Here is a 133039-nt window from a genome sequence, read left to right as displayed (position 1 = left end):
CACAGCTTTGCTTCAGATAGCTATGAGACAGATATGAGATAGTTATGAGCTACTGGAATGCATTTTCTGCTGGCAGTTTCACTATTATAAACTGTGATTTAGGAAATATCAGGAAGAATGCAAATTTATAAGCATTAGTAGTATGGAAGTGAGGGTACAAAGAGTCTGTGGATCACAGGTTATGAGTTAGGGATGTGAATCGTTTTTTAACGATTTAAATTATCGTCCGATAATTTTAAAATCGTCATTAATTGGTAAGGGACTCGATACAATAGGAATTCCCTCGATTTATCGTGAAAAATTGTTAAATCGAGTACGGGAATTATTTGGGGGGAGGGCGGGAAAACCGGCACACCAAAACAACCCCTAAACCCACCCCAACCCTTTAAAACCAATCCTTTACCCTCCCCCACCCTCCCGAACCCCCTCAAAATGTTAAATTATCTGGTGGTACAGTGGGGGGGGGGGGGGGGGGTCCTGGCACGATCTCCCGCTCTCGGGCCATCGGCGCCATTTGGCTACCACTGATAAAAATGGTGCCGATGGCCCGATAAAAAAAACAAACCACCCCGACCCTTTACAAATTACCCCTTTGCTTCTCCCACCCTCCCGATCCCCCAAAAAACCTTTTACATGTTCCTGGTGGTCTAGTGGGGGGTCCGGGAGCCATCCCTTCAATCATACCCTTGGTGCCGGTGCTGGACTGGTTTCAAAATGGCGCCGATTGCCTTTGCCCTCTACGGCAATAACAACAAACATGAACCTGCTAAGCCTTTTTTTAAAAAGGGGATCATGTTAGACTGTCAAAAACTAAAGGGAAATTTGAAAAAGGTTATGAACAAACATGGACAGATGAGTTATTTATAATAAATGACGTCTTAACAGGGGTCAGAAAACAGTGTACAAGATACAAGATTATGGTGAGGAAGCCATTCAAGGTTCTTTTTATCCTGAAGAATTACAGAAAGTCAGCCCTCAACAGGACAGAATATACCACGTTGATAAGGTTCTAAAGGTAAAAGGGAGAGGTAAGAACAAGCAGTGTTTTGTGAAATGGCGAGGGTGGCCTGAAAACAGTTGGATAAAAGCATCAGAGATTCAAGACGTTTGATTTGAAAAGGCCTTGTATCATAAAAAGAAAAAAATGAATGAAGGGGGATTTTACATAACGCTGCCTAGGAACGCCTCTGTGAGAATATTTCCACAAAACACCAGCTCTAATTTCACCACACAATTAGCTAGGCCTTTGGACCTACAGGGTCTGTGGGAAGTGGGTCTGGTGGAAATACAGTACCCGAACACATGGGAAATATTAAAGAAGACCATAAGTATGTTGTCACCATTGGTGAAGGAAGCATGGAACATCACTTTAAGAACATAAGAACATAAGAAAATGCCATACTGGGTCAGACCAAGGGTCCATCAAGCCCAGCATCCTGTTTCTAACAGTGGCCAATCCAGGCCACAAGAACCTGGCAAGTACCCAAAAACTAAGTCTATTCCATGTAACCATTGCTAATGGCAGTGGGTATTATGCAACCATTCAAATCCTGATGGACCAAATGAACCACGACATGAACAGTCTCCTCAAACCCATGCCACCACAAATCATTTATGACCCCAATATCCGAAGAATCAAATTAAAGTCAGAGGACAGCGCAGTAATTTCCACAGGGGGTGACTTAGTGAACATTTTGGGGCTAGAAGCTAAAGCGAATACGAAGCACTCGCTATTTCCAACAGATATCACAGGAGGGTTTAATACCCTATACCTGTACATATCACCTTCACTTATGATAAACTGCATTATGTTCCTGTGAACAAGCATCACATAGACACCATAACATTTGAAATAAAGACAGACTAGAACCAACACATCTCATATCGCTATGGGAAAGTGATTCTTAAGCTACACCTGCGACCCTGGAAACTATTTTTTTAAAATGGTTGTGGTTAAAGACTACGGGGAACCTGGCGCATACAGAAATTACTATGCAGCACAAGCCGGTCACGGGCTTTCGGGGTATTATGGCGCTCCAATCATGTACAGGGCGGGGATAGGCAGAGTGTTTCGTAGTCTCTTTAGAAAAGCAATACCTCTTTTGAGAAGGGGTTTTGAAATTGTTAAACCTCATGTGAAAAGTGCAGCAAAAAACATCGCCAAAGATGTTATGGGCCGTGTCACAATGTGTGGGAATTATAAGCTTTGCCAGCAAGCCATTTCATCAGGGTTTAACACTAACTTCCCTTCTCCCTGACCTTTGCATTGAATAAAGCATCACTTGTGCTTAAGCCTCTCTGCCTAGGAGAGGATACCTGACTGTCATGTATTTCTCTGGCTTATAATTAATCCTGATTGCCTGTAAGAAGGGCTGGGTGTTCCCTAGTCAGAGGCAGGACAAAGACAGGAGGTATAGAATTCAGCAGCCAATGAAATGATCCGTACACCCCCCCTGAGCCAAGCCAATAGTGTGGTGATACGTCTGTTGCTATGTGGAAAGGAGCCAATCATGTGATGACACGTCATCTGCCTTTGTATGAATGTACAATAAAAAGAGGACCCTTGGGACTGCTCAGTCCTTTTTTCCTGCCTGCCATGAAACCTGCCTGATGTGTCTTCTTTGCCTCCATATTCAATACAACGGCCGTTCTGAATAAAATGAACAATAATGCAGATCAGGAGGGATCAGGATTAGTGTTTATTAGAAGAGCTGTTAAAAGAAAGAGAACCAATCAACAGGGACCTCCTGAACCTTTTAAAACAAAGAAGACCAAACGTGTCAAGTCTCAAAAGACTAACCGCAAGACTAAGAAGAGAAACCTCTCCACCAAGAAGCAAGATATATTCTAAAAAAAACTATGGCTTTTGTATATCAGGGGTCTGAAGAATGCTTGAAATCAGAATTGGATCTGTTTCAACTGGCCCCCACACGAACCAGCATAGGAAAAAGTATTTATGTGGAGATTCCGCCATTATCTGCCTTGTCAGAAACAGCCCCTTTAGATTTTTATATAGCCGGACATGGCGAGGATTACCTGGATTTGAACAACACATTGCTGTACCTGACCTGTAAAATCATGAAAGTAGATGGGTCCGATCTTGATGTAGGGGCCAAAATAGCTCTCGTGAACTATCCAATAGCCTCTATTTTTAGCCAGCTGGATGTCACTCTCGGAGACAGACTCATAGTCAGAGCAACAACTGTTACCCTTACAGAGCCCTCATAGAACTGCTTCTCAATTATGGTGAGGGTTCTCTCAAAACACAGTTTACAAGCGGTCTGTTTTATAAAGACACAGCCGGAAACCACGAAGTGAGAGACATGGGGTCCCGTAATACCGGTTTTACAGAAAGAGCTTTTTATACAGCCATTAGCCATAAAGTAGAGCTTCTGGGACATTTACATAGCGATCTGTTTTTTCAAGAAAAGATGCTCATAACTGGCGTGGATGTGAAAATTAAACTAATGCGGAACAAAAATACGTTCTGCTTAATGAGCGGAGATGCCAGTGAGAAGTATAAACTTCTTATTTTATCTGTTGCCCTCTTTGTAAGGAGAATGAAAGTGTCCCCGGGAGTGCACTTGGGGCATGCAGAAGCACTGCTGAGAGTTATGTCAAGTACACCATGGACCATGTCAGTCTGAAAGTCTTTAGCATATACCGGCTGGCGCCCATGTGACTAACCTGGAAAACCTCTTTTTGGGGCAGCTACCCAAAATTATCATATTGGGCTTTGTGAATAATGACTCTTTTAGTGGTAATTATTCTAAAAACCCCTTCAATTTTAAACATTACAATATTAACTTTGCTGAACTGTATGTGGATGGTGAGCAAGTCACTGGGAAACCTCTCCAACTGGATTTTGATAATGGCTGTTGTGTCAGAGAATACATGCAGCTGGTTCAAGCGCCGGGTAAACATTTGAAAGACAGTGCTCTCTTGATTGATTGTATTGAGTTTTACCAAGGTTATACCTTACTGGCCTTTGACCTATCAGCCTACCAACAGTGCACGGACCACTACTCTTTGATTAAAACCGGTAATCTGAGGGCTGAAATCCATTTTGCCAAAGCTTTGCCACACGCGGGGAATATGATTGTGTATGGTGTCTTTGACAACGTGATAGAAATTAACCATAGAAGGAACGTTCTTTTTGATTATCTATGATGAGGATCACCGTACAGATCTTCTGTATTTTAAAGAAGGATCCATATGTTACAAAATCTTTTGTAGACGTCCTGCCCAGCGACTGGCTGTCTGATGTACAAATAGAAAGGAAACCAGCAAGCTTGGTGGTAAATACCCACCCCCATGACCTTCCTGGAGAACACTGGTTAGCAATATATGTGACTGAAAAAGGTACAGGAGAATTCTTTTGATTCCCATGGGCAACAGCCTGATAGCTTGTTCTTCCCTAACAGTATTATGAACTTTTTCAATAAACATTGTGAGGATGTTTTATACAGCAGCAAACAATTGCAACACCCGGTATCTACAACCTGCTGTAACCAATGTGTGTCTTTCCTACATCAACGCTGTAAAGGCTGTCTTTTGAAAATATTTTAAAATTATATTCTGAAGAACCACTGCAAAATGACAAAATGGTTTTACAATTTGAAAAAACAACAAACAGAGAACATATTGTATGTCTAGATCTTTTCGCTGCTGTTTCATGCCCCCCAGATGTGTGTACCATACCAAAAATGCTGTACTAACCCTAAATAAAAACAATCTCTCTCTTGAGAGTTTTTTGAAAAACGAACCAAACATCTATAGTCTATTTTTAAAAAGTCTTTTTTATTTGAAAAGATATAATTACACATTCAACCATCTGTATATGTCAAATACTTTACGTCTTTTATGGGGAAGGGGGTCTTTGCACTTTACAATCTTTGTGTACATTTCAGCAGTTGTCGCAGAAGGATTTTCCTTGAGTTGTACCAACAGATCCCTGTTGGCTGGATTACCCATGATGGTTGAGGGCGTATTTAGTTCTGCCAGGATTTGCATGAACTCCCCCAAGCCTTTGGGTATCCTCCATTGTGAAAGAGCATGGGTCTGTGTAGCTCCACGAACCAGGTCTAACAGGTTAGAGCCACTTACAGGGTTTCCCTTGTATACAAAAGTCCCATTACTCTCCCAGGATGCAATGTCCTTATTCTTTGACAGTTTATTGAGCACATGCTAATGCTATTTATCACTTCCTGCAGGATGGGGTCTGGAGGGCTATTGTGCTCTAGAAATGCAGAGGTTGCTATATCATCCTGTAGGGATAGATACAGATTTATTCTTTCTTTTTCCATTTCTCCATGTCTGTTAAGCACCAGATAGCGCTGTAGCACTTCTGAATAGCATTTGGCTTTCTCATATTCAGACATACCAGAACTTTGAAATATACCTTTCATTTCTTCATCGAGTCTTTGAGCTGCGGTGGTTCTAATATTTTCCTCAAGAACTGAAGGACCTCTCAAACAATCAAGTTGTTGACTAGGCACTAAATACATTTTTTTCTGTGTACTGCATTAGTGTTTAGCTCAAAAGACCCTAATGAGCGGTAATGCAAAGCCTAGCAGAGGCCCGATAAACCCCGACTACTTCACCAGCTTCTTTTTTTTTTTTAAGTGTTATTCTTTTATCACCCAGAATCCTTATGGCTTGATGTTTCCTCTTCAAGATGTTTACCTGCTGTTGTGATAAAGGAACATTACCTTTCAGGGTGTTTAATGCGATCTTCACTATGGCCCCCACTAAATTGTTAGCAGTGGCATTTAGGATAGCTTTTCTCCGCTGCAGAGAGACTTGAACTAAAAGTTTTTAAAGGGCTAGGTTCCGCTTAGAGGGGCAGATTTTCAAAGGGTTACTCGTGTAAGCAGAAGTTATCAAATCATCTACAATAACCATATTTATTTTATTGGTTGGAAACAGTTGATCATCATTAAAAGTATCAGGCAAAGAACAAATCTACTCCCGCACGCACCTTTTAAAATCTACCCCTAAGTGAGCAGACATGGTCTCTGGGACACACACAAAACAAATATGTGGGGGGAGAATATATATTCACTTCTTTTTATGGAGGGGCTGTGTTTTTTCACAATATACCATGGTCCATTCTGGTGGAAAGATGTTTGTCCTCAGTCTGTAATGCTCATGGGTCGTAGCATTGAAATCCACAATGAGATATCCATATGGCTTTCTGGTTGCATCCTCAAAGGCTTCTAAAAAGAAGTGTGACTTACCAGGATACCTCTGTCTGGCTAAAACACTGATTTGCAACTTGTCTCTAGGATTCTTAAAAAGCACCATATATTTGGTATTTAAGGCTATAGTTCTGCTTGTTTTGCCTTGACAGAAGACATTTTATACAATATATATAATACTCAGATTTCTGAGGTGCACGTATTATATGAAGGCTTTCTCGATTTCGTCACTTTTACAAGCAGAAGTCATCAAATCATCTTCAATAACCATATTTATTTTATTGGTTGGAAACAGTTGATCATCATTAAAAGTATCAGGCAAAGAATCCATAAAGGTAATAAAAGGATATTTACACAACATTTCTTTATACAAAGGTTGCCAGCAACTATAACACCATACAATATTATCAGGCATGTCAGTCAACACACGCACCGCGTGATCTAGCAGGCTATTTGACGGTCCGGCTAAAATACACGAAAAGGGATGCCTCCAGCGCACATCCACAAATTCAATATCCATAGGGCAGCGTGTTAAATCCCTCTTTTATCACCCTTTTATCGTATACGACCCTTTGTGTTTTCTTAAGTAGGCCAGTCTCTATCGACCAGGTCTTTTTGTTTCTTATGATCCCAGATTGTTGTACCTGTATCTTTTTAGGACTCTTGTCCACAGCCTCGGTTTTATAGTCAAAGACGAAATCTTTCAAATTAGTGGAATTGATCTTTTTACAATTTTCTACATTTAACGTAAACCCTTTCACTTTCATACAGGTCTTCCCGCTGGATAGTTTGTAGCCGTATGTTTTGGGCCCAGCCGATACAAACTCTGTGATATGCTCATCTGCGGGTATCTCGCTCGTCAGCTGACCTAAATAATCTCCCAAAGGGGGATCACTGGCACCCTCATGACTCACAAATATCACAGAGCCTGTATCGTGGTACAGACAAAGTTCTTGCAAACTGTCAAGCAATTTATACAGTTCTAAACGAGCATAAGCAGTTGTGAAACAGGCAATGAAGATGTTTGTATTACCTGACAACATGCTGCGGTCTTTTGAATGCTTTCATGTCACACAGGCTGTTTCATCATCAATAAAAATCGCATGATGAAACCTCATATTCGGGTAAAAACAAATATATATACAGATCATCAGGATCTCTCACAATGCTTGTAACAGTAGGTTTGTTCTTTGGCCAAACTTCACCCACAAAGAGTTTAAGAAAAGCGTGGCGATTTGGCACTTTGCGGGGTTTATACTAACCTGTTCAGGCCTTAAAACTACACCTGGCTAGAGCGCTGATCCCATCAATGGCTGGTGGTGACAGTGAGAGAGAAACTGTAAAAAAGAAAATCGCCTGGGAAAAGAAACCAAAAGACCAAAAATCTTCAATTTAAAAACTGAGAAATCTAAAGAAAATAAAGCGGACCTGAGCCACGCCCATCAACCCGATGTCACTACAATGCCAGGACGCTAAAGCGCTGATCCCATCAATGGCTGGTAGTGATAGTGAGACAGTGAGAGAGAAACTGTAAAAAAGAAAATCGCCTGGGAAAGGAAACCAAAAGACCAAAAATCTTCAATTTAAAAACTGAGAAATCTAAAGAAAATAAAGCGGACCCAAGCCACGCTGATCAACCCGACGTCACTACAACGCCAGGACGCTAAAGCGCCGATCCCATTAGGCGTCGCGCGCCGAAGGGCTGCGCCAAAGGGGCTCACCCCTTTGTGCACCCCTTCGTGCATTCCTGAGTGCCAGTCTGAGTGTTGCTGTTTGTTACATAAGTGATTACCATCATACCTTCTGTTAAGGTTACTAGCTGCTGGACGTCAACACATCAGGACGCCAAAGCGACGACTACTCCAGGTAATCAACAGCTGTGGCGCCGGTGAGAATTAAAGAAAAACAAAAACCTTGAGAAGAAAAATTTGAAAGAACTGACTGGGAACTCATAATATTAAATGAGAAGAGATCGGACCCAAGCCACGTCTGTCACTCCTACGCCATCACGCCAGGACGCAAAAGCGACGACTACTTCAAGCAATCAGCGGCGTCGACCACTCCAGGTAATCAATGGCTGTGGTGCCGGTAATTGAAATAATTGACTGGGAACCCATAACATTAAAAAATAAGAGATCAGACCAGAGCCACACCCACTACTCTGACGTCACTAGGCTGTTCATTACAAAAGAGGTAGGCTATATATGCCTGATTTTGGGCCTTAATTCCAATCAATTTTTTTAAAAAGACAAATTCAAATTTTATTTCTTTCTTTCCAGCAACGACTATTAGAGAGCTGGAAATGTTGAGGTAGAAATCCGTAGCCCCGCTCCCACCACTTCTAACTTGTTATTAGTTGATGATCTTGTCAAATGTTAGCGAGTACTAATTTCAAAGGCTAGTGCTGGCTTTTTCTCTCAACTGAATTTCAATATTTCCCTATAGCTTTCTCCTCCTCCTTTTCACCCTTTGACAGGGTAGTAGGGGTATGAGAAACCGCGGCACCCATTGCACATTGGATCGTAGTTGCCGCAAACCACGTGATATTAAAATGGCTGAGGCCCCTCTTGGAGAAAAAGTTCTCACATCCTTCACAGAGGATGCGTTACAACAGCTCTCACAAAGAGTCACAGAGGCCTTGGAAGCCCGACTAGATGGCCGTCTTAACAAACTACAAACTTCTATGGAAGACATTAAGGCAGGACTAGAAGGTCACTCCAAAAAGTTAGAATTGGTAGACACTACTTTGTCAGATCATAGTGACCGATTGATTGTGGCGGAGCAACAGGTTGTGGAGTTGAAAGTTCAGCAACGTGAACTTCTCACCAAAATTGAGGAGCAAGAAGACCGTGGTCGACGCAACAATATAAAGATTGTTGGTTTGCCTGAGACGGTAAAAGATGGTGAATGGAGAGATTTTGTGGAAAAATGGCTCCCAACTAAAATGGGCTTAACTCTAAAAAAAAAAAAAAAAAAGAAAAAATACAATGTGAGAGAGTATATCGAATGGGATCTCTAAGAGAAGGAAATGTCAAGCCACGCCATGTAATGGCTCGTATTTTGAACTGGGAACATAAATCTCAAATACTAAGGGCTTATAGAAAACAGGCTTCTTTGGAATACCAGAGCTGCAGAATTTTGTTGTTTAATGATTTCTCTGCTAGTACAGCATCACAGCGAAAATTGTTGGTGCCAGCATGTACGGAACTTCACAAACGAGGTATAAAGTTTGCACTACTATATCTAGCTAAACTGAGAATACAACATGAAAACAAAGTCCTATTTCTCACTTCTAAGGAAGAGGCGGATCGTTTTATCTTGAATCTACCAAGATGTGAAGAACAGAGTATTTGAACTATATATTCTAAAGCCATTTAACTTAATGAAACATGTTTAGATCTAACTTTCATTGTCATAGTTTTTGTTATTGTATTTTTTCAGGAAGGGAGCGGGGTTGGAAAGTAGTTGATTTTAATCCCATATTTTCTTTATGTGGGTGGGGGAGGATTTTATTTCTCTAGGGTTAATGTTTAATTTAGATAAGAAGAAAACTGGAATGGAAGATTGGAGTGCTTGTTTGTATGAATGGAATTATTGGTATGTATGTTTTTGGAGGAAGGGGGGGGGGGGAACAAGAAGGATGCATGGGGAACCTCCATGGGGTATGGTAGCTTTCCATTGTTGGATTATTACTGAGATATGGTATATGAATTCTGGGGCCCAGGCTGGGGGGCCTTTGAATAGGGTAGGCCCTTGTCTTTTTGTTAAAAGTTCTCTAAGTAATATTACAAATGACGATGGTTAAGATTGTCTCTTTGAATGTGAATGGCCTTCACTTGCCAATTAAAAGGAAAAAAATATTAAGTATGTTTAATCATATGCATACACAAGTGGCATTTTTGCAAGAAACACATTTAAATGATACAGAACATACTAAATTGCAGCGAGAATGGGTGGGTCATTGTTTTTATTCCTCTTTCACTACTAGGGAATGAGGGGTGGCCATCCTCATTCATAAAAATTTGCTATTTCAATGCGAACAAACTTTACAAGACGCTGAGGGGAGGTTTGTTATAGTGGTGGGTAAATTACATCAACAGAAATTGGTATTTTGCAATGTTTATGCACCTAATGTATATTCTCATAATTTTTTTCTCTCCTTGATGAGGCTGCTTATTGATTTTTCCGACTGCCAACTTGTTATGGGTGGTGATTTTAATCTTGTAGCTAACAAGCAACTTGATAATCACCCCTCTAAGCCTACGTCAATACGGGATCAACAGATGTGTATTAATTTGCTGTGCCATGAATTGCAGCTTTTGGATGTCTGGCGTGTATTACATCCTGATGATTTAGAATTTACATTTTTCTATAATCCTCACCAGATATACTCTCGGCTTGATTATCTATTAGTATCAGATCGGTGTTTTCCTACAGTGACTGATGCTTCTATAGGTACTATTTCTATTTCAGATCATGCTCCAGTGACAGTAACATTGCAATGTGGCATCCCTTATTGTCCCACCGGTCAATCTTAAATAATAACAGAATTTTTGCCAAGTACATATGTGGGCCCCTCACTCTAAGGGTCTGTATGGTATCACAGACTCCTATACGGTCTGGGGTCACCTTACTTTAATTTTAACATCCTATTTTTTGGTTTTTTCTTATATATTAAAACTTTTCAATCTCAGTCACTTCTTCAAAGATACAGGAGGAACGTTAATACTCATCTGTTCCAATTTTGGTTGATCTCCCGACACGCACGTGTTTCGAACAAGAAGTCCTGCTTCAGGGGGTTTCCTTCAGTATCTATTTCTCATCACGTCTTCCCATGTTAAATGATGCAGTTTTCATCCTCTCATCTTCAGACTCGCACGTGTTTCGAACAAGAAGACCTGCTTCAGGGGGTTTCCTTCAGTATCTATTTCTCGTCACGTCTTCCCATGTTAAATGATGCAATTTTCATCCTCTCATCTTCATGGCTGGTATATTCTTCATTAATTCCACGTCAGCCTCTTTGAGCCGCGTTTTCTCTTAAAATGGCGTTCCGCAAACAGTGAGACTTTTATACCCCATGACCGGAAATAACATCACCGAGGGCTCCAGTCCCCTTTCACGTCCGGTTACTCTCATTTTTCACACAGAATCGCGCATATTTATCACTTAAATCTTAATTTGTTCAGGTATATACAAACAACTCTCTACCGGTCCACTAAACACCTCAATGATCTTATTTACTATTATAGTAATCAACTCTCCAAAGTTGCAGATTCATTCATGCTGGTAATAGTGATCGCATTATTCTCCACAGTCCTCTATAACGTCCTCGTTGGTCGCATCAGCCTTATGTATAATCTTTAAAAGTTTTCTATAACGTCCTCATCGGTAACTTCAAATTATATATAGGTGTTCTCATCGATTTATATATAGGTGTTCTCATCAAATTATATATAGGTGTTCTCATCGATCAAATCTCATCGATCAAATCTCATATTCACTTCTTTATTTTACCAGTTGTAATCAGATCTCATATTCACTTCTTTCTGTCACCACATTCTCAACCAGATTGTACGTCCTATCGCCGCTGTTTTATTTCATCATACTCAACTGACTTCCGATCTTGTGTTCCCATATCAGCATGTAGACAAGATACTTGTACAGCATAAAGATCTTTTTTCTCACAAAAACAAAACTTAATAATTATATATAGCGTATCGGAGGCACAGAGCTTGATCCTTGTACAGCGTGTCAGGATTACTACAGCGTCCCAGGAACAACAGCTTTAAGGAGCACAGCTCTTTTTTCTTTTTTCTCACGGGCACAGCCTGTTCCTTGTAAGCCTGACCAAAGCATAAAACCAAATACTTATATCAGAAATGTTACAGCCTCTCAAGATATCAGAAACGTTTCTAAGATATCAGAAAATTTTTTGTTTGTCCACAGTGATCTTAACATATTTGGGAGGCAAAATCTGCACTGGTCAATCAGCTATTGATAAGGGAATACCAATTGATCTTTTCATTGAGTCCGCCTGGATCCACTGTATTTAGCCAATAGATCCAGAATTGCTCACACATGTTTAAGAGCTCTTGAATGTCTCCCCCCCCCCGTGGACCACACTGTACTTGTTCTAAGATCAACCATTTCAATTCTCCAAAGTGATGATGTAATGCCACACAGTGTTGGACCATTGGTGCTGTTATTTTTTCAGTTTTTATGCAGCTTCTATGTTCGATTAGTCTTGTTCTAATCTTACGTTTGGTCCGACCAATATATAACAGATTGCAGGGACACTGAATGGCATAGATAACCCTCTCTGACTCACAATTTGTAAAACCATTTAAACGTAAAACTTTATCAGAATTTGGCACTTGCCACTGACTCCCTGTTACTGCCTGGACACACATGTCACAGTGGCCACACACCTGGTGGCCACCCGATATTTGGGGCGCCATTGTGGATGTGAATGTAGATTTCACCACCATATCTCTGATATTTTGGCCCCTGAAGAAAGCGAACTTTGGTCCAGTTTGAAATGTGGAATGTAGAGTCAATACATGCCATTGCGTCTTGATGATGTTAATCAGTGTGCTCGACTGCTTTGAGTATTGGAGGGTACATGTGGTACTTTGTAAGAACGGGTGTTGTTGATATTGTAATAGCAGTGTCCTGTTGGCATATAGAGCCCTCTTATATGCTTTTTTGATTATAGATTTCGGATATCCTCTATGGGTGAATCTATCTGTCAAATCTGACACTTGTCTCCGAAACTCCTCTGTTGATGAGCAGATCCGCCTCAATCTCAGGAACTGAGAGATCGGAAGGCTGTTCTTTAAGCCAAGAGGATGAACGCTAGAGTACTTTAAATAATTGTTCTGATCGGTCTTCTTTCTGTACAAGGTTGTTTTAATCAAATGCCTATCTCGTTGTATGAGCGTGTTTTTTTGGGGGTGTGGTGAGGGGTGGACTTCCAGTGATGTTATACCCATGACATACTTGGGGGTTTGAGTGACAGCGAACCCATAGACTACTCTGGACTTGCAAAACCTGTCTTGCAAGTTTGATCGTGCCTGAGTGTAAAATACATTGCCTGCAGTTCATGCATTCACCACCTTCCAAGCAATCACTTGTTTAAAAACAAATCCTTGTATACAGAATAAGCCACAGTTTTGATGCCACCTCACTGCTTGTAACTTTAAAAAAAAAACAGAGGGGGCTAGAAAAAAGCGTACTTCTGGCTCTGTCATCATTAAAAAGTGTCAGGGTGTTCTTGAGTCACATTTTTTGGAGGCTTTGGATTGTACTTCCAGTGAGATAATCAAAAACAGCCAGAGTCCATTAATTCTGTCGTCATTCAAAAAGCAACAGGATCCTTTCTGATAACGTTCTAGGGGGCATGGTTTTGGGTGGTGGTGAAGGGGTGAACTTCTAGCGATGTCATACCCATGACATCATAGGGGTGTAGCTTGGGTGGTGTGTGGGCGGGGCCACTGGTGACATCATAGAGGGGACTGTTTGGGGGTGAGGCATGGGAGGGGCGTCTCCATTCACTTCTGTTTGGGGGAGGAGCATGGGTGAGGTCTGGGGTGGAGCTAGGGGCAGGGCCAGGGGCTTTAGGGGTGTGGCCAGGGGTGGAAGGGGGCAGAGTTGAGAGCAGGAGGAGACAGGAGGGGTGTGGCTATGCCCCCATTCACTTCTATGGGGAGTGGGTGGGGCATGGGTGGGGCTTAGACCGGAAGTGAACACTGATTGGCTGCTGTCATCCTTATCTCCCCTGTCAATCAGTTTGACATGATGTGTACCCATTATACTACTGGCTGCAAAGCCCAGTCTTGGCAGCAGTAATTAACATGGGACCAAGCTGGCCCATATCGCTATCTTCACAAAACAGGGTAGGACTTTTGTGGATGGAAAGGAGGGAAGAGATGGGTGTGCCTCATAGAGCAGGGGTTGTGGATAAGGATGGTGGTGGATGTGATTGGCAATAAGCTTGGAAGAGGCAGGGCCAAAGATTTGAAATTTCCTGGCATAAAAGCAGGATAACAGTGGTGGACGTTTTTCTGCCAGGTCATCAGGCACAACGCAAGTTGCAATTAGTGGCAGTTGGATGTCTTTTTTGGGGTGTGGAATAGTAGCTGGGGGGTGGTGCTTTTTCACTGGTTCTTGTGTATTTGCTTTTGCCAGTGGCTGGGCAGAGGTCATTTGCTGAGCGTATGCTCCTCTCTGTACTTTTCATTTTTTGGTGCTTCATGGCTCAGTTTTCTTGCTGCACATTAGCTTTTCTTTGGCATGGGGCATGGTGTGTGGACCAGTTTTTTGGGTTGGTGGCGGCGGGGGGAATTGGGAGAGGCTGTGCAGGCAGTAATTAGACTGGAGAGGGAATCAGGAGGTGTTTCAACTAGTTGGGAATGTTGGCCTGGATCGCGAGGTGGATTGGAGGCTTTTGGCAGCAGGTGAGACTGGGCTGCAGTGAGGTGCAGTGCCATGTGGTGTCTGGAGTTTGCATGGTGGATGTGTGAAGGCTGATTGGTGGGGGAAAGGGAGTGGAGTTGTGGGCCAGTAGAGAATGTGTTTGTGTGGCATTCTGATTGACCTTATGGGGTATCGCCTGCTCCCCTTTTTACATGCTCTAGTGTGCGGTTGTTCCATTGAGCTGAGTCAGTGTGTATGCCAGATATTTGCTGCAACAGGCTGGCCTAGCAGTGCCATGTTCAATGGCTGGGATTCTGGTGGTCCACCCGGGTGTTTTGGGTGAATGCACTGGTTTTGGGGCTGTGGCGTAGCCACAGTTTCTGGTTGGTATATGTTTAATATGGTGGCGAGCCTTGATGATGGGGAGGGGGGAGGATGTTAGGGCTGGGGTAGGTTTTTGCATGGAGATGGACTGGGGATTTTTGGTACTGGTGTCATTGCTTGGGTTTTTGGATGGCCGGGATTTGCTGGGTGGGTTGGGCAGGTTTTGCTGCGATGGCGATGGATCTTGGTGGTTCCCTGTTTTTTCCCTGGTGCCTTTCTATTTGTTTCTCTTTCCTTTCCCTGAGCATGTTGCAGATTGGACATGTCTGGGGGTTCACTGCTGTGTGCGACCGTGCTTGCCTTCGGATGGGGTTTTCACCCCTGTTCCCTTTTGTTATTTTTCCCAGTTGGCGTTTGCTCTCTAAGGGTTGGGAGTGTGCCTTTACCAAGGGAGGTGGGTGGTTTGCAATTACTAGTTATACCAGAATAGGTTTTTAGCAGGACCTTTTTGGTCCCTTGTTTACTTTATAGCAGTTCTTCCTATTTTGAATTGGGGATAGATGATGAGCTAATGGTTGGGGGGGTGGGGACCTATTACAGGTCTGGGGTGTATTTTGGAAGGTGGGGGTCCATGGGTGTTCTGAGTAGAGCATCGTGTGAGGCCGATTGGGGATTCTTTTCTTTTCTTTTTTAATCTTTATTTAGAGACACAGAAATACAAAAAAATAGTGTGAGAAATCAAATATATCATGAGAAAAACAAAAGTAGGGGAGATACATTCTAGCAAATAATAAATGAGTGGCCTAGCATGTCAATGAACATTCAGTCCTCATAATAAAGTTGTCTCCCAATCCAATATGGTCTCCAAATGGGTTTGTAGCACCATGCAGTGTTATGAAGAGTGTAGGACATGCACTCCATAATGGCCACTTCTGCAATCACTCTTTTCCAATGTTCAAACTGAGGTTTCGATTTCCCCAATCATCGTCATCTGTGGTGTGAGATTGTGTACATAGCAAAGCTGGGGCCTTTTTTGGTGGGTGCAATATGTGGAGCTTAGTGTAGGTAGCCCTAAGGAGGGTCAAGGGCACGGAGAGTGTGGACAGATTTATTGGATCAGTATATAAGTGTGGCTATTAGGCAATTTTGTAGCACATGTTTGTATGGTGCTCTGGGGCCTAAACTGAGGAGTTGCAGGATTGGCCGTGGTACCTGAGGTGTGGTGCCTTGCCTGGCAGCCTTTGGCTCTAGGCAGCAAAGGGTGGGGGGAGCTTTGCTTCTTGGGAAACATTCCCCCTTTTTTGTTCCAGTCCAAGGCCTGCATAGCTTTATTTTGTGCGGGGCCACAGACTATCTTTGTTGTGTCCGTGCCTGTGGAGAGAGACCCAAGCCAATTTGTTGGTTGGTGTGGTGGTCATTGCCAAATTAGATGTTAATCTGATGATGTTGAATCGAGGGTAGCCGCTGACATGCTGGGGGCTGCACGTTGAAAGTACTGCCAGGGGATATAGTTGCGATGGAGAAGGTACAGAGAAGGGCAACCAAAATGATAAAGGGGATGGAACAGCTCCCCTATGAGGAAAGGCTGAAGAGGTTAGGGCTGTTCAGCTTGGAGAAGAGACGGCTGAGGGGGGGGATATGATAGAGGTCTTTAAGATCATGAGAGGTCTTGAACGAGTAGATGTGACTCGGTTATTTACACTTTCGAATAATAGAAGGACTAGGGGGCATTCCATGAAGTTAGCAAGTAACACATTTAAGACTAATCGGAGAAAATTCTTTTTCACTCAACGCACAATAAAGCTCTGGAATTTGTTGCCAGAGAAGGTAGTTAGTGCAGTTAGTGTAGCTGGGTTCAAAAAAGGTTTGGATAAGTTCTTGGAGGAGAAGTCCATTAATGGCTATTAATCAATTATACTTAGGGAATAGCCACTGCTATTAATTGCATCAGTAGCATGGGTTCTTCTTAGTGTTTGGGTAATTGCCAGGTTCTTGTGGCCTGGTTTTTGGCCTCTGTTGGAAACAGGATGCTGGGCTTGATGGACCCTTGGTCTGTCCCAGCATGGCAATTTCTTATGGTCTTATGGCCTTGGGTGGCAAGTTCTCATGGGAGCCCCCCCTTGCTGGGTCGTGGTAAGGGAGGGCCTCTGTTGGTTGTGATGGTATGCCGGAAGCAGTCTGAAGCCCAGGTGGGTTGCAGGCTGTCCCCTGCTGGGATGTGGCAGGAGACACCCAGGCTTCTGGTTTGGGAGAATTGGTGTTCCTTGTTATGGCTTGGGTCATGTGTCACACAATAAATCTGTTGTCTTATTTACCCAAAATGATGTCTTGGTTTGGTTATTAGAATGTAAAGGAAGTAAAGAGAGTGAGTTTTGGCCAGGTGTCTCGGATATCCATGTTATTACAGATCTGCCTACAGGGAAAGAGATGAGGCAAACACTTAAAGAAACATTTGCATAGATATCTATGGTTTCCACATCTATAATTTTCCAAAGACTGTTAAGCAACAAAACTAACAGAAGGGGGAGGGGCAACCTGACTACACATGTGTCAGAATTCATATCAATACATAGGACTCTTAAAAATAATTATAATCTCTTTCTGGGAAAGTGACATAATGTCTTTAAAGCAGAAGCAAGAGATGTGCTTTATCTGTGTAAGAACAAAAAGGCCTGTAAAAAGGCATTGCAAATTATACAAAGAATGTTTAAAATTCTTCTACTTGCAGGAAAACAAAATCCTTTGACGAAGAGAAGGGGTTAGGGAAGTCTCCAGTAGGTTGAAACACAGGTGAAAAATAAAATGTCAGTAATGATGTTGGTAGAAAAATGCTTGTGAAAGATAGAAAATAGTTCAAATGAAGATAGCAATCAGCAGTTTTACTTGGTTTCAAGTGCCTCATACCAATATGTATGCAATGAAGGTACAGTCACTTGTTTAAACAAATCCTACAAGGCAGAGATTTGCCTAACAGATGGCAGGTCTGTTGGAATGGGATAAATCCAACTAAGATGCTTAATGAGAGAGAAGTTAGAACTGTTGAGTTTATGGAAGCATATTGGACCCTTGAATGGATAGGAATTATCTAACTCTTTGTAACATGATGCAGAGTCTGTGAGATCCATCTCAAGAACAATGAATGTATAGTGGGAGATTTTGCTAAAAGCCAAAAAAACCAGTGCAAACTTGCTTGAATTGTTGCAGTTGTACAGACAGGTGCAATGCAATTAAGGCTTGGAAACAGAGGGATCAATTTATGGCACAGGTGCTGTTGGCATGTTAATTATAAATACCTACATGAGAGCAGGACAGAGGAACTTGCAGACGTGTTTGACCTTTGCAATTGCAAAGATGATAAGAATGTTGCAGAAGTGGACCCTTGGCTTGAGGTGGAGTTGATGCTACCCATAGGGAAACCCCCATGAGTCCTCACCATCAGGAGGTAGAGCTGACCGGGAAGCGGAGGCCGACTGGAGCTTTGCCAATACCAGCTCTCGTTCCCCATAGGTTGAGCCCTTGGTTACCGGGGCTGGCTGGTCATAGGCAGGCCTCCGTGTGGTTGATCCGGAGGAAGATATTCGAGGCAGGGAGCCAGGAAGCAATGGAGACACAAGGTCCGAAGGAGCTGAGTTCAAGACAGGTCCTGGATCCAGAAGCCCGGACCGGCAGAGGCAGGGTAGAGAACAGGAACAGATTAAGTCCAGGCTTATAAGTAGGCCAGAGCCTAAGAAAGTCCAAGTAGTCAGCTGGAGGCAAAGTCAAGTTCAAGCTGCAGTCAGGACAGGCGGCTGGAGGTGAAGTCAGGTGCAGGCTGAAGTTAGGGCAGGCAGCTGGAGGTGAAGTCAGGTGCAGGCTGAATTCAGGGCAGGTGGCTGGAGATGAAGTCAGGTGCGGACAAGGGTCAGAGCCAAGTATCCATCCAAAGTGTGGTCAGGAACAAGCAAGGGTGAAAGCCAGGAATCTGTCCAAGCGTGGTCAGGAACAAGCAAGGGTCAAAGCCAGGAATCCGTCCAAGCGTGGTCAGGAACAAGCAAGGGTCAAAGCCAGGAATCCATCCAAAGCGTGGTCAGGAACAAGCAAGGGTCAAAGCCAGGAATCCATCCAAGGTAATCAGGAACAGTTAACGGGTACTGGAACTCAGGAACTGGAAACAGGAACGCAGGACTGGAATGAACGAGCACAGGCTCAGGAGCAGGAACAAGGGAGTAGCAACTAAGCACACAACAAACGTGGAGACCTGTTGCCAAGGCAAAGACCAAGTGGCAGGGCCTGCCTTAACTAGAACGGCCTGGTGACGTCAACATCTGGGGTCACGGGAAGGTTTCCTGCCGTGGCCCCTTTAAAGTCAGAAAAGGCACGCAAGCACGCGTGCACCTAAGGCAAATGGCTGGGATTAATTGGTGGCGGCATCTCCCCTACGCGCACATGGGGAGACCCGACTGGGACCGGAGGAAGCCGCGGAGCAGCCGGAGGAACCTGGGGAAGAGGTAGGAGCGCCTACCGCTGCTAAAGAGGAAGGGCCAGGTCCGGGATCCGGGCGCCAGGGGTGAGTAGGGCTGGTCGCGGGCCTGCCGTGGCCGGGACACGCAACAAAGAACATGCCTTGTGAATCCTGCGTAAAGCAAAACAAAGCTCATTTTCTGTACTGCAACATAATGTCCATTTTGCTGAAGAGGGTTCGCATCTTGGTTGACCATGCAGGATCAGATTTTCCATCTTCTAGCATCACGAGATCTTCCCCTTTAGTTTGAGCCATATGGCAAAAATATTTTTATGGAACTTTCTGGGTGTCTCAAACACATATTGGGGTAGATTTTCAAACCGCGCGAATTGGCGTACTTTTGCTGGCGCATCAGGCGCAAGCAAAAGTACGCGGGATTTTAGTAGATACGCGTGTAGCCGGCTATACAGAATCGATAGCCTTGCGCGCGCCGAGCCGCACAGCCTACCCCCATTCCCTCCGAGGCCGCTCCGAAATTGGAGCGGCCTCGGAGGGAACTTTCTTTTGCCCTCCCCTCACCGTCCCCTCCCTTCCCCTACGTAACCCACCCGCCCGGCCCTGTCTAAACCCCCCCCCCTTACCTTTGTCGGGGGATTTACGCCTCCCGGAGGGAGACGTAAATCCCCGCGCGCCAGCGGGCTGCTAGCGCACCGGGACGCGACCTGGGGGCGGGTACGGAGGGCGCGGCCACACCCCCGGACCGCCCCGGGCCGTAACCACGCCCCGGGCCCGCCCCCAAAACACTGCCGACACGCCCTCAAAACTCCGCGCCGACCGGGCCCGCCCCCGACACGCCCCCGACACGCCCCCTCGCCAAACCCCGGGACTTACGCGAGTCCCAGGGTCTGCGCGCGCCGGTAGGCCTATTGAACATAGGCGCACCGGCGCGCAGGGCCCTGCTCGCCTAAATCCGCCCGGATTTAGGTGAGCAGGGCTCTGAAAATCCGCCCCTCTGTGTTTAAGACCAGTTATAGTCCAAAACAAACCCCCTACTTACCAGTTTTCTGGGCCCATAACCCGGTTTTGGAGGCTGTAGTTTAATCTCAGTGTTCAAGTAAGTAGTTCAGCAGAAAGAATGAACATGCCACTTAAGTTCGGGCGTAGATTTGTGCGCATAGGGTTGTGCACACAAATCTACACCCGCGCGTAGCTATTAAAATACGGCCCATGCTTTCTAGTTCTAAAATATGCATGTACGTCTGCGTGCACACATTTATACTTGCTCCCAAGCAGGTGTAAATGTGTCTCTGAAGGAGAATAGGGGTGACCAGCCTGGGGCCTGTACCACTATGGTAGCCCCATCACCAACACTATAATTTCAGCATTCCAGGGACCCACTGAAACCATATTGATTTATCCTGAGCCCTGTAGCCTCCTAAGGTCAGTCCTGCTACCACTGTAACTTATCAATATCACTTGAATCTTTTGCTTCTCCCTCCACTGAAACATCCCCTCTCAGTAACAGGAAAGCTAGAGATCAACCATGATATATAGCACTGCAAAATGAAATAAATTGGGCTGACTAGAGGAGCCTGACAGTCCTTATCTGCCTTTATATTTTCTTTTTCTATTTTTCTTATGTTTCAGACTCTCTAGATTCTCACCATTTAGGCATTATTCTGTTTCTAGTTTTCCTTTTTCTTTTAGACTGTCTGCACCATTTTCTCCCATTTATAGCTCCCTGATGTTTTCACACAGGTCAAGAGTGGTGAAGGTTTACCTCCCAGTGATTTTTTTTTTTTTTCAAAACAGCAAAGATTTACACTTGTCAGATCAAGAAACAGACTGAGGCCTCTTTGTGTGAATGGGACTCAGCTGTTCAGTCTGATGCTGGTATGGAAACCGTTGTTCCCATAGCGGGGCCCAGTGCTGTAACAGCTGAAGTAATCCGTTCTCACACAGATCCATCAGTCCGTTGTTGGGCTGTGTCAGAATGCAGGGAGCCTGGTATGAAAGACACAGACCATTAATTCCATTGAGGGTTGAATTTATCAAGATCTTTTCCCATAGCTATAGAATGTGAAAAAAACAAACCCTTAGTGAAACTGCCCCTAAGGATTGCTAATGCACTAGAAGAAATGGCGAGGTATTTGATATCTTGTACATCTCTTCCCTAAGACTATAATCACTGCTGATTTAACATAAGAGATGCTTAGTTAGTATGGATCATGTATTGGCCTCAGTCACACAGTATCTGTCACACAGTGCTTAAGGGGCAATTTTCTAAAAGTCTGTATTGGGTCAAAGACCACGGGTACATTTAACTTGCCAAATTTGCAACTATTTTTTTTTTTATTTGGCTTTTTATTTCATCTTTCTAATAATGCTCAATACAGCTTACAATATAGCTAAATAAAGTTAAATATCAAGAAATATAGTAACAATAAAATAGCAGACTAAATCATAAACAGTAAGCTAAATCAGTATATCTAAATATACAATAATTATCTAAACACAAAATCTATCAATAAAAATATGGCATACAAATCACAAATATATAACGCAAACCTTAATTAAATAGTTACCAGAGAACAGATCTCAATCAATAAGGTCAACAGTAAAAACTTCAATGTCCCCGTAATACTTAAAAAGCAGAGGTGAAAAGGCCATGGTTTATCTCTCTAAATGTAAATTATTAGTTTAAAAAATTTGAGCCTATTTGGGAAATTACTCCACAGTTATGAAGTGATGCAAGAAAAAGCACAATTTATTAGGGATGTGGAGTGGCAACAATTTCATTTTAGCTTGTTTATTTATTTTGTAGGTAAAAATCATTCTTTTGGTTTGTTTCAGACAAAAAACATTTTGTTTATCCAATCTATTTGTTCATTTGCTCCCATTATAATCAATAGAGGAAGCAATGCAGCCTATTTGGGGCTCCCAAATTGGGGATTTATAAACATTTCTAATGAAACTTGTAAGTAGACATCATCAGAAGGGTGAAGGGCACTGAATGCACCAGGACTGTGTCAATGTGGCACCAAAAGTGGAATGAATAGCCCAAGTACCTGTAATGGGGCAAAATGGTGCCAACAGTGGCAGAAGATCTCCGAGGCACTGTGAAAGGAGCAAAGCAACAGCAAGAATGGCTAGAATGCCCCAAGGAAGCGAAAGAGGGGCAAAGCAGCACCAAATGTGACGTGAACAGCTCAAGGCACAATGAAAGCACTGAAAGTGGCAGGAAAGCTCCAAGGCACTGGAGGTTACTGACTAGAGGATGAAAATTCAATTCAGCCATTAGCTGTTCAATATATTGTGATTTAGGAAATCCATGACATGATTCTTCTTGTAAATCAGCTTTGCAAATATTACCTCCATTCTTGTGAATCTGCTTTGCAAATATTACCTCCATTGCCTGAGAAACAATAATCATGGAGGAGTGCACTTCTGGTTTGGGGAGTTGAATTGCTGCTGCCCCAGCCTTTTGCTGTGGTGTAATCCATCAAGGGCTAAATACTGGACAAGACCAATAGTAAGAACCCTAAGGGAAGGAAGTTTGAAGAAAAAGGCCAAGAGAACATTACAGGTAATTGGCTAAACCTGTGGAACATATAAGATTGCCGTGGCAAGACCAAGAATCAGCAAATACCATAACAGAAGGGAATTTACAAAGAACCAGAAAGCTGAGTAGAAGAGGAACCACCCAAAGGTACAAAAAGTGGATTGGAGCAGCAGCAGTGCTGGCAATTAAAATAACAAATGGTAGGTGCAGAGCAACACAGCAAGAGGAGTCTCATCAAGGCTCCAAGATATACAGCGAGAGCTGAGGCAGGAAGAATTGCATTAAAAGCCCAAGGAACCAAGAAGAGCAAAGTGGTACCATGAGTGGTGCAGAAAATATGCAAAACATTGGATTTCTAGGGCAGGATCAAAGTAGATAAGGGAAAGGAATTGGCAAAGATCCACGAAGATAGCCAGAGCAAAGGCAGAACCACCCGGAGGTACCAAGAGAGGCTTGGAGCAGAAGCAGCAGCAGCAGCAGTGGCACTGGTGATTAAAATCACAAATGGTTAATGCAAAGCAATATAGTAAACAGAGTTAGAATGCATGGCAGGAGCACAAGCTGTCTACTGACTGGCTATGCCTATATAGAGTGCTTCAGTTGTACAGTATAATATTACACCCAATAACTCTCAGTGTGGGCAAAAATGTCTTATACACACTGTGTATATGTACTAACTCCTTGTGTAAACACAAACTCTAAGACAAAGAAGAAACAGACAAGGCTCAGGCTGGTGTTTACTGCAATCAGTTTCTGAGGCTAATAGTAATTGTAGGTTAGAAGACAAGACTGAAGTGTAGAGAGTGAGACAGAAAGACAAAACCCCCAGGGTATAGAGTGTGAGGTGTTACAAACAGGACAGAGGCATCAAAATCACCAGCATTTAGCATGTATTATATGGCAAACAGCAAGGAGGCATTAAAACACCCAGGCATAGAGTGTAGGGTATCACAATAACACAGAGGCATCAAACCCCCACCAAGGCATAGAGTGAGGGATATTGCAACCGGCACAAAAGCAACCGGCACAAAATGTAGAGTACAGAATATCACAAATAGCACTGAGGCATCAAAATTGCCAAGGCATAGCATGCATTGTATGGCAAACAGCACAAAGGTATTGAAACTCCTCCCAAGCCATAACAGCCGATGGAGCAAAAGGGCAGCAAAGGCAGCACCCAACAGTGTCATGGATCCTGCAAGCTACCACAAAGTGACAAAATATTACTCATAAGGCAGGTGTTCTCCAATAGGGATGTGCATTCATTTAAAATGAATGGGACAATTGAAACAAATGAGTACATTTTGTTTCATTTGTGGGGGTCTCAGAAATAAATAGGGACCATCCCACAAATGAAACAATCTGTTTCATTCATTTGTCCCCCATTCATTTCTATGGACCATCGAATTCTAAGGGCCATAGGAATCAATTGGAGAACAAGTGCACTACAGTTAGAAAGTGTAACTATTGTATCTAAAGCATGCAGCCCTTCCTTGTGAGTCATGTGTGACCTCACTGCCTTGTCGCAGCCTAGGAAGGACATATTGGCAAGAGACTGACATGACATATAACAGTGAAGCATTTTCCAATCCAGCCTATCACTGCTCTCTGGATTCAGTGACTCTGATCTTCAGGTCTGAGCATGTGTGAAAAAGTACTGTGCAAAGTGTACATTTCTTCTGTAGAGAGTCTAGAGACATTGTCTTGGAAATATGTTGTGATTTCTATATCTCACAGGGGCCGATGCAATACAGTGCGCTCAGCCTAGCACCCTGTATAACCCACAGTTGGACGCAGGTTGTATAGGCGCTAATTAATCACCTTATACAATAAGGGGATTAGCGCTTCTATAACGCATGTCCAATGCAGAGTGAATCTAATAGCACTAGTCACATGGAAATGCATGCTATTGAGGCTATTAGCATTCACTCCGGATGCAAAAAAAAAACAAAACAATGTGCATCTAGTACGCATATTTAGCGATCAGAAATTAACGCTTGCCTGGAGCAAGCATTAATTGTTGAGCGCTCCTTAAACCAGTACAGAAAAGCAGGAAAAAAAACTGCTTTTCTGTACTGTCTCCTACTTAATATCGTTGCAAAAAAAAAAAAACCCGCTGGCAGTCGGGTCTTGCGCCGTTTGGCCCCGCCTGACGCAGCCGAGATGGCTTACTCTCCGGCTGGCCACGTCTTTGCGTTGCCGCGGGAGGGTGGAGTTCCCACCGGCGTCCCATGGCACTCCACGGACTGCTTCGCAGGCAGGAGGCCTGGGCGCACAGCCAGGATGCTGCTGCCTCCCAATGTTCCACTCCTGGATGTCCCTACGCGCATGTGTGCGCCGGAGGATACTTGAAGAGATACTTGTGCCAAGCTGCACATTTTACTTTCAGAAATTAATAGGGATGTGAATCGTTTTTTGACGATTTAAAATATCATCCGATATATTTTAAATCGTCAAAAATCGTTAGAGCCGCGATACAATAACAATTCCCCCGATTTATCGTCAAAAAATCGTAAATTGGTGGAAGGGGGAGGGGAAGGGGGAGGGCGGGAAAACCGGCACACTAAAACAACCCTAAAACCCACCCCGACCCTTTAAAATAAATCCCCCACCCTCCCGAACCCCCCCAAAATGCCTTAAATTACCTGGGGTCCAGAGGAAGGGTCCCGGTGTGATCTTTTACTCTCGGACCTCCGGTGCTTGTAGAAATGGCGCCGGCGCTACCTTTGGTTTTTTGTACGGAAAAACCAAAGGTAGCGCCGGCGCCATTTCTACAAGCACCGGAGGTCCGAGAGTAAAAGATCACACCGGGCGCCACACACCATATGGTGTGAGGCGCCCGGCGTCCGTACGGAAAAACGATTCACATGCAGGAAGTCGTTCTCGGACCCCCGCTGGACCCCCAGGGACTTTTGGCCAGCTTGGGGGGGCCTCCTGACCCTCACAAGACTTGCCAAAAGTCCAGCGGGGGTCCGGAACGACCTCCTGCAGTCGAATCGTGTTGTCTACGGCCGGCGCCATTTTGCGCAAAATGGCGGCGCAAAATGGCGCCGGCTGTAGACAACACGATTCGACTGCAGGAGGTCGTTCCGGACCCCCGCTGGACTTTTGGCAAGTCTTGTGGGGGTCAGGAGGCCCCCCCAAGCTGGCCAAAAATCCCTGGGGGTCCAGTGGGGGTCCGGGAGCGATCTCCTGCCGCAAATCGTTTTTCCATATGGAAAAACGATTTGCATGCAGGAAGTCGTTCCCGGACCTCCGCTGGACTTTTGGCAAGTCTTGTGGGGGTCGGGAGGCCCCCCCAAGCTGGCCAAACGTTCCTGGGGCTCCAGCGGGGGTCCGGGAGCGATCTCCTATGCTCCTGACCTCGGGGGACAAAAAACAAAATGGCGCCGGCGCTACCTTTGACCTGTCATATGACAAGGCAAAGGTAGTGCCGGCGCCATTTCTACAAGCACCGGAGGTCCGAGAGTAAAAGATCACACCGGGACCCTTCCTCTGGACCCCAGGTAATTTAAGGCATTTTGGGGGGGTTCGGGAGGGTGGGGGATTTATTTTAAAGGGTCGGGGTGGGTTTTAGGGTTGTTTTAGTGTGCCGATTTTTCCGCCCTCCCCCCCACTGGACCCCAGGTAATTTAAGGCATTTGGGGGGGGGGGGTTCGGGAGGGTGGGGGATTTATTTTAAAGGGTCAGGGTGGGTTTTAGGGATGTTTTAGTGTGCCGGTTTTCGATTTACACGATTTTCACGATATTTAAAAAACCCAAACGGCGACGATTCGATTCCCTCCCCCTCCCAGCCGAAATCGATCGTTAAGACGATCGATCACACGATTCACATCTCTAGAAATTAACGCCTGCCCAAAGGCTGGCTTTAATTTCTGCCAGTGCCGGGGAAGTGTACAGAAAAGCAGAAAAAACTGCTTTTCTGTACACCCTCCGACTTAATATCATAGCGATATTAAGTCGGAGGCCACAAAAGTAAAAAAAAAATAAATAAATTTTTTTTAAAATTAAAAAAAAAAAAAAATTAAAAATCGGCCCGCGGCCTGCGGGTTGGAAGATGGATGCTCAATTATGCCGGCATTCGTTTTACGAACCCGTGGCTGTCAGCAGGATTCAGAACAGACACTGGCAAAATTGTGCGTCGGCTGTCAAACCTGCTGACAGCCGCCGCTCCTGTCAAAAAGGAGGCACTAGGGACACGCTAGTGTCCCTACCGCCTCCTTTTACCGCGGGCCCTAATTTGCATAGGCCAGCCTCCTATATCGCGCGCCCAGGAGAGTGGCCTGTGCGTGTGCTGGAAGAGCGGGCGCTTGCCAGCTCTCCTGTGCATTTTTCTGTATCGGCCTGTGAGTTTGCAAGGATTGGTTGCCTTCGGTCTAAGCTACTCTGTGCCTCCTTGCTGCCACAGGAACTTTCTCTACCCTTCGGGGCCATTTCTAACCTGGGTACTCGCTCCTCGGGGGCCCTTGTGTTTTCCCTTCAGGTGCCTACAGTTCTACTACTTCAGTCTACTATCTACCGGAGCGAGGGACTGGACTCCTCTGCTGAGGACCCCTCTACCGGCCCAGCGGCTCTGCCGCTTCTTTGCTGCCGTAGGAAGTATCCTCTCTGCCTGCGGTGTAATTTATCCCTAACCAGGGTACCCGCTCCTCGGGGGGCCTTATTGTCTCTTACAGGTACCTATCTAGATGTCAGGTACTCGCTCCTCGAGGGCCTGTTCTCCCTACTCTGGTGCCTCACCGATCTACTTCTGCCTGCCAGGATCTTCATTAAAACCATTATCTTCTCAGTCTGTCTCCTGTCCAGCTTCTCGCTCAGCGCCAGCATCCAGGACTTTCCTTCACTACCCTGTGCTGCCTACCTTCAAACTCGAGGGTGGGACTGATCCCCCTCTGCTGCGGACCTCGGGACTGCGTATACGGACTTACTTCATTGCTGCCAGCTCCCTGGGCAGAATCACCAAGCTGTGTAATAATACAAATTCCCTGTGTTGCGTGTATAGAGTCTAGCCTAGTACTGCAGCTCCTCACGGGGCTCTTCCCCGTGGGCGTGACCATCACCGCAGTACCCAAGAATCCACTCCAACACCTCAAAACCACAACAGCGGGTGCAGGAAACGGGCACTCAATTGAGAAGCGTCCATTTCCTGAACCCCTGGCTGTGCAGCTTTCCTAACCCGCACAGGGCTAATGTGTGCTCTTCTTAGCAAGGAGGTGCTAGGGGGCGCGACCCCCTAATTTAAATATTGCATGGTGCCCCCATGGGGGAGGGGGGCGCGACGCCTGGGGGTGCATTAAGAAAGCGGCCATTGACTGTTCAGCGCCCGCTTTCTCTGCCAAAATATTGCATCGGCCCCACAGTGTTTAGAAGAGTAAAGTACCTTAACTTTATGTAAAAAAAATCTTTTTGGTGTTGCTAGTCACTGCTGCAATCACCTCACCCACTAAGCTGAGAAAGAAAGGCAGTGAAACTTTGCTGCTGATTATTTTCGCCCCTGGGGAAGGTACAGGAAGGGTCTGGGAGCAGGTGGGAGACAGTGGGGAGAGTTGCAGTGGACTAGTGATGCCAGCACAGAGTGTTTTTCTTTTCCTCTATCTGGGTGGGCCCTGCAACACCAGACCAGTCCAGTGAGGTAAGCACTGCCGTGCCCAGAGAGACTGCAGTAAGCAGCATTACCAGCCTGTGTGCGTTGTCTCGGTCTGTGTAGTTCTCCATACTCGCACACAGAGTGGTTCAGTCAGTGATGTACACACAGTCAGTTACAGTAAAATCCTACTGTTATCCAAATCCCCAGGAGGCAGTCATGACTTCCATTATATCAGAGAAGGGAAAAAGGCCGAAGGAAATATTTTGTGTGAAAGAAAAGGCACTAAAAGACAGGGAGTCCTGCACTTAAATTGAAAAGGGACTTTTTTTCAAATCCAGGATGGAAGGAAAGGCAGACAGCGCTAGCTGGAAGAAACAAAAACTTGGAAAGGATGTGACAGTGCCATCACCACCTCTTTGTCTCCCTGCTGTTTTGGAGGCAAACGAAAGAGTGGAAGAAAGTAGCAGGGCCGCAGAGGTGCAAGACCCAGGACCAGCAGAGTTAATCCTGCCACGATAGCAACAGCGCTATTTGCATCTGAATCCGAAGCAGAATCGTCTTGTACAGGATTATCTGAAGAAGAAATCAGAGAACTGTTGGCTGAAGGAATGCCTTGGAGGATGGAAGAGACAGAGGAAAGAAACCTAGCAATGATGGTGAGGAAGAGCAGGCAGCACAGATAAAGAGTGTGACTGTGTGCCCCCTGGCATTGTTTCTCAGGGTCCACCCGTGACCTCCACCCCCAGTGCCAGCATCCAACCCCTAAGGATGTACAAAAGGGCATCACAAAAGGAATCTGTAACCTGGAGGCACTGCTAGGTTAGGAAGGACCCGCATGAGGCTCAGTGTCTTTACAGTGCCCAGGATATAAGCTGAGGCAAGCAAGTGGGGGCATCTTTCCAATGCTGGTATGCTGGGTCACCTGCAGAAGCAGCGTCCACTAGCACTGGGGCTTCTGGGGAAAGTGGCAGTACGAGCCTGGGGGACCCCCCCCCCTTCTTCCAGTCAGAGGAAAGTGGTTGAAAAAGGGAACGAGTGTTCCCCAGGATGATCCCATGCCCTCGGCATCTTCCAGCAGTCAGGCAGCAGTTCCAACCCATCATGGGGGAAATGGGCTAGTGTTTGATAGCCTTGTCCTGGGCAGGCAGCATCAAAAAGTTGTTAACAAGGAGCATTGGGGGAAATGGTTGCCCTTGACCAGTCTTTGCAGGTAGTGGAGAATGAGGACTTTAAGAGTTTCCTACAGGTGTTAGAAGAAAATTAAAAGACCCCCCTCCAGGCCCACATTTAGTAGGAAGGTCATCCCACGCTGTTCAACCAGTGCCATCGTCATATCCAGGCACTTCTGGCTGAGGCAGAGGGGAGTAGGATGCATTTCACCAGCAACATCTGGACCTCCATGAACTCTACACACTTTGCTCTCCCTGATGGGCACACTGGTGAGACCTGGTGACGTCAGGGGCAGGCAGCAGCTCCAGCGGGGGGCAGAGCATCAGGATGCAGGTAGGCCTTGCTGCACACCCAGTTGATGGATGAGTCCCATTCCTCAGCCAATATTTGATCAACCATAAGAGAGAAGCTGGAGATTTGGCAGCAGTGTGGATTTTTAGGTTAACTCCTGGACCTGAGGTGGAGAAATACTGCACTAAGATGTCTAGTAGCCATGATATTCCATTGGTCTGGCTATGTGGTAGCGTCTAACTGTTTCTATCACACTGAGCACAGCAATAGAATAACCTTGGCCACCAGAAATGTAAGTTTATTCCACCTCAGATCAAAGAAGGAATTACATTTCCAGCATAAGCTCTCTGGAACTAGCACCTACAGCTGAACAAAGCATAAGCTCTCTGGGAAAGCCATGTTCAGCTGAATGGTATGCACGTTGGCGTTGTGCATGCCAGCTTTGGTATACTGTTCAGCTGTAGGTGCCCACCCCAGAGAGCTTGCACATTGTTCAACGGTAGGTTCTAGCCCAAGAGAACTTATGTTAAAAATGTAAGCCCTTCCTGGGCCTGAAGTGGAGACAACACTGGGAACAACAATAGACAACATTGGCTATCAGAAATGTAAGTTTCCTCTACCTCAGACCCAGGAATTAAATTTTCAATGTTAGCTCTCTGAGACAGGCATCAGCAATAGGCTTTCTTTGTTTTCCTGAATAGCTGAACAGTGCATGCACATTTAGTGCGAAAGGGTCGGATTTTAAAAGGTTTACGCTCGCTGGGCCTATTTTAAAAAGGCCTGGCGGGGCGACATAGACGGTTGGTGCTAAACGCTGCTCTCGCCTTGCTGTTACTTTCAAACAATTGGTTTTCTTACTTAGGAATTATGCCGCATAAACGCAAGGGCAGGATCAGGGTGTTTCCTGCGGACCCTGGTCAGGCAGTAGAGCAGAGATTAATAACGCAGTACACAACCGCCTCACAGCAGCAACCGACGGTGAGCCCTATTGGCGTTTCGCAGAGAGAAGCTTCGATTTCGCCCGGGGAAGTCACCTTAAGCCCGCCGGATTCTAGACAACCTCCATACGCTTCCTCACCCAAACCTGCCACTTCGACACAGTTATTGACGGAGGGTGAAAGTCCCATCAAAGCTGTGCCCGCGGGAAGAAATGGCGGTGAGTTGGGGAATCTCCCTACCCCCACCCGGCAGAACCCGCAGGAGCCTCCGGAGATAGGAGCAGTGGGAGGAGTGGCTTCCTTGACCCGGGAGGAATGCGGTACACCGGGTGAGTTTGGATTAAACAGCTTGGAGACGGAGGATTTGGTCAAGCCAGAGGTTGTGTCCCTAGATTCCCTCTGGGGAATGATGGCAGGTATGTCGAAGCTAATCAAGGAACAAACCTCTCAAATTATGAACTTGGGGAAAAAACTGGATTTAGTGGCTGGTGATAGTTGTCGTGCACAACAAGAGCAAGCACAAGCAACTGAAGCACTAAACCAGGATATGAGAAAGTTACAAGATGTATCCTCGAGTCTAATGAAAGAATCCCTAAATTCAGTGAGACGTTTGGAAGCTGTGGAAAATTTCCTTAGACATTTGAACATCAGACTTCTAAATTTCCCAAAAATATTGGGTGAATTACCAATAGTGACCTTCAAAAAATATCTACAAGAGGTCTTGAAAATTCCATTGGAACAAATACCTCCTGTGAAGAAGATCAGTTTTTTGGTGCAAAGAACTGGTAATGCTGTAACAAGAGAAGAGAATAGACCTGATATTGAGAATCTCACCCAGTACCTAGAAAATTCTGAGGTAGAAATTATAGAAAGGGCTGTGTTGTTTATATCATTATATTCGGAACAAGATTTCAGCATGATAATGAGAGCGTATTTTAAAAATATAAAAGAGTTATATTTAGGCCAGTCTGTCCGATTATTTCCTGATTTATCCCGGCCGACCCAATTGCGTAGAAAAATTTCTCTTACTATGAGAGAGGAAGTCTTGGCATTAGGAGTGAGTTTCCATCTTCACTATCCTTGTAGATGCATTGTAAAAATTTCCAGCAATGTTTATGTTTTCTTTAACCCCGAGCATTTGAGAGAATTCCTGATTGGTAAAAGTCAGCCTCCACCAAACTAGAATATGAAAGAATTCTGTGTAGTACTATGTCTGAGGTTTTCCTAAAATAATTTACCTATGTCTTCTCAAGTATAGTAATTACGCCCCCCCCCCCCCCCCCAATTTTTCTTGCTTGGTTTCATTGATATACTAAATTTAAATGGAATTATGTTAAGAGTTATATATCGATGATTATATGACCATTTGTACTTATAATTTGGTTTCTTGGTATATCATGAAACTGTTTCAAACAAATATATTATTTTGTGTAATTGTTTGTGAAAATTTGAGAAATAAAGAATTAAAAAAAAAAAAGAGGCCTGGCGACGCGTGTAAGTCCCGGAGCATGCATAAAGGGGAAGGGAAGGGGCGGGGCAGGGTCAGGCTCCCGGCACAGCGGCCATATTTGCTGCTGTGCCAGGGATCTCGTGCCGGCAGTCGGCCGGTGCTTGCAACTTACTTCAGCCCCAGGGCTGAAGTAAGTTTCGAGATTAAAAAAAAGAATTCATCAAAGGTGGGGGGGGGGGGGGGGGGGGAGGGAAGGTGGGGTAGGAAAGGGGGAAGGCAGCGCACCTCGGAGCAGGCCTAGCGCGCGCAAGGTTCACAATTGTGCGCGACCCCAGATTTTATAACATGCGCACGCCTGCATGCACATGTTAGAAAATCAGGCGTACATATGTGTGTGCGCTGGGTAGCGCGCACACATGTACGCCCGCACGCAAGCTTTTAAAATCTACCCCAAAGTGTGTACTCTTCAGCAGTTGGTGTCCACCCAGACAGCTTATGCTTTATTCATCTAACAGTAGGTGCCTTCCTCAGAGAGCATATTTGAATGAGGTAATGTGCCCACAAATTGGGATGTACTGCACCAATCTTACATGGCAAGGCATGGCAAGAAACATTAACGCATAAGCTGTCTGGGATGGGCACCTTCAGCTGAACAGCATTACTTTCGCATTGTGCATCCGACTTAGGTGTTCTGTTCAGCTGTAGGTGGCCCCCAGAGAGTTTATGCTTTGATTTTATTTATCATTCTTTGCCAAAATGGCCTTGGGATGCAAGAATTTTCACACTTACAACTAGTTGAACAAAGTGTAAGCTGCCTGAGGTGGGCATCTATAGTTAAACAGTACGCCAAAGTCGGGCTGCACTGCACCAGTGTACTGTTCAGCTATAGGTGCTTGCCCCAAAATTAAACTCCTGGGGCCAAGGTACTCACATTTCAGATGGCCAAATTATTTATTTAAAATCTTTTCTTAACTGCACATGACATTAATCATGATGATTTACAATTAAACATATATAATAAAATAGAGATAACATAAAATACTAATCATAAGAACATTATTCAACATAAAATCCAAATCAAATCCAGGACCGATCATGACCCACATAAAGATTAAAAAGAAAAATCACACATCAAAAAAAGAAAAATAGATAAGCCAAGACACACAAAAGCTGTTGCGCGTCCTGGCTGCGTTGGCGCCGCGACCGGGCCTGCTCACCTAGTGCTTCTGTCTACCAGCTCCAGTTTCCCCTCACTTGCAGCCACCGTCAGTGCCTCCCGTCCACAGCGCCCCCGGCCATCTCCAGGCCCATCGAGGCCTTCAGTATTGCAAAGCTCCTCACTTCGGGGCTTGGTGTCCTCCATGACGTCAGTCCCGCCCCTAGGCACACGCACGAGGACCGCATAGCCCTTTAAAGGGCCCAGCGCAGGAAGCCAGTCCTCAGCGCCCTCTGATGATCTCACATGATATCAGTATAAAAGGTGAGGCCCAGTTCCCAGAGCCTCGCCTTGGCAATCTGGTCGACACCACTGGTGTACTAGTTTGCCTCTGTGTGTTCCAGTGTCTCCTCGTTCCAGCGTCTCTTCTTTTCCTGTGTCTCCGTGTATTCCTGTATCCTTCTCAGGTAGTACCTCTTCGGACTGACCTCTGATCCCATGTCCCATTCTCCTGTCTGCCACCTGGAACTGACTCTGGTATTGACCCTTGCTTTAGCTGACTATTCCTGGACTGATACTCTGGCTCTGACCCTTGCGCTTCACTCAGACCCTCTCTTCTGGTCTACTGTGACTACGAGACCAACCTGCTTGGAAACTAACCACGGCATCCACTTGACTAGACCCGCAGGCACTGCCTGCCTCACCTGGAGAACCTCCCTGAACGGCTACCTCCCTGAGGTCTCCGGAGCTTCCAGTTCGGGTCTAGTCCATCTATTCTACATCAGCTGCACACCCTTGCTCGTGGTGGGCACACTCCTCCGCTATCTCTCTGGGAGACCACCAGAGAGGTAGCGGAGGAGTATTTATTTAATAGCGGAAATGTATTTATTTAATACATTTCTATACCGTTTCAACATTACATGAATGACCGAAGCGGTTCACAAAATTTTTCCAAAAAAAAAAAAAAGCTCTTAAAAAATCTGTTTTAAATAAAAGAAAATATAAAATAAAATATAAAAATGACATCATAAAAGCTGAAAATGGCCGCTCGTATGAGATCCAAGATGGCCGCTCGTATTGAGACCTAAACGGGAACGCTCTGCCTTCGTCTTTTGCTTTTTGGAGAAAAAAAATGCCTGCTAAGAGGAAAGGTAGAGTTCGGACCTACCCGACCGGAACAAACCCTTCCCCGAGTATTCAGACAGAGATTACCCGTTTTGTGAGTCCAACACCTCAACAGAGAGCTGAGGAAACCGATGTGCAGGGAAGCGTGGAACGGCTGACCTTGCCGACGGGGGAGGTGTCTCTAAGCCCGGAGCAGAGAGAACCACCTACACAGAGCGCAGCAGAGGAGATGTGGAGTGGAGGCACGGCAGCGATTCAAGCCGGCCAAACTCCAGGGTTTACCTCACTGACTCCAGACGGGGCAACAGCCGGACCTTTAACATCGAGTCCGGTGGAGAAGCTAAGATCTGAGGGGCTAACCGTAACCAGCACGAGCCTGGGAGAAGGTATGTCCGCAGAAAATAGCACAAAGAAAGATCTAATTGTCATTCCTGAGAGGCCTGCGCAGGTGAGTCTAGAATCCCTCTGGGAGTTTATGGTGGGCATGGCCTCGGCAATAAACTCCATGAATGGAAAAATGGAGATTTCTAATTTGCAGAGCGTTCATAAAGTTGATGCAGTGCAAACACAACTAGACGGTATGAAAGGGAAAATAAGTAAAATGGAAGAAGAAAATAAACAGCTTCAACAGTATAAAATTGCAGCAATTAAAGATTCTCAAGCTATCTCCAGACGCGTAGAATTTATAGAAAACAAATCTAGACATTTGAATCTACGATTTACCAACTTTCCCAAAGTTGTGGGAGAAATCCCTTACACAACTTTGAAAAGATTCATACAAATGAACTTGGAGATAACAGAAGAAAACCTACCTTCTATAAATTCCTGTTTTTTCCTACCTGCATCGACGTGTACAGGAGATCCTGCAAATGTTCCCTTTGCAGGGGACCTGACTGGGTTCCTTGAAGATTCCACATTACAAGTTATAAATAGGGGAACACTGTTGGTGTCATTTATTACCGTCAAAGATATACGTCTAGTGATGAGAGCATATTTTCGGAAATATCCGCATAATTTTCATGAGGCTGTAGTAAAAGTTTTTCCTGATTTAGCTCCGGCCACACAGGCCAGGCGTCGGGGGTTTATAACCCTCAGACAAGAGGCCATAGGGCTGGGCTATACTGTTAAAATACAATTTCCTTGCAAATGTTTTCTCATGAAAGATAATGAACGTTATGTATTTTTTATTCCTGAGCAATTAAAGGAGTTTATTGAGGCCAGGAAAGTTAACATCTTAACCTAAATTGGAAGAAAATGGATGTGTTGTTACGAGCAGCCTGTTTAAATATTGATTTATTGTTCTAAAAGTGTTCCTTTAAAGATTTCCGGATCCACAAATTAATACTCTGCTGGGTGCGAGATTCAATATATTAAATAATGTTAGAAATTATATAAGTATTTTGGTCACCGGTGTTTAGGAAGTATCTATATAAGTTATTCCTTGGTGGTGAATGTCTTTGTTTTTGACCTTATGAAGGTGACAAAATAATTTTGTTTTTCTGTTTGTTATTGGAATCGCAATATTTCTTTATAAGCAAAAATTTTTTGTTTATGTATTAAAATGAATAAATAAAGAATTAGATAAAAGCTGAAAATAATTGCACAATATAAAATATGCATAAATCTATCCAACAACATATTTGCGTTTTTCAGACTTATCTGGCTAAGTGACGTAAAGTTGTGCTTCTAATTTTAATCATTTACACAAAAAGATTTAACTTGTGTACTTTTCTTAGCAATTGTCTGCTTTTACCTGCATAATTCCTCAAATGATGTAAAATGCTCACAAGAAGGAAATTACCAGTTTTACCAAATAGTTCACTAGTTTGCCTGGATTATCTGCAGCTTGGAAACACCTCCCTTGCTATTCAGCCTGAAGTTCCCCCATGTCACCCAGACCCTACATCCCATCATTTTTTTCACTTTTAAGATGACTTGCGCACGTCACTTTGGCAGGTTTTTAAATAGCAACTTACAATATGTGTAGAAATGTTGACCCTGCCCTGTAATGCTCCTAACATGCCACTTTTTTTTAATTTTTTTTTACATGTATTCATGCACGCCTACTTTGCCATTTTTAAAATACAAGTTGGCCGTGATCGGCCCATATACTCGCCTTTTTATGCAAGCAACTCTTTTAAAATTCACCTTAAAACCCCTGTTAAATACATGAGTAACTTACTACAGAAAACCGCATGCTAGAACAGGAGCAAAAACGTTCACTAACATTAGCGTGCCTTATGACATCAGCTCCCTTGATAGGCCCTCCGGCCTACCTACTTCTTCCACTTCGGCTTCATCATTTCCACTACCTCACAGAGGCATCGATTGGTCGCTACGGTTTCACTGCAGCATTTGTACATGGGTCATAGACTTGAAGTGAGATAACAAAGGAATGAAACCAAAAAATGTTTGTTTATATTCATGGACCCCCCCCCCCCCCTCCGTCGGTTTTGAGGGGGGCCACAAATGAAATGACAATATTCTCACTCATTGCATTTTACTCATTCATTTTAAATGCACATCCCAGCCGTTTAGAGTCCCCTGCAAATATAATCGCAGAGGTGGGCAGGATCCGGGGAAAAGCTCCCTGAGAGAATCTCCGAGCATGCTTCAGATTATAGCTCTGTAATTGTTCCTTTAAAATTTGTCCCAAATAGAGAAGAAAATAAACTAAAATCTCTTTCAAACATTTTTGGGTCCTGCTTTGAATGCTAGGCTAGACGACTCTGCAAATTCTCTCTCTCACTGATTGTACAGGTTCTGTGGCGAGTGTGATTTAGTATAAGGTGATGGATAGCTATGATTCCACAGGAGATCCCCTGAAAGCACACAGCCTTTTGACACCTAATAACCATTCATTTCAGCCAGCCTTTGCAGACTGTGCCACAAATCTGTTCACTCTGTCACAGGAATATTTTATTCCTGCAACCTTTAGAGAATTAGATTTCTGCTTGCTTTTTGCTTTACATACTCATTTTCAACCCAAAACCATAAGCCGACAGTTGGATCTAGGCTGCATTAAACTTTTTATCCTTAGGTAATTCTACTAGCATTCTTCAAACACGAACCAAGAAACTTGGTTGAAGCATATAACTTAGAACAGTGGTTCCTAACTCTGGTCCTCAGGTAGTGTTTAAATATAACCAGTATGTGCAGAATAACTGCTTATAGCACATGTATGTACATATCTCTCAGCTGTTCTTTATAGATATTCTGAAAATCAGACCCACCAGCAGCTCCCGAGGACCAGGCTTAGAAACCACTGGCTAGGGGGATTGGTAAAAGGTTACAGAATCCTTCATTCTTAGGACAGGATGGAGGCAGTCCAGAGAAGGGCAAGGAAAATGGTGTGAGGTCTGTTTAGGGAAGACCGATGAGGAGAGGCTGAAGGATCTGAATATGTATACTCTTGAAGAGAGAAGGTACAGGGAAGATATGATACAGATCTTCAGATACCTAAAAGGTTTCAATGATGTATGGACTTCAAACCTTTTCTGCTGGAAAGAAAACAAATAGAACTAAGGGTCACAAAATGAAACTCCAGTGGGGGATTACTCAGAACCAACGTTAGGAAATATTTCTTCATGGAGAGGGTGGTGAAGAAGAGAACAGTCAAAGAATTCCAAGGGGTATGGGATAAACACTGTTAATCTCTGAAGGCTAAAGGACGGGAATGAGAAAAGCATGCAGGGGGGGGGTAACTTGCTAGTAACTGCTGTACCAGCAGAAGGCATAGAGATTACTACCTTTAACCAATATGACTTGATGCTTTTAATGCAACTGCAATATTGCTCCCTGCTTACAGGCCGATTAAAAAAAAAAAACAAAACACTGTGGGAGAGCCGGCAGGCCAAGGCGAGCGTCTGCTCTCCCGATATGCGCCCAGGCACCTATCCTGGGCGCACGATTCAGTATTTAAATTAGTACTGGCACTAATAAAGGAGGTGCTAGGGACACTAGTTCGTCCCTAGCGCCTCCTTATTGGCAGAAGCGGCGGCTGTCAGCGGGTCTGACAACAGATGCTTCATTTTACCGGCGTTGGTTGTCGAACCCGCTGACAGCCACGGGTTCGGAAAACAGATGCCGGCAAAATTGAGCATCCGTTTTCCAACCCGCGGGCAGATTTTATTATTTTTTTTTTAAGAAGTTTTTTTTTTTTAATTTTTGGTGCCTCCGACTTAATATCTCTATGACATTAAGTCGGAGGGTGTACAGAAAAGCAGTTTTTTCTGCTTTTCTGTACACTTGCCCAGTCCTGTCTGAAATTAAAGCCTGTGAGAATAAAATGTGCGGCTTGGCCGCATATTTTACTTTCTGTATTTCAGGTGACTAACTAATAGGCTCATCAACATTCATTTGCATGTGATGAGCGCTATTAGTTTCAGGAGGGTTGGCCGTGCGTTTTCCACACGCTGTTACCCCTTACTGTATAAGGAGTAATAAGAGCGCATCAAAAATATGCAGCCAAAGGGGGGCTTAAATGGTGCGCTCAGCTGAGAGCACTGTTCTGTATCGGCCTGTTAGACAGCAGCGGGGAAAGAGGAATGGGATTCAGATGACAACTGAGAGCCTTGACTTCCATGGTCTGGGATACTGATAAACCCGTTATCTTTAAACATTATTTAATTCTTTATTACAAATCACTTATAAAAAACAAACTAACATATCATATATTATGCAATCATTCACACCACACATTCATCCATAAAGACAATACATGTTAAAACTTGCTTTTAACACAATATTTGTTGACCGCGGAGGGATCCTCTCCCCCCCGGCAGACTCAGAGCACAGCCCTTCGCAGGAGAGTCGGTTCAAAAACTCCCTGCAGGCAAGACAGAGAGGAGAGCGTGGCATGACCCCGATGCAGAGGAGAAGTAGCAATGAGAATCAGCTGAGCTGCCGGGGGTGAGGGAGTGGGGGCAGGAGAATGAACTCTGCACGCTCCCGACTCTCAACAAAAGGCTGCAGCTCCTTAGTTTTTCTCTGGTTTTCTTTTTTTTTTTTGTTTGTCAACTTAGGTAGTGCAGGGGAAGAGAACATCCCTGCTGGCAGCTCCGGGGAATAAACGTCCCGGGAGAGAGAGAGAGAGCAAGAGCTGTGCAGGGGGAGTGACTTGCACCACCAATATCACCCCACAAGGGACAAAGCCCTCCCCAGCCCCCCCCCCCCCCCCCCCCAAGAGCGAGGAGACAGAAACTGTCTCCTGTATGGAGATCAACAGAATCCAACTTTAACTTCAACTTTTTTTTTTTTTTTTTTTTTAAATAGAACTTGAAAGATAAATACTTGCTTGATCCAATAAGTTTAGAGAAGAAAAGAAGCCCCAAGACAGGGGGCTAAGCAAAAGAAACAGGGAACCGCAGGGTGAGCTGTCGCATCTGCTGGAGACAGACAAATACCGAAGGGCTGCAGGGTAGGCTCTGTCCTGATATAGGATACCCTTTCAGTTTTGGTCTGTCTCCATCTGCTGGACAGGAGGCTCAACCCATGGTCTGGACTGATCCGGCTACGTACAGGGAACCCCAAAATATAAATGTTAATTTTGATAACTATTATATTTGTCAGGGCTGGCGTGTCCCATTAGGAGAACTAGGCAGTCACCTCGGGCAACAACCATTAGGGGGCGCCGAAGAGCAGCCATATGGGTTTGTGAGCAGAGCCTATCCTGCTCATGGCAGAGGAGTAGAGAGTCAGTGGGCCATGAGCAGTGCCCATTTTGCTCGTGGCCCAGAGAAGAACACACTTGGCGGGCACGAATGAGGTAGGAGTCGGGGCTGCGAAAGAGGTGGGGGGTGGGCACAAAGCAGGTTTGCACCGGCCCTGTTTATTGTATTTTGATACTATTCTATATATAATGTTCATATCTTTTAACCCCTGATGCAGGCCTATTTTGATAAATCATGGCCATGTCAGGGGTTTTAGATCTCTTCTTTTCTGTTAAATGTTTCTTAAGGTGCTTTTTATTAAATATTTACTCTCAGGCCGATACAGTAAAGTCCGCGGGAGAGCGCACTCTCCTGTGCGCGAGATTCTGTATTCAAATTAGGTCCGGCGGTAAAAAGAGGCGCTAGGGACACTAGCGTGTCCCTAGCGCCTCTTTTTGGACAGGAGCAGCAGCTGTCAGTGGGTTTGACAGCCAACGTTCAATTTTGCCGGCGTCGGTTCTCGAGCCCGCTGACAGCCACGTGTTCGGAAACCAGACACTGGCAAAATTGAGCGTCCGGTTTTCAACCCGCGGGCCGCCTTCAAATTTTTTTTTTTTTTTAACTTTTTTAACTTTTGGGACCTCAGACTTAATATCGCCATGATATTAAGTCGGAGGGTGCACAGAAAAGCAGTTTTTACTGTTTTTTTTTGTGCACTTTCCCAGTGCCCGGAGAAATTAGAATGCGCGGCTTGGCTGAACATTTTCCTTTCTGAATCGCGCAGGTATACCTAATAGGGCCATCAACATGCATTTGCATGTTGCGGGCGCTATTAGGTTTGGGGGGGTTGGACGCGCGTTTAACCCCTTACTGAATAAGGGGTTAACGCTAGCGCGTCGAAAACACGCGTCCAATCGCGGGTTAACAGTGCACTCCGCCGGAACTACCTTCGGTAAGAATTTAGGGTGAGTGCGAAGTACTGCCTGGTCCTGCAGAAGTTTAGTGTAAGGCAGATAGGTAACTAGAGCCTGTAATTCAGTAACTCTGCGAGCCAAAGTGATTGCCAGTAGGAAAATCACTTTCCATGTGAGATAGCGAAGATCACAGGAGTGAAGAGGCTCAAATGGTGGTTTCATGAGCCAACCCAAAACCAGACTGAGGTCCCAAGAAGGGGCCGGAGGACACAGGAGGCTTGAGGTGAAGCAAGCCCTTCAGAGCGTTGTACTGATATGGGAACATCCCAGACACCTTTATGGAAGGCAGCTACCGCACTGACATGCATTCTGATGGAAGAAGTTTTTAGACCGGACTCTGACAAGTGCCAGAGATAGTCCAGAAACGTCGGGATTGGACAGGTAAAGGGGTCAAGGGACTGAGAAGAGCACCATGACGTAAACCTGTTCCCCTTGTAAGAGTAAGATTTTCTCATGGAAGGGTTCCGTGAAGCAATTAGGACAGGGGAAACTGGTTCAGAAAAGTTAAGCGGCTGAAGGATTAACCTTTCAACATCCATGCACGTCAGGGACAAGGCTTGAAGACTGGGGTGGCGCAGTTTTGAGTGATTAGAAACAGGTAATTTCATAAAGGAATGTGTCTGCGGATGGAGAGATCCTGAAGTATTGGAAACCACACTTGGCATGGTTCCCTTGTCCTGACGTAACTTCACGAGTCTTCGAGAGAAGAGGGAATGCATAGAGCAGACCGGTTTGCCCACGAGAGGGAGAATGCTTCTCTGGGCTGAGAGTGTTTGCTGCGAATGAGAGAGCAGAAGTTCTCTACTTTGCGGTTTTGAGCTTGTCTGCCAACAATTGTCCACTCCCGGCAAGTAGGTGGCTCTGAGGTGCATAAAGTGGGAGAGGGCTTCTGCCCATATCTGTGCAGCTTCCTGACACAAAGTAGGAGCCCGTCCCTCCCTGCTTGTTCATGTACCACATGGCCACCTGATTGTCCGTCTGGATCAGGATGACTTGATTGGAGAGGCAATCCTGAAAGACCCTGAGAGCGTATCTGATTGCTCGAAGCTCCAGGAAATTTATTTGGTGTTTGGCTTTCTCTGGAGACCAAGATCCGTGTGTCTGCAGATCTGCCATGCGGGCTCCCCATCCAAGGTTGGAAGCATCGGTGGTGAGTTATCTGAGGGTCTGGAGCCTGAAAGGGCAAGCCATGGAGGAGATTGATCTGATTTTTCCACCAGGCTAGAGACTGAGAGTGAGTCGATTACGTGGACAATGGTCGACAGAGGCTGAATGCTTTGTGTCCATTGTGAAGACTCGTGGTGCAGACGCGAGGCCGAAGGGAAGCACTTGGTATTGATAGTGCTTGGGGCCTACTAGGAACCTCAGGTATTTGCGATGAGACGGGGTTATCGCAATATGAGTGTATGCGTCCTGGAGGTCTAGAGAGCAGAACCAGTCTCCTCTTTGCAGAAGAGGAAGAAGCGAGCCCAAGGTTACCATCTTTAACTTCTCTCGCTGGAGGTACTTGTTGAGGGCACATAGGTCCAGAATTGGACAGACACCACCTGATTTTTGGGGGATTAGAAAATACCGGGAATAGAACCCTAGGCCATGCTGAGAGCAGGGTACTGGATCTATTGCCTTGGACTGGAGGAGGGAGATCGCCTGTTCCAGAAGGATGGCCTGATCGGAAGTTCTCCACGTTGGTAGAGGTGGGGAGTCCGGTGGAATGGAGAGGAAGTTCAGATGATAACCCTGAGTGATGATCGCCAGGACCCACTGGTCTGAGGTGATTGTGCCATTTCAACAACAGGTGGCACTCAATCGACCTCCCACAGGTATATGAGGCAATGTAAGCTGGCTGCTGCTCTCTATGCAGAAGTAAAAAACCGGAAGCAGGACCTGGTTGAGGAGCTGCTTGCGGTTTTTGTTTTCGTATCTGATGAGACTGGGCTTTTTGAAATGGTCTCGTACCGTGAGTTCTAGCTGGTGGCGGATAGGATTTCTTCGGGCGGAAGAATGACTTCTTAGAGTCCTTGCGGAAGGACTGTTTCAAGGAGTACTCAGAAGGCATCAGAGAGCTGTCTTAGGGTCTCATGATGGTCCTTAAGTTCCGCCACCGTCCGTTAAATCTGTTCGCCAAACAGATTATCTCCTACACAGGGCAGGTCATATAACCTGTCTTGTACCTCAGGGCGAAGATTGGAAGACTTGAGCCAGGCCCATCTTCTTGCCGAAATAGCAGCAGCAGATACCCTAGTAGCAGTGTCAAAGCTATCGTAAGATTATCTGATCTCATGCTTGCCTGCCTGAAAACCATTGTTTACTAGGGTCTGGAGCTGATCTTGAAATTGCTGAGGTAGGGAATCTTTCAAGTCTTGTATCTGCTCAAATATGACCCTATTATATTGGGTCACATAGAGCTGATAAGCAGCAAGTCGGGAGATGAGCATTGATCCTTGGAAGACACGGTGACCAATGGCATCTAGAAACTTCTGTTCTTTGCCAGGGGGAAAAGTATGAGGTTTTGATCTTCTTGTTCTTTTCTGTGCAGATTCTACCACTACAGATTGGTGATCCAATTGAGATTTCTGAAAACCCGGAGCTGACTGCACCAAATAGGTAGTGTCAGCTTTCCTGTGGATTGGAGCAATGGAGCCAGGATCTTCCCAATTCTTTTTGAGGAGATCCAGAAGAAGCTGATGGATAGGGATGGAGGTTATTTCCTTGGGAGCATCCAGGAATTGTAGCAACTCTATCATCATGTTCAGTCTGTAACTGGAAGGGAACCAATTCAGACATCTCCTTCACAAAAGTTATAAAGGAAAGGTCCTCTGGAGAACACTTTCTACTTTCAGTGGGTGAAGGTGGTAAAGGCAAATCATTGGTGTCTGGTGAGGAATCATCAGTCTAGGTATCATAGGGATCAGCACCTGCCCCTCTAGGAAGTAGAGGGGGATGGGGTGGTGGGATACCTGAAGGTCCTGCTCTAGGCTCCGAAGGAATAATCGGAGGCACAGATGAAGGCATCAAAGGCAGCGGCATCGAGGGTATCGATGGATGGCTCGGTGGTGCTGACAGGCGTATTGGCACAGATGGTTGGACTGGTGGCGATGGACGTATCTGCATCGATGGCTGAAGCAGGACTCCCGATGGAGGGATGCGGTACAGTGTTTCTCCACCCGATGACAGAGAATAAGCGGGGAGGGCACCGGAGCCATCGGTGACCCGGGGTCCATCGGTGGAAAAGCAATGAACGCTTCCATCCTGGAGAGCAGCGGTGTCAACGCTGCCAAAATCGGGTCGTGGTCGGTTCCGGAGGAACCTGTAGTCGTTACATCGCCTTGTTGATGGCCTCCTGAACCATCCGGTCCAGTTCTTCTTGGAGACCTGGAGCAAACAGCCCTGGCTCCGGAACAGAAGGAGGAGGCAGAGGCATAACCGGAAGGACCACCGTTAAAGGTGGAGTGGCGGCTCCCGATACCCTTTCAGGTGAGGGTTACCTCAGTGAGCCAGTCGCCGAAAAGGTCGGTGCCTTTTCTGGACGGGGTTTCTTCGACAGCGGCTCGGACGATGGCAAGGTCAATGATTTCGCTCCCTCGATGGTCCGAGAATGTCAATGGTGATGTTTCTCTCTACGATCCCTTGGTCCTGAGGGGGGAGTAGAGGGTGGCGAAGGCAGAGATGTCGATGCCAGATGGTCACCTGCCAGTGGTCGATACTGGCGCGAAGTTGATGGTGCCAGTTCTGATGATGTCGATGCAATGGACAAAGTAGGGGTTTGAGCACGGAAGAGAAGTTCCATCTTCTCCATTCTGGCCTTGCAACCTTTTGGTATCATTAGGGCACATTTGGTGCAGGTCAAGACATCATGCTCTCGTCCAAGATACATTACACAGACTTTATGGGGGTTTGTGATGGACATGGTGCAATTACAGTCCAGGCACCGACGGAACCCTGATGCCATGGCCCTGAAAAAATTGAGCCGTGGTACAGTCGACAGCCAGTAGGCCGCGAGGGCCAAACTTGACAGTAATCGATGGAAATGGGATAAGTGTTTGCAATACTGTTCTGAAGTGGGCGGGTGTGAGTAATGGTTTCAATCTTCTGAGGACCATAAGTTTTGCATAGCCTTCTCTTACTTTGTTTGGCCAGTCCATCTACTCATTTCTTTTCGATTTCACTACCTAACATCCTACCAACCCGTTAAGGGTTTCAGGATGCCCTCCGATCCAAATTCCACCCCCGTCATTGTGCCTTTCGCGCATCTTGGGTGCATTTGGTGCACTCTCAGGCATCCTCAGCTCGGTACTCACCCATATGTGAGGATTATCATCCTGTTTGTCCTGTGAGAAAGCAAGTGTTGCTTACCTGTAACAGGTGTTCTCACAGGACAGCAGGATGTTAGTCCTCACGAAACTCACCTGCCACCCTGTGGAGTTGGGTCTGTATACGTTTTTACTTTTATTTTAGTTTTGCTTGTGCTTTTAGCTATAAAACGAGACTGAGGGAGACACCTGTGGCTCACAGGGATAATTGCAGGCTGAGCATGCTCAGTGCACTCAGTGTGCCAGTGTCAAAGCTTTGTAGAAACTTTGACAGAAAAGTTTTCCATACAGGGCTCCATCCTGTGATGTCACCCATATGTGAGGACTACCATCCTGCTTGTCCTATGAGAACTATAGGGCATCTACAACAATTTGCAGTTGGAATCAATTCTAGGTATTTTTGCATCTATGCTCTGTGTGTGCCTTTAGCAATTTATGTATTTATTAATTTATTTTAAAACATTTATTACCCAACCTTCCTAGGTACAGGGCAGGGTACAATCGCACATTCACAATCGGCATAACGTACAGCGACAATAAAATAAAAGCAATAAACTAAGGAATTGATATATCACAGATGGTAGAACATGGCTCTAGAGGCAAGACAAACTGTTTCGGCATCCATATGCTTTTTTGAACAAATAGGTCTTTAAAAGCTTTCTTTAAAAATTTGGACTCTTTCACATTTCTTATTTCCTTTGGGAGAGAATTCCAGAGGAAAGGGCCTACTAATGAAAAGGCACATTCTCTGGTTTCATCGAGGTGTGCTGCTCTAGGAGATGGATATCTAGTAGAGTTTGGCCAGAGGATCGAAGAGCTTTAGAGGGAGTATGATTTTTCATAATTGCTACAAACCATTGTAAGTGTACACTGTTAATCAGTGAATGCATAATGAGAATTTACTACTTACCAGATAATTTCCTTTTTTTTTTTTTTAGGACAGTCAGATGAATCCAGAACAAATGGGTTATGCACCTCTACTAGCAGATGGAAACGGAGCAAACTGACATCACAGTATATCTATCCCTGCAGTGACAGTCTGTCAGTATTCTCTTTAAAAGCAACTGTGGACAGACTAGCAAAAAACTTGATTAAAAACAGATAACCATTTCAATACTCTGCCAACAGGCAACACCAAGCTCAGATAAGAATGTAATAACATTAGTCTAGGGACTGAACTAACACTTACCAGTAATTCCTGTAATATGTAGTCACTCAGGAGGACCATACTATAAACATTTGGCAGCCAAGGGAGGGAAGCTAGATTCATCCGACTGTCCTAAAGAAAAGGAAATTATCAGTTAATTAGTAATTTCTCATTTCTTAGCGTCCAGTCAGATGAATCCAGAACAAGTGGGATATACCCAAGCTACTCCTGAATAGGGCTGGAGGCTTTCCATGGTCCAGACAAAACCGCACATGCAAAGGCTGCATTCTTCCAGGCCTGCACATCCAGACAATAAAACCTGGAAAAGGTGTGTAAGGAGGACCATGTGATTGATCGGCAAATGTCAACAGGAGACAGTAATATAACTTCCGCCCATGACACTGCCTGAGCCCAACATCTGCTGGAGACAGAGAATAGTGGCAGGCTGTCACTGCAGGGGTACATATACTTTAACATCAGTTTGCTCTGTCTCCATCTGTTGGTAGAGGTGCATAACCCACTTGTTCTGGATTCATCTGACTGGATGCTAATAAATGGTTATTAGTTGATATTGAATATGGAAGGGAATTAGAAACCAGTGCAGACACTAAAATTGGCGTGAAATGGTTTTGAAAGGGGGTGCAATCTACAAAGCAGTCTTGATAAAAAGGCTGAAGAGAATGAAATATTCAGGGACGCACCTGAAATTTCAAATATTTTCTGCAATGCAGAATCAGTTCTTATTGATAAGAACATTCCATACTGGGTCAGATCAAGGGTCCATCAAGCCCAGCATCCTATTTCCAACAGTGGCCAAGCCAGGCTATAAACACCTAGCAAGTACCCAAAAACTTAAGTCTATCCCATGCTACTGATGCTAGTAATAGCAGTGGCTATTTTCTAAATCAACTTGATTAATAGCAAGTAATGGACTTCTCCTCCAAGAACTTATCCAATCCTTTTTAAAATCCAGCTACACTGACTGCACTAACCACATCCCCTGGCAACAAATTCCAGAGTTTAATTGTGCGTTGAGTGAAAGAACTTTCTCCAATTAGTTTTCAATGTGCCACATGCTAACTTCATGGAGTGCCCCTAGTCTATTATCCGAAAGAGTAAATAACCAATTCACATTTACCTGTTCTAGACCTCTCATGATTTTAAAGACCTCTATCATATCCCTCCCTCAGCCATCTCTTCTCCAAACTGAACAGTCCTAACCTCTTTAGTCTTTCCACATAGGGGAGCCCTTCTCTGTACCTTCTCCATCACAACTATATCTTTTTTTGAGATGCGGCAACCAGAATTGTGCAGTCTCACCATGGAGCAATACAGAGGCATTATGACATTTTCCATTTTATTCACCATTCCCTTCCTAACATTCTGTTTGCTTTTTTGACTGCCGCAGAACACTGAGCTGACGATTTCAATGTATTATCACTATGATGCCTAGATCTCTTCCCTGGGTGTAGCTCCTAATGTATGATCCTCTAAATACTGAAACCCCAGAGACTAAAATTGTTTTCAATAATAATTATAATTAGCTGTGTCCTCTTTAGACACGTATAGCCATATTCACAATACTTCTTCAAAGACTGGAGGCACAATGCCTTGTAAAAGTCTTCATATCCTTGCACATTGTTCATATTCTGTTGTCTAAAAAAAATAAAATATTCAATAAGTAGGGGTTTTGACTGATCTACATAACTACACTGTCAGCATAAAAGAATATAGAAATATTCCAAAAGTAAATAAAACTCCCAAAAGTCTTAGAACATAACATTAGATATGCCATACTGGATCAGACCAAGGGTTCATCAAGCTCAATATCCTGTTTCTAACAGTGACCAATCCAAGTCACAAGTACATGACAAGAATCCAAACATAGCAGAGTTTCTTCCCTGAAACAGGAATTCTCCCAGGACAGCAGGATGTTAGTCTTCATAGATGGATGACATCATCAAATGGAGCCCGGCACGGAAAACTGACTGGCACACAGAGCATGCCACTATCCACGCAGCCATGCAGGGTCCCCCTTCAGACCAGCATGTAAAAGGCACTAGCATACAGGACTAATTATAATCTTCCGCTTTCAAATGTCCATGTCTGATAAAACTTTCATCTGGAGATTGGAGTTATATATACACAATTTAGATGTCTAAAATTTTGCCAGGCATGTTTCAAAGTTAGCTACTGTGCAAATTAGTGACAGTGTGTTAATTTTGCATACTATACACAGCAACCTCCAAATTAAGTTATGTGCATTACATGGGTTGCAGTACGTAACAGGCATACCAAATATGAAAAAAGGTACTTCACAAAGCTGGTCAAAGTGAGCCAGAGTTTATTAGAATTTGACATTGCAAAAATATTTATGATTGAAAATAAAACATTTCTATAAGATGGTTATGCACATCAGGTAACAGATTTGAGAGAATGAGCTTTACAAGAGATGTAAAAAACAAAACAAAAAAGTTTACACCACATTGTGCCACTTATAAAATTTAGGGTACTATGTATCATCCATCTGCATAGCTTGCATTGACTGACACCATATTAATAATCATTTGTGTGGAAACTGGTTTCATGTGTATACATGGTGAGTAAGAATGGGTTAGAGGAGAGGGTAAAAGGAAAGGAAGAAAAACTGATTTATAAAAACAAATTACCTCAGTTATGTACTTTTGTAGATTTTATAGAGTAGCTGACAAGGCAAAAATGTATTCTATACCTTTGTTAGGAACTTGATGTTTGTCAAATAATCATAGAATTACCACTTCCTGCTAAAAGGCAATCCCCCAAAATCTCAATTTTAGAAAAGTGCATGAAATGTTTGTCTTACATCTGCAGATATTAGACTATCATTGCCATATACAAAATACTGCTTGAGAAAACAAAACTGAAGTTGCTATCAATGCAGATCTGAAATGCATAGAGCATTGGACAGATGCTACAACAAATATAGCTCCAAAGCAAGTTGTAATACACTTAAAATTAAATTCAAACCTTGAAGTTGATTATATTTCTATAACTATAATATAATGAAATATCCAGTGAAAACCCAAGTAATGTTTTGCTTTTTTAAAAGGCAATTTACATAGTAATAGTAAATTTTGCAATCTGTCTTCTTCAGTTCTTTTTGTAGTGTGCCTCAATAAATAAGTGCATCCACATGATAATTCCAACATATCTAAACGTCATGCTAAGTTACTAATATTGTAGTACATTTATTACCAAAGGGATATTCCTACAGAATATAACCTTGCTGTTTATATAAAAAATTGTGCAAATCCATTGTAAATTTTATTTCAAGACTTTGGAAATCCTCATAAGTTGTGTAATGCTACCATGCCGAGTCTTGTATCATCTTATGAAGATACTGTAATGAAGACAGTGCAAAAATGACCCAAGTAAAACACTTACTCAATATTTTAACTGCTATCTAAACATCCCTATTAGGTCTTTCATCACAGGCAACTAGAACAGAAGGAAACACTATTATATAAACCTGTAAAATAAGTTAAATCATTTCATTAGCTGTCTTGGATCTGTAGACTCACATTCAACAATTCTAACTAACCAGATCTAGAAAATTATGTTCAAAAGACTTGCTCTTGTCAAATAAATTTGTACACAACCAAGTTGTAATGTCAGTTCCTTAATTCAAAAGGAATAAAAGTAATTCTCAAAAGCCAAAGTGTAAGGAGAATAGCTTATATTTAATTTTAAAACCTACTTCATAAAGTTATAACTTGATAAATCGTCTTATGTAACTGAAAAATGAGAAATTTGCTTTTAAGAATCAAAATGCAACTTTTGTTCCCCATAGTGAAGTAACTGTTATAAATACACAATAAGAATAAACTTTTGCTTACATTTCTAAGAGAAAAGAAAATAAAGTGCTAACACTGATTAAAAAAAAAGTGATTAATTTTCTATAGTCTTGTTGCTTAATGGATTGATATAAAAAGTGCACAGCCTAGGTCACTGGTATTTTGAGAGTAAACACATAGTACTATATGATTAAGTTGGGAAAAACTACTAATTTTAACAAAGCTTAATGATTTACCTACATTAACATCTACTGCAAGTTAAAGTTTTGGATATATGGATACCATATTTTGCAACACAAAACAAGTGCATAATAAGGATTTATTTGGTCAAGGTGAAGAGATTTCAAGTTTCGTTTCTGAAATCTGCATGTGTGTTAAAAAGAAAAAAAAAGGAATATATATATATATAGATTGCAACTTGTCAAGGAAATCTGAGCACTATTGAGTCAAACCATGCTAAGACGAAAGATCCCATAGGAATTTGATGTTTTTCATTTGGGGAAACAAGTTTGATGGAACCACCCTGTCCAGCAAGTTCCACATTTTTCAAAACATTAAGGCATTTTTTTTTTTATTACTTTAACAATATTCTTGTATAAAAAAATAATCACATCAAAACATATTATATACACACAGAGCAGATTTAACTACAAATTATTCATCTTTAGTTAATAAAGTGTCATGTATAATATTTCAGAACTGTTATATCAGGTGCTCGAATATGTGCAGGAGGAGCAATTCCCATAGAAATTAAAGAACAGGTTTCAAAACAGATCGTAGTGAACGTCCTTCTTTTGTGAGCTCTCGTGTTACACACATGCATGGTAGCGGAATGGCATCTTCCCTTTTCTCTACAGTGTTGTAACTGCATTTCTTCAGATGGTCAGCCATGCTTATGATATCAGCAAACTTCCAATCTCTTACAGTACAAAAGGCAGTGCTGAATCGCCACACCTTAAAAATAAAGTGGACATTTTCAATTTAAGTTCCTAATTTGCAAAACACTGCAATGGTCAAACATGATATAAGACATGATATAAGACAAACAACTGAACCTTTGTGCTAACTGTGCTTTGCAATAATAATTATCTAGGTGCAAAAATATGTAAATGTCTCCTTATCGTAAGTTAGACCCCAAGGAAAGTAAAAGCTGCCCAGAACACAGGATGGAGCAGCATGCAAATTTTTTAAATAAAAATAGTACACAAATGTCTCAGCTTTTTTAAAACCCTTAATGATTCTAGTGTACTACATAAAATGAGGAGATCAGGATGTCAGCCTTCACACATATGTGACATCTGATGGAGTCCAGCAAGGAACTGATTTCAAAGATTCTAGACCTTTCAGCATGCGCAGCTATAGTCACTTCTCTGTCCTCCCAGGCAGAGCCCCTCAGTCCAAATTATAGCCAAGACCTGGAGAAACCAACTCCCAGGAGAGGCAGGAGGGAATTCTGAGGGCAGACATCCTGCTGCTCCAATACCTGTTACAGGTAGGTGACCTCATTTTCTCTGCAGATGAGCAGGATGGCAATCCTTACATATGGGTGAATCCCAAATTACAGGCTGCCCAAAAACAAGAACATGGGGGAATACCAATAGTGCTAAAGGCATTATCTGAGTGGTTGGCACAAGATTTCTCCCCTCCTACCCCCCCCCCCCCCTTTTTTTTCTTTTCTAAGGCAGCCAGACACAGAAAGGGCTCTAGGAAGGAAAAGTTGGGTTCTACCCCTCAAAGAGACTCATAGGACAGTCAGAGTGACAAAACTCCTTTGTGCGGCAATAGACCTTACCGAATGCAAAGGTGTGATGCAAATTCGTTGCAAGCAAAAAATAAAACACACAAAAAATCCTTCGCCGCACAAAAAGTCGATGCTATCAGAGCGTCTGCACAGTTATTAGAAACAGTTATTAAAACAAAAGCATGAATTTATGGGACCATTGACATTTTCATTGAATTCTTTAGGTCATGGGATGACAGTGAAAGGGGTGGGGATTAGACTCAGGAGTAATCTAAAATTTCTCTACAGAAAGGGTAGATGCATGGAACTGCCTTCCTGTCGAGATGGTGGAGACTAGAACACATCATGATTCAAGAAGATATGGATAAGCACAGGATTTCAAAGGGAGAGGAGGGAAATGTGGATGGGCTATATGGTCTTTATCTGCCATCATGTTCTATGTTTGTGATTCAATTTTTATAGCATTTGTTCTTTATAGAACATCAAGGCTATATTTTCAAAAACAGATTGTAGTACTTAATCTTTAAATGGACATTTTATAAGAAACATTCCATGTGGATGCAAACTTCTCAAAAATGATGAACTAGATAGGTGTGTGTATATATCTATAACGCTCCTTATTCAAGAACCCTGTCAAGTGTTATTCCATAATAGTGTAATTATTGCACTTTGCACATTTATTTAAGCGTTCCTCAAATAAAATTGACAATTACTGGATCCACTGATTTTTTTTTTCCACCTGTTATAATTTCAGATCATTCCAAACAGATTACAAGTCACTAACAGGAAAATGTCATTTCTAGGACAGCACAAACAAAACAGAATAAAGTGGACATGTCATTGAGATGAACTGAACTGCATAAATGACCATGTAAGAAAAATGTACTCTACAGCCAGATGAAAGGAAAACATCAAAACTCTAATAGCAATTATGGTAGCTCAAGAAGAGAATCAGTAAACAGTGATATTCACTGAAAGTCTGCGGATTAAACAGTTTGGGTTTTCAGGATATCCCTAATGAATATGTATGAGAACTGCATGTAAACTAAGGTAGTGTGCCTGAAATTCTCATGCATATTCATTAGGAATACCCTAAAAACCTGATCCATTTGCAGCTCTTGAAGACAGTTAGTGAATGCCATTGCAGTAATAGGTTATGTTTGCATTTAAATATCCAAGTCATCATACTCGCAACTAGCTTAAGCAGGGACCTTTTTTATTTTGGTACTCAACTTCTATCCATACTAAGGTAATATGAATGCAATCAAGGAAAAGCTTACAGATACATTATGAAAAACCAAGGACTCTCAAACTAATAAAAAAAAAAAAAAATCCAATCTAATCAGTATGTCAAACAATGCACATCATTTTGAGGGGAAAAAAACCAAACTCGAATTCTGCCCAGGGTCTAAGCACTAAAACACCATACAATTCTACACAGCAGACCTCAGGGGACCTTTGGTTATGACTTGTATTTTAAATACTTTTCATAGATTGGACTTTTTCATGAGCATTAATTTTTTACCATTTTAATTATTCATTTAAAATAAAGTCAGTGAACCAACCTTATCTTTTATTTGCCAGGATGAACTTCCATTTGGATACTGTCTTTTTTCCCACAGCAATATGACCATTCCACGGGCTTGAAGCAAGCTGGCACATATATCCCTCATTAACCGTGATGTTCTTGAAAGCTGGCACAAGCTAAAGCCATCTAGAAAGCCAGCAATATGCTGAAGAACTTCAAAAGGTAGACTGCTCAGATGGTCAACAGGTAGACCTAACAAACTGCAAACAGTAGATTCTGATGTTGTGAATACATGAGGTTGAACACCAAATGATCTTAAATGGCGATCATGAATAATCTTTGACCCTTGTGTTGAAGGGCAAAATCTACGCTGGGAGTATGTACAGCCATAATATGCCAAAGGGCATCTCTGTTCCATCCAACCATTGAGGCCAGCATGAATGTCACCATGCACATTCTTAAAATGAGAAGAAAATTCATTTCTTCGAAATAACTGTCCACAAACAAAAGTAAACATTGAACGCTGTTTGGTTTGATATCTAGCCACACACTCTAGTACCAGGTCCAACCCAAGTGCCTGGAAAGGACTTGGATTAGAGAGCTGTGGATTGGCATGATCACATGCAGAAGCAGAAGCAATTTCCCCTACCATGGTGTTTGTGGCCAATAATGCAGATGGAAGTGAAAAAGTCTGTGTTCCAAAATCAACATGATACCCATCAACATAACGACTATCTGAAATTCCTCTCCCACCAGGAGAGTCTCCCAGACAAAACAGTAAAGCAGCTGTGATGAGATCAATTCCTTGAAGGCCCATGGGATCCTCTGTAATCTCTAAATCTGATGTATCAACTGCTTTGTCTTCCATTTTTCTGAATGAATATGGACAGCCATAGAAGGGTCGTTGAGCAAACACAGCTGCATAACTCAATACATCCTTTTCCAATTTTCTCTTCAACATTTGTTCCATATCAGATTCTTCAGAAACTAGATCATCATAAACAGCACCATTAGACAAGCTGCTTGTAGATAATACTTCTAATTGTTGTTTTGCAACTGGTAAGGAATTGTAAACCTTTAAGGGATTATTTTTATAATCTTCCTCCAAGATCATACATGTACCATTTACTATAATAGATTGTTTTGGAGGATAGACATCTAACTCCATTTCACTCTGGTCCAAAAGTTCAGAGCACATACTGTCCATGTGGAACCCATTACACAAAACAGTTACTTCATTTGGATTCATATCACCATTCAAACTACATTGCTCAGCTATTCCACAGTCAAAGTCACGTGAAACATTTAGCTGTGATTCAACATTACAAACTCCACCACCAACTGCTCCCACATCTTCATCAGAACATCCTTGGTCTTCTAATAGTCTATTCTTCAAACACTCTGTAGCAGTTTGTTCTTTTATCTGAAAATCTTCAGTCTCACAATTTGCCTCACTTAACCTTGTCCCAAGCATCCCAATTTCTCTTGTAGCGTTATTCAAGATATCTAATGCAGCAGTTAAACTCCTGGTTGTTTCTACAGTAGCTTGATAAAGAGCACTATAAGATTTTTCACCAGTTATTACAGCATTTGAGAATATTTTGCCAGGTATGCTTGATTTAACAGATATTTGTTCCATAGGTTCTGACATTTTCTCAGCTGCTTTTGACATCATTGTTGCCACTTTAAGAGATTCTAATAGCATCCGCTGATCTTGAAGAGCTAAAGCCATATCCAGCTGTTCTACTTCATCAACATCTTTACTTAGATTTTCATAGGACTTTCGGTCTGCATAACTTACTGGCCATCGATTCCATTCCATTGTACAGCATACTACACTGGCAGGGCACATTTCCAGATGTTCAGCAATTTTGTTTCGTACTACAGTAAAAGGACATCCAAAACCACTGTTTAAGCAAGGCACTCTTTCAAGTGGGCACAAAATACGGTGTTCATCTGCTTTGCAGGAATGAAAAACTGCTCCACAAATCAATGGGCACCTAATCAAATCACAGGAAACCCCAGTCTCTGGTCTGGTCATACAGCGCCGGCTGACACAATTATCACAGTGCAGATGCTGCTGGCCTTCATCCATTATGAGTCCAGCTCTGAAATAAATGAAAACAAGGTTGTGTGAAATTCAAAATCTTAGGTTCACAACATAAGGTTTACTTAATTACCAGTTACAGATAGAAGATCACTTTATTAAAGACTGGTTGAAGTTGAAGGTAGACTGTGTAGCCCAGTGGTTAGAAAAGACTGCTCCTGGCTCAATTCTTCTATCTACTCCTCTCTGTGACCACAAACAAATCACTTAATTTCCATAGGCATTTTCTCTATTTTAACTCTAAACTCTTAAAGCAAGGACTCTGATTAATCTTGAGCAACTCTGTGCACATCATCAATACTAAATAAATCCATTTGGAAATAAAATGTGAACTCAGACAAGCGGCAAGAGATGAAAAATCAGAACTCGGATTATATTGCTTAGTATCCTAGTTTCTGCCAGAAGAGGGAGAGAGGAGAAATAGCCTGGTGGTTAGAGCAGTGGTCTATGAACCAGGAGACCAAGGTTTGAGCCCTGCTCTTGCTCTTTGTGTAAGCCCTCTGGGGATAGAAAGTAAATGGAATATAAAAGTAATATAAAGTACTAAACCTTTTTTTCCTCATGTTGTGCCTATGGGAAAAATGTTTAATCCATCTGGCCCTTAGTGCAACAGTTAATCTGAAACTATGATTTAATTATTTTTTTTTTTTTATTTACAATATCAAGATTACAGCATCAATTTAGGAGATCAACATCTTGAAAAAATTATATTGCCATGACAATATTTCTAATCTACTCTTCTGACAAGATGAAAAACAACTGCTCAAATATATAATGAATATACCAAAAAATTTAAACAGCTGTAAATTGAAATCTTACTATCACCACTCAGGTAAGTGAACATGTAATGGCACCCCTTAAGAATGTTAAAACAAAAAAATGCTGTTGGTTTATCACCCTTGCTGGTGGTCTCATTGCTATCTGTATGAACTTGTAGCATTAAGGTAATCAAGGGTTTTCTCTCCCCCTAAAGCTGCTTTATTTTTATGCTGCAGCTTGTGTGGATTTCTGCGTTTTCTTTGCCAAGTCTTTTGGTTCTACAGTGGGCAGCTTTGCACTGTTCCTACTTTTCTCTAGGGCAGCCTGATCCACAAAAAAAAAAGGCCCAAACTATTTTCACAAATTGGGAATCTGTTCCTTCAAGCCCTTTCCACACCATCAAGACCACTAGTTAACTGAGGCAGCAGCATTCACAGTCCCCGGGGTATTAGGAAGGCCAAATCACCGCACAACAGCAGCACCTAGTGGGGATCAATTTAGGGTTCACAATTGCAAGGTCTGGAAGGAGCCATGGGGCATGGACAGTGGCTGCAGACTGTCACTTCAATGGCTGAGCTGTATGTTGAGAGGAAGCAAAACGGGGGAAAAATAATTGCCATGGAGCTCTGAATCAAGGCTTAAGGTGCAGTAGCCTTGGGCTGGAAAATTCCCAGGCTCCAGGTCACCCAAATACCTAAATATTTGTACCTGGAACCTGGTGCAGTCGATCTTGGGATGAAGCAAAGTTGTGGGCCAGGGCTACCCCCTGCTACTGGGCCACATATACTGTCATGTCGGGGAATAGATGCTGTAGAACAAAGGGAGGGAGAAAGAAGGGTTGGAGAACAACTAAAGTGTGAGAAGAGAAAAGAAAAGAAACTGGAGAGAATAATTTAAAATATTTTTGAATAATACAAGTAAAATAATTCCTCCCTCTCTGCCAAACAGGTATAACAAACAAATCAGCAAAATAAGCACAACCTCACTCTTACAAAAATAGAATATTAACTAACGGACCGATACAGTAAAAGTCGCGGGAGAGCTCATCATAGCTCCACTGCAAGATTAGCAACTATTCTGTTTTCTTCTGCTAGTTGATCTGCAAATTCATTGCATTATGTTTAATTTTGACACTACCATCTGATGATCCTTTTGATGCTATGAATACTATTGGAGGATGAAAGGTACAAAAGGAGATGTACAAAAGTTAGAGGTTTTCGGTATGCAGTCAGAAAATGTTTTTTTGTACTCAAACTTCTCAGTTTTGTTGAATTTTGTTTTTTAGGGAAATTTTTGTTTCCATTTAATGCACAATAAAATCTAAACCAAATCTGAATGCACATCTCTATTAGAAATATGAATTTGCAAGTGGCAACCCAACAAATCCTCACTCCTTTCTTCATGCTACTGCCACAGATTCCTCCTTTCGTTCTCTACTCCACCCCGCATGCCCCTGTGGTTGTCACTTCCCCTTCACTTCTTCCTCTCCTTGGTTTCCACCCTCTCTTTACCTTTTACATGTTTTTCTCTCTCCACAAGGATTTGGTAGGAAAAGCAGCAGTAGCAGCATAGAAATAAAGGAAAGGTATGTTCCTGGTCCTCACATTTGCTCTATCACCTCCATTATACATTTCTCTCTAGAAAGGAAGTACTGGGAGGGTAAAGTTGGAGATAAGGCATGTCTTGGATCCTCCATAGCTTATCTCCACATATCCCTTCATGGTGGTGCAGAGGACTGAACGAGAACAGGATAGCAGGCACACAGACTTCTAGTTTTCAGGGCCCAAAGAAGGGGATCCCTCAGGTCTAGCATCTGATGTTACTGGCATTGCCTACAAGCTGCCACACAGACATTTTAAAGACATTTATAGGAAAGCTCTAGTAATACTACAGAAGGTGAATTTTATTCCTAACTTGATAGTTTTCTTTCCTAGATTCCTGCTAGACTGTCCTTACTTACGGGATTTCTTCCTCTACAGTTGGAGAAGAGAGGGCATCTCATGTCCTCACTCTAGGATATAAGGGATGTGTGGGCTGAGGCAGTTGCCCAAAGTCTTCTGCCAAAGCACTGTGACAAGACAATTCCCCCATATGTAACATTACAAGCAATGTAACAAATAAGGTCCACTACACTGCTCTGAGTGAGAAAAGTTGAAAGAGGACATGCCTTAGATAGTGATATTGTTCTCCACCGCACCAGTGCTTCTGGGCAGGTACTGGATCGGTCTAGCAGAAATCAAGAACAATACAAAATATCAGGTAAGAATAAAATTTCACCTTCCTTTCTTCCTGCTAGACCAGTCCTTAACTTATGGAGGCTACCTAAGCTACTCCTGATCAGAAGGGAGGAAGACAGAGCTGTAAGGATACCAGCCCCAAAGGCAGTTTGCTTTGGCCTGCATACCCAATCTATAAAACCTTGCAAAGGAATGTAAGGATAACCAAATGGCAACCTGACAGATTTCTTCCAGGGAGGCTGACAATGCCTCTGTCCTAAATGATGCTTATGCCCTTGAGTGAGCCCGGAGCACCACTGCCGCCTGTTTGTCTGATAGTAGATAACCGAAAACTACTGCTTTCTTTATCCATCTAGCTAAAGTGGTTTTGGAGACTGCCTCCCTTTTTGGGGGGCAGCCAAACACAGCCAGCCTATTTTCCTAAAATAGTGCCTCAGACGTATACACCACATATCCAACAGATGTAGGCTCTTCTCTCGACAATTGCCGTCACTAAAAACTGGAAGTGAAATCAATTGGTTCATGTGAAAAGAGTACTACTTTAGATTAAAAGGATGGCAACAGATGAAAATTAACCTCAGAGGGGAAAAAATAAGATGGCTCCTTTATGAGAGGGCCTGTAGTTCAAATATGCACCTAGCAGAGCAGATAGCTACTAGAGAGGTGGGCTTCAGAAACAGCTTCATGGATGTCTGTTTTATTGGCTCAAAGGGAGATTTAACCAAGATCCTTAAGACCATGTTAAGGCTCAATTCCCTTCAAGAAATCATATTATATCCAGTGCAAGTTATTTTGGTGCCTTTAATTCAGTCCCTAAAGTTTGATAAAGCTGCCACTTGTACCTTCAAGGAGTTGAGGGTCAACCCCTTGTCCCTGTCTGCACAAAGTCTAAACTTGCGAAATTCTGCCTTCCATGGAGAGCCAATGTGGTCACAGCACCCCCCTCCTCCCCAAAACACTCACCAGATCCTAATTATGTCAAGTACAGGTCTTGCATGTTTTTAGCATGGTTGAGGTTACCATAGAAGAGCATCCTCTCATGAGGGTGCCCAACCATTGCCAGAGCAGACCTGATCCCAGGGTAAGAGCAGCAGGATTCCACTCAGTAACCTTATTAGGTCTGCTAACAGGGCACTATGCAGACTGACCAAAGAGGCCTTATCTTTAAGAGGCCACAATGGGAATACATTCAGAAGGCTGCGGCTTAGCCAAGGATATAGGAGTGCATCTATTCCACTGCGGCCTGCCTCCTCCCGGTGGCTGAAATATGTTAGTCGTAGTGTTTGCTCATGTCTCAGTTAGGCCTGCAGCTGAGTGACCCCCATTGATCCACTGTATTTTGGAAGGCTTCTAGTTTCATTTCCCATTCTCCTAGGTTCAGTCTTGTCACCTAATGAGAAAAATCAGTCTAGAGCTTCTCTTTCCCTAGTATGTAGGATGTTGTAAGGAGGTGGTTCTATTCCACCCCATCGAGCTGTGCCATTCCCTATGTCAAAGTGAGCAGCAGAAGCCTGTTTACATATGCTACTGCTGTGACATTGACAGATAAAACTGACTGGCTCCATTTTATCAATGGGAGAGGAGAGCCAGATCAGATTAGAGATAAGAGCCAGTTTCATAGCTCTCATCTCTAATCTGCTTGCCATAAGGTTTCTTCTCTTGACCAGTGCACTTTGGTTAGCAGGCCCTGATAGAGTTGCTTACCTGTAACAGGTGTTCTCACAGGACAGCAGGATTTTAGTCCTCACACATGGGTGACATCATCAGGATGGAGCCCAATCACGGAACACTTGTCAAAGTTTCTAGAACTTTGACTAGCACCTACTGGGGATGCCCAGCATAGCACCAACCCTGCAGCCAGCAGGGGTCTCCCTTCAGTCTCATCTTATAGTAAAAAGTACATGCGAAAAATAAAATAAGAAAACGTAAACGAACCCAACTCCGCGGGGTGGCGGGCGGGTTTCGTGAGGACTAACATCCTGCTGTCCTGTGAGAACACCTGTTACAGGTAAGCAACTCTGCTTTCTCACAGGACAAGCAGGATGGTAGTCCTCACATACGGGTGAGTATCGAGCTGAGGATGCCCGAGCAATGCACCAAATGTACCCAAAGACGTGCAACAAGCACAAGAACTGGTGTGGAATTTGGTAAAGGGCATCCTGAACCCTACCGGGTTGGCGGAAAGATGTTGGTACCTCAGTTCGCAAATAAGTTGCGTAGCACAGACTGGCCAAAGATGGAATCTTGTCTGCCAGCCTTGTCTAAACAATAATGGGCTGCAAAGGTGTGGAGAGAACTCCAGGTAGCAGCCTTACAGATGTCAGCAAGCGGCACCGAGCGTAGGTGCACTACTGATGTTGCCATGGCCCTGACAGTGTGCTTTAACTCTGTCTTGAAGTGGAATGCCTGCCTGCTGGTAACAAATGGAAATACAGTCCACTAACCAGGAAGAGAGAATCTGTTTACTCAATTTGATGGGATTGAAGGAAACAATTGACTGCATTTCCTGTGGGCAGCTGTACGGTCTAGATAAAGTGCTAGAGCACACTTACAGTCATAGAAACATAGAAACATAGAAATGACGGCAGAAGAAGACCAAACGGCCCATCCAGTCTGCCCAGCAAGCTTCACACTTTTTTCTCATACTTATCTGTTTCTCTTAGCTCTTTGGTTCTATTTCTCTTCCACCCCCACCATTAATGTAGAGAGCAGTGATGGAGCTGCAACCAAGTGAAATATCAAGCTTGATTAGTTAGGGGTAGTAGGGGTAGTAACCGCCGCAATAAGCAAGCTACACCCATGTTTATTTGTTTTACCCAGACTGTGTTATTCAGCCCTTATTGGTTGTTTTTCTTCTCCCCTGCCGTTGAAGCAGGGAGCTATGCTGGATATGCGTGTAGTATCAGTTTTTCTTCTCCCCTGCGGTTGAAGCAGGATATGCATTGAAAGTGAAGTATCAGGCTTATTTGGTTTGGGGTAGTAACCGCCGTAACAAGCCAGCTACTCCCCGCTTTGTGAGTGCGAATCCTTTTTTCTTCTCCCCTGCCGTTGAAGCAGAGAGCTATGCTGGATATGCGTGAAGTATCAGTTTTTCTTCTCCCCTGCCGTTGAAGCAGAGAGCTATGCTGGATATGCGTGAAGTATCAGTTTTTCTTCTCCCCTGCCGTTGAAGCAGAGAGCTATGCGTGAAGTATCAGTTTTTCTTCTCCTCTACCGTTGAAGCAGAGAGCTATGCTGGATATGCATTGAAAGTGAAGTATCAGGCTTATTTGGTTTGGGGTAGTAACCGCCGTAACAAGCCAGCTACTCCCCACTTTGTGAGTGTGAATCCTTTTTTCCACATTTCCTCTTGCTGTTGTAGCTTAGAGTGATGTTGGAGTCACAGTAACCATGTGTATGTTTATTGAATAAGGGTATTATCTCCAGGCAGTAGCCGTCATTCTGGCGAGCCACCCACTCTTTATTGACGGCCTCTTGATTTTATGGATCCACAGTGTTTATCCCACGCCCCTTTGAAGTCCTTCACAGTTCTGGTCTTCACCACTTCCTTCGGAAGGGCATTCCAGGCATCCACCACCCTCTCCGTGAAGAAATACTTCCTGACATTGGTTCTGAATCTTCCTCCCTGGAGCTTCAAATTGTGACCCCTGGTTCTGCTGATTTTTTTCCTATGGAAAAGGTTTGTCGTTGTCATTGGATCATTAAAACCTTTCAAGTATCTGAAAGTCTGTATCATATCACCTCTGCTCCTCCTTTCCTCCAGGGTGTACATATTTAGATTCTTCAGTCTCTCCTCATAAGTCATTTGATGAAGACCTTCCACCTTTTTGGTCACCCTTCTCTGGACCGCCTCCATCTTGTCTCTGTCTCTTCGGAGATACGGTCTCCAGAACTGAACACAATACTCCAGGTGAGGTCTCACCAAGGACCTGTACAAGGGGATAATCACTTCCCTTTTCTTACTCGATATTCCTCTCTCTATGCAGCCCAGCATTCTTCTGGCTTTAGCTATCGCCTTGTCACATTGTTTCGCCGACTTCAGATCATTAGACACCATCACCCCAAGGTCTCTCTCCTGCTCCGTGCACATCAGCCTTTCTCCCCCCATCGAATACAGTTCATTCGGATTTCCACTCCCCATATGCATGACTTTGCACTTCTTGGCATTGAATGTCAGCTGCCATGTCTTCGACCACTCTTCCATCTTCCTTAAATCCCGTCTCATTCTCTCCACTCCTTCCGGCGTGTCCACTCTGTTGCAGATCTTAGTGTCATCCGCAAAAAGACATACCTTACCTTCTATCCCTTCCGCAATGTCGCTCACAAAGATATTGAAAAGGACCGGTCCCAACACCGATCCCTGCGGTACACCGCTTAAAACCGCTCTCTCTTCAGAGAGAGTTCCATTTACCATCACACATTGTCTTCTGTCCGTCAACCAGTTTGCAATCCAGGCCACCACCTCGGCACTCACTCCTAAGCTTCTCATTTTATTCACCAGTCTCCTGTGCGGGACAGTGTCAAAAGCTTTGCTGAAATCCAAGTAGATGACATCGAGTGCTCTTCCTCGATCCAATTCCTTGGTTACCCAGTCAAAAAAGTCAATCAGATTTGTCTGACAGGATCTTCCAATGGTGAATCCATGCTGCCTCTGGTCCAGCAATTCTCCCGACTGTAGATAGTTCACTATTCTCTCTTTCAACAGTGACTCCATTACTTTTCCCACCACTGAAGTGAGGCTAACCGGTCTGTAGTTACCAGCCTCTTCTCTGTTCCCACTCTTGTGAAGCGGGACCACCACCGCTCTCCTCCAATCATTCGGCACCACTCCCGTTTCTAGGGATCTATTGAATAGGTCACACAGCGGACCTGCCAGCACATCTCTGAGCTCCCTCAGTATTCTGGGATGAACTTCATCAGGCCCCATGGCTTTGTCCACTTTCAGTTTCACCAGCTCTTCCCATACATTTTCTACTGTAAATGGAGTTACATCTACTCCATTCCCCTCCAGTTTCTTGTTAACTAGTGTCGGTCCTTCTCCAGGGTCCTCTTTAGTGAACACAGAACTGAAGTATTCATTTAATATTTCTGCCATTTCTTCGTCTCTCTCCACGCATTGATCCTTTCCACCTTTCAATTTCACTATACCATTTTGAACTTTTCTCTTTTCACTGATATATCTGAAAAATGTTTTGTTACCACTCTTTACCTCTTTGGCAATCCTCTCTTCCGCTTGACTTTTTGCCATCTTGATTAATTTCTTCGTCTCCCTCAGTTCTACCAGATATTCTTCTTTGTGTTCCTCCTTTTGGGATCTTTTATATTTCTTGAATGCTGTTCTTTTAGCCTTTATTTTGTCAGCCACCTCCTTTGAGAACCAGATAGGTTTCATTTTTCTTTTGCTTTTCTTTACTTTTCTAACATATAGATTAGTTGCCTTGGTGATTGCTCCTTTTAGATTGGTCCACTGTTGATCCACATCTCTCTCGTTTTCCCAGCCTTTTAGTTCTTCCTCCAGGTACTTCCCCATTTCCTCAAAGTCTGTGTTTTTGAACATCAAAACTTGGGTTTTTGTGCTTCTTTTCCGTGTCCTTTTTGTGATATTAAACCATACCGTTTGATGATCACTGGTGCTGAGGTGGGCACCCACCTGGATGTCTGAGACATTATCTCCATTAGTGAGCACTAAGTCGAGTATAGCTCCTTCTCTCGTGGGTTCCATTACCATTTGTTTGAATAAAGCTACTTGCAGGGCATCTACTATTTCTCTACTATTTTTAGATTCTGCAGATGGGATTCTCCAGTCTACATCTGGCATATTAAAGTCTCCAACGATCACCACTTCTCCTTTCTTTGCTATCCTGTGGATGTCTTCAATCAGATCTCTGTCCAGCTCTTCCTTTTGGTTTGGAGGCCTGTAAACCACTCCAATAAAAATGGATGCCCCATCTTTTTTTTAAGTCTGCCCATAGTGCTTCTTCTTTGCCCCATCTTCCTTGCAGCTCAGATGCTTGGATATTGTTTCTGACATATAGAGCCACTCCTCCCCCTTTCCTATCCTCTCTGTCCTTCCTTAACAAGTTATAGCCTGGTATTGCTGTATCCCAGTCATGATATTCCGTAAACCATGTTTCCGTGACAGCAACAATGTCCAAGTCCGCCTCCACCATTAGGGCTTGCAGCTCTGGGATTTTATTACCCAAACTACGAGCATTTGTGCTCATAGCTTTCCAGCTTTCTTTGCTCAGGTTACTGCTGTTCCTGGACTCCTTTTGTGACCTATTTAGTTGAGGTTTGTTATCCACTTTTCTCTTTGCATTTGTGCAAGGGAAGATATTAATGCCTCTGATGACAGAATCATCCATCACTGTGAGCTTTTTCCTTTGGTTTCTGATTTGGAATTTCTGTATGCATTGGGTTTTTTCTCTCTTTTCCGATAACATTTCAATCTTTTTCTCAAGGACTTCTTCAGAATTTAATACAGAGAAGGCATTTTGTACTTGTTGCACTTGATACAGTGTGTGTCTACGGAACACAGGTCTTATTCTACCAGAGCCCACTGAAATACTTTTAAAGTTCCTTAATGGCCTGTGTGAGTGGTGGGATAGAGTTGTGGGTTGCACAGCTTTCAATAATGGGTGTCTGTGGGTTACAGGTCTTATCCTACCTGAGCCCACGGTAAATCTCTTTTTTCTTGAGTTTTGGTTATTCAGTGGTAAGTGGAAATTATTTCCTGAATAATGTACCGTGGCTGAGACTCTCTTTATTGAAGCTAATTCAGCTTTAAAGTCATCCAGCTCCTTTTCCAAGGTAGAGAGTTTTGAACAAAAGGGGCAAGCCTTAAGTTTCCATATGATTACCCTCAATATAAAGGCTCCACAGCAGTTGCATTGAATAGTACTCATTTAGGTAAGTTATTTGATTGGTGCACCTAAGGAATAATCAATTTACTAATTTATCTGGTTGCCTATTATGAAGTTAGGATGACTACATTAGAAATACAAACCTAGGGGTGGGTGGGCAGAGGGGTAGGGTGGGAGGGAGTTAAACAGTTTATACCTAGGTCAAGCTGGGTAGGGCAAGACACTTTCTGAAAGTTTACTTGTCCTTTAGCTAGTAAAAGGATCCCACAGCACTTATATCCCAATTTGTAACAGATTATATAACAGTTATACAATTAGAGGGATACTGGGAATTTTTTTCTTTTTTTTTGTGGCTTTTTTGAATCTTACAACAATCTAATATCAAGAAACCAAACAGATTAGTATACAATATAATCAAGAAACCAAACTGATTAGTATACAACACTGGAATAGAAAGGGATTTGAAATCACAGAGCAGTTTTCTACACAGAATCAAACCAATATCAAGGAACCACAGATTATAATACTAGAATAAAAAGGGATTATGAAACACAGAGCAGTATTTCCAATAACTAGTATCTTATCTGCACTGGAACAGTTGGCTCCTCTCCTGGGCTGTGCACAGGCTGTATTGTTTCTGTTGGCTCACAAGTTAGCTACCTCTAGCCACTGAGTGAGCCACACCCAAACTCGCTATACCTGGACTCTTCTGGATCTGGTCCTCTAGCTAGTAAATTTAAAGATCCTGGAACTGGTCCTCTAGCTAGTAAATGTAAAGGATCCCACAGCACTTATAATCCCAAAATGAAACAGTTTATACCTAGGTCAAGCTGGGTAGGGCAAGACACTTTCTGAAAGTTTACTTGTCCTTTAGCTAGTAAAAGGATCCCACAGCACTTATATCCCAATTTGTAACAGATTATATAACAGTTATACAATTAGAGGGATACTGGGAATTTTTTTCTTTTTTTTTGTGGCTTTTTTGAATCTTACAACAAGTCAAGGGTATGCAGAGTCCGTTCTCCTGGGTTTGAGTGGGGCCTGGGAAAGAAGGTGGGTAGTATATTGGATTGATTGATATGAAACTCCGATACTACCTTAGGTAAAAACTTAGGGTAGTGCTCCGCACTCACCCTATCATGCAGAAGTTTAGTGTAAGGCGGGTAGGTGATTAAGGCCTGTAACTCACTAACTCTGCGGGCAGATGTGATCGCCAAAAGAAAAATCACCTTCCAGGTGAGATGGCGGAGATCACAGGATTGGAGAGGCTCAAATGGCGGTTTCATGAGCCGTCCCAAAACCAAGTTGAGGTCCCAGGAAGGGGCCGGAGGGTGCAGTGGAGGTTTAAGGTGGAGCAAGCCCTTTAAAAAGCATGTTACAAGGGATTGTACTGAAATAGGTACATCCGACACCTTTATGGAAGGCGGCTACTGCTAACATGTACCCTTATAGAAGAAGTTTGGAGACCTGACTGACAGGTGCCAGAGGTAGCCAAAAAACGTCTGTATGGAATAAGTGAAGGGATCGATGGACATGGAAGTACACCATACCGCAAACCTGTTCCATTTCTAACGATAAGGCTGCCTTGTGGAAGGCTTTTGTGAAATAACTAGGACATGGGAAACCGGCTCTGAAAGATTAAGAGCTTGAAGTATTAACCTTTCAACATCCAGGCAGTCAGGGAGAGGGCCTGGAGGTTGGGGTGATGAAGGCAGCCGTTGTTCTGTCTGATCAGAAGTGGGTCCTTCCCCAGAGGAATGTGCCGGTGCACTGACAGGTCGTGGAGAATTGGAAACCAGACCTGGCGTGGCCAGTGAGGGGCTATGAGAATCATTAGTCCCTTGTCCCTTCGCAACTTCACGAGAGTCTTTGAATTGAGTGGAAGTGGAGGGTATGCATAAAGGAGACCGCTGGCCCACGAGAGGGAGAAAGTGTCTCTTGGCTGAAAGTGTCTGCTGCGAGTGAGAGACCAGAAGTTCCCTATTTTACGGTTGTGAATTGACACAAAGAGGTCTATGTGAGGGTAACCCCAACGTTGGAACATTGAGTCCGCTACAGTGGGGTTAAAGGACCACTCGTGCGGTTGAAAAGTGCGACTCAGCTTGTCTGTCAACACATTGTCCACTCCCAGCAAGTAGGTGGCCCTGAGATACATCGAGTGGGAAAGGGCTTCCGCCCATATTTATGCAGCTTCCTGACACAGGAGGTAGGAGCCCGTTCCCCCTTGCTTGTTGATGTTCCACATGGCCACCTGGTTGTCTGAATCAGGATGACCTGGTTGGAAAGGTGATCCTGAAAAGCCCCGAGAGCATATCTGATTGCACGAAGCTCCAGGAAATTTGGTGTTTGGCTTCCTCAGGAGGCCAAATTCCCTGAGATTGCATGCTTGCAACATGTGCACCCCAGCCACGGTTGGAGGCATCTGTACTCAAGGTTATTTGAAGTTCTGGAACCTGAAATGGAAGGCCTTGAAGCAGATTGGATTGTTTATCCACCAAGCCAGTGATAAGCGGAGCTGGTTGGTGATGTGGACAATGGTGGACATTGGCTGAGAAGACTGAATCCACTGCATTACTCTCATGGCCAGGCAGGCCATGGGAGTGACATGCACCGAGGAGGCCATATGACCCAGTAAGATAATCAAATGATGTGCAGTTGAGTGTTGTCAAGACTGCAGTTGATGGGCCAGAGAGGCGAGAGTAAAAGTTCGATCTTGAAGTAGGAAGGCTTTCGCCTTTAGAGTGTCCAAGTCGGCCCCTATGAACGATAGGGTTTGAGAGGGAACTAGCCTGGATTTTGGATAGTTTATGAGAAACACTAGGGAGATCAGGGTATGGCACGCGAGACGTAGAGACATCAGTGTAGTTTGCTGAGTAGGAGCCCTGATCAACCAATCGTCGAGATAGGAGTCAGTGTCCACGTCTACTCCTGAGAAAGGCAGCTACCACTACGAGGCACTTGGTGAAGACTCGTGGGGCAGATGCTAGGCTGAATGGTAACACTCTATATTGGAAGTGTTTTGGGCCTACTAGGAACCACAGGAATCTGCGATGTGACGGAGTAATGGAAATGTGTGTGTAGGCATCCTGGAGGTCTAGAGAGCAGAGCCAGTCTTCGCTTTGAAGAAGGGGAAGAAGAGAACCCAAGGTCACCATCTTGAACTTTTCTCTTTGAAGGTATTTGTTTAAGGTGCGAAAGTCCAGTATTGGGAGAACACCACCTGACTTTTTTGGTATCAGGAAATTCCGGGAATAGAACCCCTGCCCCTGTCGGGAGAGGAAGTCAACAAAAGGGATTCCACAAAGAAGCCTTTTTCAATTCTTTATTGGAGGAGACGTAAAAAACTGCCCGACTCTGGCCGAGTTTCGCCACATAAAGTGGCTGCCTCAGGAGCTCAATAAGCATCAGACGTGCTTAAATTGCTATCGATTCCGTTCATCAACAGTACAATGTACATTTGGCAGCGCACAGCACGGTTCGTCTCCTCTCTCATCGACAGCACATCTGACGCTTATTGAGCCCCTGAGGCAGCCACTTTATGTGGCGAAGCTCGGCCTGAGTCGGGCAGTTTTTTACGTCTCCTCCAATAAAGAATTGAAAAAGGCTTCTTTGTGGCATCCCTTTTGTTGTCTTCCTTCGGTTCTACTGGATCGCCTACCTTGCTGTTTCTTGGGTCCATCCCTGTTGGGAGAGGGGCACTGGTTCTATTGCTCGGGACCGGAGGAGGGAGACTGCCTGCTCCAGGAGTGGTGAGTGGTCGGATGTTCCCCACGTCAGCCGAGGTGGGGAATCCGGTGGAACAGAGAGAAAGTTGAGATGATAACCTTGGGTTATTATAATGGAGTACCCACTGATCCGTGGTGATTGTGCGCTATGGTTTGGAGAAGTGGCACAACCGGCCTCCGACGGAAATAGTCTGAAGTGGAGGCTGGGTACTGCTCTCTAGGAAGGAGTCAAAAGCCAGATGCTGGACCTGGCTAGGAGGCTGGCTGTGACTTCTGTACTTGAGGTTGCTTGGATTGGCCTTTTTGGTAAGGCTTAGAAACTCAAGCCCTGGACACCAGGGGATAGAATCTCTTTTGCCAGTAGAATTGGCTCTTGGAGTCTCTTCTAAAAGATCGTTTGGAAGAGGAAGAGAGATCAGAAGGCAGTAAGGAGAGCTGGCACAGAGTCTCTTGGTGGTCCTTGAGCTGTGCCACTGCTTCTTGGATCTTTTCTCCGAAAAGATTATCCCCAGCACAGGGCAAGTCAGCTAACCTGTCCTGTACTTCTGGTCTGAGGTCTGAAGACATTAGCCAGGCCCATCTCCTTGCACTAATTCCTGCCACCGAAGCTCTGGAGGCAGTGTCGAAGATATCATATGCCGAACGTATTTTATGTTTGGCAGCATCTAGACCCTTTTGTGCTAGGGAATGAAGTTGGTCCTGGAATTGCAGAGGTACGGCTTCAGCAAATTCCTGAATCTTCATAAACAGGGCCTATTGTACTAGGTCATATATAATTGATAGGAAGCAATGTGAGAGATGAGCACTGACCCATGAAATACTCGTCTTCCAAATGCATCCAGAAATTTCTGTTCCTTTCCTGGGGGAACGGAAGAGTGGGGTTTGGAGCATCGTGACCTCTTCTGGGCCGACTCCACAACTACTGAATGATGATCTAATTGAGCTCTCTGGAAGCCTGGGGCTGGCTAAACTAGATAGGTGGCATCTGCCTTACGGTTAACAGATGCCACAGAGCCAGGGTGCTCCCAATTTCTCTTTAACAGGTCCAAAAGAATGTCATGAATAGGGATAGTCATGATTTCCTTAGGAGCATCAAGAAACTGGAGAAGTAACATCTGATGCTTAGAGTCCTCTTCAGTCTGAAGCTGGAATGGAACGGTTTCAGACATTTCTTTAACAAAGTTGATAAAGGACAAATCCTCTGGAGGAGAATGCTTACTTTCATCAGGAGGAGAGGGCTGTGAAGGCAGATTGAATCCTGGGATGAATCATCGGTCCAGGGATTGTATGGCTCATCACCAGCTCTCCTATGTTCATCAGAAGGGAGTAACAGTGTTATTCCGGAAGGGCCGGGCCTAGGCATCGATGGAGGAATCAAAGGCATTGATGGGGGCATCGGTGGCATTGATGGATGGGTCTGTGGTAGCACTCTGGAGGGCGGAATGGAGATCTGTGATTCTTCTTCTTCAGATGACAAGGGTATCTGTGAGGAAGGAATCGGGGCCATCGGTTCCTTCGGATGCACCGGTGGAAGGGCATCGATTAACTTATCCATTCTTACCAATAGCGGTGCAAGCGCCATGGGTATTGGATCGGTGTCCGGAGCAGGAACCAGCATCGATGGAGGCTTGAACCCCTGGAGTGCTTTTCCAATGGCCTCTTGAATCATCCGATCCAATTCCTCACGGAAACCTGGGGCATGGATACCCGGTTCTGGAGTAGGAGGCAGCATTGGCGTAGCCGGAGTGTCCACCGGTGAAGGTGGAATCGCGGATCCCAGCACCTGTCCAGGTGGGGAACGCCTCTGTGACTCAGAGACAGAAGAGAATGGGACCTTTTCTGTTCGGAACTTTTGTCGGTAGCTCAGACTACGTCTATGCTGAGGGCTTGCCTGTATCGATGGCCTGAGCTTTACAGTGGTGGTGTCGATGTTTTTCTCAAATGTTCCCCTCTGTCTTTCTCCTGAGGAGGAACAGAGGTGGTAGACACCCGTGGAGTCTAAGATGGTCGGGCAGCAGCGGTTTCCAGGTGCTGGCACGAAGTAGATGCTACTGGTTCAGGCAACAAAGCTATCGATGGCGTCGGAATTTTTGGCCGAAAAATCCCATCTTCTCCAGCCTAGCCTTGCGACCCTTTGGTGTCATTTGGGCACATTTGGTGCAAGTAAGGACATCATGGTCAGACCCCAAACACATCACACAGACCTTGTGAGGGTCAGTGATGGACATCATTCTAGTGCAGTCAGGGCACCGACGGAAACCCGGCACCATGGCCTCGACAAAGTTTAGCCTCAGTGCGGTCGATGGCCGGTAGGCCGCGCGAGAAAAACTAGACGGGAATCAACCACAAGCAGGTAAAAAAAAAAACAAAAAAAACCAACTTACCGTTCTACCGCGGAGCAAAGATATCAATAAGAGGACCCTTGTAGGGTAAAGTTTTTTTTTTAATTTTTGAAGAAGTTCCGTGAGGAAAAATTCCTATCAGGAATCTCTGAAGAGCTCCTTAACCCGCGTGGCTACTGCTGCGTGGAAAAAAAGAAGACTGAAGGGGGACCCCTGCTGGCTGCAGGATTGGTGCTATGCTGGGCATGCCCAATAGGTGCCAGTCAAGTTCTAGAAACTTTGATAAAAGTGTTCCGTGATTGGGCTCCATCCTGATGATGTCACCCATATGTGACATCCTGCTTGTCCTGTGAGAAAGTGTGCTCTCCATCCTCACAGACTGGTGGTGTCCATAGCAACTATGGTCCAGCTGGGAGATTCTAAGGATACCCCTTTTCTGTAGTTTGGAGGGATGTAGCCACCAATGTTCCCTCAAATTTTTGAAAGACTGTGGAAAAGCTTTGGCTAATACAAAAATAAAATTTGTACAAATTCAAAATTGTGTATCTTGAGCTACTATAATACAAATATCAGGATTTCTTGCATGTGCAGGGTTTATGACCTCTGTGCATATGCACAGCTTACAGGAAGTAATGGTAGTCACCATTCCAGGCTCCTTGTTACCAAGAGACCAGCGTGACCATTAAGACTGTTGCAATAGTCACATGAGTGCTCTAGCACTCATGTGACTATAGGTCACTGGACCATAGGTCCAGCAATACTGCAATGATCCCCTGCAGTTGCATAAAGTCCTAAACAGTGGGTGACTTCCGAGCTCGGAAGGCTAACACCTGCTTGATTATCTTGAAGACTTGTGGTGATAAAGTAACTTGCCATTCTCCTATCTCAAACAGAGCACCTAAATACCAGAGTCTAGGAATGTTCTAGGTTGCACTTTGCATAATTACCCAGCCTAAACTACTACAGGTGATGGACTGTTGCTTCAGCAGCACCACTGGAAGATTTACCTATGAGCAAATAGTGGTGGCAGCACTGCACAAAGCATAATGGTGCACTCTTATTTGAACTAACACCATGACCTTGGTAAAGGTCTTGGAGGCCATCGCTATTCTATAACGTAACATGATCTGAAAATGTTCTCCCAACATACAGTAGCTTATGTGAGATACCCAATGGCAATATGAAAATATGCTTCTGTTAGATCCAGGGAGGCCAAGTACTCTCTTCCTTTTATTGCTGTCAAAACTGATCTTAGTGTCTCCATTTGGACGTGCAGCACACCAAGTCATTGATGACTCCTTTTTTAATTAAAATATCGGACACAGAAGACCTATCCTCTCTCTACCACAAAACATATCTTGAATAGATACCTTGACTTTTCTTTTGGGGGAATAAGAACATAAAATTTGCCATAGTGGGTCATACCAAAGGCCCATCAAGTCCAGTACCCCATTTCCAACAGTGGCCAATCCAAGTCACAAATATCTGGCAGGATTCCAAAAGGTTGATGGATTCCATGCTGTTTATCCCAGTGATAAGCTTTAATAATGGTTCATGGCTGTTGCAATAGGGTTTCTTCCAGGAACTTGTCCAAATTTTAAAACCCAGCTACATTAACAGCTTCTACCATATCTTCTGGCAACGAACTCAAGTTTAATTATGTATCAAGTAAAAAAAATATTTTCTATTTCTCTTAAAATGTATTACTTAACTTCACTGTAATTCCAATCGTTTTGGCACTTTTTGAAATATTAAACCAATTTGTGTTTACCTGTTCTAGTCCACTGCAGTTTTAACAGTGTTCCTTTTATTGCTTCTCTCTAAGCAAGAAGTGCATAGAGGAATCAATGGATTTTGGGAGCGGTTTCGTTCACTCTGAGGCATATCCTCAGAGTGAGGTGGATATGCCTCGTTCACTCTGAGGCATATCCACCAGTAGGACTCCTCCTACTGGTGGCCAAAAAATACTTAAATCTCAAACCCATTAGCACTCCCAACCCACCCAACCTTGAAATAGGCCTTTTCAGATCAGCCACATTACAAATTTGTCTAGTCTACGCTCCCCCCGCCCTCCTAGAGTCTAACCCTTCTCCTCTGATTGAATTCATCGCAGAATGGATAAAAACAGACATTCCCTCCATTATCCTTGGAGATATTCTATTCCCCACTCCGCCGCCTGCGAGTCCATCATCCAATCCCTCCTTGCCTTGGGCTTCCGGCAAATCATAACATCTCCTACACACAAAGCCGGACACACCCTTGACCTGATATTCATCAATACTGACATCCTCACCACCAACCCACCTACCTGCACTCCTGTGCCATGGTCTGACCACTGCCTCATAGAAAGCCTGCTCTCTACCAAAGGCCCCCCCCCCCCAAGCAACACCCATAGCACCACTATAATATACAGGAAAACCTGCCCAAGCGAAGTACTAGCTGACGCCCTATCATCTTCCCTACCGAGTCTAATCTGTTCAGATCCTGACACAGCTATAGCTTCATGGAACTGCCTCACCGAAGACATTGCCAACAAGCTCTGCCCCCTCTCCAACCGTGTCATAGATGCCTACTCGAAACCCACAAAGCCCTGGTACTCCTCAGAGCTAAAAACCCTAAAGAACAACCTTAGACAAAAAGAAAGAAAATGGTGCAAAGACCCAACTCCACAAAACGCCTCCAGCTTCAAATCAGCCCTACACAACTACAGACTCTCCACTCTCAAACACAAGTGAGATTTTTACGCAACAAGAATCCACGACCACAGATTTAACCCCAAAGTACTCTTCTCTTACGTCACAAGTCTTACCACCTCTCCCCCCCCTACAATTCCAGACAATGAAGCAGCAGCCAAATGCGAAGAATTGGCAAACTACTTCCAAAACAAAATCTCTAACATCCTCGCTAGATTTCCCCCCTCCAATAACTGCCCCTCTCCCAACTCACCCATCCTCCCCTTATCCTCCCAACCCCTAATGGCTACTTTCGACCTTACCTCCTCTAAAGAGATCATCAATATCCTTCGAAAACTCAAGCCTGCCTCACATCCTAACGATACCATCCCAACTAAAGCCCTAATAGCCATACCCAACACCATAGCCAGAGCCCTGGCAGATGTTATCAACTGCTCCTTAGCACACGGGACGGTCCCCGACTCACTCAAGCACGCAGTAGTCAAACCGCTCCTGAAGAAACCCTCTTTAGACCCTAAAGACCCCTCCAACTTCCGCCCTATATCCAACCTCCCCCTTATCTCCAAGCTGATGGAAAAGGTTGTCAACTCGCAACTTATGGACCATCTCGAAAATCATGCCATCCTCCATGCCTCCCAATTTGGTTTCCGGAAACACTTTAACACCGAATCTCTACTCATATCTCTTTCCGATCATCTCCTCAGAGGCCTAGGCCAAGGCCGCAGTTTCCTCCTTGCCCTCATCGATATTTCAGCCGCCTTTGACACCATCAGCCACCATCACCTTCTAACACGCCTAGAAAGTATTGGCATTTCTGGACTAGCCCTCGCCTGGTTCAAATCATATCTCTCTAACAGAAAGTTTTCTGTCAAAATAGGAAACAACATCTCCACCTCACACTCTCTACAACAAGGAGTACCACAAGGCTCATCACTCTCCTCCACCCTTTTTAATATTTACCTCACGCCACTCTGCCAACTCCTCTCTGAACTCAAGCTCAAATTCTACCTCTACGCTGATGATGTTCAGATCATTATCCCCATCCACACCTCGATTTCTGATGCCCTAGAACACTGGCAAAATTGTCTTACGGCCATTAATTCACTGCTCACTAACCTACACCTTGCCCTTAATACTAATAAAACTGAACTCCTACTCATCTCCTCGCAATCCTCCCCCACCCCCCTTCAGCCCAACAACCCCACACTTAACCTCCTCACAGCACAACCGTTTGTTAGGGACCTCGGTGTCTTCCTTGACCATCAACTAAGTATGAAACCGTACATCAACTCCATTTTCAAAACAGGATTTTTCAAGCTCAACGTACTTAAACTCAGACCCCTACTGTACACCCAAGATTTTCGCACAGTAATACAAGCCACCATAACCTCCAAATTGGATTACTGCAACGCACTCCTCCTAGGACTCCCCTTTGCCACCATAAAACCTTTACAAATGTTGCAAAATGCATCAGCAAGATTTATCACCAACACTCGCAAACACAAAAACATTACCCCTATCCTCAAAGACCTACACTGGCTCCCCATTACCTCCCGTATTCACTACAAAACCTTGACCATAATTCACAAATCCATCCACACCCACAACTCCAATTGGCTCGACATCCCCTTCAACACCCCACAGTCCACCTGCCCCACCAGATCCATCAACATGGGCACCCTACATGTTCCCTCTTTGAAAACAGCCCACCTCTCCTCCACTCGCGATCGTGCTCTCTCTATTGCAGGCCCTTCTCTTTGGAACTCCCTCCCTGTACACCTGCGCCTCGAACCATGTTTATTCAAATTTAAAAAGAAACTAAAAACGCTACTATTCAAACAGGCCTATCCAGAATAGATTCCCTCTTCACCCCATCCCTGCACCATCCCATAGATTCCCTCTCCACCCCACCCACCCTATCCACCCCATCCATCCCCTTTCCACCCCACCGCCCCTATAGATTCCCTTTCCACTCCATCCTTGCACCGCTTCCTGGTGAACGCAACTCCCTTATATTAAGGAATTTAATTATACTGTTAACTTATGCTTGTTATTGTTTACGTTAATCTTTCCTTCCACGCTGCTCCTTGTTATCCCCTTCCCAGTTCACTCTCCCTGTTATCATGTAATTTCAATCCTTTCTGTTCAAATGTAAACCGGTATGATGTCCCCACTAATACCGGTATATAAAAGGTTCTAAATAAAATAAATAAAAATATCCTTTTCACGCAATGTCTAGGACTCATGGGTCTGTTGGGATCCGGGTCTACTCCGAATGGTACTGCAACAGGCAGCTGCATACCAGTTCTATTGTCTGAGGGACCTGTTGTCCATCACTGGTTTGAGCGATTACCATCTGCTGCAAGGGGTTGTGTCTTTACTCTCCTAGCCAACTCCCCTTCCCGAAAGGGCCGATTCTTGCTCCACACTACATCTAAAGAGGAACACCTCATTGGCTTGCATCTACTCCAGTGCTGGAGGGTAATGCAGCCTGGGCCTTTGCATCCCCAGCCAGGTCCTATCTTTAAGCAATCTTTGGGGTTTGAATCACCAAGATCTCTCACAAGTTTTCCCCAACTCCTCTCCAAGAGATCACCACCTTTAAAGGGCAATTTGTAAAGGCATGATTTAGATGCTGATCTGCCGCCCAATTACATAGCTGTAGAAGGCCCTTGGCTACTACTCCAGAGGCCAGTGCCCAAGACAACATTCTAATCAAGTCATACATTAGGTCTGCTAGAAATGCTATGATAAACTCTAAACGAGCCATTACAAGACAGCTCAGGCTATGTATTCACAAATGCAGGCCTGTGGAGTCATGGAATTTGTAGAAAAGGCATGCTTCAGAATGGATGTCTTCCTGTCCTGAGGATCCTTGAATTGATCTTGGTATGTGATAGCAATTGTGTACAGAACAATGTTTTTAATTACCATCAAGTAATATCCCATTTAGATGAGAAAACGTTGGTTAAACTTTCTTATACAGTATAGACTTTTTAAATGTCGTGTATGGTATTTCTTAATTATCTTTTGTAAAGAGAGGGGACAATTTAGCCAGCATAGAAGCAATGAAAAATTTTCTTTGCAACTGTTGTACTGTTTTCATATGTTTTTATTATAATTAAGGCTTCTGATTCTAGGAGTTTATTTTTCAGGCAATTAGTTATACTTGTCAGATACTAAAAATAGGTGTTACAGGGTTTTCACTGTGCAGGTTATAACTTTAGTAACTTTTTTTGGGAAGCTAACCAAACTGGTAGTGCAGTAATAAAGGGAGATTTCAATTACCCCAATATTGACTGGGTAAGTGAAACATCAGGGCATGCTAGAGAGATAAAGTTGCTGGATGGAATAAATGACAGGTATGGAGCAATTTGTTCAGGAACGAGAGAGGGAACAATTTTAGATCTAATTCTTGGTGGAGCATAGGATTTGGTGAGAGGTAATGGTGGTGGGGCCACTTGGCAATAGTGATCCTAATATGATCAAATTTGAATTAATGACTGCAAGGGGGACAGTATGTAAGTTCTTGGCTCTAGCACTAAACTTTCAAAAGGGAAACTTTGATAAAATGAGAAAAATAGAAAAAAACTAGAAGGTGCAGCTACAAAGGTAAAATGTGTGCAACTGGCATGGACATAGTTAAAAAAAATACCATCCTAGAAGCATAGACTAGATGTATTCTATGCATAAAAAAGGTGAAATGAAGGCAAAACGATTACCGGCATGGTTAAAAGAGGCTATTTTAGCCAAAAGATCTTCATTCAAAAATTGGAAGAAGTATCTTTCAGAAGAAAACAGGATAAAGCATAAGCATTGGCAAGTTAAATTTAAGACATTGATTGATAAGACAGGCTAAGAGAAAATCTGAAAAGAAGTTGGTCATAGAGGCAAAAACTCAAAAAAACCTTTTTTAAAATATCCGAAGCAGAAAGCCTGCAAGGGAGTCTGTAGGACTGTTGGATGATTAAGGGGTTAAAAGGGCACTTAGAGAAGATAAGGCCATCACAGAAAGCTTAACTTATTATTTGAAAGGAAAGTGGGAGGGAGTGCACTTGGCCAGTGCTCTTGGATGTTTGGTAACGTGTCCCTTGTTTCCTTCATCCTGTAGTATGAAGTGATGACCGGGCTGTGAACTCTCTCCCTTTCTTCTCTCTGGGCCAGGCGTATTATGCATGTTTCTTCCAGACACAAAATGCGAAGTTTTTTAGGCCATCTAGCCATCTATCATCTGGGGATGACATGGGCTCTATATCTTTCTCTATATGGAAATTTTGGAAGAAGTTGTTAGCTTTTTTTTAAAATTATTATTAGGTCAGCCATCCATGCTCAGTTACTATGTTATTGGAGGTATGTGAATGGAGACCATAAATATGAATGGTGCTACTGTAAACCATTGTGATCTTATGGAATGACTGTATATAACACATTTTAATAAATAAAATAATAAATAAAATTAAACTATTGCTTCAGGGTTTACTGAAGAGGATATTTGAGAGAGTTACCCGTTCCAGAGAAAGTTTTCAAGAATGATTCTGATCAACTGAACCAAACTATGGTGAACCTGGAAGTTATGGTGAGATTGACAAACTGAAGAGTACTAAATCACCTGGACTGGATGTATACACTCCAGGGCGCTGAAAGAACGAAAAAATGAAATTTCAGAACTATTAGTAAAAATTTGTAACCTATCATTAAATTCATCCAATGTACCTGAAGATTGGAAGATGGCCAATGTAACCCCTATATTTAAAGAGGGATCAAGGGGTGATCTAGGAAAGACCGTTGAGCCTGATTTCAGTGCCGGGAAAAATCATGGAAACTGTTATAAAAAATAAAATCACAAAACGTTTAGATAGACATGGTTTGATGGGACACAACCAACATGGATTTACCCAAGTCTTGCCTCACAAATCTCCTATAAACATGTGGACAAAGGTGAACCAGTAGATGTGGTATATTTAGATGTCCAGAAGGCATTCGACCAAGTCCCTTATGAGAGCTTCTAAGAAAACTAAAACATCATGGGATAGGAAGCGATGTCCTTTTGTGGATTGTAAATTGGTTAAAAGATAGGGAACAGTAGGATTAAATGGTCAAGTTTTCACAGTGGAAAAATGTAAACAGTGGAGTGCCTCAGGGACCTGTAACTGGACTGGTGCTTTTTAATATATTTAAAATGATCTGGAAAGGGGTATGATGAGTGAGGTGATCAAATTCAAGGACGAAACAAAATTATGCAGAGTAGTTAAATCTCAAGCGGATTGTAATGAATTGCAGAGACTGGAAGATTGGGCTTCCAAATGGCAGATGAAGATTAACATGGACAAGTGCAAAATGATGCATACAGGGAAAAAAAACCCCTTGCTGTAGTTCACAATGTTAGGTTCTCTCTCAGGAGTTACCACCCAGGAAACAGATCAAGGTGTCATAGTGAATACTACATTGAAATTGGCCAGTGTGCTGTGGCGATCAAAAAAGCAAACAATGTTAGGAATTATTAGGAAGGGAATGGAAAATAAAAGACCGAGGATGTCATAATGCCTCTGTATCGCTCCATGGGTGAGACAGCACCTTGAATACTGTGTGCGATTCTGGTCACCACATCGCAAAAAGGATACAGCTGCACTGGAGAAAATGCATAGAAAGTCGACCAAAATGTTATGGGGCATGTAACAGCTGCCCTATGAGGAAAAGCTAAAGAAGTTAGGGCTGTTCAGTCTGGCAAAGAGACGACTGAGGGGGAATATGATAGAAGTCTACAAAATCAAGAAAGGACTTGAACAAGTTAATGTACATCTGTTATTTACTCTCTTAGATAACAGAAGGACCAGGGGGCACTATGAGTTAGCAAGTAGCTCATTAACAAATCAAAGAAAATTATTTCACTCAGCACAGTTTAACTCTGGAATTCATTGCCAGAGGATGTGGTTACAGCAGATAGTGTAATTGGATTTAAAAAAAAAAAAAAAAAAAGTTTGGATAAGTTCCTGGAGGAAAAATCCATGAACTATTATGGTAATTAATAAGCAATAGTAGCTTGTGATCTATCTAATGTTTGGGTACTTGCCAGGTACATATGACTTGGATTGGCCACTGTTGGAGACAGGATACTGGGCTTGATGGACCCTTGATCTGACCAAGTATGGCATTTATGTTCATATAAATATTGTAAAAAATAATCCTCCTTTGATCAATGAATCAAAAAGTTATTACAAAAAAAGTTGATTACAAAATCTAATAAATTCAATAATCCACTCGATTTTTAGAATGCTAATTACCATATGTATATTTTCACTTCACGGACCTTCATAACACCCCACGGATAAAGAGTACTATTACTCAATATTTTTACTGCTTCGGGGTCATCTTTAATCATCGGTCCAACAGTCCATAGTCTTTCTGAATTTTAGTCATTTTTTAAAGTTTATAATGGCTATAAGCCTTTACTTAAAAATCCCAAATATATTAAGTTTAAAATTGAATTTTCACTGAAAGGGGAGTGGTTCATATTCTAAGTCCTGAGTCTAGTCTGACATGATCATGTTTTGTGTCTCACTTCGTCAGGAACCCTCCGGTATCCAACTTGGCACTAGGGATTGTTCTCCTTTATTACTTCTCCCTCACGTGACCATCTCATTACTCTTACACGGCCTGGGGAAGCAACCTGACGAAGCGAGATGTGAAACTGTTGGAGACAAGATGCTGGGCTTGATGGACCCTTGGTGTGACCCAGTATGGCTTGTTCTTATGTCTTTAAAATCATGAGAGGTCTAAAACGGGTAAATGTAAATCAGTTAATTACTCTTTTGGATAATAGAAGGACTAAGGGCACTCCATAAAGTTAGCAAATAGCACATTTAAAATTAATTGGAGAAAATTCTCACTCAACACACAATTAAGCTCTGGAATTTTTTGCCAGAGGATATGGTTAGTGCATTTAGTGTAGCTGGGTTTAAAAAAGTTTTGGATAAGTTCTTGGAAAAGAAGTCCATTAACTACTATTAATCAAGTTGTCCTAGAGAATAGCCACTGCTATTACTGGCATCAGTAGCATGGGATCTACTTAGTGTTTGGGTACTTGTAGCCTGGATTGGCCATGTTGGAAACAGGATGCTGGATTTTATGGACCCTTTGTCTGACCGAATATGGCAATTTCTTATGAAACTGCTAGGCCAAAAAAAAAAAGAAAAAAGCACAAAGGAGAAAATAGTTTTCCCAAGATGAGACACATAGTGCATTCAGTTTTTGTATTAGAGATCTAAGGAGTTTATTTTCTCTAACATCCTAGGCAAGTCAGCTAGAACAAATTTAACTTAAGAGTTTAGAGAGTCTATTGGTGATTTTATCTGATACAAATCTCTTCTAGTTTAATGAAAAGAGTCATCTGATAAAATAATTTCTATGCGCCAGTGTCTGTAGGGCTTTCTTTTCTGGCACTAAATTACTGGAAAGAATATATTTTCTATTTCAGTTAAAACTATTTGTCTAGTCAATGCTCTTTTGTTCATCTTGCTCTAAAAGAATTGTTCAAAGAAATGAAATTGTTTTATAGCCTCTAACTTCTAAAATGAATGGAAATCTCAAGCATTGCCAACCACTTGAGGTTAAAGATAAGGAAGACTAATTTTTTTTAATTTAATATTTGGCATTACTCACTATTTTTACTCATTCCCTCTTACCACCTCCAAAATCCCAGACAACATGCCAGGGCAAAAAAGTATCCTTTCCAGCCTTGTGGATTGGCAGGATGCCCCTCTGAGACTTACCTTCATTACAGCTCATTGATTTAGCAATATAACAGCTGTCTACTCCAGTGTTTTCCCAACCAGTGTGCCTTTAGACCTAATCAACGGGCCGATACAGTAAAATCGTGGGAGAGCGGGCGAGTGCCCGCTCTCCCGGAGCGCGCACAGGCCACTCTGCTGTTCGCGCGATACTGTATTTTAATTTATTTAAATTAGGCCTGGTGGTAGAAAGAGGCGTTAGGGACACTAGCACGTCCCTAGCACCTCTTTTTTTGACGGAAGCGGTGGCTGTCAGTGGGTTTGACAGCCGATGCTCAATTTTGCCGGCGTCTGTTCTCGAGCCCGCTGACAGCCATGGGTTTGGAAACCGGACACTGGCAAAATTGAGCATCCGGTTTTCGACCCACCAGCCACGGGCCCATTTACATTTTTTTTTTTTTTTATTTTTTACTTTTTTAAACTTTCGGGAGCTCCGACTTAATATTGCCATGATATTAAGTCAGAGGGTGCACATAAAAACAGTTTTATTGCTTTTCTGTGCACTCTCGCTGCATGGAGAAATTAGCACCTACCTTTGGGTAGGCGCTAATTTCTGAAAGTAAAATGTGCGGCTTGGCTGCACATTTTGCTTTCTGAATCGTGTGGGAATACCTAATAGGGCCATCAACATGCATTTGCATGTTGCGGGCGCTATAAGGTTCGGGGGGAGGGGGGGTTGGACGCGCTATTACCCCTTACTGAATAAGGGGTAAAGCTAGCGCGTCCAAATGCCGGCTAACAGTGCGCTCCGTTGGAGCGCACTGTACTGTATCGGCCTGCAAGTGTGCCATGGAAAAGTTACCACTGCCTGATGTTCAGATCAGATCAGCACTGGAACTCTGCTCTTTGCACCTTGCAGCAACAAGACACACCAATAGTGGCTCTTAAAACGAGTAAGAGTTCCTTTTTGGAGAATGTATAATCATGCATGCTGCTTTTTCCTTGCTACAGCATGAGCCCTGGAGCATGGTAGTCAATAGGCGGCATGCTTTAAGGAAACTGCACACACAGCAACTCCATATCTTCCATTGAGTCCTTCTAACGTCTCTCTTTTTCCCTGGATGAGTGAGACAGGGAGTGTGTGCACTAAGCACTGGATGTGGCTTACTTGAATGCTGGGAGCAGCAGCAATGGACAAGCTCTGACAGCCACATGCACTGACCAAGTTAGCTGCCTGCAGCACACCAACTTCGCCCTTTTTCCTTCTGCACTTTATAGCAGGACATAACCCACTGTAACATTCATGTTTCTGCCCTCTCCCTTTGTTTTACAATTTGGAAGAGAGACTGGTGGAGTTTTCAGTGCTTCCTCTAGTTTTTTGTTTTTTTTTTAACATCTTTAAGAAACCTTACCACATTACCCCATTATTGGTTAATCTTCACTGGTTGCCCATTTCTTAACACATCCAGCTCAAAACTGGTTGTCTTGCAGTTAAGACTTTTCGTTAGGGAGCCTCGCCCCAATGCCTTGCAAACCTTATCCCATACCAACCTGGCTGTACTCAGATCATAGCAGCAAGAATTGCTAAGAAAAAAAAAAAAAAAAAAAAAAGTTCCCCACCAAAAGTTGGACTGAAGGGAAATTGCAAAATGTGTTTTTCCTATCTAGCCCCCAGCTTATGGAATTCTCTCCACTTGGCAATATGCTAGTAGGGGCTTTCTGCAAATTTAAGTGCCTCAAGTCAAGGTTGTTCTCACTATGACATGTGAGAGTTTTAACCTTGTATAATATTGGAACCAATATTGAAAGCTAGCCGCATAAGTAACTTAGTTTGTATAAGTTACATGGGATGTTCAGTGGTATGGCTATGCTGCTGAACATCAAAGTATGTATCCGATACATATTCGGATAAGTTATATCCAGCTAAGTTAAACCTGCTCTATGGCTGGTCTAACAATCGAATATCGCTACTTAACCAGTTAATTAGTGCCACCCTGATCTGCCTACTTGCTATTTGGCTATCTCCTTAGCCAGATAAATGACTTATCTGGCTAAGTGGCAACTGCTGAGCATAGTCTGATATTTAGCGGTCACCACTTAGCCAGATAAGTTGTATTTAAGCTAAGTAGCACTGAATGTACTTTGAATACCAGTCTCGTTGAGTTTATTACTGATATATACTCTATTATGTTATGTGTACAATTTTATTTTACATCACCTTGATTTTTATGTATGAAAAGCACAATCAAAAACTAAACCATAAGAGTTCTCTCATCTGTATTGCCCACCCTGTGACGGTTAGTGTGCCACACAATATTTGTTAAGGGAGGTATGCCTTGGGTTTGAAAAGGTTGGGTAACCCGAGTCTTCCCTCCTACCCTGAGCATGAGTGCATCATTTCCTCAATGCACCAGAACCACGCTTGCTGCCTTGTACAGAAGACTTTGAACATGCCTAGCCTTGGGGCTTTCTGTACATTTGTCATAAAATGTGTTAATGTTTAACAGAACATACTTGATCAATTGTTGCTTAGGAAATGCATTGTGATTAATTTTGATCTAATGCCATTATGGTTTTCACTTTGACGAGGGTGGTAAAAAATTAAAATTGTTAAAAGGTGTGAGAAACCCTACAAGTGGTGGGGGGGGGGGGGCTTAAAGGGGGGGGGGGAAGGACTATGAGTAAGATGCCCCCTACTTCTAAAGGAGAGGAACAATCTCTTCAGAATATCCCAAGTGGACACCTTGGTAGTGGCAGTGACACTCAAAACAATATCTGTAGAGGGAAGAACAACCTTAAGTAGACTAAAAAATGTTAATATTTCATTGGCATGCTCCTTTGTCTAATTTAAAAAATATATATTCAAAATGTGAAAAAAATGCCATCCGTTACAATAAGTAGTTATGGAAGTTATTTAACTCATTTTTCATTGGTAGCTCAAATACCTACTATACTTGAATGTAAGTTTGTACCTGAGGCAATGGAGGGTGAAGTGACTTGCTTAAGGTCACACAGTGCCTATGGGATTTGAAGCCTGGCTTCGCTAGTTCTCAGCTTGCTACTCTACTACACTACTCCCTCCATGCCACTTATGAAAATTAACTGTAGCTACTATAATCTATTGAGAAAGGAGTAAGAGGAAGTTGATAGCAGGTAGCAAAGAGGAACAAAACAACTACAGAGAAGCAGATCAGAAGAAAGGACAGAAGAAAAGCAGATTATGTTCTGCCTATGTTCTTATATTCTAGCCTTGCGTGCCTGTTACTACCCACTGCTGCACTGGCCCTAACATTCAAGCTGTTCACTGGCAAAACAAGTACTTTTAGGGAGGATATAAGATCAATTATCTTATTCTCAAACTCTTATACCACAAAAATAACCCCACATCTGAATATACACACACACATCCTAATAGCAACTTTTAGAACACACAGTATTTGTTAGGCGCATTGAAGAATACAAGTCAAACAAAATACAGCAATAAAACTGAATATGCTAAATAATTTTAATCAAAACAGAAGAGCTATTTAAAAAGTCATACTAACCCAAGAAACAGCAGCTGCATCTTATCCTGTGAGCAACTTGGTTCAGTTCTCTTGAAATGCCTTGGTATACCAGTTTAACTATACTAACAGGGAAAACTAAAAATACTGCCTCTGTTCCAGAGAGGCAATCCAGGCTCTCAGGATTTACAGAAGCACTTGATGTTATGCACATTAATAATCAGCTGAGGAAACCAGTCAGATCATGTCATCCAAAGGCAACACAGTTGAGAGAATTTAAACGGCAGCTGTCACAATCAACCACATGACACAAGTGTGGATGTCTTAACATGGTCAGTCTGCATAAAGGAAACAGTTTTACCATAGAACAACTATTAAAGGTTGACTGAAAATAAAATAAATAATTGAGAATTAATCATGATCTCCCTTACAAGGACTGATTCTACCATAAAACTGAACAATGTTTACAAAGCCTTTGTGATTCTTAGAACAGCACTGTTCTAAACATAACAGCTCAGAGAAAAACAAGATTACATTAGAGCTCCTTGCACAAGACTGCTGTTAGCAGAGACTGCAGTCATACCATTCTCTCCAAAAATGTTTTTTTTTTTTAAACTTTTAACCACATGCTTGTGAAATCCTATTTTCATCTTGAAAATAAATACATGGCACAATTAGATCCTAAGTGACAGGCAAACCGCTGACATCCCAGTTTACTTTTCAAAAAATACCATAGCATCATCAGCTAGCAAACAGCTTACTCAATTGTCAGAGATTGGTGGTATACCTTCATTATTTTCAACATGAAGAAAGTAGGTTTCACAGCTATGGAAGTGATTGGTAAAACACATGGATTTAGAGAAAAAAGAGACAGCTTTGAAAAACAGAACAGCAACAAAATGTGCTAAAGTGAACTAAATAATAATGCTGGTCAAAAGAAGTTCCTTCTCCAAGAGCAAACCTTTTGTTGCTCCTCTGGCATAACTATTTTAAATACAGCTCATGGATCTTTCCGTAGCCACTATCACAGTAGGGCTGCCTGAAAGTACTGTGAGAAGTGACTGTGCCTACCGTTTGAAGAGTACATAAGAACATAAGAGTACATAAGAAACCGACGAGATGTTCCCAACGTTCGTCGGTATATAAAAGTTATTAAATAAATAAATAACATAAGAATTGCCATGCTGGTTCAGACCAAGGTCCATCAAGACTAGCATCCTGTCTCTGACAGAGGCTAATCCAGGCCACAAGTCCTTTGCAGATCCCATAAAGTAGATCTAATTCTGGTTACTCACTTCCAGCGATAGCAATAGCTTTTTTTTTTTTATTCTACCTGGCTAATAATGTGTTATGGATATTCAATCCAGGAGTTTGTCCAAACCTATTTTATGTTTAGAATCGTTTATTAAATAAAGCAATGATACAAACCAAATGTGCTTCAAGTGTATCTGACAATATATATAACAAATATACAGTTAAACAATTTCACCCCAAACGCCTTACAATATCTGAAAATATATCCTGTTCTTCACAGTCTAACCCCTCTTCCCCCACAGTGGATGTTAAGTCCAAACCTATTAAACCCTCTGTGCAAGCCACCTTCTCTAGCAAGAGATTCCACAACTTGATAGAAAGTATTTTTTTACTTTGCACACTACAATTTGTTTTGAATATGCTGGTTGTTAGTTTAATGGAGTGTCCAGTTTTAGTATTTGAAAAAGGTAAATGACATTCTACTTTGTCATTGAGGGGTATTATGTTAGATTGAGGGGGGGAATGCATATTATCCATTTTAGAATACGGCTGTAACTAACAAAATGTGGAAAAAGTTAAGGGGTCCGAATACTTTCTGCATGCACTATGGTTTTTTTTTTTGTTTGTTTTTTTGAGATGAAGAGACCTAAACTGCACAAAATACTCAAAGGTGTGGTTGTAACATAAGTAAGATATTTTCTGTTTTATTCTCCATTCCTTACATTGATTTTTGTCCACCAATACAAATTGAGCAGAGGATTTCAATGTATTGTCCACAAGGACCCCAAAGTCCTTTTCCTGGGTAGTGACTGCCAATATAGAACCCATCATTTACCTGTAGTTGGGATTATTTTCCACCCATGTTCATCTTTTTGCCCTTTTCCATATTAAATTTCATCTGCCATTTCAGTTGCCCAGTCTCCTAGTTTCATAAGGTCCTTCTGCAGGTCTGCAGTTTTAACAAATTTGAATAATTGTGTCATCTGCAAAACTTAATCACCTCACTTCCAGATCATTTATGAATGTGCTAAATACCACAGGTCCAGGTACCAATTCTTGTATTCCACTAATGATCTTTATCCAATTGCTAAATTGACCATTTGGTCCTACCCTCGTTTTCCAGCCTTTTAATTAAGTTACCAATCCATAATAGAACACGACCTTCCACCACCTTATGACTTTGTAATTTCCTAGGAGTCTCTCATGGGGGGGATTTTGTCAAATGTCTTCTGAAAATCCAAAAAGCAAATGTTGCTTACCTGTAACAGGTATTCTCACAGGACAGCAGGATGTTAGTCCTCACATATGGGTGACATCACAGGATGGAGCCCAATCACGGAAAACTTCTGTCAAAGTTTCCAGAACTTTGACTGGCCCCTACTGGGCATGCCCAGGATGGCACTAACCCTGCAGCCAGCAGGAGTCCCCCTTCAGTGCCGAAAAATAAAATAAAATGTTACGAACCCAACACCGCGGGGCGGTGGGCGGGTTTCGTGAGGAGACCTGTTACAGGTAAGCAACATTTGCTTTCTCACAGGACAAGCAGGATGATAGTCCTCACATATGGGTGAGTACCGAGCTGAGGATGTCCGAACATGCACCAAATGTACCCAAAGACGTGCCACAGGCACAACAACTGGGGTGGAATTTGGTAGAGGGCATCCTGAACCCTACCGGCCAGGTGGAAGGGTGTTGGTGCGTCACGTTGTAAATAGGTTATGAAGGATAGACTGGCCGAAGATGGAATCTTGTCTTCTGGCTTTGTCCAAGCAATAGTGGGCTGCAAAGGTGTGGAGAGAACTCCAGGTGGCAGCCCTGCAAATGTCAGGAAGCGGCACCGATCTTAGGTGTGCTACTGAAGTCGCCATGGCCCTCACAGAGTGTGCTTTAACATGGTCTTGAAATGGAATGCCTGCTTGCTGATAGCAAAAGGATATGCAGTCTGCTAACTAGGAGGAGAGAGAGTCTGCTTACCCACAGGCTTCCCTAATTTGTTAGGGTGGAAAGAGACAAATAGTTGAGTGCTTTCCCGGTAGGCAGCTGTACAGTTTAGGTAGAATGCTAGAGCCCGTTTACAGTCAAGGGTATGCAGAGCCTGTTCTCCTGGAATGGAATGGGGCCTGGGAAAGAAGGTAGGTAGTATAATGGATTGATTAATGTGAAACTCCGATACTACCTTAGGCAAGAACTTAGAGTGAGTGCGGAGTACCGCCCGGTCCTGCAGAATTTTAGTGTAAGGCGGATAGGTAACTAGGGCCTGTAGTTCACTAATTCTGTGAGCTGAAGTGATTGCCAGAAGGAAAATCTCTTTCCATGTAAGATAGCGAAGATCACAGGAGTGAAGAGGCTCGAATGGTGATGTCATGAGCCGACTCAAAACCAGGTTGAGATTCCAAGAAGGGGCCGGAGGACGCCATGGAGGCTTGAGGTGAAGCAAGCCTTTCAGAAAACGTGTTACAAGGGGTTGTACTGATATAGGAACACCCCCGATACTTTTATGGAAGGCAGCTACCGCACTGACAAGCATTCTGATGGAAGAAGTCTTTAGACCTGACTGTGATAAATGCCAGAGATGGTCCAAAAACTTCGTGATTGGATAGGAAAAGGGGTCAAGGGACTGAGAAGAGCACCATGACGTGAACCTGTTCCATTTGTAAGAGTAAGCTTTTCTTGTGGAAGGCTTCCGTGAAGCAAGACACGGTAAACTGGTTCAGAAAGGTTAAGTGGTTAAAGGATTAATCTTTCAACATCCATGCTGTCAGGGACAAGGCGTGGAGATTGGGATGGCGGAGGCACCCGTTTTGAGTGATCAGAAGCGGGTCCTTTCCCAAGGGAATGTGCCTGCGAATGGAGAGATCCTGCAGTATTGGAAACCACACTTGGCGTGGCCAGTGAGGTGCTATCAGGATCATGGTTCCCTTGTCCTGACGTAACTTCACGAGAGTCTTCAAGAGAAGAGAAAGTGGAGGGAATGCGTAGAGTAGACCGGATGCCCATGAGAGGGAGAATGCGTCTCTGGGATGAGAGTGTTTGCTGCGAATGAGAGAGCAGAAGTTCTCTACTTTGCGGTCTTGAGGAGATGCAAAGAGGTTTATCTGAAGATATCCCCTTTGTTGGAAGATGGAGTTCGCTACCGAGGGGTTGAGAGACCACTCGTGCGGTTGAAAGATGTGACTCAGCTTGTCTGCCAACATATTGTCCACTCCCGGCAAGAAGGTACATCGAATGGGAGAGAGCTTCCGCCCAAATCTGTGCAGCTTCCTGACAGAAGGAAGGAGCCAGTGCCTCCCTGTTTATGTACCACATGGCCGCCTGGTTGTCTGTCTGGATCAGGATATCTTGATTTGAGAGGTAAGCCTGAAATGCCTGGCATCTGGGTTTTGTCAAGCCTTATATCTATAGGTGTACACACACACACCTCTCCTTGCAGAACATGGAGGCATTGAAATCTGCTCCAGCTACAGTTCCAAAGACTTAAAAAGGTTTCCAACAAGCTAAGACATTAGAAATTCAGACAATTAGGTTTGCTAAATGCAGCATAATCAACAGTGCCTTGAGACACTGAACTGGCAAATAGACAAAAGAATCAATAAGATTGCGTTCTCTTCACTAAATACAGTCCATGATATCATCGCAAGAAGAGTTATGAACCATATTTTCCCCTGAAAAAGCCTGTATGGTGAAAGAGAGGCCTTTGTAGGAACAGAGAGAATACAGGATATAGCAGAAGAACAGAGACTACAGAAACATCATTGGAACAACGGTCCTGTGAAACAATTACAAAGTATCTTTTCTTGTGGACTGTGATTCAACTGTATCCACTTTTTAATGACATTATCTGCCATGTGATTCATTTGCAATTTACAAAGTATCTTTCTTGAAGTCCAGCTCTATTGCAAGTGTTTCATTACAAGCACTCTGTATATAGTTACAGTGTTTTATGTTGGTATTTATACATGCTATAAATGCATAACACTAAAGAGTTTAAAAGCAGTGTGAATGAGGAATGATTGACTAGGGCAATTGATAAATGTATTTTTGTGCCAATTTTATATTTTGAATAGTTTTGATATTCTTTTCCATTGTATAATAAAGCTTGCAACTGTTGCATCTGGTCTCAGAAGGCTTCAACCTCTGTGCCTCACCTTTCTTCCTTCTCTCTCCTCAAGCCTTGGGAAGATGGCTGCTGCTGCGTCTTCATGCCGCTTTCTCCGGTGTCCCCGGATCGGCAATAGTGTTCACCATGATTTTCCCGAGGGCCTCCTAGGGTGTGCGCATGCCACCCACTTCTTTATCCACATCATGGCGGGAACCTTGGGGGCGTCCCCTCCGAGTGACATCACCACATCCTGGTATTTAGCCTGCCCTTCGTTTGCTAACAAACTGAGTTAGCAAGGATTGGATTGCCTCCGATCTAAGCTACCCTAGGAAGCTCTCTCTGTCCTTCGGGGTATTTCTTCACTAACCTGGGTACCCACTCCTCGGGGGCACTTCTGCTCTATTTCAGGTACCTATCTTGGGGTACCGGGTACTCGCTCCTCGAGGGCCTGCTCTCCCTAATCTGGTGCCTGCCACTGAACAATACAGCTTTCTGCTTCAGTGAGTACTAACTTTTTCAGTCTGTCTCACCTTCAGCGCTCTGTGTCTACATCCGGGACCTGTCCCTGCTACACTGCGCTGCCTATCACCTACTCGAGTGTGAGACTGGTCTCCTCTGCTGAGGACCCCTGGACTACTTCACTGGGTTACCTTCATGCACTGCCCGGGGAGCGGGCAGTGCTATCGAGCTGTACAATAAATACAACTTCTCTGTGTGTATAGAATCTAGCCTAGTACTGCGGTTCCTCATGGGGCTCCTCCCCGTGGGAGTGGCCATCACCGCAGTACCCAAGAATCCACTCCAACACCTCATAACCATAACAGCAACATTAAGCATCTTTCAAATAATTAAAAAAAAAACAAAACAAAAAACCACACACACACACACACACACACACATTAGTGGTGCTACTCACCCTATTTTAGAGTTGTCTGACAGATATACCATTTTATGTACTCACATTTTTTATTTTATTTAAAGCCTAGATCCAATATGCTATATATATATTCACACACAGATTCTCAAATATACACAAACATACATGGCTAAACGTTGCTGTTCCATCGGGCCTGTTTAACATCCAAACTCCTGCTGCCTCTGAATCACATCCTGTTACTCTGTCCTACCCCTTCCCACAGTGTTATAAGCATGGGGCGCTGAAGAGCCAGCAGAGCATGCTGGAGGTGCACATGCTCCATCATGCATGAATGAGTGCAACAAAAGGAGCTCCTGTGTGTGCACCTTTATGTGCACCTAGTGGCATTGAGAGGTCTTTGTCAGTGCCATGTGTCTGTGGAATCCTCAGATGGTGGCGATGCCCAGGATTCACCTTCACCAATTCATAAAGTCTTTGGAAACTGATACAGCAATTTAAGTTTTTGTAAGTTGTTCTTATAAGCTATCTTTTTTTTTTTTAGTCCTGAATAAAACGTCACCCACAGATGGCTAAAATGCCAGACTTTGTGGCCAAATGCCCAATCTTTGTTTTCTTTAAAAACAAACAAAAAAACCCAGACACCGCTACATGATTCTCTTGATTTGCTTTGAATCACCAAATTGTAACAGACACCAATTCAGTTTTATTAAATCAACTTTGCCTTCCAGGTTTTTATATAGTCTCTAAGCCTTGGGTGAGAGATGGCAGCCTTATTGTATATAGGAATTTGGAATTTCTTGAAGGAAAAGTTTGGTGTTAGCTCACCCTATGAAATATTGGTACTGTATTCTTTGAAAATCAGCATTTGTTTGATTTACTCTCCATTAGATTTTAAATTCTAATTGCTCTCATCTTTGAGAAACTGATGTGTTCAAGTCAAATTGAATAATATGCTCATATTCTGCAATTTTAGTTTGCATATAGATGTAATGCAGTTATCCAACAATTGTAAGCACTTTTTGGATGGACTGACATATCTGGGTTGGGAGCAGATCATGCATGTTCCCACACAAATTAGTGCACAATTTGGACTGTTTTTGGTAATTTCCCCAGGTCATATTTTCGATGTTCAAATACAATCTATTCCTTAGACTTTTTTTTTTTTAATCATCTTTCAGTATCCATTGCAGACTTCCCGTGATGTTTTTTTCTTCAGCTGTACAATGTTTTGAAAGGAATGGCCATATTGATATTGATCGGTTAGTTGATTTATTAATTTATGCCCTCCCCCTCTTCCCTGTTTTTGTGGATAACAGTCCCTGTCCCATTAGCTCATAAACTTGTAGTCCTCTTCAACTCCCCTCTCTCCTTCTCTATGCATATCCAAAGCTCTGCTAAAAACTTGTCATTTCTTTTTCTTTATAAGACTGCCAAAATCCGCCCTTTCCTGTCTGAACACACTACCAGAACCCTTATCCACACTCATGTCCTTCCGCTTAGACTATGGCAGCCTGCTCCTCACAGGTCTCCCAGCAAACCATCTCTCTCCACTGCAGTCTGTCCTAAATACAGCTGCGTGACTTACCTTTCCCCAAAATCACTATGCTCACATAACCCCTCTTCTGAAGTCACTGCATTGGCTCCCTATTCGCTCCCAAATACAGTTCAAACTCCTCTCTCACCTACAAATGCCTTCACTCTGCAGCACCTCACTACCTCTCTTCTGTTCTCTCTCTCTCTGTGTACACCCCTCCTCGTGCACTCCACTCAGATAAGTCACTCCTATCCGTGCCCTTCTCCACTATTGCCAATTCCAGATTCCATGCTTTCCACCTGGCTGTATCGTGTGCTTGGAATAGTCTTCCTGAACTGGTGCGTCATGCTCCCTCTTGCCATGTTTAAATCCCGTCTAAAGACCCACCTTTGTGAAACTGTTTTTAAATCTTATGCCCAACTGCTTTTAGTCTTGACTAACTTTTTCTTTTAACCAAGTCTCTTGTCCTGCAAGTTTGTCTTTGTAAGTTTGTAAGTTCTATTTAGTAGGGACTATCTTTCTGTATGTTTGTACAGTGCTGCGTATGTCGTGTAGCGTTATAGATATATAGTAGTAGTTGCAGCAGCATGTTAAACACATTTGTTTAGTCTGGCAGTTTTTAATTCATTGACATTTTATATATAGGTCCTTGAATTCAGTTTACATCTGTGCCAGGCAGTAATTTGTTTTTCTGTGAAATGCGATTAACTGACTTAAACATTCTCTGCACTATACTGGTTTTTTTTTAATAGTTTATTGGCTTTCATTACGAATGTGGCTTGTGTACATTAAGCAGCATATAAACGAAATAAGTATACAGAGCAGAGATACAAATACTGCAGTTAAGCTAGTCCTTAAAAGAAATCTGGGTTCAAGCCTAGGTACTGCCAACTGACATTGTCTCACATCTCTATCAGTCTGCTTTGAAGTGTCTGAAAAAGCAGAATAGAACACCAAATAGGTGCTATATTTCTCTTTCCATTTCTTCAGGTTTGCACTGCATGCAGAGTGGCTTTTTTGGTTTTCCATTCCAGTTTCTGTCTCCATATTTATAATTTGTGGTTTTTCTGTACTTGGTGAAGGTCAGTTCTGGGTGTGTGTCCGAGGTGAGGTATTTTACTAGCATGTAGGCATTTGTATCAATCTTATTTGTTGTGCGTTCTCAATAGGATATGCATTAGTGGTAAATTACTGTCTTTTCATAAGGAAGGCTATTTTGCCTGGTAGTAAAAGGAGTTTGTTTTGCTTTTACTGGGATGTCATCAAAACCAGAATATCTTTTTTGTATGGTGAGTTGTACAGGGTAATGCCCTAGATCTGCTCTGTACTCATTGCTGGGGGTTGAGGGGATTCCTGTGGATGCAAAGTGCATGTTTACATTTAGCCCCGTGATGGTCACATGTTCAGTGTGTCACACATGTGAGAACCATCTGTCAGGTGTGTCCCGGCCAAAAAAAGGTTGAGAACCACTGCTTTAAGAGATCGTCCAGACAGTAATGGGAGACAAAAGGTGTGCAATGATGACCATGTTGCAACTTTGTACATGGCGAGCAGATGAGCCACTCATGCAACCATGGCTCTAACTTGAATCTTGATGATGCTTGTAAATGTAGGCTTGCTAGCACATAGCTGTGCACAATGAAGTCTGCTAGTCAGTTGGACAATGTACATTTGGCCACTGCCATACCCAGTCTGTTAGGATTGTAAGACAAACAGCTGCAAAGCATGACATGGCAGAGTATCCTTTTGTAGAAAACAAAAGCTCTTTTACAATCTAAAATGTATGATATGCTCTCACCTTCATGTGAATATGGCATCGGGACGAATATAGGCCACACATGGTGGCCTGATTAATATGGAAAGCCAATACTGCTTTTGGTAAAAACCCCCCCCCCCAAAAAAAACAAAAACCAACACACACACACTTAAGGTGGGTGCAGAGCATCACCTTGCTGGGGAAGCGCAGCATATAAGGTGGATAATAAATTCAAGCCTGAAGCTTGCTGATGTTACTGTGACAAGGAATACTACTTTACACATTAAAAGCTTGAGAGAAGCAAACTCCAATGGTTCAAATGTTGGCTTCATCAGTCATACCATAACTACATTTTACGTCTTATGGCCTGAATTGGCCACAGTTGGAAACAGGATGCTGGGCTTGATGGACCCTTGGTCTGACCCAGTATGGCATTTTCTTATGTTCTTATGTCCCAGGGAATAGGTGGTTTTACAACTGGAGGTTTAGTTTATGAACTTAGAAATTAACAAATGAGTGGAGATTGGCTTACCCTTGAGGTGAGCATGATAAGCCGCTATGGCATAGAGATGAACTCTTACTGATTAGGTGCCAAATCCTGAAGCAGAAAGAGGAAATAGAAGTAAAAAGTCTGGGGTTTTCTTGGACTCCCTGCTGACAATGAAGCACAAAATTCACCCCTTTTCAAAAGTGACTTTTTACAAATTGAAAACTATGAGACCGTTTAAGTATTTATTGCTGCCAGATATTTTCCATTCAGTGATACAGGCATTAGCGCTGAGTCACTTAAGATTGTGGTGTCCTGTATATGGGGCTACCTGAGAAGTTGACATGTTTTACAACTGGTTCAGAATGCTGCCGCTCAAGTTGACTGGTCTCTCAAGAAGAGCATTTTACTCCAGTACTGCAGGACCTCCACTGGCTTCCAGTTAAGTGGAGGGTAAGATTTGGGCTGTTGAATACTGCGTTTAAAATCCTGAAAAGGTGCTCATCTGTGTGTTTTAAGAAGTTTCATCGATTGGTACACTCCAACATGGGCCTTATGATGAGAAGTTACCCACCAATAAAGCATAAATGGGTTAAAACAAGAGCACGGGCTTTTTGTTCTGTAGCAGTGGTAGAATGGAATAAAGTTGCCCGTATGGCTTCGTAAGCAACATGACATAAAACTGTTCAGAAGAGGGCTTAAGAATGTTGTTTGAACAGGCTGTTGGGTGAGGCTGAAATGTTTTAGTTTTCTGTGTTTTATACTGTATTGTGATATTTTATAGTTGTACTCTTGTAATCTATGCTGAATAGATGTAAGGAAGCTGCAGAATAAAAGATTTTTAAATAAACAAATAGTAGATCTTTGGGATCGCATGCAAATGGATTCAAGGAACTTTGTTACACCATGCAGAAAATAGTTTCCATTTAAATCCATAGCTTCTCCTAGTGGATGGTTTCCTGGCAGACACGTGTTTTCTACTTGCTTGAGTAAGGACATTCTAATTCTCCCAAATTACTTCTTAGACGTCTGGCATTAGCATACAAACATTTCAAAGTGTGTGTGTTTTGCATTTACATTCTGCTTTTCAGTTGATGGGGATAAATTGAATTTTTTTTTGCTCAGGCGAGTTTAGTTATAGGCACTTTGACTACTTTTTATTATTAGTGGAACCTCTTTGTTGGAATGCCCTAACTCTAATGCTCCATTAGTATCCTTTGAAGATACCTCCCTCCGAACCATGCACTGCTGAGCGACAGTCTGCTTTCCCCATTGTTCTAGTTTAAAAGCTGCTCTATCTCCTTTTAAAAGGTTAGCGCTAGCAGCCTGATTCCATCCCTTTAGAAAATAGACTCCCCCTTACCCAAAAGGTTCCCCAGTTCCTTACAAAAAAACTGCATCCCTCTTCCTTGCACCATCGTCTCATCCACACATTGAAACTCCGGAGCTCTGCCTGCCTCTGGGGACCTGTGTGTGGAACATGGAGCATTTCAGAGAATGCTACCCTGGAGGTTCTGGATTTCAGCTTTCTACCTAAGAGACTAAATTTGGCTTCCAGAATCTCCCTCCCACGTTTTCTTGTGTCATTGGTGCCCACATGTACCATGACAGCAGACTCCTCCCCAGCACTATCTAAAATTCTATTTAGGTGACACATGAGGTCTGCCACCTTCACACCTGGTAGGCATGTAACCAGGCAATCCTCACGCCCACCAGCTGTTTACATTCCTAACAGTCAAATCACCAACTATGATGGCTGATTTGACCCTTCCCTCCTTGGGAGAAGCCCTGGGAGAGACACCCTCAGTGCAAGAAGAAAATGCAGCTCCCTGTACCAAGGACCTGCTCTCCAGATCATTTCGTGCTGCACCAGCTTGATGCTCTCCAATCATGAGACTTTCCCTCCTCCAAGGGAGCACCAGCGATGCCAGACAGAAGTTGGGACTTGGGTACTATATCCCTGAAGGTCTCATCTATATACCTCTGTCTGCCTCAGCTCCTCCAAGTCTGCCACTCTAGCCTCCAGAGATCGGACTCATTGTGAGAGACAGGAGCTCTCTGCATCGCATGCACATGTACAATTTCTCACCGGTGGGTAAAAAATCATACATGTGTCACTATGCAAAAGACTGGAAGGCCTCCCTCTTGCTGCTGGACTGCTGCCTTCATCTTAAATTTGTTCAGTTCCTATTTAAGTTTTAGGTTGCTATGTGTGTAGGATTATGTACAAATTAGGGTCCTTTAAATGTGTTACTGTGTTTTCACTATATATCTGTTAGTAACCTTCAAGGGAATGATCAAACTCTTGATAAAGGTATGGGGAATTTGAGTTAAAAGGCCGATTTATTTTTAATTAAAAAAATTAAAGTGTGAAAGTGACACCTGCCTATAAATTAAAGAATGAGCTAGAGGTGGGTGGGAAAAACAAAAACTTCTGTTTGTTGCCTGACTTTGACTATTTAAAACAACCCCCCCCCCCCCAAAAAAAAAAAACCCAAACAAACCAAAAAGAAAAAAAAAAACCCAGACACTAAATAATATACCTTAATACCTATTAAATTTAAAAAAAAATTCTCCAAACAGTACTTACTGATCCTTTCCAGCCACCAACAAGGTGATCCTCTCCTCTCAGTGCTCCCACTGGATTGGAGAACCTTCTGAGCCAGAGCTGGAGGAGAAATATCTTTTTCAGAAACCCAGATCAGCTCATCCTCACTCTGGGTTGCCAGCAAAGCTGAAAAAGTAAAATGGGTACTACTTCTGTTCCAGCCATAATGGTGGCTGGCTCCAAGGTATTCACTGCCAGTTGCTTTGACAATTCTCTCCGACCAGCATTCTGCTCCATAGATGGCAACAGTAGCTACATCTGTGCTAAGACATCCACCTTGGGGCACTTGGTCTTAACGTGTCAAGTCGCTCTACTACAACATTACTGATGGCACAAATCTGACATGCCAAGTATATTGGCTATGAACTCGAATGCAAGTTTCATGCTCTGGTTGGCTCAGAGTCCTGATAAAACAGATTGTTTGTGCCATGGAAATCTTCTACACTATGATCAAAGATCGCATCTGCGCAGATGATGCGGTGTCCCACATCAGCATCAAGGAGAGGCACACTCCAGTGGAGCCCTGCGCAACAGCGCTAATCTTCTCTTCAGCTCCAAAGTGGAAGACCCCACCCTGAAGTGAGTCATCTATGATTGATACCTCACCGCATTACTTAACACAGTTATCGTTGTTGTTACTTTAAGTTAATGTTATTAACACTATTACTCATTCTCCACCTCTATTCATGTTTGTGACTCTCTAGAGTTATTTCTCCAGGTTAAATTCCCCCTGTTTATTGTAATTCTAACTAAAGTTATATGTAAACCGACGCAATATGATTTTTCATGAGCATCGGTATATAAAACCTCTTAAATAAAATGATTGGCAATTTTTTTTTTGGCATCTCTCCTGGCATCACAGGCATCTGTGCCATACTAAACCAGACATGAGGTGGATCCAAAGACCAATGCCAAGGGGTGGGCGAGAGGAGCCTTCACCAGCTTTTAGAATGATAGAAACCTGATGCTTCACTCCTTGACGAAGAACAGCTCCGCTGCTTAGCCTCTCACCCACTGGTGCTTTCCTTAGGGCCTTTCCTTCTAGGCACAATACTGCTAACACCCTGGAGGACACAAAACCACCTCTAAGTGAAGAAGTCATGAACTAGGCCTAAGAACTGATAGTATCTGTGATGGACCCCTTAATTCAGTATCTTGCAGTCTTCATGGCAAAGGGTTTTCCATATAATTAAAAAAAAAAAAATTAAGAACTTAAGTTGTTTGATAGGCTGCTAAAGCAGCCGTAAAACATTGTGTGAATAAAATGAGGCAGTAAAAAGATCAAAAGATGAAGAGACTAGGACATACTCTTGCGCATACTCAGTAAAATCTTTACTGAGCTCCGACAGTTGGGTCTGTGTCAGCACCATTAGATGTCATCCACGTATAAAGGCTAATTCATGCTTGCTTGTCTATAGAGAAAGCCCAAGTTGATTATTCCCAATTTATGAAAACAGTGTAAAGCTCCAAGGGCAAATTGTATTAAGAATCTCCAGCCAGTCTAAACAGAGGAACGAGAGTAAATGAATATGAGAACCATTCAAACTTTGCAGTTTCGTTACCAAAATGACTTAAAAACTACTTATAACATTTTGCATATCTTTCCCCCCCCTTTTAGAAAAACAAAAGCAGTTTGTCAAACTCTGACTCACTTTCAGAGAATAGCATGGTTCAGCAGCTCCAATTTGTTTTATAATGCAAGACCATTCTATGAAATAAATTAAGTCACAATGAATTCCATCAAAAATGTCATGACCTAGATTTTCAAGTGCCAAAATCCACTAACAAATAAGCTTTAGCAAGAAAAATGACATGAAATGTCAATGGGCATGAACTAAAATATCTTCAAACAGTCCATCTAAAACTACTCTTCCAAGGGCTGATGACAAGCCAATTCAGCTTGGAGAGCACAGATACATCAATTTAACCTTTCTTAAACTGTCAATATATCTAGATTAATATAATGAAACTTTAAAAAAAGTAAAATAAAAAAATGGGTACTGTAATGCTTTTTTGATCATTTAAGCAATGCTTGCTTTAACCTGTTCTAGTAATATAGTACATAACTTCAGAAAGACCAATTGGCCAATCCAGTCATTCCTGTCCAAGTCAAAAACATATCCCAGCTACCAGCCATACAGCATGCCTGCTTGTAAGATCTCTCTTGTCCAAGATAGATTTGTCATCTTTCATCTCTGAACCCTACCATCTTGGGTAGATTAGAATACAAGATCCTCCAAATCAGTTCACACCTAGGCTCCCTCTGTTCATGTGTCTAACCACAAGGCTTTGGAATGATCTAAATCATGAGTGGCCAATCTGTGGCTCTCATATGTAAAATGTGTCTCTTGCCTCATGTCCCCCATGGTAACTGAGGACCACTGCAGATGAGAAGAGCTGGTACAGGAAGCCCACAGCAAACATTGCCTTTGTACTCCCTGCGCCAGCCTCTTCCTTCATTCCATTCCTCCCAATGCTTCTGACTGAAATGAAAATATGAAGAGGAGGGAGGGACTGGCACAGGGAGCAGAAACTATTCTCTGCTCATGCCTGCTCTGCCCCTGCCCTCGTCTGCAACCAGCAGCATTGGAGGATTTTTTTTTTTGGGGGGGGGGGGGGGGGGGGGCTAAAGCTGGCAGGACAGAAGAAAAACCAGTCAACTTATGTTCCAGCCATCTCTCTGCTTTCCACCCCCACCCACTACTTGGAGTACTGGGTTCGTCTATGTTCTTTTATTTGGAAAGGAGAGGCGGGAGTGAAAACTGCCCCAGGCCCAGAACACTATGCTCTCAGGACCCGGTATTCGGCTAACAGCAGAGGGGAGAGGGAGTCATCCAGAGCTCATGTCCAGCCAGAATAATTGGTGATGAGGGAAAGCGGTGAATACTTGAGGAGGGTTGATGTGAGCAGTGGTGAATGCTGAGATATGCAAGGGGTGTGAATGCTTGGGGAAATGAGGGGCCAAATGTTTCTGTAGGGGAGTATTAAAAAAAAAGGGAGAATTGAGGGGGTGAATGCTGGGGGACAGCACAAGGAGGAACTGAATGCTCTGAGGGAGGTGATGAGGGAATGGATGTCATGTTTCTCCCAGTCTCTGAAGTCAGCAATGCAAATTGAAATTGGACTATCTGAAAACTTAGTTCTTCAAAAGGTCCATGTTGCCATATGTTCCGCAGCAGGTGCGAAGCGACCAGGGCTAGGATATGGTATTGCATGAAAGCCATGTGGGAAGAGGAACTGCATATGAAAGTGTGAGAGCAGAGAGGACATGAGCCTGCTAGGAAAGGGGGAAGAAGTGATTTGAAAGAATTGAGGAAAAGGCATTAGAGAGAGATGTGAGAAAGCCTTAGTGGAAGGATGTATGTGAAAGCAACTCTGAAAGACCTTTATCCTGCTCCAAATTATCCAAGAGTCTAGGGTTCTTACCTAGTGAGGTACTGAAGATTCTAATCTTCTTAGCACGTTTTAATGTCTTTGACAGGATGTGGTAGCCGAACTACTCCAAAACCTTGGATTTGTTGTACTCCATGTCAGATCCAGTTTCCTGGCTACTGGGGGACAGATTGCCAGATTATTCCATATTCTCGTTTGTAAATCCCATAGGATCAAGCAAATTGGGATTTCTACTTATTGATGGAATTTAAAGAATCTGGGAGTAGGCCAAATATGTTGGTGGCCTTGTTCTCACAGATATTAACTCCCATCACCTTAGCTAACTTGTCCAAGAATTTGGGGTATGAGGTTTTCTGGTGGCAAAGAATGCTCCAGCAGATCAGATAGGGGGTCTGAGGGAATCCTCATGAGCTTTTGTCAGAACAGAGAGGTGACACTATCCCACAAGCCCAAAGATCAAAATGATTGGGGTGGCACGGTCCTCAGTCTCTGAGGAAAATATTCCCAGGACATGCCCCCAGACAGTAGCATCTCATTCCTGTAGGAGTAAGGGCCAAAGAAAAATATTTTCACAGACTTTTGAATACTGACAACATGAAGTCAGGTCCCAAAGGAATCTGGGATATTTAGCTCTCTCTCTAAACAAAAAACCTTCTTGCTGCATACCAAGCAGGCTAGTCATCTTTGTGTCTCTCGCAAACAAATCAGCCTATCAGAACTGGCAAACTTACAGATGAGATGCTTCCAGTCACCAAGTGTTAAATGTCCCTTTGCCAGAACAAAAAAACAAAACAAAACCCCCAAACAGCTTTTCTTTATGAAAGAGGTGCCCCATAGAAGAACCAACCTCCAACTCTACCTCACTAGCTGTGCCCAGCAACTTTTTTTAAACCAAAAAGAATCTTCCAAATCTGAACATTCTCATCCAGTCTTTTTTCTACCACCTCCAGATGCCCCCTCTTACCTAAGTCACCCGGAGTGGCAACTGGGACTGAACTTTGCCCATAGCAAAAGACACTTTCAAGCATTAAAAATAAATAAATCCACCCAGGCAAAGGAGGAAGACTCCATTGGAAGAGGTAAAGAAACTAAACCAGGGCTTCCCAAACCTGTCCTGAGGACCTCGCAACCAGTCAGGTTTTCATAATATCAATAATGAATATGCATATACTAAGTCTCCATGATATGTACATTTCTATTATACCTATACCTTGTAGATATCCTGAAAACCTGACTGCTGTGGGGTCCCCAGGACAGGTTTGGGAAACCCTGAATTAAACCCATACATGCAATCCTTGAAGCCAAAGGAAGTGGCTTTCTTGTAGCCAGACATTTATTTTCTTTTTGGTAGCACTGAAAAGTGCCGAGGGGCTGCCAGGGTAGGTGAGGCAATTCAAAGAGTCTAAGGGGGGGGGGGGGGGGGGGACGGACTACAAAAATACCAGAGTAGAGTAGAGACAGTGTCTACATATCTGTGTGGAAGCTCAGAAAAAAAAAAAAAGACTGAGGAGCTCACAAGGTAGCATGCAAAGGAACTCCTGTGCATGCTCAGCAGATCAAAAGCTCTGAGCTAGGAGAGAAAAAGGGTCCGTTCAGCACATTTGGATGATATTCATGTGTCATGGGTGACTCAGCTCTGCTTGACAAACTGTGCTTATTCCATGTCCTTTGAAACCAGTTACATATTTTAGCTTCTACCACCTGCATCCACTATCCTTTTTGTGAAAATATATCCTTCCTGTTTGATGGACATAAGTTTTGATATAAATTAGAATGAACCTCAGTATGCTTCTTTGCATTGGTTGACAGTTTGTTTCTCAGTGGAGCTGAGCAGATTGGGAGAAAAATCAGCTGCCTACATTTGCTTGTTTTACCTGGTGCATTATGGATGTAGACAAACTGTTGATTCCTGCCTTTATTTACACTATTATGGCAAAATTTTGCTCTCCAAAAATACACTTCGAAGCTGCTACAATGGTGATTAATAAAAGCCAATTTTCAGCCCAGGCCAATTGCCTCATTTAAGCAGTCAAAAATTCTGAAATGTATTTTTAAAAGGTATGAAGCAACTTCCTGGAGCCATGGATTTCATGCAACCTCTTAACTAGTAATGTCTTGTAATTGATAAAGGGCAGTTCTGGATCACATCCTAGTTAAAGGACTTTAAAGATGAAATTAGAGACCAATTAAGTTGTTCCATTACCATGCACATCAAGAAACCTCATAAGTACAAGAACCTTTGGAGTGAAACCAGAAATATGTAAGTCTGGTCTCCAAATGCCATATATTGTCTTATCTGCAGGATAGCATGCTAAAATATAAGATTTGCATGCTGCCACTATTTTATAATAAATTTACATAATTGTTATTCTGAAAAAAAAAAAATCAGACCCTGTTCATAGAAACAATTTGAAATTCCTGAGCTAACCCAGCCTTGATAAGTTTCTTTTGATTTAGAAACCAGCCACAAATCTTCGAGACAGACACACAGAAACAGACATTCCTCCAATGTTTGTGTGTTTCACCCCCACCAAAACTACAAAGCCATGTGTAGGACCTGATGTGAAGGACACTTTCCTTCACCTATTGACAAGGACCTGGCCCCCACTCTGCCCTACCCTATCCTCCCCCCCTCCCATCTCTTACTCATTATGCTCCAAAAAAAGCTCTTCTCTTCCAGCCTAACACTGCTCCCCTTCAGCTGATGCCTCCTCTCTGACCCCCATGCAAATACTGACATTACTGCCTCCACCTATTGGCCTACCTCTCCTTTGGCCCATCTAATACAGCCAATTCCTCTCCAGCCGCAGAAACTGATGTAAGGTGAAGGCAGAGGCAACATCTATGACCCATTGTGGCCTACACGCCTCTCATTTTGCATTATGTGGGTCCACGAACTATCTTCTGCCAGTGGTTCACAAGTTTGTATGTTGCTTATCCTCTAGTACTAGCCTCCATAGATAAGATTTTGGTAAACTTGGCAACCTGGCACCCAGGATTGATCGATCCTGAGCTAATTTTATGATATAAAAAACAAAGGGGAAAAAATACATTATACTAATTTTAATAAAGGCTATACAATGAAATTACTTGGTTCAACAAAAGCTACACAGAAGTGGTCAATTTATATAGATTAGCAAGAGATTCTCTTCTCTCAGCAATTTCCTCCTCCACCTTTGAGCTGCCAGCTTATATTTATATCCAGGATATCTAGATATCTTAAGTGGGTAACAAATGTACACAAATATTTGTTAACAAAAACAAATGAACATAAAAATAGTATCAAACCTATAACATGACTACAGATCACTAAGCAATTAAATAAAACATGTTAAAAAAAAACCAACACACCACAACACATCTCTAGGGTGCCTCAGCCCTTGAAAGTCTGCTTGAACAACTGACTTTTTTCCTGAATGTTCTAATACAGAAGAGATCCTCTGGTAGTGAATTCCAACATAAGGGGCCCGCCACAGCAAACATCCACTCCCTAGTTTCATACAAACGCAAGAGATTAACAGAAAGGACTTCCAGCAAGTTCTTTCCTTGAGATTGCAAAACATACATTTTCAAATATGCACTGATGCAGGAAGTTACTACATGCTGCAGCATTTTGTGCTATTCGTAGAACTTGATATGTTGATGGTTGAAAACCGAAAACATACAGAATTGTGATAGTCCATGCCACCAATCAGTTGACTGAATTACAGTAAAAAAAAAAAAATTCTAGGGCTAATGGTTGTAGCCTGCACAATATCTTCAATTTACAAAATGTTTTGGGTTGTTTTTAATGATATGAGGGTGCAAGAAAAATCAAAATTTCCCCTACATTTCTAGCTTAAGTGGCAATGGGAACACACTGACTTTGCAAGTCAACTGACATTGGTTACATCATTTGAGGTACACCAACAGAAAAACCTTAGGTTTTGCTGATATTCATAGTCAATATGTTTACTTGCAACCACTGTTTATTAGTATGTCATATTTTTTATACTAATGCATTGTCTAGATTGACCAATAGGAAAGGTGAACTGTATGTCACCTGCATGAAGCTTATAATCAGAGTATAGATGACATATTGGGCTTAAGTATATATTAAACAATGTGGCTGACAAAACCGAACCCTAAGGAACTCTGGTTTCCACTGGAAACCAAAAGGAGAGAAAGCTCCCGAGCGCAACACGCTGAAGACAGCTTTTGAGATAGGACTTGAACCAATTTAAAGCAACACCCTGAATTCCCAATTCTGATAGTCTCAATAAGGTCTTGTGGTAGTTTTAAGACTGCTATTTCAATCTTTTCCCAAAATCAGCAAAGACAAGATGGGCCTATAATTTGAAAAAAAAAATCTGATTTGAATTATGATTTTTCAACACTGGTGTCATACTTGCTAATTTTAAATCTGCTGGGAGAAGTCCCTCTTTGCATAAGAGCATCACCCACTGCACCCCAAATAGATTTTAGGATAGTTGTAGAGCAAAGGTTTAACGAGCAGAATTATTTGAGATCAGATAATCTTTCTTCAACTGAAACTTCTGAGAAGTTGGCATCAAGTACACATTCTGTAGGCACTTAAGAGAATGAATCTGGAACAAATCTTCTGGACCTTTTCATTAAAGTGAACAGCATACTGATCATTTTCCATCTCAGGTCTTTCATCCCGACAAATACAATAGGCAATTTTGTCAGTTTGTTTACAATATCAAAGTTCTCAGGAAGAATTTTCACCTCAGATATTTTAGCAGAGAAAAAAATGCCTTTTTACATTCAAAATTAACTACCAATATTCAGCCAGAATTGAAAGGTATATAGCTGAATTTATATCAGATCTTAAATTTCACCAATGATGTTCTGCTTCACCTAATTGAAGGGGGGGACGGGACCTGCCCTATTACATTGTCATTGAATAAAGGAGCAGTTTGATGAATCACAGCTTTTTGCTTGAGACGAGCTACTATGTTTAGCAAGCGGGTTAAAGTATTGTTCCCTAGTGCCACTGCAGACTCAGTGGCAATATCACTAACCAGTATTTAATTTTGGTATCCACTCATTGCAAAGGTGAATACGCTACCAGTGGACACTTGACAATATTGAAATGACATTTCTATTTGGTGCACTGCTATTTTCAGAAACAGGCTTCATTGAGTTATGGCATGTTCTCTTTATTCACAACTATCTGGGGGAGAGGGTTCCCCCTCCCTCCCCTGGACCCAAGCTCAGCACTGCCGCAGTCCTTTGGCCAGAGTTCTCCAAACGCAGCGTTCTTCAAAGCCTAATGCATATCCTAAGCCTGACCACTAAATGTCACGATTAAAAGGGTTGAAATTCCTTTCCTCCAAGGACCATGAATGCTGCATCAGAAGCTTGTCTAGCCAGCCCAGGGAGCAGAAGTCCTGATCCAGGAATTAAACCTAGGTTCTCTGCATGGCAGTACTTGCCATGGGCCACAAGGCCAGCCCTAAAGCAGAAAACACTTGATACAAAATCTTCACACTATGATCAACTGTGCAGTCTACTTGCAATTTCATGACCAAAATACCTTTCAATTTCATAATCTAATCAAGAATGTGCCACTGCTTTACACCAACTAGTCCAAAATTCTCAGGCTCAGTAAATGTTAGCCTTTTACATACCGAGAGACAGAATATCTTGAAACTAGTTTGTCTGCCTGAAGACTAAAGGGATCTTAGAAAGATCAAAGCAGGGAAGGAGGGGACCATCTTCTGCAAGTGATTCAAGTGGGAGCACCAAATGGGGGCAAATTATTTATTCTTTGCAACACCTTGAAAAATAAATTAAACTGAATATTAAAATCTTTACTGTTAGAAAGATCATAATACTGACATCCTAGTTTGAGCGCCAAAATGGTTTTACAACATTTTTCTGTCTAGGACTTCTCACAGAAAACAATGTTAAAACCAGATCATTGTGAACAAAATCCAAACAGTGCAAAAATCTGGCTTTAAATGAACACACACACACACACACACACACACAGGTGCGGTTAGTTGGCTAATGCAGTAAATAAAAAATTGGGACATTGTAAGACTACCATAGTTTTTCTAGTGTAAGTTTTTCAGAGTGCTCAGAACTGAAAAGAATTAACACGGCCAAAGTTAAACCAGTAAGTCAAGCTGGATGCCATTCAATGTACTAACAAACCCTCACCCTATTATTCCTCTGGCACTCAACTTAACAACATCAGCCACCAGTAGTGGTGCCTTAGACAAACAGTATTCATTTCCATGAAGGGTGTCTCAAGGTTTAAGAACATTTCCAGCCTGATTATGATGAAGCTAATCATATGTGCATTTTTGTTTTCCCTGGGTCTAACTCTGCTTGCTCTATTTTTACTTGTTAATATGATTACACAAGGTGGATTCATTTTTCTAATCTGTTCCCACGGTGGTTCGAATATGAAGTATCTACTTGCCTTCTTGTGGTTAAGGATTTTTGTGTCTGTTTTTCATGCTTCTCTGCTGGGTTGAACAGTGTCTGACTTGTCTAATTTTTTTACTGCTTCTCTCTCCTTTAGAGGGTCCAATTGAACTGAAATGAGTATGTGGTCTTGTAAACAATTGCAAACTCAACTATAAAAGCAACACCACAGGGCATGCATGTTGAAGGATTTTGATATACACTGAGGTACAAATCCAGATGTGCATTAAAATTTAATGTACATCTCCTAGTGTGAATTTGAATTTACCGAATGCCCCATGTACCTTTCACAGCTCACCCAGATTCAGTTTTTACATTAAACCATTAAAACTATTATATGTTCAATTAACTTTTATACCGTATTTTTCGCTCCATAAGACGCACTTTTTTTCCCCCAAAGGTGGGGGGAAAATGTATGTGCGTCTTATGGAGCGAATATAAAAAAAACACCAAACAAAAATCTAACAAACCCCCCCCCCCCCCAAGACCTGCCGACTTAATTTCCTACAACCCCCCCCCTCCTGACCCCCCCCCCAAGACCTGACAAATTAATTTCCTGCAACCCCCCACCCTCCTGACCCCCCCAAGACCTGCCAAACGTCCCTGGTGGTCCAGCGGGGGTCCGGGAATGATCTCCTGGGTGTGGGCCGTCGGCTGCCAGTAAACAAAATGGCGCCGACGGCCCTATGCCCTCACTATGTCACTGAGACCGACCGCTGCTATTGGTCGGTCTCAGTGACATAGTGAGGGCATAGGGCCGTCGGCTGCCAGTAAACAAAATGGCGCCGACGGCCCTATGCCCTCACTATGTCACTGAGACCGACCAATAGCAGCGGTCGGTCTCAGTGACATAGTGAGGGCATAGGGCCGTCGGCGCCATTTTGTTTACTGGCAGCCGACGGCTCACGCCCAGGAGATCGTTCCCGGACCGCTCCTGGACCCCCGCTGGACCACCAGGGACGTTTGGCAGGTCTTGGGGGGGTCAGGAGGGTGGGGGGTTGCAGGAAATTAATTCGGCAGGTCTTGGGGGGTCAGGGGGGTGGAGGTTGTTAATTTAAAGGGTTGGGATGGGGGGGGGGGGTTTTGGGGGTTCCCAGAGAAAGAAAAGTTTTCTGATCTGGGGAGTGGACCGAAATGGCCCTCCCCAGACCCGAAAACAAAATGGGGAGAAAAAAAAAAGCTATGCACTCCCCTAATTTGCTCCATAAGACGCCCAGACGCAGAGCCGGTTTAGCACAATTTTTTTTTTTTTTAATTTTCCCCCTCTGAATCCTAGGTGCGTCTTATGGTCAGGTGCGTCTTATGGAGCGAAAAATACGGTAATTTCAAAGCTAAGTAACATTTTGCCAAAGCACTTATGCCTCATGATTACACATTCATAAAATCAGATTTTCCAATACTCTGACCCCAAACAGTGCTTTAAACGCCCTACAGCCAGGAGTTGTGGAAGCAGAACGGTTTCTAAACAAACTGCTGTATTGACACAGCATCCAGTGCTTGAGGGGCACGCTTCAACTACGGACTTTGCCGGACTTCGCCGGAATCGCCCAAAGTAAGACCATCTTATTCTCTCCTCTCTCTCGGGGTCAACTATTCCAAAGTTAAATTAAATTGCATTAGTGAAGTTGGTCAGTATCTTGAGCAGATTGTTGTATGTTTTTTCAAAATGCCTCCTAAACGAAAAGGCAGAGTGAGAGTTTTTCCCTCTCTCCCAATGCCATCTTTGCTGCAACAAGAAATTACCAGCTTCATGGCTTCTCCTATTCCAAGAGATGGAGAGACCAGGGACTTTGGTGTGCCAGGGGGTCAGGGAGGGCCCCCTGTGCCTACAGAAGAGGCCTCTCTCAGCCCCAACATCGGGCTACCGCCAGTGCAAAGGGAAAAGGAAATAGTGCCTGGAATGACTGCTGAGAACCTAGAACACCTTGGACTAAGTGTGGGAAATGAATGCTCCCACATTAATAGCCCTAATGGAAAAAAAGACAACTTAATTTCCCCCTTTAAGGTAGTAGGGGGAAACGGAAGCTTGTCTTTGGCAACCCCAGAGGGGGTGGGGAAAACTAATGTGCCAAATGTTCAGTCCCCAGGCACATTATCCCGCCCAGCACTAGTGACACTAGAAATGCTATGGGATTTGATGGCAGGCATGTCAAGTAATATCAAGGATCTGGAAAGAAAAATGGATTTGTTAAATGGGAAAAATGAACAAGAACATTTTGAGACTCAAAAGCAAATAAAAGATACAAGTGAAAGAGTTAAGCTGTTGGAAGATCAGGGGAAAAAGACATTGGAATTTAATGTCACTGTGGTGAAAGATAGGGCTGCTATTGACAGAAGATTAGAAATGTTGGAAAACAATACAAAAAGATTTAACTTAAGATTCTTAAACTTCCCCAGAATTGTAGGGGAAGATCCAATAATATCTTTAAAGAAATTTTTTATTGATCAATTAGGATTTCCCTCCGATAGATCTCCTACTGTTAATAGCTGTTATTTTCTCCCTATAAGAAATGGTTTGCCTAGAGATGAGAATTTTCAGGGAGATCTAACCAACTTTTTGGAAGACTCCGCAGCTAATGTAATAAATAGGGGAACTTTGTTAGTCACCTTCTATGCCACCACAGATATAAATACTGTAATGAAAAAATATTTTAGTAAGTTTCCAATTACCTATTATGAAAAATCAATAAAAATTTTCCCGGATCTAGCTCCCCCTACCCAACTGAGGCGTAAAGCCTTTTTGGGGCTTCGGCAGGAAGTAATTTCGTTAGGATATTCTTATACATTACGCTATCCATGTAAATGCATAATACAGAAACAAGATAACACATATATATTTTTTGCCCCAGATCAATTAAAGAAATTCGTGGAACAAGTTAGAGTGCCGACATCTACCCCAATTTCTAGTTAACAAGGCAAAAAAGAGAAAGAAAAAGATATAGGGAATGCAATAGTTTGAATGATTTGTTTCTCTTGTTAAGCTCCCATTTTTTCAGGAATAATGACCCTCCAATATGATTGATAATTAAATGCAGTGGTTTAATTTTGTTGTTTTTTTTTTGTCAATATTTGCTTTCTTTTTTCCTCATTGTAGGAAATAAGTATACAATGCATTTTATAAACCACTCATTGTTATTACTACAACTATGTAATGTATTAATATATGAATTATATAGTGAAAATTGATAAATAAAGATTAAAAAAAAAAAAAAGTTAATTCTGCATTGTCATTAAAATTCTAGTCAGGCTCTGAGCATTGCCAAATAATGCCCAATTTTAAACCCTAGGCGTTGTGGCAATTTCAAGAAAGGGTTATGACAGTCACATTAAGTCTTGTCATTTGTCAGCCTCTCAATTTACAAATTTAAATAAAGGTTATCTATTGTGAAACAACAATGTGATCTCATACATGTTGCTGTTACAGCTCTGATATAAAACCATTCCTGCAATGAACTACAATTTCAGTTCACGCCCTCAAACGAACAAACCTGCACGTACAAAGGAAGAGAATAACTATCCTAACAAGAGAATGCATTCTGACTGACCTAAGATAAAGGCTTTATGCACATCGGTGAAGAGTTGCTAAGAATTCAAAATAGTGAAGATACTGAGTCAGAGTTATAGAAACTCTACTCACTAATGAAATGTGAAAAGGTTAAATTCTTAACAATTTTCTTTCCTCGAGTCCTGCTAGACCAGTCATATATGGGTTTTCCCTCTTCTACAGTTGGTGGAGAGGGAGGACATGCCTCTTATGACCTCACTCTGGGCTATCAAGGTGGTGTGGTCCTGGTCTAATCCCAGTAGCCTACTGCTAGAGCACTGTGACCAATTACCCCCTTATTGCCAACTAGCCGTTAAGCCCGTAACAGGCTACATTTAAAAAAAAATTTTCGGTCCATTTCCTTCCCACTCCCTCCCCCTCTCCTCACTCCCCCCTCCCCTCCCCCTCTCTCAATCCCCTCCCCTTTCAGCTCATCCACAACCAGCAGACGGGGGTGTCCCTCCCTCGCTCGCATCGTCGTCACAGCTCCTCGCCGCTCCTGCTCCTAAGGACCCAGCGCCATTTTTTTTTTTTCGGGCACGCTCCACTCTGACCGATGTGCTTGCCCGCGCATGAGCGGTAGAGCTGCTCTAGGCCTTCCCTAGGCCCAGAGCAGATTGTAGGAAAATATTGGCCCAGGGGAGTTTTATCCATACTGGCTCCTTGTTTGCTTATCTGTAACAGGTGATCTCAGAGAACCGCAGGATGTCAGTCCTCACACAATGGTGATAACATTAGATGAAGCCCAGTCCACAACTTTGATCTTAGATTCTAGAGCTTTCAAACATGCCCTACTGAGCATGTGCAGCTGTAGTTATCACCCTGCCCCCTAAGCAGAGTCCCTGAATCCATGACTTAACTAATACGGGAGAAACCAACTCCCAAGGAAGGCATGTTCCATTAGGACTGACATCCTGCTGTCTTCAGAGAACACCTGTTACGGGTAAGCAACTCTGCTTTCTCTAAGGACAAGCAGGATAGCAGTCATCACACATGGGTGATTCCCAAGCTATAGGCTGCCCAGCATCACAAAGTGGGGAACCCACAACACGAAAGCACCACCTTTCTCCTATTTGCTTGTAAGGCAGCCAATCCAAAAATGGGTCTAAGCAGAAAGAGTTGGGTTCTACAAAAGAAAACCACAGAACAGACAAATAACCCAATGAAAAGCAAAATGAAAAGCAAAATGAAAAGCAAAAGAAAATTGAAACCTATCTGGTTCTCAAAGGAGGTGGCTGACAAAATTAAAGCTAAAAGAACAGCATTCAAGAAATATAAAGGATCCCAAAGGGAGGAGCACAAAGAAGAATATTTGTATCAACTGAGGGAGACGAAGAAAACAATCAAGCTGGCAAAAAATCAAGCAGAAGAGAGGATTGCCAAGGAGATAAAAAATGGTGACAAAACATTTTTCAGATACATCAGCGAAAAGAGAAAGGTCCAAAGTGGTATAGTGAAATTGAAAGGTGGTAATGATCAATGTGTGGAGACAGACGAAGAAATGGCAGAAATATTAAACGAATACTTCAGCTCTGTGTTCACTAAAGAAGACCCTGGATAAGGACCATCTCTACACAACAAGAAACTGGAGGGAAGTGGAATAGATGAAAATCCTTTTACAGTAGAAAATGTGTGGGAAGAGCTAAAGAACCTGAAAGTGGACAAAGCCATGGGGCCTGATGGGATTCATCCAAGGATATTGAGGGAGCTCAGAGATGTTCTGGCGGGTCCGCTGTGTGACCTGTTCAATAGATCCCTAGAAACGGGAGTGGTGCCGAGAGACTGGAGAAGAGCGGTGGTGGTCCCGCTTCACAAGAGTGGGAACAGGGAGGAGGCTGGCAACTACAGGCCGGTTAGCCTCACTTCGGTGGTGGGAAAAGTAATGGAATCTCTGCTGAAAGAGAGAATAGTGAACTATCTACAGTCCGGAGAATTGATGGACCAGAGGCAACATGGATTCACCAGGGGAAGATCCTGTCAGACAAATCTGATTGACTTTTTTGACTGGGTAACCAAGGAATTGGATCAAGGAAGAGCGCTCGATGTCATATACTTGGATTTCAGCAAAGCTTTTGATACGATTCCGCACAGGAGACTGGTGAATAAAAAGAGAAGCTTGGGAGTGAGTGACAAGGTGGTGACCTGGATTGCAAATTGGTTGACGGACAGAAGACAATGTGTGATGGTAAACGGAACCTTCTCTGAAGAGAGAGCGGTTTTAAGTGGTGTACCGCAAGGATCGGTGTTGGGACCGGTCCTGTTCAATATCTTTGTGAGCGACATTGCGGACGGGATAGAAGGTAAGGTTTGTCTTTTTGCGGATGACACTAAGATCTGCAACAGAGTGGACACGCCGGAAGGAGTGGAGAGAATGAGACGGGATCTAAGGAAACTGGAAGAGTGGTCGAAGATATGGCAGCTGAGATTCAATGCCAAGAAGTGCAAAGTCATGCATATGGGGAGCGGAAATCCGAATGAACTGTATTCGATGGGGGGGGAAAGGCTGACGTGCACGGAGCAGGAGAGGGACCTTGGGGTGATAGTGTCTAATGATATGAAGTCTGCGAAACAATGCGACAAGGCGATAGCAAAAGCCAGAAGAATGCTGGGCTGCAGAGAGAGGAATATCGAGTAAGAAAAGGGAAGTGATTATTCCCTTGTACAGGTCCTTGGTGAGGCCTCACCTGGAGTACTGTGTTCAGTTCTGGAGACCGTATCTACAAAAAGACAAAGACAAGATGGAAGCGGTACAGAGAAGGGCAACCAGGAAGGTGGAGGATCTTCATCGCATGACGTACGAGGAGAGATTGAAGAATCTAAATATGTACACCCTGGAGGAAAGGAGGAGCAGAGGTGATATGATACAGACTTTCAGATACTTGAAAGGTTTTAATGATCCAAAGGCAACAACAAACCTTTACCATAAGAAAAAAATCAGCAGAACCAGGGGTCACGATTTGAAGCTCCAGGGAGGAAGATTCAGAACCAATGTCAGGAAGTATTTCTTCACAGAGAGGGTGGTGGATGCCTGGAATGCCCTTCCGGAGGAAGTGGTGAAGACCAGAACTGTGAAGGACTTCAAAGGGGCGTGGGATAAACACTGTGGATCCATAAAGTCAAGAGGCCGCCAATGAAGAGTAGGTGACTCGCCAGAATGATGGCTTCTGCCTGGAGACAATACCCTTATTCAATAAACATACACATGGTTACTGTGACTCCAACATCACTCTAAGCTTCAACAGCAAGAGGAAATGTGGAAAAAAGGATTTGCACTCACAAAGACGGGAGTAGCTGGCTTGTTACGGCGGTTACTACCCGAAACCAAATATCCAAATTACTACCTCCACCTTCCTCTATTCCTGATGCCTTTCAACTAGCTTGATCACTCCATTCTTATACTTCACTTTCAATGCATATCCAGCATAGTTCTCTGCTTCAACAGCAGGGGAGAAGAAAACCTGTTACTTCACACATCCAGCAGAGCTCTCTGCTTAAACGGCAGGGGAGAAGAAAAAAGGGTTCGCACTCACAAAGCGGGGAGTAGCTGGCTTGTTACGGCGGTTACTACCCCAAACCAAATGTACCTGATACTTCACTCTCGACGCATATCCAGCATGGCTCTCTGCTTCAACGGCATGGGAGAAAGACTGATACATCACAAATTTCCAGCATAGCTCTCTGCTTCAACGGCAGGGGAGAAGAAAAAAACTGATACCTCACGCATATCCAGCATAGCTCCCTGCTTCAACGGCAGGGGAGAAGATAAACAACCAATAAGGGCTGTATAACATAATCTGGGTAAAAACAAATAAGCATGGGTGTAGCTTGCTTATTGCGGCGGTTACTACCCCTACTACCTCTAACTAATCAAGCTAGATATTTCACTTGGATGCAGCTCCATCACCGCTCTCTACATTAATGGTGGGGGTGGAAGGGAATTAGAACCAAGAGCTAAGAGAAACAGATAAGTATGAGAGAAGAAATGAGGGAAGCTTGCTGGGCAGACTGGATGGGCCATTTGGTCTTCTTCTGCCGTCATTTCTATGTTTCTATGTTTCATAGCAGAGGCACCTAAGGCAGGGGTGTGATGCGAAGTCCAGCGAGATGCATACTTTGCCTCATGGGATTACTAAGCCTGACAAGCAAAGTAGGTCTAGATACAGGAAAAGGCCTAAAGAATTAACCAAGACCACAGTGTTTCCTTGCTATCACAAGACAGTTGAGACCAGAAAGTCCTCCAGAAAAACTGCGAGCCATTAGCATCTGAAGGACAGAATGTATTTGTAGAAGCACCCTAAATGATTAGCCGACAGGCACCAAAGGCCAATGGGCAGAAAAATCCAAGCAACACTTGGAAGAAGCAGCAGCAACAAGTGGCGGACCTTACCTGCCAAAGTATCAGACAGATCTGACCAACCAGGACAGATGTCAAGAGTGTCAGGGGATGAAAGGCGATCCCTAAAAAGGGATCACTACCCCCTCCACCACCTGCGAATAGGGTGTTCAGCTAGGCCTGAAGCTCACCCATATTCCACTCTGTCAAGGTTAGGTCTATCCATCCTGCCCACAGCAGAGGGGCACTTTGGTCAAACCAGTGATGTACAAAAAGCCAAAAGGCAGAACTGGCCAGAAGTTGGTAAAAAGAGAGAAAAAGGTGGTATGTCATTCCCTGCAGATATACACTAAGATATCACGAATGCCCTAGCTTTTCTCCCCCCACCACAGCATTCTGATCAGAAATCAAAAGGAGTGAAGAACATAGAGGCAGACCCCAGGACTGCAGGGTAAGAAAAAGCTGCTAGGCTATATTTAATCAAAACCAATCAACTCATTTCTGATTCCACTAAGAAGTAACCCCCACCCAAAAGGTAGACCTCTCAACATAAGAACAGTCGAAACTGAGAGCAAACCTCCCGGGGAAGAAATCCAGAAACTCTCCACCAAGAGACAAAACAGGGATGCTGCAAGTGCAAACCCCAGTAGAAACAGGATTTCCTTACCAACCTGGCAACCCAAAGGGTACCAAGGCAGGGTCAGTCTGATCTTGGAACAGACTGTTAAAAACCTGGCCTAGTATCAATATCCAAGGCCATGATTATGTATACTTTCCCTAAGGAATCATGCAGTCCAGTAAGTAGATGATTGCATGAACCAGGGCCTTCCTACCAGCAGATAGGGTTATCCCTAAGTGTGTGTGTGTGTGTGTGTGGGGGGGGGGGGGGTGTAAGTATAGCTCGCAAGTCACTGCAATAAAAAGTGTAGCATCTTTGTTGCAGGGTCCCTCATCCCCTCTCTCACACAGTCATGGATATGGTGAGGTTGAAAGGCATACCTGCCAACTGTGATGAAAATGGATCAGAATCCTCCTTGCTGAAGTAGGGTCCCATTTGCAAGAATGGCTGGTAAGAGCAGTCATTTGTGAAAAACACATATTGTTCCAGAGAGCTGCCCAGAAGGGGAGACCACGGATACTATGGGGAGACCGAATCCAGAATAACTCCCTCACGAAACAGAACTGCTGCGCCTTAGGATGCCAGACTTGCTCTCAGATCCCACAGAGAACAGAGCGACCGTCAGCCACAGGTAGTGAAATCCCTTTTTCAGAAAATGGAGAACGAGGGCCACCCCTACAAGGGGTAGACAACCCAGAGTCCAAGGGGGAACCCATAAGGATTGTGCCTGGAAATTTGAGTCGTATCTCCCGTTTCTAAGGAACAGGAAAGCAATGAGAATCGGAGCCTCCCAATCCCGAAAAACCTTCCTACTCACCAGGGGAGCGTGGGTTACTGACATTGATCACTGAGGTTCAAAAGCAACCAAATCAGCCATAGGTGGCCACACTGTCAATTGGGATAGACACCAGCAAGAACGGTCCAATGACCACTACTGCCATCCCCCCCAACGCTGCAAGTCCTGGCCTACAAAGAGGTGTACTGATTCAAAAGAATAAAGTCTCCAGTGCGGCAACAGACCTGCAAGGGATGGACCCCCAGAGGCTCCACCCCCTAAAGGGATTCAACATAAGCTAACATGGGAGGGAGTTGAAAAAGACATACCCCTCTTTTGTGGGAGGGAAAGACTCCCAACACTGCCCTCTCGGTATCCACACCCTCTAGTGGTTCAACCAGGACTGCAGTCTTAGGTCATACTTGTGGCAGCAGTGCACAACTTGTTTTTGCTCTCACACAAACTACAGGGCAACTGGAAAAAAAAGTGCCCTCCACTTTTAAAAGCACAATGACCTGTACTCATGAAGCAGTACTCCATCCTGCAGATAGTGGTACACATATGCATCCCTTTGTCTCACTTTAGGTAAAATCCCACAGCACAGTAAGGACTGAACACCATCTGTTAAGAGTCAGCAGCTGCACACTGCCAAAAAGCTATCCAGGAGTGTGCAATGGTGCCCTCCAAGCTAGTGTCCCAGCATACCAAAAGGTGCAAACCAGATGAGGAAGCCGATACCTTGACACAACAATGGTGGTCCCACTATCTCTGACATGGCTGTGCACGACACCGACAGAATGCCACCCGCCAGTGCCTGAGGCGCTTGGAGGAGTAGACAACCCCCATTGTACCCAACCATGCACTGTCGCACTAATTCCTAATGGAGTCAGCATACATAGAGTGACTGTTTCTCCAGTGCCACTGGGTTCAGACCATGGCCATCCCAAGTGGTGGGTGGCGTTGCCCCCCATGGTACCTGACAACATTCCAAGAAAGGCTAATTGCAGGCCTTAAATGGGGGAGGGGGGGGGGTGCCGTGAATGGCTCACCATCCTTTCTGCTGCATAACAGCAGAAGGGAAGCCCATGGTAAATGGTGTCCATTGCACCTTGGGGCATCTGACCATGTCCAACTGTGCCTATACTGGCAACTGGGTCCTCGTGCCAATAGTGCCCTCTGTGCTTACAAGCAATGGATCGCATCTATGGCACTGGTGTCACACCCATAGCTCCGATGGCACCTGGTACGCTTGATAGGCAGTGCCACTGGTAATACCCCAGGTGTCTGCAGACGTTGATAGCCAGGCAGCACCCAAGGTACACATGGCACCCAAAGGCGCCAATAACTTGACACCACATGCCAAAAATAGCTGAGGGTCAGCGGCACACATGGAGACTGGTGCCCGAAGGCAATGGTCTGGTGGAACAGATGCTAGTGAAGCCCGAAGGCAGAAGCCCTGCAGCACTGATGTGCAGTATCTGTGCCCAAAGGAACCAATGATGTCCGGCATCAGATAGTTCCCTCGGTTCAGCTATGTGCTCGAGGGCATCAATCCTGCGGACTTGAAGGCATCAATTCCAGGATCCTCACGCCCCAGAGATAGACAGCCTCAAGGGTGACTGGGCACTTGATGGCGGTCCTGGTGCCCCCTGATGGCAATTGCAGCCACAAATAGCATCGCTGGCAAACACATCCAATAACGAGGGTGGTTCCAATGGCATCAAGGCTAATCACGGCGCTCGATGGCAGCACTGGTCACCCACATGTGGGGACTGCCATACTACTTGCCCTCTAAAAACATAATTCTCAATTTTCTCAACCATTTAAATAAGAGAAAAAAACCACAAATATGGAATGCATGAACACTAATATATAGTGCAAATTTTAAATACTGAAGTATTTTATAAATGATAAAAGTATTTTCATTCAATAAGAAACCTATTAGTTTGAGAAAATTTTCTATTTTTAATGGAAGAGCAAGTGGCAGCATAACAATCAACAGCAGCTTGAACTGACGGGCTTAATCCCAGAACAAAAACAAGCTGCTCACTTCATTTAACAGAAATGACAAAATGGTGTTAAGTGTCTGGCATACTATTTGCAGTGTTGCCTTTTCATAGGTAGGGTTATTGTTTGAGAGCTGACAGTTAGTACTGTTTTGGTATGGAAAATTTATTATATTGTAAATTAGTTTTATTTACAAGTTTTTTTGTATAACGTCATTCGGTAGTTTCCATCATAACGGTTTACAACAGTGTCATAAAATCTAGTACATTAATTATAATAAAAGGATATTTAATATTACTAACACATTTGAACTATTAATAACACAAGAATGAACTATAAAAGCATTAAAATAAGTGATAAAAAATAAAAGGATAAATACATATTACAAAAAATTCATAAAATAAAAGTGATGTAGTGATAAAAGGGGCCGGTAATCTCATTGTTAATAGGATAATGTTAGCAAATTTCATAAAATGCATTCCTGAATAGCCAAGTTTTAATTTCTTTTTTAAAGTTTTTTATGTTCTGATGTAGTCTAGTTTCAGTCGGTAGTTTGTTCCATAAATTTGCGGTTGCCAAAGAGATTGCTCTCTCTTACTTGGGTTAATTGGGCAGTTTTTAATGAACGAATAGGTAACAGTCATTAATTCATAGAACGTAAATTTCGCTGTGGGGGTGATTTTTATTGCTTTATTGAGCCAGTCTGTTTTTTCTCCATAAATAATTTTACGAGTAGTTAAGATTTTATATTCAACTATGTTTTATCGGAAGCCAGTGTAGGGAATATGAGAACCGGTGTGATGTGATCATGTTTTTTTGTTTCTATAAGAATTCTTGCTGTATTTTGGAGAATTTGTAGTGGGCGTATAGTTGTTAATGGTAATCCTAGAAGCAGGTCATTGCAATAATCAAAGTTTGCAAAAATTAGCAGTTGAAGGATAGTTCTAAAATCATTTTGATCCAAAAGGGGTTTTAATCGTTTTAATATTGCTAGTTTATGATATCCTTCTTTGATTTTGGTTACAATATGTGCTTTGCAGTTTAGTTCAGTGTCAATAATGAAGCCCAAATCACGGACATGTTGCATGGGCTGAATTTTTGTTTGTTTGTCTTCTAATATCAATGGCGGTAATAGTTCATATGGTTTTCTGAGGGTCAAGCCCACATCCAACATGCATTAAATAGTCCTGTCATACAGGTTCCAAGTAGTCCTGTCATACAGGTTCCAAGTGACAATGTTTTTTTTTTTATATAGGTTTTCTGGTTAGTGGGCTCTCACCCTACCAATCCCCTACAATTCTAAACACTACCAACTAGAAATTCTGCAAGTCAAGGGGAATTACTTTTCTGAAAAGATTAGCTAGGCAGACAGCCAGTCTTGCCAATTGTTTCAAACTATTTCCAACCTTGTTAATCAACCTGCTTCTTTACTCATAGATAATTCTATTTGCTCTGCTTATGGTTTTGCTGATCATTTTTCAAGCAAAGTCTCCATTTGCAAAGGCTGAGTTAATTCGGTCAGATTCTCTTTCAACTGCATTGTCACCCATTTCTTCCTCAGGTAATAATTTCTCCTCTTAATCTAACTTCTGCTACCGGCAATGATTTACTCTACTCATTAGCTCCCTGCATCTTACCACCTCTAAACTTACACCCTCAAAATTTGTAACTAGGTCTTTCTAAACGTATTTCTACTATTGTTAATTCCTCTTTCCTCTGGTTCTCTCCCTAAACAACTGAAAATTGCAAGGGTTCATCCTTTACTGAAAAAGCCTTCTTTAGACCCCACTGTATTAATTACCAACATCTCATCTCGCTATACTATCTAAAATTAAGTTGTTTTTGACCAATTGAACAATTTTGTTTGCAAAACCAATATTTTGCACCCTTCACAATTTGGTTTCTGGAGGGAGCACAGCATTGAATCAGCTTTGCTGGTCCTAAGTAATATTAGAGTCCAGGCCGATGGTGACAGGGACACGAGCATCACCTTTGACACCATCAACCATGAGCTTCTACTTCAAGACATCAATGTGTCTGATTTACCTTTAGCTTGGTTTCACTATTTACAATTTGAATGGAATCAGCATCTTTCAAATCCCAGATCCCTTCCTTTGTGTTCCCCAGGGTTCTAGTCACTTTTTTTTTTTTTTTTAAATATCAAGTCTGTTCTTGCTCTCAGCATTTCATTGTCTTGATCTTGTGGCAAATTGGCTCCATGACCACAGGTTAAAAATCCTTCCAAAATCGGAAGCCATTTGGATTGCTCATCATGACACTTCCCAACTTTCTCCACTCATTATGCAGGGTACCCCTGGAGTATCAGGCTAAGTTATTTATATTGTTTCTTACATCTCTAATAATATTCAAAAATCATTCTATTTCCTTCAGTTTATCTGTAAATCTTCAACCATTTCTTGACCCCTAGGACTTTAAATCACTTACTCATGCTTTTATTTCACATCTTGATTATTGTAATTGTCTCTTCTCGGAGTCATCTCCATCAGCTGAAATGCCTACAGATTCTTCCAAACAGCTGCAAAGATCATTTATGGTTTAAAGAAAATCGGATTTTGTTACTACAATTTTAAGGTACTTATATTGGCTGCCTGTTATTCATAGGATCAAGTTTAAAATACTTTGCCATACCTTCACTCTGGTTTTCCTCTGTACCTTTCAAAACTTGTGATTCCTTACACTCCCTCCCACACTCTATGGTTGCCCCAGAAGGATTTTCTTCACCTCCCTCCCACACTCTATGGTTGCCCCAGAAGGATTTTCTTCACCTCCCTCCATTATTAGATTAGAGGTCACTAGAAATGGCTCTTTCAGCTACCAAGTGCCTCACCTTTGGAATGTTCTCTGGACATCTGCGCTGAGCTTAATTATATAAAGTTTCAGAAAGCAGTAAAAACAAAACAAAAAAAAAAACCACACTTGTCTGTTCTCGCAGGCTCTCTTTGTTAATTTGCAAAATGATTTTTATCTGACCAGGATTTACTATTGTGTTGTCATTGTTTTAGTCTGTAGCACAGTTTAATGTCTTCATTACTGTTTTATTGCTTTCCTAACCTTGTGCTTGTCTCCAGGTATTTTGATTTTATGTATGTTTTTAATTGTAAACCACTTGGATAAGTTATCTTTCAGGCAGTTTTTAAAAAATAAGGGAGGAGGAGACCCCTGCAAGGGCTACTCACCAGACCCTTAAGGGAAAAGGGAGTGTGTCCGAGGGACCTCCACCCAGAGAGGAACCAATTTGAATCTACTCTTTGGGAGCAGGCAACCACTGAGGAAGGAGAAGTTGAGAGATTTTTGCCCTAGAAGTCAGCCCCTTAATCAGGTCCAGGACACTGGGAGCAGATGAAAGACTTGCACTCACTAGTCCACAAGCTGCTGGAGACAGAGGCTGATAACTACCTAAGCCCACATCTCCCTTATACATGACCTGTGGTCATGAAGGAGAAAAGAGAAAAAAGGTATCTCCTCTGTCTCCAGCAGCTGTGGAGGGAAGAAAATTACAAAAAAATAATGACTGGTCTAGCAGGAGGATAAGGATTCAAGGTTAGAAAAACAAAAGATCAAACATTTAACAGTGGAAAGTTAAGAGATCAACTAGATTGCCTCATAAACCTTACTAAAATCAAATATGTAAGCATTTTGGATGTAATTCCCACCACATTAATCATAATTAAGAAGAAATGCTTATACAATGCATTAATAATAAAGATATAAGTTATTTAGAAAACTCCTTCCCTCACACCTGAACAGTGAGACTATATTCGTTAATTTCTTTAATGGACAAATACCATGTATTCTGTTTGCCCTTCAAAATACACAAATCTTCATTAAAAAAAAACCAAACAAAAAAACCCAAAAACCCTTTCAACTACTAACATACAGGCCGATACAGTGAAAGTCGTGGGAGAGCGGGCAATTTAGTATTCAAATGAGGGCCCGCGGTAAAAAGAGGCGCTAGGGACACTAGCGCGTCCCTAGCGCCTCTTTTTTGACATGAGCGGCGGCTGTGAGCGAGTTTGACAGCTGACGCTCAATTTTGCCGGCATCTGTTCTCAAACTCGCTGACAGCCACAGGTTCGGAAAGCGGATGCCGGCAAAATTGAGCATCCGATTTTCAACCCGCGAGCTGATTTTTTTTTTTTTAATTATTTTTTTACTTTTGGGACCTCCGACTTAATATCGCCATGATATTAAGTCGGAGGGTGTACAGAAAAGTAGTTTTTACTGCTTTTCTGTACACTTTCCCGGTGCCGGCAGAATTTAACGCCTACCTTTGGGTAGGCGCTAATTTCTGAAAGTAAAATGTGCGGCTTGGCTGCACATTTTACTTACTGAATCACGCGTGAATAATTAATAGGGCCATCAACATGCATTTGCATGTTGCGGGCGCTATTAGCTTCCCCCCGAAGCATTGGACACGCATTTTTGACGCGCTATTACCCCTTACTGAATAAGAGGTAAAACTAGTGTGTCGAGAAAAAGCGTCCAAACGCGAACGCACTGTACCGGCCTGATAGCTGTTTCCAGATGTTTTAGTGTGACTGTTTGGATTTCTTTGTGATGTCAGTGATTACACAGAGCAGCTAACAGCCATATTTGACTTGTCAGACAGGGCCTGTTGTATCAATGATTTCCAAATCAGATTACTCCTTAAAAGCTTAAAATAAAGAAACAGATTTAACTGTTATACAAATGATTTATTTATAATAGATTGAAAAGTCTAATATAATATTTCTAGTATGCTTGTGTTGGCAAATTTGAGTTATATATTTTCCTTAGCTCTTACCAAAGAGAACAGGGAAACAAGGGTATTTAGAGTAAACAATAAGAACAGTTATAATCTAAAGCAACTGATCAGTATACTAAAAAAAATATATATATCTCACCATCAAAAGGACCACAGCAAAGCCCAATGCAAATTATTTTATTTAGGAACATCTGATATTCCATCTTTTCTGAATTTATACAGTCTCACGATAGAAAGCCTTCATGGATTTATAATTACAAATACATAAGCATATCAACCTTAACTATTACACATCCATTACACTTGTAATCACCAGCTTTAAGACACTACCGTATGAAACCACTGGTTAAGACAAACCATTGAATGCCCTGCAAATAGCAGAAAGCACTTATCAGTATGAGTGACTATGCCAATGCCCACAGTACAACAGTAGTGCTTACAAAAACTGGGTCTTTAAAAAAAAAAAAAAAGGGGGGGGAGGCTTTTTGAAACCAAATCAACCACAGTAACCATTTGCAGTTGAAGGCCCACCCATTCCTTGTTTACAAGCATAATGTGTTATTAAAGGTTTGTAGGTCAGGTGTTTATCTGGGTCCAATTATAAATCTCTAAGTACTTACCTAAGAGACTTGTAATTTAAAAAAAAATAGATCTTTAATTTGTCAAGATGTATTGAGAGAGAGAGAGAGAGAGTGTGTGTGTGTGTGTGTGTGTGTGTATGTATGGAGGGGGTGCATTATGAAGTCAATTCTATTTTGTTTATTTATTTATTTTTTTAAATTGGGATAATAGTTGTTGTTCAAATCCCCCCCTAAGAGCCCTGGGTCCATGAACACAGGATATAGAATATCAGAATCAAAAAGTGCTCATAACAATGATTTTGAATTCTACACTTGAGATATCTATCCATGGTCCAAAAACACTAGTTTGGCTTCCAAAAAGCTTATCATTCAGAGTGGTACTATTTTAGAGAAACTAAGTAAAGTCAGTAGAAGAAACTAAGCCCCTCTCTAGGAGAGGAGAAGCTGTCCTATTCTGGAGACTCCTGCCTCCTCTTTTTCCCCATGCCTTGAACTTGACAAAGAATTAAAAGACACTAGGAAAAAAAAAAGCAGGCTGCAGCCCATGCAAACAGAAGAAAGTAAAGCAACCTGCTGAGAGGGGGAGAAGAACACCTTGGTTAATTTATGTATTAAAATATGTACCGTCATTCCATAAGAAGATCACAACGGTTTACAGTAACAGCATTTATATTTATGGTCTCCAATCACACACCTCCAATAACATAGTATCTGTGCATGGATGGCTGACCTAATAATAATTAAAAAAAAAAAAAAACTCACTGCTTCCAAAATTTCCATATAGAGAAACAGCCCGAGTCACCTCCAGATGACAGATGGCCTAAAATACTTATTTTGTGTCTAGGAGAAACATGCGTAATACACCTGGCCCAGAGAGAAGAAAGGGCGACAGTTCATCACTACACACTACAGGATGAAAGAAACAAGGGACACGTTACCAAAAATCCAAGAGCGCTGGCCAATTGCACTCCCTCCCACTTTCCTTTCAAATAATAAGTTAAGACGCTCCCAGGAACCCCCTCCAGCACATCAACTGACAGTGAAGTGCCGGTTTAAATGACAACGCCGGGCCTATGAGTGTGAAAGATTCGGCCCCGGATGTCCTGTTGCTCAGTCGGTACTTGAAAGAGGACAAAAAAAAAAAACCAAAGAGAAGTCGAGGGGAAAAGAAAGCGACAAACACTAAATCGCGGGAACCCATCCCGTCGACTCCTCCAGCTGGAGACTCCGTCCGTAGGCCGCGGCGGGGGAAAGCCCTGACTCACCAACGGCGACTCTCGGGCAGGGACCGGCCAGGTCGGGTCCCGGGACGCAACGGTCTCTTTAGGCCCGCACCTACGGCAACTTCCGCGCGCGCGCGCTCTTTCCGCCCCGGAACTAACCGTCGAGCTCCGAATGCTCGTCGCCTCCTCCGCTTCCTGACGTTCAGGCTCAAGCAGCGGCGGCACTTACAGGCGTTCACCGCCCCTCCGGGCCGACGCAACACCCGCTTACTCATCGTAGCATGACGCCATGACGCAAGGGGAAGGACCAATATGCTATTATGAACATCTGAGAACCAATCCCGAATCCTCAGGGGCGAGGTTACAAGTCTGGGCTGAACGCAGGTATGCAGATCGTCTCACTTTACTGGGCTGCAAGTGAAAAGATTCGCCCTGAGCTACACTGGGTTATAGTATTTTCCCAAACCTCTTCGGGAGGCACGCCTAGCCAATCAGGATTTCCACAGTGAATGAGATAGATTTGCATACTCTGAGTCTTCAATATATGCAGATCTATGAATCCATATTCATTACAGATATTCTGAAGACCAGATTGATTAAGAACATAAGAAATTGCCATACTAGGTCAGACCAAGGATCCATGAAGCCCAGCATCCTGTTTCCAACAGTGGCCAATCCAGGCTACAAGTACCTGGCACCTACCCAAAAACAAAGTATATTCCATGCTACTGATGCTAGCAATAGCAGTAGCTATTTCCTAAGTCAACTTGATTAATAGCAGGTCGTAGACTTCTCTTCCAAGAACATATCCAAACCTTTTTTAAACCCAGCTACACTAACTGCACTAACCAAATGCCCTGGTAACAAATTCCAGAGTTAATTGTGTGTTGAGTATTTTCTCTGAACAGTTTTAAATGTGCTACATGCTAACTTCATGTAGTGCACCCTAGTCCTTCTATTGTCCGAAAGAGTAAATAACCAATTCACATTTACCCGTTCTAGACCTCTCATGGTTTTAAAGACCTCTATCAAATCCCCTCTCAGCCGACTCTTCTCCAAGCTGAACAGCCCTAACCTCTTTAGTCTTTCTTCACAGGGGAACAGTTCCATCCCCTTTATCATTTTGGTCGCCCTTCTCTGTACCTTCTCCATTGCAACTATATCTTTTTTGAGATGCGGCGACCAGAATTGTAAACAAGGTGCAGTCTCACCATGGAGCGATACAGAGGCATTATGACATCCTCCATTTTATTCACCATTCCCTTCCTAATAATGCCTAACCTTCTGTTTGCTTTTTTGACTGCCACAGCACACTGAGCCGACGATTTCAAAGTATTATCCACTATGATGCCTAGATATTTTTCCTGGGCGATAGCTCCTAATATGGAACTTAACATCATGTAACTACAGGATGGGTTATTTTCCCTATATGCATCACCTTGCACTTATCCACATTAAATTTCATCTGCCATTTGGATGCCCAATTTTGTAGTCTCACAAGGTCCTCCTGCAATTTATCACAATCAGCTTGTGATTTAACTACTCTGAATAAATTTGTATCATCTGCAAATTAGATTACCTCACTCATCATATTCCTTTCCAGATCATTTATAAATATATTGAAAAGCTCGGGTCCTAGTACAGATCCTTGAGGCAATCCACTGTATACCCTTTTCCACTGAGAAAATTGTCCATTTAATGCTACTCTCTGTTTCCTGTCTTTTAACCAGTTTGTAATCCATGAAAGGACATCGCCACCTATCCCATGACTTTTTAGTTTTCTTAGAAGCCTCTCATGAGGAAGTATCCACTGGTTCACCTATATCTACATGTTTATAATAGAGATGTGGTTTGTTTTTCGCCCGAGTTAGGAAATTCAACGAAATTTCCTAACTCGTTGTGGTTTTGGAGGCCCCGAAACCCGAAAAGAATTTTCCCCGACTTTCGGGGAAATTTCGTTTTTCGGGTTTGCATGGGGAGAGGGACACTTTTTTTTTTTTTTAAATTAAAACCCACCCCAAACATTTAAATAAACTATAATACAACACCCCCCCCTGATCCCGATCCCTCCCCAAGACTTACTAAGTACATCCCTGGTGATCCAGCGGGGTCCCGGGTTCCATTTGCCCTCCGTGCCCGTGCTACTTGCAAGCCGTGCTCTTTAAAATGGTGCCGAATAGCCTCTGAACTACCATGTCACAGGGGCTACCGGCACCATTGGTCAGCCCCTGTCACATGGCCATCGGCGCCATCTTGTGCTCCTGTCATGTGACTGGAGCTGACCAATGGCGCCAAAAGCCTCTGTGACATAGTATGGGCAAAGGCTATCGGCGCCATTTTGATTACTGGCAGCCGACAACGAAATCGCTTTCGGACCACCGCTGGACCCCCAGGGATTATTGGCAAGCCTTGGGGGGGTCAGAAGGGGGCTCTTGACCTCCCCAAGGCTTGCCAATAATCCATGGGGGTCCAGCGGGGGTCCGAAAGCGATTTCGTTGTCGGCTGCCAGTAATCAAAATGGCGCCGATAGCCTTTGCCCATACTATGTCACAGAGGCTTTTGGCGCCATTGGTCAGCTCCAGTCACATGACAGGAGCACAAGATGGCGCCGATGGCCATGTGACAGGGGCTGACCAATGGCGCCGGTAGCCCCTGTGACATGGTAGTTCAGAGGCTATTCGGCACCATTTTAAAGAGCACGGCTTGCAGTAGCACGGGCACGGAGGGCAAATGGAACCCGGGACCCTGCTGGATCACCAGGGATGTACTTAGTAAGTCTTGGGGAGGGATCGGGATGGGGGGGGGTAGTTTGTAAACTTTGTATTTATGTAGAAAACTGATTTTAAATGCTTGGGGTGGGTTTTCTTTAAGCTTCCTTTGCCGTTTCATTTTTTGGCCCGGTTTCGGGTTTCCTCGTTTCGTTTTTCAAAAAAACGAAACGAGAAAACCCGAAATTTACCACGAGGTATCCGAGTCAAAAAACGACCCGGCAGAAAAAAACGAAGCACATCTCTAGTTTATAAACCCTTCTAAAAAGTGAAGCAGATTTGGGAGGCAAGACTTAATCAACCAACCTCACGAATCAACCAACCTCAAACCCTCTCTCACTAATTCCTGCTGAATATTTATCATACTATTACCATTCACAACTGTGTCATATTTATTCATTTGATTACCTATGTACCGTTTCATAGTCTTATTTTTTCACTTGCTATTCTAATGTATCAATAGGCTGAAATGTAAATATTGTGCTGTTCAATTTCTCCCCTTCCATCCCAAGTTTATTTTCCTTGTTTTTTGTAACTTTCCCTCTCCCTTTTTCTGATTCACTGTATTTAAAGTTCAAGGTTCTTATTGAAAATATTGTTTTTTACGTTACGTTATGCTTTACACTCCTTGTTATTTGTAAACCGGGTTGATGTGATGCCTATCATGAAACTCGGTATAACAAAAACAATAAATAATAAATAAATAATAATAATAACTTGCCTTGGATAAAGCCATTCTGTGTTAGGGTTGTGGACCCTTGGGCCGGCTGAGACTGCAGGTGTTGTACTGTGGGGACCCACAGTGGGCGTCGCAGCCGGAAGGCGGCGCTGAAGAGGTGTTCCGAAGAAGGCTTCACCACTGGAAGCCCGAGGCCCCCCAGGAGGGGGCCATAGGGACCCGGGCCTCTTGGACTTAGGTGTGACCCTATGCAACCAAGGATCAAGGAAGCGGCCGAAGCGATGGTCGATGGGAGCGGCTGGGCCCAGGAGGCCAGAAGAGTCTTCACCCTAGGAAGCCCACGGCTCCCCCGGGAGGAGCCCGTGAGAGCCCGAGCCGCTGGGACTTAGGAGAATCCTCCAAGCAAGTGAGTATTGGATCCCTGTAGACGACGAGGAAGCTGAAGTCGGAGTCAATGGACGAAGCAGGATCAGAAGCCAGAAATCAGAGGTCCGAAGCCAAAACCAGGGGCTGAAGCTGAAGTCGGAGTCAATGATCGAAGCAGGATCAGAAGTCAGAAGTCCAAAGCTAAAACCAGGGGCGGAAGCCGAAGTCGGAGTCAATGGACGAATCAGGATCAGAAGCCAGAAGTCAGAAGTCGAAAGTCAAGATAGCCGGGAGTCCGGGGACAGCAACTAGCAACTCCTAAGAGCGAACCTCGTTGCAAGGCGAGGTAGGAGTTTGGCTGCAGGGTTTAAATATCCCTGCAGCGTCTGATGTCAGCTTGAGGGCGGCGCTGGAGCTTTCCGTGCTGGTCCCTTTAAATTAGGAGCTCCGGCGCACGCGTGCACGCGTAGGGGTGGGGCCAGCCGCGGCAGAACGCCGGCATCTCCCTCGAGGAGGGAGCGCCGTGTCGGAGGCCAGAACAGGCCCGAACGAGGCACCAGCAGCCCGGCCCGGGGCATAAGTAAGTGAAGGTCCCGGGGCACGGCCACGGACCGCAACAGTACCCCCACTCCCTCACCCCCGGGGGGCTTGGGCTTGGCTGGATGATCCAAGTGGAACTGATGGAGGAGACTCTTGTCCAGGATATGAGACGAAGGTTCCCACGAATTCTCCTCTGGACCGTACCCCTCCCACGAGAGAAGGTACTCCCACCGGCGACGGTGGAATTGAACGTTCAGGACGTCCTTCACGGTATAAGTAGCACCCTGTTCAGCTGTAGAGGTGGTCGGTTCAGGAGATTTGGCCTGAAATGGGGAGAGGACCACAGGTTTGAGCAGGGACACGTGGAAAACATTATGGATCTTCAGGGTAGAGGGCAGTTGTAGCCGATAGGACACTGCCCCAATTTGTTCTGCTACAGTGAAGGGACCGATATAGCGGGGAGCCAGCCGCATGGAGGGAATGCGGAGCTGAACGTTCTTGGTACTTAACCATACCTTATTCCCCGGATGGAAGACCGGAGCAGGTCGCGTGACCTGTCTGCATATTCTTTGATCTTGGCAGCTGTCAGACGAAGTTTCTCCTGGGTGGACTGCCAGAGGTTGCACAATTGTTGTGCCATAATTTGTACTGCAGGAGACAGTCCCGTCAGAGGCAATGGCAATGGAGGCCTGGGGGTCTTTCCGTAGACCAACTGGAAAGGGGACCGGTCAGTTGCAGAGTGTTTATGGTGGTTGTATGAGAACTCTGCCCACAGTAACAAGGCGACCCAATCATTTTGAAGGTCTCCGACGAAGACCCGGAGGAAGACCTTTAGAGTTCGGTTCGTACGTTCGGCTTGGCCGTTGCCCTGGGGGTGAAAGGCGGTTGTCAGGTCCAGTTGCGCTCCGAATTTCTTGCAAAGAGCCTTCCAATATTTCGCCATAAACTGAGGACCACGGTCTGAGGCAATGTACAACGGGAGTCCATATAGTCGGAAGATATGCTGTATAAAAAAAAGTGGAATTCCATCTTAAATAAATGCTCTCATGATCTAATGGTTCTTATTGTGGAAACTACTAAATATAAAATTGAGATTGTTAAAAAAAGAAATTGATGCCGAATTGATTAAAGTTCAAGAGAATTGTCCTGTTGATGTGGTGGAGAATCAGTTAAAAGATATACAGAAACAGCTTGATGAGTTTAAACAGGAGACTAAATAATTTAAGATTGAAAAGTTCAGGAGAGATGAGAAGGATTATACAGTTGGTTATGTATATCCTTGGATGAACGTAAATAGAAAACGTAATGCTAGGAAGCGTGGTGACTTTTCATCTTCAGATGACTCTACTGATGATTCTGGTGATAATTCTAATAAGAGTAGGAAGGAGACACGACATGTTGGGTTTCAAGAACCCGCAGTTGAAAGTACTGATTTTCATCCTTCTTCTTTTTTGGGTTCTCATTCTCGGGGTGGCAAAAATCCCAGGGGGTCATGTCCGCAAAAATTTCCTCACACACAAACGAATTTCAATCTACGTCGTTAATTTCTCATGAATCGGTGGTTTTTAATTTGTCAGCTAAGCCACTGACTGATTCTATGATTTCATTGTTGAACAGAGGTTTTTCTTTTGCACCTTTTGGATCTTACGATCCATTTCAGACACGAGTTGATTTACAAAAAATTTTTAGGAGATTACATATTAAAGAGTTCTTTGGTTCGAACGAGCTTATACAGGATAGTAATGCTTTATACAAACCTTCTCGGTGGATTCCACCTTCTCCCCCTAGCACTTTACTCCAAGCCTTCCAAACTTTAGTTTTAAGTGATTTGACTACATTAGAACAAACACATGAATTTCCATCTTATAATTTAGCTAAAAGTGAGTGGAGTGCTATGAAGGCTTTGCGTGAAGACACTTCAATTAAGATTGTATCAGCAGATAAAGGGGGTGGAATTGTAGTCATGAACGAAGCAGATTATCATCTTGAGGTTATGAGACAGTTGGGTGACAATCAATTTTATGAGGAATTGAACAGTAATCCGATCCCAGAGATTCATGAAGGGATCAATAAGTTACTACAAGGGGCACACAAGAATAAGGTTATTTCGAATAAAGAATGTAATATCCTGTCTGTATCTCATCCTTCTATTCCTCACTTTTTTATTCTTCCCAAGATACATAAGTATAGGTCTTCCCCACCCAGGAGACCTATACTTTCAGGAATTGGTTCTGTTTTAGAACACTTAGCCAAATATCTGGGTAGGATTTTGCAGCCTAAGGCTTTGCTTATACCATCGTATATCAGGGACTCTATTGATTTTATAAATCAAGTGGATAAGTTACCGATATTTGAAGAAGACGTTATATTGGCTACTGCTGATATCACCGCATTTTACACGAATGTGCCTCAGTCTGCAGCATTGGATATTATCAGAGCAGAATTTGAATCGATGGAATTTTCTGATATCAAATTTCAATTTTTGATGAGTATTGCAGAGATTGTGTTGACGTGCAGTTGCTTTTCTTATAAATCCCGCTTCTTTTTACAAACCACAGGCATACCTATGGGTTCTCCCTTTGCTTCAACTATTG

The 133039-nt window shown here is 43.3% G+C and overlaps 1 protein-coding gene across 4 annotated transcripts; it reads right to left on the bottom strand.

The window, feature by feature from the left end:
• Window positions 1–49068: 49068 nt before the first annotated feature.
• FBXO30 (F-box protein 30) lies at window positions 49069–126422 on the bottom strand. 4 transcript variants are annotated; one of them, XM_029594031.1, is made up of 3 exons: window positions 126252–126422; window positions 53881–55951; window positions 49069–51528 (listed from the first exon to the last, which is right to left on the bottom strand). In XM_029594031.1, exons 1-3 carry the CDS (start codon window positions 126365–126367, stop codon window positions 51325–51327), a joined length of 2391 nt encoding a protein of 796 aa, XP_029449891.1. In that variant the 5' UTR covers window positions 126368–126422; the 3' UTR covers window positions 49069–51324. The 4 variants fall into 4 exon arrangements, with proteins under 4 accessions (XP_029449891.1, XP_029449894.1, XP_029449893.1 ...); XM_029594034.1 differs by having other exon boundaries at window positions 126205–126314; XM_029594033.1 differs by having other exon boundaries at window positions 126135–126263.
• Between the last annotated feature and the right edge of the window lie 6617 nt (window positions 126423–133039).

The sequence above is a fragment of the Rhinatrema bivittatum genome, chromosome 3, assembly GCF_901001135.1.
Source record: "Rhinatrema bivittatum chromosome 3, aRhiBiv1.1, whole genome shotgun sequence".
NCBI lineage: Eukaryota > Metazoa > Chordata > Amphibia > Gymnophiona > Rhinatrematidae > Rhinatrema > Rhinatrema bivittatum.
The sequence above is the reverse complement of the archived record's forward strand: the minus strand, read 5'-3'. Positions and strand labels throughout refer to the sequence as shown.

Bases quoted from the DNA above. Each gene is read 5' to 3' on its own strand.
- FBXO30 (XM_029594031.1), bottom strand. From the start codon at position 126,367: ATGAGTAAGCGGGTGTTGCGTCGGCCCGGAGGGGCGGTGAACGCCTGT. The intron at 55,952-126,251 runs GTTAGTTCCGGG...CATTTATTTCAG, and splicing joins CGAGCATTCGGAGCTCGACG to AGCTGGACTCATAATGGATG. The intron at 51,529-53,880 runs GTTGGTTCACTG...TTTATTTTTAAG, and splicing joins CCTGGCAAATAAAAGATAAG to GTGTGGCGATTCAGCACTGC.